This window comes from Gekko japonicus, unplaced genomic scaffold (genome assembly GCF_001447785.1).
Source record: "Gekko japonicus isolate JY-2015 unplaced genomic scaffold, Gekko_japonicus_V1.1 scaffold249, whole genome shotgun sequence".
Classification (NCBI taxonomy): Eukaryota; Metazoa; Chordata; class Lepidosauria; order Squamata; family Gekkonidae; genus Gekko; species Gekko japonicus.
The window spans coordinates 303,884-436,895 of record NW_015168054.1 but is presented as its reverse complement, the minus strand read 5'-3'; the positions used below and the strand labels follow the sequence as shown (position 1 = coordinate 436,895).

The window sequence follows — 133,012 nt, the reverse complement described above, 5'->3', positions numbered from 1 at the left end:
AGAAGAAGAAGAAGAAGAAGAAGAAGAAGAAGAAGAAGAAGAAGAAGAAGAAGAAGAAGAAGAAGAAGAAGAAGAAGAAGAAGAAGAAGGCTGTCACCTGCCAAATGGCACCGGCTTCTAAATGACACAAACTGTTTCTCACACCGTGGCTCTGTTGCTGCCTATTCAGTGTATAATCCACAGAGCCCTAATGCCGTGTGTGTGCACGCACGCGCGCTGTACTTGGGAAGAGCCCTCAGTGAAAACTGAAGCCAGTCCTCAGAGACACAAAGCAGGCCAGAGCACTCAGACTTCATGTGTCCATGTTGATTGGGGTCTCCAAAAAGAAGCTGGCAGGCTGGTTTCTTCTACAGATGGTTGCAACCAATACCATGTCGGAAAGACAGCTGCTGTTAAGAACAAGGCCTCATAAAATGTTGGACATCTGCATTGTGTCAATTAATGTGGCCCTTCAGGTTTTTGGTGGGGGTTTTTGGCTCCTAACTGTACTAATGCACGTTGGTTTCTAATTTCATTCGGCAAGTGGAGGCCGAACGCATGAAGTAATTGCCAATTATTATAATAGAATATTATTGCTTTAGCAATGTTCAAGCTTTATATTTTCGACAGCAGTCTCTGTGTACAAAATATAGTGTTATGCTCTGCACAAAAACTCTTTGGATTCGGTTTCTGAGACCTTTACTCGGCTCTCCCAGGCCGATATTGAGAGGATCCTGGCTGCTGTTAGGCCTACCACATGCCTCTTGGACCCGTGTCCCTCTTGGCTGGTGAAAGCTGGCACTGAGAGGATACGGGGGCCTTGGGTTGCCAGGTCTGGGTTGGAAAATACCTGGAGACTTTGGGGGTGGATCCAGGAGAGGGCGGGGTTTGGGGAGGGGAGGGGCCTCAGCATGGTACAATGCCATACAGTCCGCCCTTCAAAGCAGCCATTTTCTCCAGGGGAGCTGATCGCTGTCAGCTGGAGAACAGATGTAAAAGCAGGAGACCCCCAGGCCCCACCTGGAGGCTGGCAACCCTAGGAAGGATAGCCACGAGCAGCCGCAGTAAACAAACTGGGAGAGTCTACAGAGAACAGCAGCTGGTGAGCAGCTCCTGCCCAAGACACGAGAGAGTCTGAGCAACAGAGAAGCGGGGAGTGTGTGAGGAACTCTCTCAGAAAGATGGGACAGCCCCTGTCACTTTTGTTTCACGGCTGGGCACATCGTTGCCAGGTATTCCCACACCCCCACACACCCCCACCCCCTGGCAAATGAACTCCAAGAGTTATCTAGACACCAGTTTGACAAAGATTGTCACTTGTTTTTAACAGACGGCACTTAGCACTGCAGCAGCCTCGATTTGGGATTGGAACCGTCCGAAACCTGTCAAGGGGCCAAGCATAGCAGGAAGGCAAAACGGATTTGTAAGAGAATTTGCTGGTTAACAGGCAGGCCAAGCGTAAAAGAATGCGGGGAGGGTGGGGGGGGTGGCACCGTTCTCATTTCCACTCGCTTCCCTGCTTGGTGCCCATCAAAATAAGATACCCAGGAATGGGGGAGGGGGAGCTCACTGTACTTCTAACCTCCCAAATTCTGACTTGGTTGCTTGTTATAAAGCTCGGTACCTACCTCAATTGATAGATACCGATAAGCATTCCATTATTATTTTTTGTCAGATCCATTGACACCTGTCATATTAAGTCGCAGAAGATCTAATTGGTTTGTTGTGTGATTTCTTCAGTTGATTCATTGGCAAAGGGGCCTTTTTAAATTATTGAGAGCAAATTTTAATTGTTGTGGTTGAAAGTTAAAGGTAGGTGTTTTTTTAAAAAGTTGGTTTCGGCATGTTGTGACAGAATGAAACGGACGGGGGGGGGGAATTAAAGAAAGCCTGTTTCTTATCATCGGTGGTGGCCTTTATTTATTAACTTACAGGTTATTTCACACTTCCCTCAGTATCCTAAAAATATATCCGTCCTGAGGATTTGGCAATATGCCTGTTTACTTCATGTAAATCAGTTGGTAAAGGCATTCAGCGACAACAACAAAAATCAGTTGACAGACCTAAGAGAGAGTGTTTTGCACCAACTCAGGGAGAAGCATTTATTTATTTTATTTATGCTAAAAAGGGCTGCCAGCCTCCAGGTAGGGCCTGGTAGGGTTGCCAAACCCCCCGGTTTGCCAGGGGTCCCCCGTTTTTGGGGGGGTTCTACCCGCCGCCAGCCAGATGGCCAGCGGGGGAAGCCCCACCCCCAACACCCACAGCCACCCCTCTCTCCCTTTAAGTGTGTGGAACCCGTGTTTCCTCCCAAGCCCGATCTCCGCTTGAGATCGGGCTTGCAGGGAAATGCCAGCTTCGTGCACTTCAAAGGGAAACGCGGCTGCTCTTAAAGGGGAAACGCCAGCTCCTGCACTTAAAAGGGAAACGCCGGCTCATTTAAGTGCAGGGAACTGCTGTTTCTGGAGATCCGGCGTGCGGGCAGGTGGGGGGGCGGCAGACATCCCCAACGTGATGTCATCACGTCGGGGATGCCCCGCCCCCTCCAGGAACCCCCGCTGGGGGTGGAAGATGGACTTGGCAACCCTAGGGCCTGGAGATCTCCTGCTATTACAACAGATCTCCAAACCACAGAGATCAGATCCCCTGGTGAAACAGACTGCTTTGGAGGGTGGACTCTAGGGCATTGTACCATGCTGAGGCCCCTCCCCTCCCCAAACCCCGCCCTCTCCATTCTCCTCCTAAATCTCCAGGTATTTCCCAGCCCGATGTCTGCCTTTCGCACAGGGACTCACGAGGCTGAAGTTGGTTCCTTATTCCCAGTTCCTTATTCATTCCTTATTCCTTATTCATCCAAAAACAGTGAGGAGAGTTTGAAAGGTCCAAACATTGTTTTAAGGTACAGCTTGGCCCCAGTGTCTGCCCGTGTGATTGTCCTGGGGGCGCCTCACTTTGGAGCAGCTGGCACAATAACTGCGCTTTGGACCAGGACACAGCATATGTGACCTCGAAGGGGAGAGTTCGCTGAACATGGGGCTGTGTGAAGTTTGGGGGTCCTAATCTAATTTTGGGGTTCAGAGCTTTCAAACCCTCCTCACTGTTTTTGGATGAATAAGGAATGAATAAGGAACTGGGAATAAGGAACCAACTTCAGTCTCGTCAGGGACTCAACATACAATCCTTTCTTTGCTAATCCAAAACTCTGGAAGGATTATCTATTTTCATTTTTATTCCATTCATTCCTTGAAGGATCTCAGACTGGTATTTACAATTCAGCCCTCCTCCATTTTATTCTCCCAACAACCTGGCGAGATAGACCAGGCAGAAAGAGGGAGTGGCTGGCCCAGGGTCTCCCAGTAAGTTTCGAGAGGCAGTAGGGCTTTGAACCCAGGCCCTAGTCTCTCTGTGACAGTTACACAACCAGGGCTATTTTTGGGCAGGAACGCACAGGAACGGAGTTCCGTCTGGCTCCTGAGTTGGCCACGCCCAGCAGGAGCTCATAAGCATAACAGGCCACACCCAACAGCAGAAACTCATTAGAATTGGCTACATTAGGGGTGTGTGGCCTAACATGCAAAGGAGTCCCTGCTACAAAAAAAGGCCCTGGGTTTTGACAACAAACAAGGTAAACAGAATAAGAAGCAAAAGGTGGGTGTGGCTGGATGACCACACTTCTGGTAACATGGGGGTGTAGCCTAATATGCTAATGAGTTTCTGCTGTTGGGTATGACTTATTATGCTAATGAGTTCCTGCTGGGCTTTTTCTACAAAAAAAAAGCCCTGCACAGCACTACTTGCACTCCATCCTCTTTTTGCACGTTTGAATTGTCCCTTTGAAAGACTCGATAAGAAGGGGTTATGAGCACAAAGAGCAAGTTCTTTGGGGGAAGGGAATGATTTCCACAAACGATTCTCGGGCTCAGGCATTCACAACTCAGCAGGAGCCAGAAGTTATCCTCCAGATTTGGCAACGCACAAAGCCAGCCATTCCGGATCTTCTCAGCAATTATCAGGTTAGAAATGTCCCTCTATCCCGCCTGACGAATGGAAGCCAGCTGCGTTTGGACACGAGCAAGAGGAAGAGGCAGGCAGGCGATTTGAGGCTAAGCAGAAAAGAATCCTGCAGCCAGCTGCAGCCTACAGATCACAGACCCTTCCACGGCAACGCACCACCACCACCACACAAAAAAAGATGTTATTCAATATTTGCTCGAACAGTGAAGTGATTCATCACAAGGCTATAAGTGGATCTAAATGTCTGAATTCGCCTGTTGAAGATTAGCGGAAGGTCTTGTGTTTCCCATGTGATAACCCAAATGGGAAACAAAACAGAACGAGCCTTGTAGGAAAGGCAATCGGTACGTTCGGGGAAACCAGAAAACGTTCTCAAGCTGGCCATCTGGCCGCACCGTTTCAAAAGGGCCTGAACCAGAACGGTGCTGGGCGGAGAGACAGAGAAATGTAACAACAGAGGGCTGGTTCTGAGCAAGGCTGGAGATAGGCTTTCATTTTCCGGAGACTCGGACATGGGGAGGTACTGGCGTTGTTGCTGATGGTGGACAATATACTTGCTTTTCGCAGGGCTTGGCAGTGATTCAAGGATCATTTAACAGGGATGATAGTGGGACTAAAAGATGCACATTCCCAAGTAACAATGGCGTGGCTCCACCAGGAGATTTCTGCCTGCGTTAGGGGCCTTGCACAATTAAAAAGTAAAGGTAAAGGTTCCCTTGCTCAAAAGCCAGTTGAATCCGACTCTAGGGTTGCAGTGCTCATCTCCGTTTCAAAGCCGAAGAGCCAGCGCTGTCCAAAGATGTTTCCGTGGTCATGTGGCCGGCATGACTAAATGCCAAGGCGCACGGAACGCTGTTACCTTCCCACTGAAGTGGTACCTATTTGTCTCCTTGCAATTTCTTGCTTTCGAACTGCTAGGTTGGCAGGAGCGGGAACTAGAGACGGGAGCTCACTCCGTCATGCGGCAACTCAGGTCTTGAACTGCTGAACTACCAACCTTCCACAGCCTGCAGTTCAGCAAAAAACAAAACCCAGCCATTCAGACTAGCCCCTCGCATTAAGCTAAGTACAGAGTATCCCAAGCCATTTTTCTACTGATGCAAGACATTGTGCAAGGAATTATTGGGCATTATAAGATACAGGAAGGAAACTAGAAAAGAGTAAGAGTCTAATTGCCATTAATCTGTAAAAAACAAAACAAAAGGTTAACAGTCTAATATATAGAACTTCCTAGAGAAAAATAACTGAAAAGTGTTAAAATAATGGAGTGTATTTCTGTAAAAATCTGCAAGATTCCAGCCATATAGATCTTTTTGGCACCAAGAATACTATTCTGGGCTTAAACACACCTTCTTTCTGAGAACTTCAATCCATCAGCATTATTTTCTCAGCCTCAGCTGTCTCATGTCAGAGGTCTGAGTTAATTTCTAGGTTCAGCTACAGATTCAGCAGTTGGCCTGGGCCAAGTCAGTCCCTTTCAGTTCAAGGTGCCAAAGTCTATAAAGCAAATCTGTGCAATCCGAAGGCTCTGTGGAATCCTGTGGAAAGAACCACCGTGGAAAAAAAGCTAAGAAGGAAAGAAGACCCTGCCGATAAAAGGGGGGTGCTTGGGTAAGGAATTCACCTCCCCTGTCTATGTGCCCCTAGGTTAGAAAAACTGTACAAACTTTGTAAACCGCCCCGAGTCTACGGAAAGGGGCGGTATAGAAATCCAATGTGTGTGTGTGTGTGTAATGTGACTAACAAAATTTGTGGCAGGGTATGAGTTTTTATGAGTCACTGCTCTGAAAAAGTGACTCACAAAAGCTCATACCCCACCACAAATTTTGTTAGTCTTTAAGGTGCTACTGACGAAGTAGAGTTGGATTTATACCCTGCCTTTCACTTGGAGTCTCAGAGCAGCTTACAATCTCCTTCCCTTTCTCTCCCCACAACAGGCACTCCTCCGTGAGGTAAGTGGGGCTGAGAGAGCTCTCAGAGAACTGCTCTTGAGAGAACAGCTCTGAGAGAACTGTGACTGACCCAAGGTCACCCAGCTGGCTGTATGTGAAGGAGTGGGGAATCAAACCCGGTTCTCCCAGATTAGAGTCCGCCGCTCTTAACCACTACACCAAAGAAGGACTCTTACCCTTTTCTGCTGCCACAGACAGACTGACACAGCTACCCATCTTGATCTATCGGGAAGTGTGTTGCCACGACCACCCCACTTTCATTTGCACACCCCTCTCTCCCAGCCTGCAGGGCTCTTTTTGTAGCAGGAACTCCTTTGCATATTAGGCGACACACCCCTAATGTAGCCAATCCTCCAAGAGCTTAAAGAGCTCTTCTTACAGGGGCTACTGTAAGCTCCTGGAGGATTGGCTACATTAGGGGTGTGTCGCCTAATATGCAAAGGAGTTCCTGCTACAAGGTGCCAGCCTCCAGGTGGGACCTGGCGATCTCCCAGAATTACAGCTTTTCTCCAGACTACAGTTCCCCTGGAGAAAATGGCTGCTTTGGAGGGTGGGCTCTATGGCATTCTACCCACTGAGGTCCCTGTCCTCCCCAGGCTCCACCCCCAAATCTCCAGCAGTTTCCCAGCCTGGATCTGGCAACCCGAATACATACACTAAAAGTCCCACGAGGCACACACAGACCATGGGGAGCAACCGCCATGTATTGTGTCTCGCAGAGTATCTTGCAGCAGTGAATGCAGCAGTCACAGGGTTGACCGCCTCCAAGTAACAGTTGGAGATCTCCCGGAATGACAACTGATCTCCAGATTATCTAAATCACTTGTTTATTTATTATTTATTTATTTAAAAACCATTTATTCCACTTTTTCTTGGCGTTAATGGCTACTTTGGAAGGTGAACTGTGTGGCATTATACCCTACCGAGGTCCCTCCCCTCCCTAAATCCCGCCATCCCGGGGCTCCTCCCTCAAATCTCCAGGTAGTTCCAAACCAGCAACAACCACAGCGAATGCTTCCAAGGAAGCCTTTTGGGGAGAAACTAGGGAGTGCCAGCAGGATGAAAGGAATTAGCCATACCAGGCTAGAAGCCAACGGTGCCTCTCCCTGTATCATCTTTTAAACGATATGCGATGAGTGACAAGTAACACACTTTGAATGTTTAGTGCCCTGTGACAGCCCGAAACGTCAAAGTCAAATCTTCCCATTGTCCTCAAAGTTCCTGCAAAATATATGACTCAGCGTTATGTCTCCTGTGTTGTCATTCTGGATCATGATTCAGTCAAAATCTTTCATTCCGGCTGCCCTTCTTCAATACTGCTTAGTCAATTTTATAGTTTTCTAATAAACTTCCCAACTCCCATTTATCCTATGGGTCAAAACCACTTTAACTGGCCTGGATCTGGAGCCGGTAATTGGAGTCCGATCCTGGCTACAAACTGAAGACCTGCTACAGAGGCTCTCAGCACACACTGCCTCCTTCCCCCCCCCCAGGGGTCATTTCGTAGAAAAAGAGCTAGGGGAACTCATTAGCATAACTCATTAGCATATGCCACACCCCCTGACATCACTGGAAGTGTGTCCTAAGGCCACACACCGCGTCCCCAACGGTCCTGGCCGCTGCCGGCGGCGTTGCAGCTCCACTGCCGAGCCCCATGAGGGGTCCGGTGGTGGACCTGCAAGGCCGGCGGGAGTGCAAGAGAGCTACGCGGATGACCACCCGCGATCCCCCCCGAAATGACCTCTGCCCCCCCCCATCTTATTTCTTTGTAGACTAGGACATGTATATCTTTGCTCCTCATCTTGATCTGTCACCACCATGTATTTTCTAGCCCACGCGGTACTACACAGAAAGCTGGCCTTTTGCTGTTCTCTTTTATTTACGCCTCACATCTGAAAAATTGGACACCTCTCTCCCAACAGATACCACTGCTCTGTCCTGTTCTCCATTTCTCCACGTTTATACCTTTAGCTCAAAAAGTAACTCCTGTTCCAAATTGGAGTAGCTCTGATTGATTTTTGGTTGTTGCTGTTATATCGTTGGTTAAGCATTTATCTGTGCTTTGATTAGGTATTTTCTAGCATTTGCTTAGGATAAGCCTCCCCCCCCCCCAAAAAAAACTATTGTCCCATTCCTCGATTAACTCCATGTGGTAGTGGAAAGGTCAATCAAGTCACAGCCAACTTATGACAACCCTGTAGAGTTCTCAAGGCAAAAGACGTTCAGAGGTGGTGTGCCATTGCCTGTGTCCGAGTCTGGTGGTCTCCTAGTCAAATGCTAACCAGGGTAAACTCTGCTAAGCTTCTGAGATCTGATGGGATTGAAGTCGCCTGGGATATCCAGATCGGGGGGTGGGGATAAACTCCATTTTCCCTGCTAAAACGTACTATTCACAGCCACCTTTTTAGGCAAAAGGCCCTGGTTTTTCTGCTCCCTGCAGAAACACATAAGGACTGATTTCCCACAAGCCGCTGCTCCACCCTCGCTCTTCCCTTTCGCCCTGATTGTACGTGTCAGTTTCCCACTACTTGCTGTGCGACCGCATTTTGACCCGCAGCTTTGCCTGATTTTCCCCGCGTCTTCGCGATCCTGTTTTTTGAGGATCGAAAAGACGCGGGGGAGAGCGGGTGAAGCTGCGGTTCAAAATGTGGCCGTGCAGCAAATAGTGGGGAATTGACACGTACAATCAGGGGAAGGGAAGAGCAAGGGTGGTGCAGCTGCTTGTGGGAAATTGGTCGAGCTAATTCCCAGTTGCAGTCTGAACATGTGTCCATAGGTTTGTGGGGATGAGGTAACAAGTGCCGGTTGTTTCACAAGAGCCTTATAAATTTGAAGCATTTCTCCAACTCAAGTGGTTGTTTCTCCAACAGAAGAGCCAACAGAAAGCCTCCTTCCACTATAGGGTCTTCAGCCTTTAAACTGGGAAACCAACTTTTTCCAGCCTAAGCTGAGACAGTGCCCAGTAAAATCCTGGCTGTTCCCACCTACTTAAAGATTCTCTTACTTATATCACACTAAGGCACTGACACCAGTAAGTGACCTCCCATAGGGAGCAAGACAGACTTATTGTGGGTGGGCTATCTGGCAACATCACGATGGCAACAGCAATGAGGTGATGTCACTTCCAGTGCAACTTGGAAGTGACATCATCAGATGGGGGCGATATCGTAGCATTCATCCAAAACTCTACAGTTTAATCATAGAGTTTGAGGTGAATGCTAGTGTGTTTGCCCTACATGTTGGCATCACCTCCGAGTTATGCCATGATGTTGGCAATTCCCTCCCCCATTTCCACCCTGCCTGCCACTGAGCAGCAGCAGGGGAAGAGAACTGCCAATGGGAGGTCTTTAGCTAATCCAGGAGACCTGACAGCCCTACCTCCTCCTGAGAGCTGCAGTCATAGTGGGCAGTCCTGGACTAGTTGGATGGATGGATAAGAAAGATGCATATGTTTAAGTGCCCTTCCCCAGTTCTTTGAGTGAGAAAGGTGTGAACAGAAGCACTACAAGAATTTGTTTTCTTTAGATCAGAGACATAAGATCAGCAGACTATGGAGATCAGTTCCCTGGGAGAAAACAGAAGCTTCAGAGGGTAGACTCCATGGTATTCCACCCCTGCTGTGTTCTCTCCCTTCTCCATTCTCTGTCCTCCCCAGTGTCTACCCAGGAATCCAGGAATTTCCCAACCCAGAGTTGGCAACCACTGAGGAGAGTAGAAGAACACTATATGCTGCCCTGAGTGCCGTGGAGGAAGGGACTGCTAAAGATGAATGAGTGAGTGAATGAATGAATGTATGAATGAATGAATGAAGATAGTGGTCGCCAGTCTTACTTCACTTTCCGGAGAAAGAGTCCCATGATCCCAGTACATTGCAGCTTCCACTTTAACTAATTCCAGTTAGAAGTCCTCAACTCCATACATCCAAATTATAACTTGCTTCAAGTGTTTTTCTTCTCCTCTGGCTAGTTAAAAGGCATTCCCTTCCAAAGGCAGGAGAATGAGATTTCCCAGCTATGGATTTATTTATTTATTTATTATTTGCATTTATATCCCGCCCATCCCATGGGTGGGCTCAGGGCGGGTAACATCATTAGGATAAATACGATTTCAGTTTAAAACATTAAACATTAAAACACAATAAAACATTGTAACCATTAAAACAATGGGTGCAGCTTGAAACAGCATCAGGTCTATAAAATTCTGGCCCGATGGTACAATGAGATAAAGGCCAGTTGTCGGTGGTCAGTAGACAGGTGACAGACGGGTGACAGCAACCTCAGGGAGGCCATAAGTGGGCGCCCGCTGCCTCAACCCAAAAGCCTGGTGGAAGAGCTCCGTCTTGCAGGCCCTGCGGAATTGAAGGAGATCCCACAGGGCCCTGGTCTCAATAGGGATCATGTTCCACCAGACTGAAGCCAGGACAGAGAAAGCCCTGGCCCTGGTTGAGGCAAGATGGACATCCTTCAGGCCCCTTCTGTGAAGTTCCTGACCACCCAACAGTTGCCCAGTTGATAGACCCAGTGATGGTCATCAAGATCACCATACTAATGATGAGAGGATCATGCCGTTCCATCCTTTGACTTACACACTCAGGAGGAGGAAGAGAAGGAGACTGGATTATACCCTTCACTACCTGAAGGAGTCTCAGAGCAGCTTCCAATCCCTTCCCTTCTCCTCCCCACAACAGACACCCTGTGAGGTAGGTAGGGCTGAGAGAGCTCTCTCAAGGACTTTCCTTGAGAGAACAGCTCTGAAAGAACTTGTGACTGACCCAGGGTCACCAGTCGTGATAGTCTGACCCACAATCAAACAGGCATAAGACTTATAAAGAATGCTGTTTTTTTGACCCAGGGTCACACCAGCAGCTGCATGTGGAGGAGTGGGGAATCAAACCCGGTTCTCCCAGATTAGCGTCCGCACTCCTAACCCCTACACCAAACTGGCTCTCTCGGGATGTGCAACTGTGTTAATCACAACCAAGTTCTCCCTTTCCCCCCTTTCCCCCCCATCCATGTCATTCCATTCTTATTCCCTGGAGAATTAGCAAATGGAAAACTACAGAGGCTCACAGACAACACTTGGCCTGCCTTCAGTTCCTTACACGTACTGCAGAGTCCACATTTGCTTGCATTTGCTCAGCAAGGAATCTCTGCAGGAACACACACGCAACCCAGAATTGACTGGAGCATAACTGCAGATCATCAGCCCAGCTTAACCTTGTCAAATGGGGATGAAACAGGAAGCACCTTGTGACACTGACTGGCAGATCTACAAATGGATAAAGGAGGATCTCAGACAGTCTGCCGGGGCACAGGAAGAAGGGCTGAGGCAATAGCCTGTCATGGCCAAGATCAGAGGAAACTGACATTATATGTAGGCATCTGAGCGGCAGGAGTGGTTCCAGATGCATTTTTAAAACTACCTTTCCAGCTCTGCTGTTTGCAAAAAAAAAAAAAATGGTTATGGTGAAGATCAAAGAATCTCATTGAGAGGTAACTTCTCAAAGGGTACTTATGCCATTCTTGATGTCATAATCTAAAAATGAACACAGTTGCAAGCTGTGAACAGATGTACCAGTGGAAAGTAGATTTATGGTCTTTGTATGGGAAGGTAAAGAGGAATGGAATCGGATGTTTAAAACATCCCAAACTGAGCTAGGAGCTGCATCCCAGCTCGTGAATACATGAAGTGGCTATGGATGAATGACAGACGAGATCAAAAACCAAAGGGGTACGTTGACACATGTACTTGCATCAGGCCCATAGCCACGGGGGGGGGGGGGGGTGAGGCATTTGCCACTTGCCCCAGCAGCCACGCCTGGCCTTTCAGGGCCAAGAGCGGGGAAGGATTACATCGGAAAGTGTGCCCGTTGAGGAGGGTCATGTTGGGGATCCATTACCCCTTTCATAAGAGAGCGGCAGTAGAGACTTGGAAGAAAGGGGGGGTGAGATCTGAGAGCCCCAGACAGAAGCTCCCTGTTTCCTTGTCTCTCTGCCTCTTCATTCTCACCTCCCCCCGCGTAACCCCCCCACATGCCTACATCACTTCTCCATGTGCCCCCCCCCCGGAGAATTTTCCGGGAACAGCACTGACTTACATGACTTGATGAATCATCAGCCCTGGATACCCCCGAGCTGAATGTGTGAACATTCTTATTGGAAAAGTGAGGCCTTTCCCCTCCCCTCCCCGCCTTTCCCCATTCCACTGTGCCTTCTGGGAGATCTTCCAGAATGGCACTAAGGGGATGCAGCTGGTAGGGGAATCAGCTGAAGAAGCCTGAGAAGGCAAGGGAAAGGAACTTTGTGGTGCCAGGTTGTGGAACCAAAGAGACTCTCAATAACACAATTAAAATCGGCCCCTTACTTTATTATCTGTATGCCAATTTGCTACCATCCACAGGTCTTACTAACTGCGTTAATCCAATCTTAGATATACTTGTTGCTTAGTTACTGATGCATCTTGATGCTAATTAGCCCTTCCCGGCAATTAACCATATGTAATACTTGAGGAAGTCTGTTTCACTGTATCTGAAGAAGTGTGCATCTACACAAGCTGAGTCACTCAGTTCTTGCTTATACCCAGAATTAAACTTTGTTGCTCTTAAAGGTGCTACGGGACTCAAACTTAGCTCTGTTTGTCAACTCTTTCATCTGTGTGCTAATTTGCTGCTATTCACAGGTTTTACCAACTGCTTTTGTTATGTCTCGAGAGACATAATGGTAAAAGCATAATCTAGCATCGCTCATTATGCGGATTGTAAATGTGTAAATACTGACCAATGGTGTGCCTTCTGGAGGGAATGGTTTTGATTGGACGTTATGTATTGATTGCAATGTACATAAGGTGATTGGATACTGTAAGTATTGTGGGCGTGGCTATCTCAGCCAGAATTGTATATAAGTTGCCGTTTTGTCTATTGAGATTGTCTAGCTGGTCTAGTTCTTACAAGGCTAAGCTGTTATGCTGTTCTCACTGAAATAAAGCTGAAATCTCGTGTTGAACTGTTCCTCCGAGTTAAGTGTCATACTTAACAGCTTTAATCCAATCTTAGCTAAATTTATCGCTCAGTTACTTATGCATCTTGACTCTAACTAGTCCTTCCTGGCAACTAAACCCCCCCCCACACACACACACCTATATGTAAGGCTTGAGGAAGTCTGTTTCAATGTATCTGAGGAAGTGTGCATGCACACAAAAGCTTATACCCAGAATTAAACTTTGTTGGTCTTAAAGGGGCCAGTGGACTCAAACTTTATTCAATCTGCCCCTTAGTCTTCAAACTATTTTAGGTCTGGAGGGCAATGAACCCCCAAATGCATTCTGGGAACAAATTTTTATATTTTTTTTAACCCCCGGGGTTTTTCCTTTCACCCCCCCCCCCCCCCGTCTAAAGGAGGGAGATCATTCGAAACAGATCTCTGGACATTTTTGTCGAGAAACTGCCTCAAGTTCAGAGCAGCCTGTTGGAATTGCTCTGCCCTGTTCCTACTAGGGTACAGCCACCCACCTGCAGACTTTGCAGAAGGGGTTTTTTCCTGCTTCCCTCCTGTTGTGGTGCACTGAGGGACCCCTTCAGATTTTGTTCAAGGGGGGGGGATCATCGAATCCTAAGGAATATCATCGGGGCAAATCAGGGCTCTGGAGTAGGAGAGAGTTTTGGAAGAAATGGCTACCCCCCTCTGCTGGAGACTTAAGTGAGGAACTGCATGGTTGGGCCACACTAGCTACCATTTCTTTCTCCGGTTCTTTTTTTTTTTTTTGGTCTCCTTTTACCAAAAAAAATATTTTTTAAAAAATCTGAAAATGCTACCTCCGCATTGTTGTAATTGGTCATCCCCCAGTTCTGTTATCTGTGCATCAGCTGAAGGCAAACGAGAACCATTTCTGAAGTGGGGAGTTTACCAGACTTGCCAACCTCCAGGTGGTGGCTGGAGATCTCCCACTATTACTACGGCTCTCCAGGCAACGGGGATCAGTTCCCCTGGAGAAAATGGCCACGTTGGAAGGTAAACGCTATGGCATTGTGCCTTGCTGAAGCCCCTCCCCTCCTCAAAGCCCACCCTCCTCAGGCTCCACCCCCCCAAAAAAATCTCCAGGTGTTTCCCAACCCAAAGCTGGCAACCCTAGAGTTTACAGAAGAACAGCTACCAGGATCGGAATGCAATCTGGTAATCGTTGGCACTAAGTCGACCAGACGGAAGGCTGCATTGCCTCTTACATGCAGAAACATGTAAAGAAGCACCATTTTGAGACTACTGCTTTAGGATCCTGTGATTTTGAGCAGGGGGGGGAGGGTGCTTAACCCTTTTCCTATCTTTTCCTACTCACAACCACTCATTATAAGTTGCTCTCCCCCTCCTACAAAGATCCAGATGTGTGTTTACTCTGAGGGGCTCTTTAAAGTAAGATCTTGGGGATGGGGGGGGGGATGTACCCCAGCAGGTGTTCAGGCGCAATCAAGTCAGACAGACATCTGCTATGGATGTCAGGAACACAAAAGCAGCTCTGTATTCAGTATTAAACTGCAGCAGAAAAATAACAGCTGGACTGGAGGAAGAAGGTTATTGTCCAGGAGAATAACAGGGAATTGCATTTAAGGAAGAGAAGTGACCAACATTCCCCCCCACACACACACACCCTCCAGTGCTTGTCCGTAACACGTAGTGAATAGAAGAGGGAAAACATGAACAAGACTGCCCTTCTGTGGGAAAGGTCTCTAAGTTCTGGCCATCTTTTAGAAATTAAAACACAATCAAAGAGGAGAACAGCATTAAAGAAGCCACCCTGATCTTGACAGACATACAGATGTATATGTAGTTTTGTGGAGTGGAGGGGGAAATAGATGTGACGTATGCTTCTAGTTTCAAGCCACAGATGAGACCTAGACAAACATAATAACCAAGAAATGAAACGTCACAAACTGAAAATGGAAGAAGCCATTCCAAAGTGGAATTTTTTTTTTCTAGATTCATTCTAAAAGCCCAGTGGTACACATGGCTAATTGGAAATGCCTAGCAGACTTTGCAGTCTTTAAATTGATTTGTTGACCAACAGCTGGGGACAAATTTTAGTGAAAGGGAGAATAAGCCATGTTTCTCCATTTCTGAAACTATTTTATATCTAGTGTATTACCGTCATAAAGCCTGGAAAAGAAAATATCGGAGGGCCTGTTATTCTAACCTTGTTCTTTTGAAATTAATGGTAGATTATATCACATTTCTTTGGTGTACTTAGGGTTTGGGGAATATCCAAATTGGCATATGTGTAAGCAGTCAATTAGTGATTGTGTACTGGCTTGCAGGCGCTGAGTATCACTACACTGCTCACCTCTAGTTCCATATCATTGATGAACAAATTAAATAGCACTGAGAACTGTCCATTTATGCGTATTCTCTGCTTTCTGTCACTCAGACAATTTTTAATCCATAAGGGGACATGTTCTCTTATTCCCTGACTGCTAAACTTACTCTAGTGTCTTTGGTGTCAACAGCTTTTTGAATGTCCAACTATATAATGTCTACCCAGTCACCCTTATGTTTGTTCATGTTCCCAAAGAATTTCAAACAGTTGCTGAGGCAGGACTTTCTTTTGCAGGGCATCTTCTTGGCATGTAGCAGGTCTGTAGGTTCAGTCCCTGACCTCGCCGTTTAAGAAGAGATAGTAGGCGATGGGAAAGACTTTGAACTGAGACCCCAGACATTCATGACCAGCCAGAGTAGACAATACTAAGCCTGATAGGCCAGGGATTTGTCAGTACAGGAAACTTTTTGTGTTCACAAATCTTTGTCCTGCCATGTTCCAGAAAGATATATAGTGCGTGGAAATACATTTTTAGACACCTGTCCAAATTATTTGTTGATGCATCTTCAAAATGTGTGATGCAACTCCTTTGAGTCAGTAGATGTCAGCTTACAAAAGAACATTCAGAAGAAAAATTAGAACGAAGAGCAATTAACTTTGTGCAACATATTTTTATTCGAAGCCAAAGAATACAGGACTTTTATAGTTAATTGAATGTTTGATCAGCAATTTCCTGCCTTGTTCAAGTTAAGTAATCCCACACAGGAAATGCAGATATAGGACTTTTGAGTGTATAAAGCTTCCAGTCACTTATTGTTTCTCTCTTAGTCATTCCTTGGTGGTTGTATTCACCTTTCTGCTCACAACAGGGTCTTAAACCAATTATCCTTAATGAACGGCAATAAAAAGCAATAGCAGAGCAACAGTATAAGTGGTAAGGAAACAGACAATAGTATGATTACAGTCACCAGTTTTAGATACAGCTCCCGGACTGATCGGAGCCTCGAAGCGAGTGCTAGCATTCACGTCATGCCTGATGCATTTTTCAATACTGCAAAATTTGCCTGGCATTACTTTTCAAAAAGACACAGAACTAAACTGCAATTTCTGACGACGTGGGGGGGGGAACTAAGCCCCGTATTTCACATTTATGAGCAAATACGGAATTCTCGAACTCAGTTAATGGGGAGGAGGGGCCATTTGTAGGGGAGAACTGGTGAATGGGAAGGTTGCCAGGTCTAGAATGGGAAATACCTGGAGATTTGGGGGGCGGGGGGGCATGGGGAGGGCAGGGTTTGTGGAGGAACCTCACCAGGGCATCATGCCATAGAGCCCACCCTCCAAAGCAGCCATTTTCTCCAGGGGAACTGATCTCTGTCACCTGGAGATCAGTTGCAATCGCAGGAGCTCTCTTCAGCCCTCGCGGGGAGTTTGGCAGTCCCTGAACTGGGGAGGCCACACACACCCTCTGCATACTTCTAGCAGCTGGGTTCCAAAAGTGAAAGCAAACATTGAAAGAGTTAAGCACACATCGCCCTGCGGATTCTCTCCCATAATGATCCCATGCCCCTGCCTTCCTTTAGCTTTTGAGAATACTACAAGACCGTATCAGTAAAACTGATGGGTTCTTTTTGTAGCAGGAACTCCTTTGCATATTAGGCCACACACCCCTAATGTAGCCAATCCTCCAAGAGCTTACAGAGCTCTTCTTACAGGAGCTACTGTAAGCTCTTGGAGGATTGGCTACATTAGGGGTGTGTCACTTAATATGCAAAGGAGTACCTGCTACAAAAAGAGCCCTACCTGAGTTGTTTTCTATTTTGAAGTCATCCCAGCTGGGGCTTCCCCACTTCCCCAGAGGATTTTGAAGCAGTGAATGGGTCTAGTAAGTGCTATGAGCATGGATCCAAACTGGGGCCTGTCACTTCTGGGATTGACTGAGAGAGCTGCTTCCTGTACTTTCAAAGGAGGTGCCACAGAGTCAAATTAGCAGCTTGTAAACTGGGTGATATTTCCAGGTGATCTGACCATGTGTTTTCTGATCTCCATGAGCTGCCCAGAGCATAGTAAAGGTAAAGGTAAAGATTCCCTTGCTCGAAAGCCAGTCGAGTCCGACTCTAGGGTTGCGGTGCTCATCTCCGTTTCAAAGCCGAAGAGACCAGCGCTGTCCGAAGACGTTTCCGTGGTCATGTGGCCGGCATGACTAAACACCAAGGCGCACGGAACGCTGTTACCTTCCCACCGAAGTGGTCCCTATTTATCTACTTGCTGAGAGATCCAGACTGGGGGCATGCTGGGGAAGACTTGGCTTAATTGTTTGCCCCGTGTGGTTTTACTGATTGAAACAAACCCCTTTTGATGGTAGATTCAGGTGGGGTAGCCATGTTGGTCTGAAGGATCAAAGTTTGAGTCCAGTGGCACCTTCAAGGCCAACAAAGTTTCATTCAAGGTATAAGCTTTTGTGTGCAAGCATGCTTACAGAATGTACCCTCTGTATCCGTGGAAGTGTGCATGCACACCAAACCTTATACCTTGAATAAAACTTTGTCAGTCTTAAAGGTGCCACTGGACTCAACCTTTGCTCTCCCTTTCGATGCTGTTATTGTCTTTCAGAGGGAAAAAGACAGACACCCCATCTTTAACCTGCCTTGTTTCTTTTAATACCTGCATGCTGCATGTTGTTTTTGATCAGCAAAATCACACAGGAAAGGGAAGAGTTAAGCCCCTTCTCCCATCCCCCCCCCCAGCCCCATGGTGGTAGGAAGTGCCTTCAGGTCACAAACAAATTATGGCAGACCCCCTTGAGTGTTCAAGGCTAGAGTCAAGGCAGAGGTGGTTCTGCCATTGCCAGCCTCTGTGTAGCAACCCTGAACTTCCTTGGTGGTCTCCCATCCAAATACTGACCTGGGCTGACCCTGCTTAGCTTCTGAGATCTGATGAGATCAGTAAGGTTGCTACGTCCCCTCACCACGCCAGTGGGGGATTTGGGAGGCATTCTGGGATGTCGGCAATGCAATGACATCACCCAGTTATAGGCCAAATGTACCATAGACTTTTAGGAGCTGTGGTGGCTCAATTGGTTACGACGCTGAACTGCAGGCTGTGGAAAGTCAGTAGTTCAGCAGTTTGAGACCCAAGTGTGCCGCATGATGGAGTGAGCTCCCGTCTCTAGCTCCAGCTCCTGCCAACCTAGCCGTTCGAAAGCAAGAAATTGCAAGTAGATAAATAGGTACCACTTCGGTGGGAAGGTAACAGCGTTCCGTGCACCTTGGTGTTTAGTCATGCCGGCCACATGACCACGGAAACGTCTTCGGACAGCGCTGGCTCTTCGGCTTTGAAACGGAGATGAGCACCGCAACCCTAGAGTCGGATTCGACTGGCTTTCGAGCAAGGGAACCTTTACCTTTACCGTAGACTTTTGCCCTCAAACCAGAGCATCACATGCAATGACCCGAATGTGATGACATTACTTCTTGGTGAGATCATCACACCAGGGACGTCAGGTGGGGACATGGCTGTTTGGGGGGGGGGGTTTCCCAGCCCACCAGCTGGCCACTGGTGGGAAGAAGCCCTCAAAAGCGGGGGAACCCCTGCTGGGACCTGAGGACTGGCAACCCTAATGCTAGCGTGGGCCATCCGGGCCAGGGCCAGGGCTCTACGTATCTCCTGTTGTTTCTAAATGCCAAGAAAATCCAACCATTTGCCTTGCATCTCATTTGGTTTCCCAGTTACAAGTGGAGGAAGTTACGACATAAAATACTGTAGATACGAGAATTAAAAAAACGGTATCCTGTTGTCTGCTCAGCCATTTCCACTGCAGTCCGAAGCAGAGTTACACACTTCTAAGCCCCGTTGGCTTTAGTGGATTTAGAAAGGTGTCTCTTTGTCTTTCATAGAGCAGTCTGACCTCATATAACTGAGCTGCTTGGCACATAATAAGGCAAGGCTGGAATCTGGATTTTCCTCAGGCAGCATAAGAAAAGGAGGGGTGGGCTACCTGGCTCTGGTAATGCTACTGTAATGCCGCCACCCCCCCACCCCCCCAAAAAAAAAGGCAAAGGAAGGCTCACAATGCCCCGTGAACACAGGTAAACTTATGGGTGACAGAGAAAGACATTGTGTGTGTGTGTGTATGTGTGAGGGAGATCAAACTCAGGATGTTGGGTGTGGTGGAATGTTTTGCAAAGTACAAAGGAGCCTTTGTTCATGTGGGACAAGCCTACCCCAGTACCGGAGGGAGACGAATGACTGACAGTTCCCAGCAAGTGAGGGTCAAGCGAGCTGCAGCGATAGCAGAAGTGCTGTTCAGTGCCGGCCACGGGTGATTCTGCATCTAGTATTTGCTCCACATTTTCTCAACTGGGAGGAAAAACTGCAGCTCAAAACCACATCCAAATACCTCGGGGGCTGCAGAGTCACCCCTGAACAGCCATAAAACAGCCATAAATCTATGCAGAAGGTGCAATCCAACAAATCAAAGGACTCCAAAGTGGCATGGAGTGTGGACACTGTGATGAAACCCGATAATCAAAGACAAACCAGCATGCAATGCAGAGGGGAATTTCTGTTCCAACGGGTTTCGTAAAACAACGGAGAGAAAAGCCAATGCAGAATCAGCCCACAGAAGGAGGAAGAGGAGGAAGAGAAGGAGATTTGATGTATAGCCTGCCCTTCACTCGGAGTCTCAGAGCGGCTTACAAACTCCTTTCCCCTGTGAGGTAAGCGGGGCTGAGAGAGCTCTTTTCAGAACTGTCCTTGAGAGAACAGCTCTGACAGAACGATGGCTTGCCCAAGGTCATCCAGCAGCTGCGAGTGGAGGCATGGGGAATCAAACCCGGTTCTCCCAGATTAGAGTCCGCGCACTTAACCACTACACCAAACAGGCACAGAGACTATGTGGGCCAGGGGTGTCTTAATTTGTGCCTCAGAGTTCACAGGCCAAAGGTTTTTCTCTGTCATTTTATAGTCAAGCAGCAGTGGCTGACCCGCCACTGAAGAGGACCAGGAAGGCCTGGAGTCAGGCCAGGGCACAGAGTGAAACCTCTCCCTTGTGCGCCTGTCTCTTGCTGCCTGCTTGGTAGACTGGAGGCATTGCCGGCATCGGCATACCCTGAGGTGGTACAGCTGGCGGGGCCTATGGTTTCTAGCAGGGCCAAGTGCTGCCAGCCCCACACACTCACACCTTGTGTGAGCATGGGCAGTAGGAGTGCTTGTGAGCTGACAAGAGGAGGCCACATGAGGTGGGAGGAATGAGTGCCTGGTGGTGGGTGGAGGAGGGGAGAGGGAACCTGGAAACTCTCTGCCCAGGGCTCCCCCCAAACCTGGAGCCAGACCCGATTGGAGGCAAAGCCATTCCAAAGTGTCGAGGGCTAGGCTGCACACATACTGCATTAGAGCCACTGGCTTTCTTATCACGGACCCCTGAGCGCTAGCCAGAGGGTCTTGAAAAGTGCATTGAGGAGCCCATCAGCAAATACAAAAGAGACAGAGATTAGCTGAGAAAGAAAATAGGTACAGTACACAGCTTAACACTAGAAACACACTAGAAATACACACTAGAACTAGGCGTAGTGTGCCGTGATACCCTAGCACGGGACCATGGGCTTCTTGAAGGAGCCTTAGCTCATATGAGGGACCTCATTTATTGAAGCCGTTCAGGTGGAGAAGCTGGCCACCAGGCTGACCGAGGGTTGTCAAACAGTGCAATCCTAAGCAGAGTTGCCCTCTTCTAAGTGAATGATCTTAGCAGGGTTTAACTCCATTTAGGATTGCACTGCAGGTCTGCTCATGGTCAGCCACACCGCGCTTCCTACTTACACTGAGAATTACATTACATTTGTGTATGGGCTTCAGGGGGTGGGGGAATCTTGTCCTTTGAAAAAGGCCAGTGTGGTGGTGGAACATAGGTAAGACAGATAAAAGTCAGATGGCCACAAATCCTTGACACGTCTGACTTCCGTTGAAACAAGAACAGAACAGAAGTCAAAACAACACAGACACACTGGGTTCCCAAACCCACCCATATCTCTGTCCTGGGAGCCGATGTGGTGTAGTGGTTAAGAGTGGTGGACTCTGATCTGGAGAACCGGGTTTGATTCCCACCTTCTCCACATGCAGCCTACTGGATGACCTCAGGCCAGTCAGAGTTCTCTCAGAACTCTCTCAGCCCCACCTGCCTCACAAGATGCTTGTTGTGGGGAGAGGAAGGGAAGGCAGTTGTAAGCCGCTTTGAGACTCCTTAGAGTAGAAAAAGTGGGGTATAAAAACCTCTTCTTCTTCTTCTTCTTCTTCTTTTTTGTAGTTATGATTGTGCAGCACAAGGTTGAATTGCAATCAATGGCCAGGCGATCAAGCTGATGTCCCATGGCTCCCGGGCTCTCCCTCTCCTGCAATGTCTCTGTCCATGAGAAGCCGTGTGGTATAGTGGTCAGAGTATACCGTTTCTTACACCTCAAATGAGAAGCTGAATAAAAGAACCTGTGAATGTCAGTGCTACTCCCAGATTTTGAGGGCTGCACCAATTTTATCTGGCACATCACAGAGTACACAGATCAGCTTTGGGTTCCCCAGTCTGTGCAGTTTTTCTGACCTGACACAGTACTGAGGAGGGGGCTATTTGGCCTATCGGGAAAACCTAGAAGAAGGGGGAAACCAAAACTCAACCCGAAATACGTGTTTCTTTAAAAGTATGTATTACTGACCACTGAGGAAGGCCCCAGAGGCCGAAATGTGTATGGTCTTGCGTTGGTCATTTGACATGCCCATCAACTTTGTATGAGAAGTTATTACAGCTGATGTATAGCTTGTTCTGAATTTTAATGCAGCCTGATATTCAGGAACTATGTTTTCAATTCTACTGTGTGCACCATATGATCAATATTTATTTTGATATTATTTTATCTGTTATAGCTTGACTATTGGGGAAACCTACCTGCATCCCCCCTCCCCCAAAAAACCACCCCTCCATTCTGGGACTGTTTCCAATTTGAAAAAATGGCGCCAGGTAGCAGGGCTGGTTCCAGGTTTTGGTGGGCCCCAGGAACTGAAGTGCGCAGGGTCCCCCCTCTGCTCACCACCAAATTCCTTGCTCACACCTCCCTTCCCACCTCCCTGTGTGCACCTCCCCTGCTTGCAGGCCTTCCCGCCCACCTCACTCACCGCTGACCACCCTGCCTGCATGCCCTTTGCCTGATGGTGCTGGGCAGGGCTATTTTTGGGCAGGAACGCACAGGAACAGAGTTCCGGCTGGCTCCCAAGATGGCCATTTCCAGCAGGAACTCATTAGCATAACAGGCCACACCTAACAGCAGAAACTCATTAGGATTGGCTACATTAGGGGTGTGTGGCCTAACATGCAAAGGAGTTCCTGCTACAAAAAAAAAGCCCCGGGTTTTGACAACAAACAAGGTAAACAGAATAAGAAGCAAAAGATGGGTAAGGCTGGATGACCACACTTCTGGTAACATGGGGGTGCAGCCTAATGTGCTAATGCGCTGTGCTGTCAGGGGTGTGGCCTAATATGCTAATGAGTTCCTGCTTTGGGGTGTGGCCTATTATGCTAATGAGTTCCTGCTGGGCTTTTTCTACAAAAAGAGCCCTAGTGCTGGGCAGTACATGCAGCAGCTGTGGCAGTCAAGCGTACCACTGCCATTCAACACCTGAATTCTCTGCCCCAAGAATGAAGGGCAGCATGTTTAGCTGGGAATACAGACAGTGGAGACTCATGACTAGGGTTGCCTGCTCTGGCTTGGGAAATCTCTGGAGATTTCGGGGGTAGAGCCTGAGGAGAGCAGGGTTTGAGGAGGGGAGGGGCCTCAGCTAGGTACAATGGCATAGAGTTCACCCTCCAAAGCAGCCATTCTTCAGGGTAACGGCTCTCTGTAGCCTGGAGATCAGATGTAATACCAGGAGAACTCCTGCTGCCACCTGGAGGCTGTCAACCCTACTCAAAACTAGTCGGGGGAAGAGTGAGCTACAAGAGTAGGTATGGGGATGGATCAGTTCACGAACTCAAGTACATGACGAATTTTGGGCGGTTTGTGGTTCGCAAAGGGAAGTTTGTGGTGGGTCGACTGGCACGAACTTTCCACAAACTTTCAAGCTCTTCACAGCAGTTTGTGAACAGATACATTTCCGGACTGTCTCTGCTTAATCTAAATATTCACCGAACTTCAAAGTAATGAGGGGGGGGGCTCAGAGGGCATGTAGAGGATCATCCAGGGGAGGCCCCCTGCAACTTTAGTGTCTTTAGCTTACACAGGATACATTCTATACACTCCTGAACCTGTGCCTGTCATTTCCCCAGAAAGCACTTTCCTGGGGTCACCTTCTTTGAGGGGCCATTACTCCCTAACTAATCTCTTAGTTGTGGTTGTTGTTGTTCAGTCGCACAGTCGAGTCCGACTCTTCGCGACCCCATGGACCAGCTCCCGCCAGGCCCTCCTGTCTTCCGCTGTCCTCTGAAGTTTGCTCAATTTCATGTTCGTTGCATCGATGACACTGTCTAACCATCTCATCCTTTGCCGTCCCCGTCTTCTTTGACCTTCAATCTTTCCCAGCATCAGGGTCTTCTCCAGGGAGTGCTCCCTTCTCATTTGGTGGCCAAAGTATTTGAGCTTCAGTTTCATTATCTGGCCTTCCAGGGAACAGTCAGGGTTGATTTCTTTTAGGATTGACTGATTTGATCTTCTTGCAGTCCAAGGGACTCTCAAGAGTCTTCTCCAGCACCATAGTTCAAAAGAATCTATTCTTCGGCGCTCGGCCTTCCTTATAGTCCAACTCTCGCAGCCAACTCTCGCAGCCATACATGACTAGTATGGCTCTTAGTAGTTTTCCCTAATTCTCTGCTGCTTCCGCAAGCCCTGTCTGAGACAATTCTTTCCACTTAACCCTCCTCTCCCCTCCTAGAGGTTCCAGAGCATCTCATTGGCTGATGCCATTTGGTCCTGTAGGCAGAGATTTGCTGGGATGCTTGGTGGGCAGAACATCTGTCACATTGTCCCTCATCCTCCATGATCTGTAAGCGCTTCCAGAGAATGTTTTTTGTTGTTGTTGTTGGGAGTAACTGGTTTGTTGGGAGTAACTGGTTAGTTAGTCCAGTATCCCATCACAAACTTGGCAGAGTGCACTCATCTACACTCAGTAGAAGCCCTGTGTTCTCGGCGTGCTGGCAGAGTTACAAAGTTACACAGAGCCACGTTTTCAGTTTCAAGACTAATAATGGTCCTTTTACTTCAGAACCGCATTCTAGATAGGAAAGCATAGAGACAGAGATAGAACTAATCTAAACTACCTTGGATGGACATGGATCCAGAGGGGGATCCTGCATCCATTGGTGCAATGAAGAGAGCAGTGTGCTCCTTCCTTTGTTGAATGTGCAAGAGAAGAGAGAGTGTAAGAGGGCAGAACAGAAGGAAGGAAGGAAATTTCCCTATCATCTATCAGTCTACATCAAAGGGACAGAAACAGAAGAGTAAACAGGATGAAAACCCACAGTTTGCCTGTCTGTCTCACTAATTTGTTTGCAACCCCCACACACACACACATACACCGAGGCTGAGGCTTGAGGTAGCGTCTCTTCCAACATTTTGCACAGTGTCAATTGTGTAGGGTGAGGCTGAGCTGAGGGGAAGACCTGGGTCATCTCTCAATGTCCAGGCTCAGGAACCATTTGAAAAAGCAGCATGCTTCTTCCAGAGGAGAGAGAGGCTCATGGGGCGGCCTTGCAGTCCCCAGTCAGTCAAGAGAGGAATTGCTCCATGACCCCCTTTAGTGCTATGCCCACGAGGCGACCTGTACCAAAGGGACTCCAAGTACCCCTGACACAGGTTATTGGGGTGGCTGGCAGGAGTGTGCCAAGGAGTGGGAGGAAGCTGGCAGGAGAGAGGGTGACTTGCTTCACTGGCAAGACGATTGCTATAGCTGGGCAGCCCTTTTCCATTGCAGAGGATGCTGGGTTTCACAGGCTGCTCCAACATGCCTACCCCTGGTAAAGGTAAAGGTGATGGAGGCTCTCAGGGAGGCAGCTGACACCAGTGGGAGCATGACGGACATGAGCCAGGCTTCAGCAGATGCAATGGTGAGGAACTACTCATCTGAGCCCTACGAATCACATGCCACCAATCTGATGTGTTATTGGGCCAGGGTCTAGCTGGACCTCTCTCTTGGGGCTTATCGGCTCCTCTCTTGCCCTCCTATGAGCATGCAGAATGGGAGCTTTTCCACCCTGACCTGGATATCCCTGGCAAACCCAATCTCATCAGATCTCGGAAGCGAAGCAGGATCAACTGTGGTTAGGACTTGGACGGGAGACTTCCTTGGAATACCATGTCAGGAAGCGGGAGCAGGCTTTATTCAGCCACCTCTTTGAACATCCTCCATGCCCCCAGTAGGGGTCAGTCACCAGAGGTCAACATGACTCCCAGGTGCACAGAGAGTCAGTCACCAGAGGTCAACATGACTTCCAGGTGCAGACACACACAGAAAGACACAAAAATACAGAATGAGCCCTTTCCCCTTAGACAGGCAGCATTGTCAGCTCATACCATTTCACATCTGCTTCCCAGGAGGGTTGAGCCATTAATCTTCCTGAAGGTCAACTTGCTGCTCTTCAACTACGCCGCTTTGGACTTTGAGAGTGAGTGAAGCGAGCACGTGCTTGTGCTCGCATCCTCTCAGTCTGTGTTAGGGAGCTGGGGGGAAACACTTCCCCCAACTTAGAAGTCAGAAGTACCATGGAACAATCAGGGAAGCTATTGAATTTGGTTGGCACTGCGGCCAGAGACCAACATATCTGCAGGGCCACCTCTCACCCTATATGCCCCAAAGAGCCTTGCGCTCAGCAGATCACCATCTACTGGAAACCCCTGGCCCAAAAGACATCCACCTTGCCTCAACCAGGGCCAGGGCATTCTTGGCCCTGGCCCCATCCTGCTGGAATGAGCTCCCAATGGAGATGAGGGCCCTGCGGGATCTATTCCAGTTCCACAGTGCCTGTAAAATGGAGCTATTCTGCCAGGCCTTTGGTTGAGGTGGTGGATGTCCAGTCAGAGGTGGTGGATGTCCAGTCAATCTGACCCCTGTTGCTTAAGAAGGCCTTTGAGAGCCAGTTTGGTGTAGTAGTTAAGTGCACGGACTCTCATCTGAGAACCAGGTTTGATTCCCCACTCCTCCACTTGCAGCTGCTGGATGACCTTGGGCAAGCCATAGTTCTCTCAGAGGTGTTCTTGAAAATAGCAGTTTCTGTCAGAGCTGTCTTGGCCCCAACTACCTCACAGGGTGTCTGTTGTGGGGAGGGGAAGAGAAAGGAGTTTGTAAGCCACTCTGAGACTCCGAGTGAAGGGCAGGGTCAATGCTCCCTCTAAGTTGTGGAGTTTTGTGAGTAAAAATTCTACTTTGTGAGCTACTGGCATGAAAGTTGTGAGCAAGCGATTTGGTTACCGCATAAATTAGTTTGCTCTGGAGCCATCCTTCCGGAGCTAAGACAAAAATGTGTGAGCTGGAGGCCAAACAACTGTGAGCTAGCTCACACTAACTCAGCTTAGAGGAAACACTGGGTGGGGTAAAAATCCAATCCCCCCGGTGGGGGGAGGTGTTAGCCGGCGAAATGGAATGTCCAGCTCGTAAGCTTGGAAGCCTGGAAAGATCTCCTCGGCATCAAGAAGCCTGCGATGGGCCGATCCGGCCAGGCGGTGGCAGTGCAGCGCTGCAACTTGAAGCAGTCCTGGAAAAAGCTGACGTCATCAAGCCAAGCCGAGTGAATGCCGTCTGGAACACGTCTAAGCCTACAGCTGAACAAAATCCCCATCGGCTGCAAACGTGTGCAACTTAAAAGATTTATATGTTGTCCTCCTTTACCCCTATGAATCACTGCTAGTCCTGTGTGAATATGTGTAACTGTAAATCGCTCAGAGCCAGCAGCTCTGCAGGATTGAGTGATTAATAAATCAAAAGATATTATTGTTGTTGTTGTTGTTGTTGTTATATGGCAAGGATTCTACTGGTCTGGGAACCCAGACCATATATGCCTCTATCTACTTTGGACACCATAAGTTTTGGAAATGCCATCTTGTGACTGAGTTGGAATCTGGAATAGTTATTTTTAGGGCTTTTAAACTGTTTTATTTTTTGTTCAGTACATTGTATGTTGTAACCAGTGTTCCCTCTAAGCTGAGTTAGTGTGAGCCAACTCACAGTTCTTTAGCCTCCAGCTCACAGATTTTTGTCTTGGCTCAGGAAGGATGGCTCCAGAGCAAACCTAATTTATGCAGTAGCCAAATCGCTCACTCACAACTTTAATGCCAGGAGCTCACAATTAGAATTTTTGCTCACAAGACTCCACAGCTTAGAGGGAACATTGGCTGTAACCCACCCTGAGCCCACTTGTGAGGGGGGTAGGATAAAAATCAAATCAAACAATACATAAAATAAAACCCACATTCCAAATTGTGTTCTAAAGGAAACCTGTGCCTCCACTGAACTCTGGTTGGTGCATGGCATGGGAGAATGTCGGTGGGGCTCAGCACCTCTTGGCAGAATTCTGTGCAGAAAATGTAAAAAATACGCTGCCAAAAAAGTTGTTCTTGCCATTCTCATGGCGGGGGGGGGGGATGTCAGGGAAGTAAATAAGTAATCTGAGTTCGGACAAGCATAACTCACAGAAGCACTGAAACTGAGGCCCGTGCAGGCTGTACAGGTGCTGTGGGGGAGAACAAGAGCCCCAGTGATGGAGGGCAGCTGCAGTTCCTGAGGCTCCTCGTGCAAGCCAGTGATGAGATAGGATGCAGGATGCAGAAAGAGGAGAGCCTGAGCCCCCCCCCCAAAAAAACCCCTCACTCTCATTTTCTGAGGTCTTTCCTTGGGGAAGTGACGTGTGTGAGAGAGAGTGAGTGTCTTGGCCTTGGTACTGGCTTGCTAGGTTGCTTGGCCTGGATTCTCTGGTTTGACATCAGCTTTGGTTGTGCTCACCACACTGACCTGGGTTCTCCATGGCTTCTGTAGTTTGTTACTGGTTCTGTTGGGTTTGCAACAAGTGTCCCTTGCTTAAGTTGGTTTGGCTTAGATTCTCTGGCTACACATTGGTTGTGTTGGGCTTGTCACACTGGCCGAAGAAGAGGAGGAGGAGGAGATTGGATTTATACCCCGCCCTTCACTCAGAGTCTCAGAGAGGCTTACAAACTCCTTCCCCTTCCCCTCCCACAACAGACACCCTATGAGGTAGGTGGAGCTGAGAGAGCTCTTTCCAGAACTGTCCTTGACAGAACAGCTCTGACAGAAGTATGGCTTGCCCAAGGTCATCCAGCAGCTGCAAGTGGAGGAGTGGGGAATCAAACCCAGTTCTCCCTGATTAGAGTCTGCTCACTTAACCACTACACCAAACTTTTGCTAGGATACTCTGGTTTGACATTGGTTCAGTTGGGCTTCTTGGAGCCGCTTGCATTTGGAGGCTTCTGGCCAGTGGTTTCTCTTGCATGTTTGCCTGCTGGCTTCTGCTGTGGAGAAAGTGTGGGAGTTTTTCTCCCAACAGGAAATTATGGAGACAAGTAGGATGGATTGGAGCTCCTTGTACAGGGGCCCATAGAATTGGACCGCTTACTTAAAACTGTGGGTGGAGGGCTTTAGTGGATTCCCCGGAATTTTGGTGTCACTTGTTTGAAAAACAGCCATTCCCATCCCCTGGAAACAGTCCCCTCAATAGGGATTAATGGATCCCCAACACTTCAGACTTTCATTAAAAAAATACAATTGCTGAAATAATATTTGGGACCTGAATAATCTGGAATGCGTGTATGGAAACCATTCCCACAATCCAAACCTGTAAAAGATCTTTTCCTTCTCCCCCAACTGCACACATCCCTAGGGGTGCACGTAGTTGGCCATCACTAAACAGACTGAAGAAAACAACCGTAAAGAGCAGGGTCAAAGGTCACCGGTGAACTGTTGGAGAGCATGTACACTTAAAAACAAACTTGACATCAGAGGATTCTTGGATTCTTTCTCTGGAACAAAACCAGCTCTTGAATTTCCAACTAAAGGAAATAGCATGGGCAAGGATTTATGAGCTGGGGGGAACATAGGAACTGTGCAAGTCAAATGGTTAGTCCAGTTGTATGATGTGGCGACCCTGATCCGAATCCCACTCCTCAGCCACTTTTACTCCTTTTTTTAAAATGTGGGAGATCATAACCAAAGATCAAAACCAAAGATCTCCCAAACCACATCTAGTTTTGCTCTACTATACATTACACAGTCCTTTCTGCTTGATGCACACTATGAGTTCCTTGCTGGAATTCAGTTCCCAGGGACATGGGGATCTGATTCAGATTGGGACTATGGCACATGGGGAGAAAGGATTTAACCCTTCCATTTGGGACCATTTTCCCAACCTGAAAGGCCCTGTTGGGAAAACTTAACATGCACTTATGTCTTCAGGTAAGTTCCCCCAACAGGGTGAACAGCAGCTTCCATGGGCCATTTCAGGTTGGGGGAATGGTGCAGAAGGAAAGGGTTAAATCCCTTCTTCCCATGTGCTGTATTTCCAATCTGAATTAGGTCTCTGCATCTGGGAACAGAAGAAGGAGGAGGAGGAGGAGGAGGAGGAGGAGGAGGAGACTGACCCAAGGTCACACCAGCAGCTGCATGTGGAGGAGTGGGGAATCAAACTCGGTTCTCCCAGATTAGAGTGAATGCTCCTAACCACTACACCAAACTGGCTCCCTTAATTCACTTCATTCCCAGTGCACTTCTCAGAGCAAACCTGAAAGCAATGCAAGAACTGTGAAATAGGTACAATTTGGGTTGCCAACTCTGGATTAAAATTCCTGGAGATTTGGGGGACGGAGCCTGAGGAGGGTGGGGTGTGGGAGGGGCGGGACCTCAGTGGGGTGTATTGCCAGAGAGTCCACCTTCCCAAGCAGCCATTTTCTCCAGGAGAACTGATCTCTGTTGGCTGGAGATCAGCTGCAATTCTCACCTGAAGGCTGGCCACCCCACATACGATACATTCACAGTTCACATAGGTCAACAAAAAGACTCCAACAGACCCCGTCTATCACTCAGCAAGAATCACGTATTTGTGCCCTTGAACCTTCTTTAAGGTCCAGGGATTCCACAGAGACATTTGAGGGCCCCTTGACAGACAAGACAAGGTGCCAAGGGCTTCTTGATGTCTGAAAACCGCCCGACGTGTGATATAAACGCTACCATTCTTAGAAGAGCTGAAGAAACGAAGACGAGGAAAACTGCACGCTCCGGGTGTCTATTCCAAGAGGCGTATGTGACAGCGATAGAGTTGCTGCCAGTTCTGAATCACCAGGTTGGCTTGCAGATCCTGACTTTTTATTGACACCCTATTATCCTTGCAGACAATGAGGGATTGTTCCTACTACATGCAAAAGAGGATTGTTCTGGCAGGTAAGGGTTTCCATTCAGCCAGCTTAAAATAGTAGGTTAAAGAGAGGCTTGACTTGTTGAAACCAGGCTCTCCGTGAACTTGATAACAGCAATGATTCATGACTGGCTATCGCTGTTTTGTGGTTGTAGAGCAAAACAGGAACCAGGCATTTATTCTAAAAGAGAGAGAAGCATTCAGCCTTCTAAAGGGGAGGATTGTCTTGGGTGACAATAGTGTTTCCATGCAGATTTCTTTAGGCCTTTCAGACGCTTAATGTTTTCAAGGCATTGTCTCCCTATGAACTTTTGTTAGTTCTGACTCCAGTGCGATTCTGTTGTTAACAGAGTCATGACAGAGACAGAAGCTGTATGGACAATTCTGTACACACACAGAAAAAGCCATGGGATTGCATTCAGGAGTCTCAGAGATTCTCAGGGTGCCCCCCCCCCAGAACATTTTTAAGCGTGTTAAGTCTTGTTCAGTGTCTTACGGAATCATCCTATACCTTTTTATTAGAATGAGAAATTTATTTCTTTTGTATTTATATGGCTCAGTGGTTAAGATGCTTAGCTGCAGACCGGAAGGTCAGCAGCTCGGCAGTTCAAGACCCATGAGGGAGTGAGCTCCCATCTCTGGTCCCAGCTCCTGCCAACCTAGCCGTTCGAAAGCAAGAAATTGCAAGTAGATAAATAGGTACCCCTTCGGTGGGAAGGTAACAGCATTCCGTGCGCCTCGGCATCCAGTCATGCCGGCCACATGACCACGGAAACGTCTTCGGACAGCGCTGGCTCTTTGGCTTGGAAACAGAGATGAGCACCGCATCGCTAGAGTCGGATTCGACTGGCTTTCGAGCAAGGGAAACCTTTAGCTTTACTTATTTATATAGCACTTTCCTTGTTCAGCACTTCACATATATTATCTTGTGCTAAACCTTACAAATCCCCGTATGGGGGGGGGGGCAATATTATCTTCATCCTCATAATGCAGACGGGAGTCACCGGCCAAGAATGCATAAGTTCATGCCTCCACCTTGTGAATTCATGACACATGTGAGATTGGAACTGAGGACCTTTGAGATCACAACATATTCCCTTAATTGATGCCACACAGGTCCAGGCCGACACGAACTGACTACTTGGGGCAATTCACCCAGAGAAAGATTCCAGAATTGGCAGCGTAGAACCTTTGGATCCAACCCTCTGGGGATGGTACAAAATAGGTCTCACACATTTGGTTTGTCAGGAACTGACCAATATACCAGGAGACACATGGAATTAGGGTTGCAAGCACTGCCTTGGCAAATGCTGAGAGATTTTGAGGGTGGTGCCTGGGGAGGGTGAACTTTGGGAAGGATGCAGCATCACTTCTGGGTGCCACTCTAGGAATTTCCCCTTATCTCTATGATAAAGACGATAGAGATGCGGGGAAATTTCCTAGAGCGTCACTATGGAGGCCGTTTCGAAGCCATTTTTCTTCCTACTCTTCAATTTCTTAAGACAGTGGGATTGGGGACAAGTTTAGGCATTTGCTCACTGCGGGTGGGCAAATGGCAAGCCTACCTGAGATGCCAAATGACCAGTGCGGGGGGGGGGGGGGCTGGCCTGGTTTGTTCCTGTACCATTAACAGCAGCCTGACAAGCAAAAAGTAGCAGATGAAACTTTTTCACAGCACAGCCATAATAAATGTAATCAACTGCTAACATTTGCACTGCTGTTTTAGAAACAGCTTAAATGGCCTCTCACTTTAAAAGCTGAAAACCTGCTGTGACGGACAAGAGAAGATTCCGCCTTTTCTCTCCATTTAAAACAGACCAATTGGATTGGCCGATCGGAGAGGCACCGTTCCAAACTAAGCTAAACAAGCAGTGGAAGCAGTGACCATTCAACTAGCTCCCAAAACTGTTCCTTTATTTGTTGGGTACATTTACAGCGCTATCCTAAGCAGAGTTACACCCTCTACTTTAATTGACGTCAACAGGTTTAGACGGGTGGAGCTTCGCTTAGGATTGCACCGTGTCACGGGTTACACATTAGAAGTGCATCGTCTCTGGAGCTCTGCAAACTACCTTCCAAGTTCTGCCAACTGACCCCATTTGCAACCTGTAAAATCTTTTGCCATTCCTATCTCCCTGCCAAGCGCTGTCGTGGTTTTGAGATACGCACAAATAAATGATCAAACTCTTGTAGGACATCCGCCCCAACCAGTCTGAAGTAAGAGCTTCAGGCAATGAAAACTTTGGCAAGGCCATCGCACGGCATTTGAGAGAGGAACGTTCCCAGATTGTTTTTCACCACAGGGTTTGTAAATCACACCTGCCAGGGTCCTCTACGGATACAAGAAAAATACATACGGCTGTTAAGAAGGTTACGGGGGGAGAGATGCTGGGTTGAATCCAAAGTTCATTCTTCACCAGTAGAAAGTGGAGAGCCGTTTCCCCCAGTCCTCCCCCACCCACCCACGTGCTCCGCAGGCCCGTGCTGTTCCAGAGCTTGCCCTGTGCTCCAGGAGCCCCACTGGAGAATGCTCAGTGGGAGAGGGGAATCGACAAGAATCTCCCCCACACTCCTTCCACTGGTGGGCATGACGTGTGTCATTTTAGGTCTGCAAAAAGAAACTTTAGAAAGCAGTCCCAGAGGAGTACATTGCTTTCTGAAATGTAAGATTCCTCTGTCGTAACATTTCACGCCGCTCTCTGATTAGGAACTGCCACTGGACTTTTGTGAAATAATCTCTCGGTAAACCACCGATCTGGATCCAGCAAGTATATTTTCATCCCGCCACGCCTCCAAGGAGGTCAGAGAGCCATACACGGTTCTCCCCTCCTTTTTATTCTCACAACACACCTGTAAGGTAACTGAAACTGAATCCTCACAACAAGCCCAAGGCCACCCGGTGACCTACACAGCAGCGTGGTATTTGATCTTGAGTCGCCCAAATCTGACAGACTAATTTCTAATTTATTTTGGTTTCTAACAACCCTGTAATGTCAGCCAATATGACTATCATCAAAGTTATTGTTATCATCATCATCAGGCAGTATAGCCAGGAGATCCTAAGATTGTCTGGCAGTCAAAAGTTCTAGCTCTTTTAGCATTAGGCACCACTAGGTGGTGAGTTAGACTTGTTGTTTTAAGATGTTTCAGAGGTGGTTTGCCATTGCCTGCCTCTGTGTCCTTGGAGGTCGCCCTTACTTGCCAAGACCGACCCTGCTTAGCTTCCGACATCTGACAAGATCGGGCTAGCCTGGGCTATCCAGATCAGGGCAAAGTGCAGTCAGGTGACAGAGGATGGAAAAGATGCTACACGGGAAGTCTGTGGCTCTGTTGAGGGTCCTCAAACCTCAGGCTTTTAGCAACCAGATGACACCTGTTTTTCTGCAACGATCTCCAGGTATGGGAATTGGGATTCAGTGTTTCCAAACATACAGCACTAACTCCGTATACACAACCCACCACTCTAGGACTGGTCTAGCCTGTTGCCAGGGACCAGGGTTATCTGAACAGTGTGGACATGAGACTTCTCATGGCCTGTCAAGTAATGCCCTTGGGGAAAATATAATCTGCTTCTATCCCATAACAGTTCCCATACTGGAAGCAAGAGAAACTGATATGTGCACATACTTCGGTTGATTTTGTGAATATGCATGCATTACAAAAACGAGTTTCATAGGAAAATCACAGCATTCTTCAAAGTTCATTTCATACACTTGACCATTAGATAACAGAAATTGTTTTTCAGCTTGTCGTGTTGGCAATAGATTCTGCCCAGATGTTTTCATTGCATGGAAGTCATTCGATGTGCCCTCTTCCTCCATGCCAAACATTCATCGTCGCCAATGCCTTTCAATTCATTTCTCCAAGTACCACCAGATTCACCACTGTGGAATGTCCGGAGTCTGGAGAAACACCACGTTAGAAGTGAATAATTTACAGCCCGCAGACGGCTTAGCATATTCCTATAACATATTCATCATAGAGTTTGCAGAATGGAATACAAATGAATGGATGGATTAACCAATCAGTGGATTGAATCCCACAAATCTGTTCTGCTATTGGAGGAGCTTTCCACCAACAGAAGGAGCCCTTCCCTGATGTAAGTGAGAATCTTCCATTGGGCATCCTTCCACTAGAGGAAAGCACCTCCGCTAGTGGAATGGGTTTTCAGGATCCAGCCCTACAGGGTGAATGGCACTGCTGGGCTGTTATTGCCCGCGATACAAAAAAGAGAGAAAGAACCTTCTAAAAGGTGTTTTGGAAGAGCAATTTGATATCTCCATACTCTCTTTCTGTCTCTAGAGACAGAAAAGGGAGAGGGGAAAATAAAAAGGAAACCTGCCTCCCCCTGAAAAAAGTTGAAAGGGGGGAAATATCACAGCAGCTTTGGCTGTTTGCCTCGTGTTTTTCACATGGAATTGTGCAACTCACTTTCTCGACAGTTCTTGTCAACAAGACATCCAGCAAGTGCGCTGTAATTGGACCTTTCTCTGTCCTGTGATCCTTCCACAAGCCCCCCCCCCAAGTACTCAGTCCAGTCCCAACAGAACAGAATGGGGGGAGGGCTGTCATTCTATAAGATCTTTGCCCATTTTACTTCCCCCACTGTGGAAGAAGAGGATATTAAAACTGAGGTGATTATCCTTTGTTGAAGGACAGGAGACTGTGCCAAAGAGAAGGAGCGCATAGCTCGCAAAACATATGCCATAAAACATAAAACAAGAGCATTCATGAAATGGCAGGGGATGGGGAGGGTACTCTTTGGTGTTCACATTTTGCATGAATAGGTGTGCAAGTGCTCCCGCAGTTTGATGTTAGGCTCAAGGAATGCTGAGGTCTTGGAAATCTCTAAACGTTGAGGGAAGTATTTCCACGCTGACTTACCTGTGGAGGATCCTCCAGGAATCTGCCTTGGAAACTAGAGGGTTCTGGGAAATGACCTAGGATGAACCCTCTCACGCAGCTCAGTGGCCATATAGAAAGTGATTCCCACAAAGATTGTGCCCCCCTCCACCTCCAACACTCTCTTGCTGCTTTGTATTTACATAGGACAACTGTCTTTTGAGGAAGCTTGTCTGCCACTGCTGATCTTCTACCCGGGTTCGGCCTTGACCTAAATTGCCCAGGCTAGCCCAGTTTTGTCAGATCACAGAAGCCATGCAAGGGCGCCCCTGGCTAGTATTTGGATGGGAGACCTCCAAGGAATACCAGGGTTGTGATGCGGAGCCAGGCAACGGCAAAGCACCCCTGTTTGTCTCTTGCCTCGAAGGCGCTACAGGGTCATCGTAAGTCACCACCAACTTTCCACCACCAACTTTCCACCACCAACTGAGGAGGAACTCCTTCTGAGCTTCCAAAGTACACCACCGCTGACTTTGTTAATCCTGCTCTGCTGTTCCCATTCATTTCCCTCATTTTTGGAACAAGTCAGATCTCTCGGAGTGAGGTTGAGGGAACTTTATGGAATGACTTGTTTGATCAATCATGAGGGAAATGAATAATTTTTTTAAAAACCCAGTCTTTCTCCTGTTTCTTCCATTTTGAGAAAACCTCCTTATTTGGCAATCAACTGGAATGAGGAGAAATCCAGTATCTGGTAGAAAACTGGGCCAGCTGGAAGGCCATTAAAGGTAAAGGTTCCCTTCCTTGAAAGCCAGTTGAATCGAAAGTGGTGCTCATCTCTGTTTCCGTGGTCATGTGGCCGGCATGACTAAACACCAAGGCGCACGGAACGCTGTTACCTTCCCACTGAAGCGGTACCTATTTATCTACTTGCAATTTCTTGCTTTCAAACTGCTAGGTTGGCAGGAGCTGGAACTAGAGACGGGAGCTCACTCCGTCATGCGGCACACTCGGGTCTCAAACTGCTGAACTATCGACCTTCCACAGCCTGCAGTTCAGCATCTTAACCACTTGAGCCACCGCAGCTCCTATGGAAGGCCATTAGTTGGCTATTAATGATGTTCCATCCTACAGCTGCATGTGACATCCGCTCAACATCTTGTTGCATTTAAGCAATGGAAGTAATAGTTGAAGCGATAGGAGAGAAATTACATTCGCTTGGTATATATATTTTATATGCATGCACTGAGAGTGCTGGGGGAGTGTAATTTATCTACCCCAACAGCAGTGTTGTTCATTCCATGGTGTACTGTATGACCTCGCTCCAAATCCTCAGTCACCCATGAAGCTCCCTGGATAACCCTTGGCCAGTTCCAGACAAGCCCACTTCACAGGGTAACTGGGAGAATAGAAGTGCCTGTTGTGGGAGAGCCATATCGGTCTCCCTGAGCTTTCTTTGACCGAGAGGTGGAATAGAAATGTTTTTGGGACATAAATACAATGCTGTTACCAGTTCCAAGGCTGTGGAATAAGGTGAAAAACATCTGCAGTCCCAGGCACCAACTTTTATACAGAGGTGTTGGATTCAGACTGAGGGATTTCTGAACAGATGGCATCCAGGAGCACCCAATACCCAATCGATATATTCTTATTTGCCTGGTTTTTCCTCACTTGGAAGCAGAGAAAAAGACAGGGCCAGTTGTTGACAGAGCTGTTGTGGAACGAACTTTATTCCATTTCCGTCTTGGTAGCAACATTCTCTCCAGAGGGGACACAGGGGAAGAGGATGCTATAAAGGGGAAAGGCTTTAGGCATTCTCTACTACCACCCCCACCCCCATTTGCCAACCTGGAAAGACGGTCGACAAATTGGTCACTCATTAAACACTTCTACCACTCAGTGCAGGAAAGCCACTTCCCCTTGGAACAAACGGAAGAAGAAGGAAGGGGTTTTATTGAGCCTTCTGGGTGGGCCCAAAGGTCCCGGAGCAACCAACTCTCAATAAACTTGTTGCCCTTCCGTTACTCACTGGAACACTCCATAAGTAACTGGTTATTGTTTAGCCTGCGTAGGTATCTGTGGACTCACTGAAGTGTTCTTCTGTACTCTTAACCCAAAAAAGAAAAAAGAAGCTTGCCAAACACACAGGTCATCCTGACCCACTAAAAGAACCATTAAAAATATATATACATATATATCAGTGTAAGGGGGAAAGAGAATAACCGGAATCAAATTAGTACTCCCTGTTCTCCCAATGCAGATCTCATGAACTATTAGATAACTGCTAGGATGAGGAAACAGTTACAAGATGAGGGCCTTTTTGAAAATATATCGCCTCAGACTACTGCTATAGCGGCCAAGCAATGCTAGTCGATCCTATAAGCAGGGGAGGGCAGATTTTTACAGAAGAACATAAGAAGAGGCCTGCTGTATCAGACAAGTGGTCCATCTAGTCCAGTATCCTATCTCACTCAGTGACCAATGAGTTCCAATGAGACCAATGAGAGAGCCAGTTGGGAGTAGTGGTTAAGTGCACGGACTCCAATCTGGGAGAACCAGGTTTGATTCCCCACTCCTCCACTTGCACCTGGCCGGATGACCTTGGGCAAGCCATAGCTCTGATAAGAGCTGTTCTTGAAAAAGAACAGTTTCTGTCAGAGCTCTCTCAGCCCCGCCTACCTCACAAGGTGTCTGTTGTGGGGAGGGGCAGGGAAAGGAGTTTGTAAGCCACTCTGAGACAACCTTGGGTAGTGAAGGGCGGGGTATAAATCCAATCTCTTTTCCTCTTCTTCTTCCTCAGGGCATAGAGGCTGAGGCCTTCCCCTGATGTTGCTTCCTGGCACTGGGATTCAGATGTCTATTGCCTCTGAATGTGGATCAGGCCCATAGCTCTGCCCCCTTTCTTAAAGGCACAGCCCCACAATAATTTCTCCTGTAAATGTTTTTTCTGTCAGTTTAAAACATTTTAAAGGGTGTGCACTCCTTTAAGCAGAGTGGGATGCTGTAGTTGACTAATTCCCGCCTGGAGCAAGGGGGTTGAAGTAGGAGACCTTCCGGATCCCTTCTGTGTCAAGAAACTGGTCTCCTTTTTCTGCCTAAGTGTTAGCTTTCTTGACTATAGAAGTCATCACCCCCACCTGCCGGCTTGTTAGCAGACTTGTCACTTAGGCTGGCAGAAGTGATTAACTTGCAGCCGCTGAGAACTGTCATCTAAAGTGGTTGACAGCTTGCAGTTTAGAGGTCTATCCCTGGTACCAGCTTTCTATTGGCTAAATGGCTTTTCGTTCTGCACTGAGAACTTCAGCCCCACCAGGAAAAAAATGTGCCCCACAAGCCACAAAATCCTGGCTACAGGCCTGAGGCGGATGTTCCCTCTAGTCAGCATGGCTAGTAGCCACTGATAGACCTATCTTCCATGAATCTGTCTAATCCCCAGAGGTCATTTCGGGGGGGATCGCGGGGGAACACAGTTCCCCCGGGTGAGGTACGAGGGGCGGGGCACATGATGAAGCCCCACCCCCCACTTCCAGCCGCCCCGCTTCCGGCCCTCATTCAGCCAGGAGGAGGAGGCAGGAGAAGAGGGAGGGTAAGATGCTTCCTCCCTGCCTCTCCCCACCCCTGCTTGCCTGGGGCCAGGGAGGGCCTTGGCAGGGCTTCCTTGCACTCCTGCCGGCCTTGCAGGTCCACCGCTGGGCCCCTCATGGGGCTCGGCAGTGGAGCTGCAAGGCCGGCGGCAGCAGCCGAGACCGTTGGGGGCGGGGTGTGTGGCCTTATGACACATCTCCAGTGATGTCAGGGGGTGTGGCCTTATGACACACTTCTGATGATGTCAGGGGGTGTGGCCTTATGACACACTTCCGGTGATGTCAGGGGGTGTGGCATATGCTAATGAGTTATGCTAATGAGTTCCCCTAGTTCTTTTTCTACGAAATGACCCCTGCTAATCCCCTTTGAAAGCTTTCTATGCTTGTGGCCATCACTACATTCTCTGGCAGCAAATTCCACATTTTAATAATTTGCTGGGAGCTACACGCACACACCCCGGAAGCCTTCAGACCTATCAGGCACAAAATGATTATTTGGTGGGTGGAGCCAGCCCAAAATGACTGCATGACCAATGGTAAGTTATGTGGCTGAGAAGCTAGGTGATTCTGAAAATACCACCGCCATCACTGTCGGCATGGTACAACTGAGGCAGGGAGAGCAAAGGTTAAATTCTATGAAGACGGGGTTTGGGGCAGAAAACTGACTGGGGGATGTTTTGAGGCTTTTGAGGCAATTGAGATAGCGACAACTGTAGCCAGAAGCTGAAGAGCCATTTGGGAAGTTTCATCCACACCACCGAAACCTTAATATTTTTTTTCCCTAGAAAGTGCTCAAACCAAGTTAGGATTCAGTGGCCTCCCACACAGTAAGGAAACCAGAGTTTCAGACTAGAGCAAAGCTACACAACTGAAAATCACATCACTCCAAAGGGCGGTTTACGTTAACTCAAGATGGCTTCTACTGCTACAATAACTAGGGGAGGGCTGTCTTTGAACCCTCCCGGCACTTCCTTTTCTCTTCTTTGCACCACTACAGGCCTCTGTGGATCTCCACAGATCTCTCTAGAACCCGAGCGGTCACCCACGCTATCTGCTTCCATGTCTCAAATATTTTTTTGTTCTGTGCACTTCCCCTCGCCCACATTTTTACCTCTACTCCTTGTCAGCCTATGAAACCCCCTGGTTTACACGTGGCTCTAAGCCAGATTCTCAAACTATTGCCACAACTTTATCGGGAGCGACTGAGATACTTATTAAAATCAGAGCATAATCACGGTTCTAAACATTACCAGTGCTGTCGAGTCATAGCTGAATTACAGTGACCCTGTAGGGTTTTCAAGGCAAGAGACATACAGCGGTGGTTTATCCATTTCCTGCCTCTATCTAGTGACCCTGACTTCCTTGATTGTCTTCAAATATGAACCAGGGCCGACCCTGTTTTGCTTCCGAGATCTGATGAGACAAGGCAAGCTTGGACCATCCAGGTCAGGGCAAAAGTTTCCAGCACTCACAATTTAGGGAGGAAGATCCTTCCATCTCTCCTGCCATATGGCAGAAGAGAATGTGGAATTATTACCTCAGAAAGGCCATCCACAGTAACAGAGACACAGGTCATATTGGAAGACAAGAGCCAGACAGGTCCGTAGCTAACACAAGGCCTGCAGCCCCCTAGCGTTCCTTCTGGGGGCCCTCCCTTTCGGGCTGCCCCCAAAGTGCTTCAACTTGCCACCTGTGCTGTGCTTTGATTTAATTAGCTGGTGGTCCCCCCCCGAGGCCCCCTCCCCAAAAATTCCCTAACTAAGGGGCTGGAGCCAGATATTGACTTCCTGTTGGGTTTTGATGGTGAGATATTGAAAAAATGGTATTTAGCAGAGATAAGATAGCTTAGCAGAGCTAGAGTAAAATAATTCAGACTCAGAGTCCATGTGTGATTAAAATATAAAGTTTTTACTAAATTCTAGCATGCGGAAGGGTAACTGGGATGAAAATAACAACAGCGCTAAATGGCTACATCCTTACACTACAAAGACAAAACTAGAAGAGCATTATGGCTTCTCTTCTTCTTCAGAACAGCAAACAAAGACGGGAAGAGGAGCCATAAAATGCTAAAACACTTTGACACTTTCGTTCCAATCAAACTCCTAGATCAGGGAGAAAATTCCCGGGCTTCCTATATCTAAAGAACATTGGTTACATGAGAAACATGTGACTTCCTGTGAGTAACAGAAACAAACATTTAACACCAAATATACTGAGTGTTTTCAACTTGTAATACCCAACACTTCCCCATGTCTTGAGGCCAATGGATGGTGTCTTTCTGCAGAGATCTACCTTATCCTAGGCCAAAGCAGCTGAGATCTGCTGGAGGGCTTCTTCATCTTATTCTCCATCCTCAATTGTGAAACTTCCTCTCCAGGAAGAGAACTCCAGGAAGTGTCCCTTCAGAGCAAACTGGAGACTTTCTTGTTCCGAGACTAGTGTTAAATGAACGAAATGGCACTTGAGGCTGTCGCTCCCAAGTCTTGCTATTGACCGCTGTTACGGCATCACAGAGTTTTAGTCTGTGGCAATTTCCGTAATTTCCGTTCACTGCATTATTTCAAATTCTGGTCCACTAGCCACCTTAAGAACCCACCAGATTGGAACGGTGGCACATCACCAAACAATAAAAAATGCCGACAAACCGTTTTTAACCTACATATAGGATCTTCTATTGCCACCAATCACATAGTTACTTTGCAAGCTTCCTCAGGCACAGATGGTACTTTTAAGCAAAAACATTGCCTAAGAAGAAGAACATTGCCTAAGAAGAAGATCACTGAATACAGATGGACAACTCACATTTCAGATCAATCAATCTGAAGATTCAACATAACTTTGGAATTTGTGGCAAAAGATGCATCACTTCTGTATACGTCTACACTGAAGGAGATTAGCCTTGTAGCTGATGGCAGAATAATACTCTAAATGTTTGCCACTGTACCAACTTGACCTAGAAACAACATACAAACGCATTCTCTTTGAGACTCAGGCCTGGGTTTCTTTGCTGCAAAAGACTAATGCAGCAGCCCCTCGACAACAGCAGGACTTCATCCAGCATTGCTAGAACAAGCAACTCCAGCCAAAACCCATTAAATGTCCACAAGATATCATCTTAGGCCTGTTTATTTTATTTTCTTCAAATAACTCTTACAAGAACAATGCCTGCTAATCTCTTGGCTTTGTCTGCAAAGCACAAAATGAACTCGGGAGATAAATATTGGAAGTCATAGGTGGCCATTATCATAAATCTCCCTTCTTGATTTTTACAGTGAGCAGATTCAGGTGAATGCCATTCTGACACACGATATGGAAGAGTTGAAAAAGATGTTATTGCTAGGAACCAGGCCCTGTACCTAAAAGCTAGCTATAGACAATTAGTCAGGGTGGATAAAGAACTGGGTTGGATGGTTGGATCCTCTGGACCTATTCCACTAGCAGTGACAGTTCCCTTACATAAGAAAAGCCAATGTTGGATCAGGCCAATGGCTCATCCAGTCCGACACACTGTCACACAGTGGCCAAAAATACCAGGTGCCATCAGGTCTGTCAGTGGGGCCACTGTGTGTCCTGGGAAGGTGCCTTGTGCCACCAGAGGAAAGCGCCACTGTTAGGAGAAGATTGGATTTAGACCCTGCCCTTCACTATACAAAGGAGTCTCAGAGCGGCTTACAAACTCCTTTCCCTTCCCCTCCCCACAACAGACACCCTGTGAGGTAGGTGGGACTCAGAGAGCTCGGACAGAAACTGCTCTTTTTCAAGAACAGCTGTGCCAGAAATATGGCTTGCCCAAGGTCATCCAGCAGGTGCAAGTGGAGGAGTGGGGAATCGAACCCAGTTCTCCCAGATTAGAGTCCGCGAACTTAACCACTACACCAAATAGATCTGCTGTATGCAAATCAATGTTTGTTTTTATAAGATGCAGCTATGTTAAATGTCTTGTTTTTTTAAAAAAAAAACTGGTTTAAATAGGAATTGAATAGAAAAGTAATACATTCCAAATTCATACTTACAGTCTCTTAAAATGGTATTTGTGGGTATCATAAATATGGTGTCGGCCAGCATCACTTAGTAGAAGAGCTGCTGTGAACTCCATTTTGTGGGGGTATCGTGTGTGTGTGTGTGTTTGCGAGCCTGGAAGTCATGGTAACTTCTGGCGACTCCTAGTGGGGCTAGGACATTTCAGAGAGGTGGCTTGATATAACCGGCCTCTGCGTCCCGGCCCTGGTGTTCCTTGGAGTACTTGCCAGGGTCGGCCCTGCTTAGCTTCTGAGATCTGACGAGATTGAGCTTGCCTGGGCTATCCAGGTCAGGGTAAGATTTAGACTTCTGAAGAAAAAATATGGGAGAATCCTGGCGAGAGCCAGTTTGGTGTAGTGGTTAAGAGCGAGGACTCTAATCTGAGAGAACTGGGTTTGATTCCCCACTCCTCCACAAGCAGCTGCTGGGTGACCATGGGTCAATCATAAGTCCTCTTAGAGCTGTTCTCTCAAGAGCAGTCCTCAAAAAAGCTCCCTCAGCCCTACCCACCTCATAGGGTGTCTGTTGTGGGGAGAGGAAGGGAAGGAGATTGTAAACTGCTCTGAGACTCCAAGCGAAGGGCGGGGTATAAACCCAATCTCTTCTTCTTCTAGTAATTTAGTAGGAAGATAAGGAACTTCTTTCATCATACAGTTTTAAGGCAGGAACCAAGGTAGCTGGGTAGCTTTATGCAAACCCAGAGGGGGCTCATTGTTTTATAAAGCATGCCACAGTCTAGAGCAGGGATGTCAAACATGCGGCCCGGGGGCCGGATCAGGCCCCCGGAGGGCTTCCATCAGGCCTGCAGTGGAACTGGCCATCTCTTGCTTCCAAGTTCTGCTGCTGCTGCTGCATCATAGCTTGCTTCGCCAGACTCTCTTAATCACTCAGCCATTTCATGTTTTAACCTGGGTCCTAGACTCAGAACTCTGAGCATGAGATTTCTGTGGTGAATGTCAATAAATCAAAGGTAGGTTTGCAGCTTACAGAGCTAATGTTTTAAGCATGTTTTTATTTTAAGTAAAAAAATATCTTTGTGTTTGTGTCCTTTATAAAGTTTATATCTCTGCTACTTGGCATTACATTTTATGACACAGATGGCACGGTCCAACAAGGTATCAGTTATGTCAGATCCGGCCCTCATAACAAACGAGCTCAACACCCCTAGTCTACAGAGTAGTCACAGACAGTGCTGGCCTTTATGGTCTCCATTTGTTTGGTTCTCTTTTCTGAGCTGGGCAAGGACCATTTGAACTTGTTTGGAATTATTAATTTTATTAGTCTCATTCCTCCAGGGAAAAATCCAGTTTGTTCTGATGTGTGACTTACGTTCTTGTTCTTTTTGACCTCCTGACGGGGACCACGCTGGCTTAACTAGAACCTGAAGCAGGATAGGCAAAATGAGACTGCTGTTTGAAGAGCAAGATCCAGCGTCATTATAGAACAGTGTGACTTCTGAGCAACTTGGTTTGGTGGGAAGGCGGTGTCAAGAATGAGACGGTGGGTATCTCGTCAAAGTACGTATTTAGAGCCAAACATACATCCTGTAGGTCAGAAGGCTCCCTCAACACTACATGTTTTTAAATAGCATAACATAGTCAGCACAAATGGTATAAGCACAGCTTTTCTCCAACATACAATTAAAAAACCAGGAGCCTTTATTCAAAAACAAAATTTTATTCACTTCTCTCTCTTTCGCTCATGAGGGAAATAGAAAGGGGAAAAAAGGGAAGAAAAAACATAGAAAAAATACTGATCAATTCAGAGGGAAAACACATGGGAACTCATAACAGAGAATTCTGTTTGCATAATTTTTTTTGCAGGAATGGGCATTTGTTCTCAATGTGTTAAGCAATCTTTTAGTACTCCTGAAATATTAAAGAATATAAACCATCGACCTTAGGCATACAATAGATACAAAATTGGATACAGCACTAAATGAGACAACATATAATTCCTCTATGTGTTAGTATTAAAAACGCAAGAGCTCAAATTAAGAAGAGTAACTGTGCATTCTTCCCCCACGACACCCCCCCCCCGTGCCCCTTCCCCAATGCAGTGGGCACTGGTGAGTGGCAGCGACTGAGATTTGTTGCAGTTGTCTGAGAGATCTCATCTCCCTTCACGCCAGAATGTGCAGTCCCGAAGATGCTTGGAGAATTTGCCGTGTGCTTGAGGCGAGAGAATACTTCCATCTCCACAAGCCCCAGATGTATTTGGTTACTCAGAAGGAACATCATTACTATCGTGTGAATACCATTAATAGTGCATTGCTTATATGTTGCTATCAGAGCCTTGGGGAGGGGGGGGGACACACAAACACACCTATCAGAACATATCCGACCTCAGTTCCATTCCTGCAAAGAAGCATGGTGGAGCACCGGTTAAAGCCATCTGGGGCACTCCTTAAGTGATAAAAATGATTATGCAAAGTGTCTCCGCATAACATCGGAACGATGAAAATCGATGCTCCAAACTACCGTGTCGATCCACCAGTGCTATGCGACTTTTGTTCAATCCAGAAGGAACCAAGAGTGTTTCCCTTACCAACTTTACTATAAAACATGAAGCCTATGCAGCTTAAGTGCTTGGATAATGTACACTCTCGAACTATAATTACACCTAATCATTCTAGGGTTGGGAGGGATAACGGAGGGGCAAGGCAGAGATACGCCTACCTAGAAAAGTGCAGGATCAGGCTAGCAACTCTTCATGCTAGACCTTCCAATGAGATGATGAACATGAGAACAAAGGACTACTGGGACAAAGGCTGTTCCACAGGAATGGGATCCAAATCCATTCTTCAGACTCATGCAGTTAGACAATATTATTGTTCAGATGTGCATTTTAATGTTTTTGGATGCTTCCAGCTTTAGGACCAAAGATTTCTACAGATTACCTTAGCTGAAGAGAGCCATATACAGATCAGCCTACATATAGCTCCAACTTCTAGTATTACGCCATGATTTGCAGAAACCAGTACCTTGCATGGATGTTCTTCATGAATTCAAGGGCTGATTCCAATCTTACGGCTTGTGGTTCGGTCTCACAGTTCTCTGTTAAGAAAACTACCTGTGCATAATCACAGGGTTACGCTCAGCACTGACCTTAGATGGAGGCTGTTGGGGGCAGCAGTGTATGCAGTTTCTACTGGGCAAGGAGGCTGATGCTGCCCACTTCTTTATATAAGAAAATGCATACCTATGAAATCAACATAACAGGAATGGACTGGAACACCTGGAACCAGTCCTCAGAGGACGCTTACCAATGTGCATCGGTCGAAATCACTAATTATGCGACCAAAAAAAGTTGTCTGTGCATAATAAGTATAACTTGCATACTTGCTAGCAGAGTCTGAGCAGTTTTGCATCAACCATCCAGTACATACCATCTGTACTTACCTGAGGATGGTGAAAAGTTGACTTGGCAGAATCGGGAGGTGGGGGGGGGGGGGGGGGGGACTGGTTGGGGGGGGGGGGGGGGGGAGGAAGCTGCCACTTTAAAAAGTCTTTCAGCTACAAACACAGATTAGTCGAGTCCGGCCGTATTCAACTGCTTAGCAGACTAGATGCATGGGTTTTATTCTTTTCAAAGTTCTTGTTAACTAGCACATATGCATATGTGCAAGACAAAAAAGGCAATGCTTTTATATAAATATTTACTAGAATGAACAGAAATGGCACTTTTAAGCATCTGAAACCACCCTGCCATTCACTAAAGCGCCGAAAAGATCCTGCTTCGTTGTTTGTCTTCTGTTTTTTTAGTAGTCGTCTTTCCTTATTCGTTTGGAAGGTTACAGATTGGCTGGAAGTTCACATTGGTATGAGAAAAGGAATGCCTGGCCCGATGCAGTCTGGAAACAAAGAGCAGGGCTTTAGTTCACTTCCCGCAATTGGTATCGAGCAGCAGCAGTCAACTGAATGAAAGTATCGTTTACTCCATTTATCCCTCTCCCTTCTTTCCGATGGGTGGCCCAAAGAAGCTTAGATCGTGATCCTCTCCTCCATTTCATCCTCACGACCACCCTGCGGAGTAGGGTTAGGCTGAGTGTGTGTGACCGGCCCGAGGTCACCCAGTGAGTTTCCACGGCAGAGTGGGGATCTCAACCCAGATCCCCCCAGATCCTAGTCTGACACTCTAACTACTACGCCACACTAGCTCTATCTTCCTAGAAACATCCCCTGGATGAAATGTAGATAAATCGAGGCGGTCAGCTGTGTTGGTCTGAAGCAGTACAACAAATTTAGGGTCCGGGGGCACCTTTAAGACCAACAAAGGTCTATTCAAGTTATTAGTTGAAGTGTGTATGCATCGGAAGAAGCATGCATGCACATGATCGCTTATACCTTGAATAAAACTTAGTTGGTCTTAAAGGTGCCCCCCTGGACTCTAAATTTGAATGAAATGTAGTTGTTGATCCAACAGGCACTTCACATTTTAAATGTGGTTGTTTTCTTTCACCTGGTTTACATTTAAAGATATTCTCAGGGGAGGCAACAGTCTTTTAATGTATCTTTACAGCATACTTTGATGTAAATACAAGATCTAGCGTATCACCAGTTGTGAGCTGGGAAGTCCTTGGTTCAAATATGCACAGCTGGGGTAAAAGGTAAAGGTTTCCCTCGCTCGAAAGCCAGTCGAATCCGACTCTAGGGTTGCAGTGCTCATCTCCGTTTCAAAGCCAAAGAGCCAGCGCTGTCCGAAGACGTTTCCGTGATCATGTGGCCGGCATGACTAAACACCAAGGTGCACGGAACGCTGTTACCTTTCCACCGAAGTGGTACCTCTTTATCTACTTGCAATTTCTTGCTTTCGAACTGCTAGGTTGGCTTAAGCTTGCCAGCTATGGAAAGAAAAGCCTGATTTAACCCGATTGTAAAATGGTCAGAAACCACCTTTGCAACCTACAGGAGAACTGTTCACATCTAGTGATCTCTAAATGGAAGGATCAGGTCCTCTTCTTATATGCCCTGGCAACAGCTGGACAAAGCAACACATCACACATACTGCAAACTCAGTTTTCCACAAAAGTCTTTGTTACTACTGAAATTAATGGAAAGCATTCAGTGGATAGCTGTTCTCTAAGTTGCTCGAGGCACGGGTCTACTTGGCAAGGAGAGCCCATGATGTCTGATGGGGGGAAATGGACATTTAATGTTAGCCCGTTATCCTGCTGGACTTACCAAGCGCAGCCTCGCAACGATGCATGTCAAGAGTCCCCATGACATCTGAGAACTAGACATAATTTTTAAAAGGAAAAAAACTCCCATATTATTGCAGAGATCTCACAGTTCTTTTCAGAAGTGATTTCATTAATTATCCACTCAAAATGGATAATCTGAAATCAGCTGTGAAATCTGAAATTTCACAGCTGACAGAACACGATATTAAGACATCTCCTTTTTTTGTTGAAAACTTTCTCTGATGTCTCTGAAGTCTCTTCTGACCGGTTAATGGCTAGCATTTTTCTTGGAAACATGTATTAAGTAGTTACCTGCAAAGGGAAGGAACTGGCTTACCTCTAGTACAAGAAGAAAAATCTTGTTCTGTGAGTGGCTGCCATACTTTCAGACATATTTCTGACTTTCAGGTAATTGACAAAACCTCGGAAAAACAAGAGGAGGCCTAAAAGCAGAGATACAATACGGAACATAGCGATTAGAATTTGCCATCAGATTCTTCATTGTTTCTACTGTTACAGACTTACCTGGTAACCTGTCTGGAATTAATCACAAGGTAGTAAGTCTTCAGAGATCCGGTATTCCACATACACATACGAAGAGCTAGTATTTAGTCAAAGTCACATCAACATACCATAAGAAAAGTATGCTTTCTATGAGGGAAGTGGGGAAAAATATGGAAGAACTTTAAAAGAGCACAATTTGGATAAAGCTGAAGTTTTCTGTACCGCATAGTCTACCCTCAATCACCCTTGAAGCTTCTAGGAAATGACTTCTGACAAATCCAAAAGTAGGGCTGCACCAAATGCTCACAAGGTTTGTTTTCTTGAAATGTAACAACGTGCCATTTGGGAATGTGTGAAATTCTCAGGAAGGACAGTGCTGGGGGCGGGGAGATCACCTTTTGCTGTGCAGTCACAATCCATCTGCCTTTCCTGGCTTAACACTTCCTGGGAGGCAGAAGGGTTACAGCAGGGATCATCCTGCAGACTGCCTCCTTTTAAAGTCACAACGGGCGACTTTAAAGGAAGGAAAGCTATTTTGCTTTTTCACGTGCTTATGGAAGACCTCAAAATGAGGTCCGACTTTGCGAAGGGAAAGTGTTTCGCAAAACGGGCATCTGTTTCAGCTGACCCCTACATCTGAAAACTGCATTCTTTATTTCGCTCCGTACTTAGTTTCATAGAAGGTGGATTCAGATGCCTATTTTACCAAGTGATCAATCATCTCAGGATGCATGTAACCAATGTTCCCTCTAAGCTGTGGAGTCTTGTGAGCAAAAAATCTACTTTGTGAGCTACTGGCATTGAAGCTGTGAGCGAGCAATTTGGCTACTGCATCAGTTAGTTTGCTCTGGAGCCCTTCTTCCTGAGCGGAGACAAAAATATGTGAGCTGGAGGCTAAAAAACTGTGAGCTAGCTCACACTAACTCAGCTTAGAGGGAACACTGCATGTAACTACTTGACAATCCTCTTGTCGTGCAACGAGAAGAATTCCACCACACTTCCGCAAACTTCACTTAAGAAATCCAGAGCTGCAAAACTCATCACTGGGGCAGGACAGGTGACCGGTGCCCCAAATGTTTACAGGCAGACAATGCCAAGTGGCTGTTTGCCGATACCTAGATCCCTCCAGGGAAGCATGTGCTTCCTAAGTACACAACCTGGATCTGCAGACCAGTAAACAGCCATTTGCCCAGCTCACCTGCGGCCACCACTCTGCCAAAAAAGATTTCAGTGGACAAACAGGATAGCAGATTTCTGCAGGCAAGAAACTTATGCAGATATATGGGCCACACTGCTATGCCCGTGTCACTTACAGTACCTCAAGCTCACCCACTTTGGGACTTCCCCCTTTTCTAGCAACCTAGATATATTTGACACAGAAACCATTCCTGCCAAGGAGACAGAAGGGCCAGTTACAAACAAAACTTGTTAATGGAGGAGGCATATGTACCTCCTTGCATATGCCAACACAGAGTCCTGCAACTCCCATCATGCGTGAACTATGTACACATCGCTTCCTCCCTTTCAGGGGAGGCCCATCCCTTAAATGCAAGCTGCTACTTCACTGTTTTACAAAGCAAAACACAAAGAGCTGGGCTGAAAGATTATACAAGGTCACTGGGTAGGAAACTTTATGCACAACAGTACTGTGATGGGCCTAAGCCTAGGCATCCAGGGACACATGCCCAGGTCAGCTGTTCTACAGACCAAGCAAACAAGGCACAGGGGAACTGTATTATCATGCCTCTTCACCAGGCTCGTAGTGACAGTGAGGCATTTCGGGGCCTGGCCCCCTGACTTCCTGCCAAGGCCCCCCCGGACTTCCATGCAGCGCCCAGGCCCCCGAACTCTCTGTTGCTTCCCCGCATAGGCCAGCAGAGTGCAAACGTTCCAAAAGTGAGCTTTTAAAGTTTTATTTTTATTTTATTTTGTGACGTCAGTGCCCCCTGACTTATTTAAAGGCCCCCCGAATTACAAAATCCCGGCTACGGCCCTGCTCTTCATTAGTGATGTAATACCACCTCTTAAGACAAATAGCAGTGGTTTGCCGCTGTCTGCCTCTAAGCCTTACGGGGTCGCCATAAGTCAGCCGGGACTTGACAGCATTTCCCACCACCACCACCAATAGGTTCCCAGTGGGGTAGCCGCGTTGGCCTGAAGCGGCAGAACAAAGTTCGAGTCCAGCAGCACTTCTAAGGCCCACAGGCAATAGATACGCCTCTGAAGAAGTGTGCATACACAACGAAAGCCGATGCCTTGAATAAAACTTTGTTGGTCTTAAAGGTGTCGCTGGACTCGAACTTTGTTCCACCACAGGGACCTTTTCGTAGGCCGATGACATATAAGTACAGCTCATCCAAGTGTGACGAGGGAGGAAAAGACCTCAGGATCCCGTTATAGAGCTTTCCACGCTGTGGCCGCCTGGAAGAAAAAGTATCTTTTATGGACACACTTCTAAGATGGCCTTCCGCCAACAGCGACTAGTAATTATGTGCCCTCAAAAAACTGTATTTGTATTTCACACCTTGCTCCTAAATTTATAGCCTTTGATCTTTCTGCCTTTAGCTCCTTCTCCTTCTGTAGGGGTGAGTGCTTTAATCCTTTTGACTGACAGATCAATAACGAGAGCTTTAGTTTGATTAATTGGCTGGGGCCAATTTTAACTGATGGGGCTAAAAGTTAAAGGCATGCTTCCATTAATGTAACAGGGAAGAAATTACCGATGATGGCCTTTCCTTCTAGTGCTAAGGGGCAGTTTTGGTTCACCCAGTGGTAAGTTCCCACTCTGTTCCAGAATGCTGAATGGGCGTCTGTACTGAGCTATTGGTACTACACGGGTTTCATGTAATTTAACTGAATGATCAGTTTAAAGGGTGGATGATTAATCACCTAAACATTCCATAAAACCAGGCTTTATTATTGCACTGGGCTTGTTTTTGTTTTTTTGCTTTTAGTGTCTGACTCCCCAAGCTACGGGCATTTGCCTTTTCATCTCTTAAAAACACATTGCTGCTGTTTGACAGTGTATATTGCTGTTTACTTTTGCTTTCATTTGCCATTTTTTTAATTGATTTGTGAACTACCATAGGTATACTCCCCCCCCCAAAAAAAGACAGGCTAGATTATTATTATTATTATTTTAAATCAGCAAAATAACTGAGACAATTGTCAGTGTCCAACACCTAGCAATAACAACAGAATCCTGGGAGTGGATGGTATTCCCACCCACAAGGTAGAATTCCCCCAGCTGACCAAGCCAGCCAGCCAAGCTGTGGTTACACAGATACTAGGGCTGCCAAGTCCCCCCGGGGGGCGGAAATCCCCCCGCCCCAGAGGCCCGTTCCCCGACGCCGGGGAATCGGGCCCCGGGGGGAACCCCGCCCCAGCGTGCACGTCACAGGGAAGTGATGTTATGACGCCGGGCACGCTGGGGGCGGGGCCACGGCCATACAAGGGAAAACTATGGTTTTCCCTTGTATGGTCGTGGCCCCGCCCCCAGCGTGCCCGGTGTCATGACGTCACTTTCCTGTGACGTGCATGCGGCGCACGCACGCACGCGCCGAGATGCAAACGGGAGTCCCCCGCCGGCAGGGTAAGTGCCACTTGGCAACCCTAACAGATACTCGAATACATTTAGAAGCCCATTCCCTGAGTCTGTGGGCTCAGCAGACAGGCTTTTCAAAAGAAAACTGAGGGAACAGAAGCACTGTGTTCAGGAAGCATAAAGCCCTTCCCTTGGCCAGAGTGAAGCATGATTGATGCATGGTGCATTTCTAAGGCGAATGCAAAGCGACAGACACGCTAGCATGCAGAATCACTCCAGGTTCGCCTAATGGTGTCGCTGCAAATGATTTCTAATCCTAAATCCAGGCTTACACGTTTGAACTCCAAGCTTTTATACTGGCCTCATCTCAGCGTGGCTGGTGGTGACGCGTTTTATATACCATGAGGACAATTCAAAAATAGCAAGGATGTAGTAAAAACGTTCAGAAAGCCTGCAAGTGTATAAACAGAGAACTTTATTTTTCTGACCTTGAAATCAAAAAAGGGTTAGACTATCAAAGTCAGAGGGGAGGAAATTGAAATAAGGGAGTCCCCCGCCGGCGGGTGAGCATTGTGTGTGTGTGTGTTTGTGCGTGTGTGTGCACGTGCCTGCCTCCCTGGAAGCCACAGTTCTGGAGACCCCTCGTGTGGCTTGGACATTTCAGAGGGGTGGCTTGCTATGGCATGCCCCTGTGTCCCAGCCCTGGTATTCCTTTGGAGGTCTCCCATCCAAGTACTTGCCAGGGTCGGCCCTGCTTAGCTTCCGAGATATGACAAGATCGGGTCTGCCTGGGCTATCCGGGTCAGGGCAAGATTTAGGGCGATTTCTCACTAGAGCTGCCTCGCAGCACAGCGCCGTTTGCCCCGACACAAACATGTCAATTTCACACCTGAAGCTTCGGGGCTGCATTTTGACTCGGGGCTTTGGCCGATTTCCTCTGCAGTTTCGTGATCCTGGTTTTTGAGGATCATGAAACTGCGGAGGAAATCGGGCGAAGCCCCGAGTCAAATGCAGCCCCGCAGCCTCGGGTGTGAAATTGACATGTTTGTGTTGGGGCAAACGGCGCTGTGCTGCGAGGCAGCTCTAGTGAGAAATCGCCCTTAGACTTAGAACAAATTTAGATTTAGAACAAATATGGGAAAATCCTTTTAGTACTGAGGTATCTTAGGTTTTATAATGCAGACCCAAATATTTTGCTGCTCGTACTTTGCTATCTTGAGGACTTCAAGTTCAACCACTGATGACTCACAGCTATGTACACCAAACGCCTGTTTTCAAAACTACTTGGAACGATGCCTTATCCTCCTTTTGATTGTTATTTGATCTGTGGCAGTTTCTTTCAGCCATACGAACTTACAGTTCGGGTGGAAATTTACCCTCAGCCTTTTCAACGCCAAGTTTAGACTTTTCTCTTTAGCCATAGAGTTAAGTTAATATCAAAATGGAAATATGTTTGGATTAGGACTTACCAAGTACCAGAAATATCCACCAAAGCCAGTACTGCCCATTGAAATAGCCAGTAAAATAATCTGAGAACTGGGGGAAGGGGAGAAAAAAACAGGCATCAAAACATGTTAAGACACTTCGTACTATATTTGAGAGTACTGACGGAGCAAGTGCACATTTAAGCCAATACAAAAATATAGTGTGGTAAAGAAGACAGCACAGTGAACACATTTTGGAAAACATACTCCAGAAAGCACGTGAATGAAAAAAAAAACCCATTTGTTTTTGTTTTTTGTGCTTCCTAAATAAAGCCTCAGACAACCTGCTAAAAAAAAGCCTATTAAGCATTTTACTCATTAGAATCGTCCAACATTTACCATTATAAAGAAATCCCTTGTTGGGGTTCCTCTCCCCCCCCCCCTTCCCAAAGTCTGCCATCCCAAACACATTACAGCAGCCTGCTGCTTTCGATATTAACACCAAAAGTCACATTAGTTTAATCTTATCAGATGGGGATGTCTGGCTGACCCCACAAAAGGAGAGCTTTTGACCTTCTGTATACCCCCTGCTGATAATCGCTGCCAAGAATACCGGTCCCATAAAGACTCCCAATTCATTAAACTCTTTTCATTTTCAAACTAGATGCCTCCTGCATTCAGTTCCCAGCAGAGAGCTGAACTGGCTAAATGAACCTTGAAGGGCTGATTCAGTCGTTCCCCTGTTAGTGACCATGGCAGACAGTTTTTGTCCTCTTCTGTGATGTGGGAATCTGAAGAGGCAGATGGGGAGCAGGGCGTGAGGATTTCGGAGACAGGTATCTTGGCCTTGAGCAGACTCCAGACTGCATGCTTCACTGATAAAAAAGGGGGGGGGGTGATAATAAAATGTCTCCGAGAACTCAGCACAGATACAGACTTGTGCTTCCAAAACCACAGAGAATGACTGCAACTTTTCAAAAGGGGGGGGGGGATTGTTCCTAAACAATCCAGTCAAACGGCTTCATCGTTTTTTCTTCTCTAATGCCACTATGGTTAGCTCAACACATCACTCAGTTCTGGGATATTTTATACCAACAAATAGCTGGTACGCCTGGGGAAAGTACTGTATCGTGTTACATTTGCATCAGTATATGACATAGGGCCTACAGGTGATAAAGGATTAGATAAGTTTGCACACTAATAATTTATAGTATCTCACGGGGCATTTTCTTTTTAAAAAAAAAAGTTTGGTAGTTCATGACATCTGCAAAAAAAAAAAGGAATTAAACAGTTTACCAGTGTACTTAATTCAACAGACACAAGTAAAGCTTCTTCAATATTACCACATATTAATGAGAGGTTGGAGGGAGGAAGAGGAGGAAGAGGAAGAAGAGGAGGAAGACGCAGAAGGAGATTGGTGTTTATACCCCGCCTTTCACTACCCGAAGGAGTCTCAGAGTGGTTTACAATCTCCTTTTCCCTTCCCCTCACCACAATGGACACCGTGTGAGGTAGGTGGGGCTGACAGAGCTCTTTCGAGGACTGCTTTTGAGAGAACAGCTCTGAAAGAACTTGTGACTGAGCCAAGGTCACACCAGCAGCTGCATGTGGAGGAGTGGGGAACCAAACCTGGTTCTCCTGGATCAGAGTCCGTGCTCCTAACCACTGCACCAATCTGGCTCTCCCAGCCATCTCCTGTTTCCACTTACTGCAACCTTGAGTACAACGTTCTTGTGACTGCCTCTTATGTTTGGGTGGCCCCCACCTGCCTTCCCCAAGAAGCCCGGCTTCTGTGACCACAGCACACAAAGGGAACAGTGGCTTGAACTAAAGTGGAGATCCGAACACTACTCCCAGGCTGACAGAGTAAACAGACGGAAGCCAGGCATACTAGCATCACACACACACACACACAAAATCCATTTTACAATTATTTTAGCAAACCAGTGCATGGCACCCATAAAAGCTTCCAGGGCAGCTTCATCCACCAGCCCGATCAGTAAGAATCTCCATTTTAAGGTTCCTGAGCTGCTTTTGCTTCACCTTCGTCTTCCTCCGGCTCTCCTTCTGATGTGCTTGGCCTGCCACTTCCGCATTCTTGCTCTCCGCTTGACAGCAGCCAAGCCGGATGATAAAGCTTGACAAATAGCCTCTCTTGTTTTAGACAGAGCCTTTGGTCTGTCACCCCCTACCCCCACTAAGATTTGACCAACACAGAAAAGAAAGTCTGCTGCAAACCTTCTGGTAATTGAAAATGTTAGGAGAGGGGGGCTTTTTACTCATTTGGATACAGGAGCTTGTGAATGAATGGCTAGCAACAACAGCAACAACAACATTTGTTGCCTGATAATCATACAACACGCCCTGATGTAGAACTACTCTTCCCCAGCAAGAAAACTAAGTCATCTGTAGAAAAGTCAGATTATACCCGAGGTTATGCTGTACTTCAACAACAAAGCAGTCATACCTAACCAAGGCAAGAAGGAAACGTATTAGTTGTACAGTAGAGGTTCTAGTGCTATTTTAAAAAAGCAAAACAGGAGATGCCAATTTCATTGCATTAAACTACAATGAACTTCCCTCTCCTGCATGTCAATCCTTTGCCAGAGAAGAAATAATACTTCAAGCAGGAGAAAACTGGGATGCTGATCGCTTCGTCAAGCCAAGCCAGCCCCCCCCCCCCCCCGGTGGTATTGGTGATACCACAGGGTCCCTTTGGCTCAGCCCCAGGCTATGGCAATGCCAGCAATGGATGTAGACTCAACTACCTTAGTCCAAGTATACACTGCAGTACTAAAAGCACAACAGAGGTGGCTTGGCTTGCTCCTGACCACTAGTAGCCCACTGGGAACTTTCCTGGTAAATTAAAAGGCCAGACCACACCCCTAGGTTCAAGAACATACACAACGCCCTTTACAGAATCTCATCCTAAACCAAACTGAAGGTCCAAAAAGAAAAAGAAAAAACCCATCACAAAACTACTCACTCGAACAATAAGAATCCATTTGATGAGGGACAGCCCAAATCCACAGATAGCGCCGTATCTTCCGGCTATGGTGTTAGTTATGCAGAATGATAAGCAAAACCCAATCCAGTTGAAAATGAATGCCACTGAAACAAAAGAAACATACTTTTTGTTAAGACTCAGTTGGGTTCCGGTTAAGCTGAAGACGTATGGCGCTTACTCAATTTTATTTCAGACACTCTGAAACTAGCATGTGAGAAACTTCAGGTTTTTCCCATCAGTGGGTATGAAAAATGACACTACTTAGAAAGGGTTCATCACTATGGCGTGGAGTAAGTCACAGTCGTTAGAAAGTACCGCTGAACGGCAGTAAAAGATAGAGATATCCAAGGCCTAGCAGACAGTCTTGATGTACATGCAGTGGTTAAAGCTCTGATGTGGCCAATATTTAATTCTACACACCGGGGAGTGGTGGTGGTGGGGGGGGAGAAAAGCCTGGACATAAAGATCTTGTTGTTAAGGACACAGCTACTTCCACACATCTCGTATAACAAGAGTCCCATGTGAAAGAGGGCATGAAGGTAAGCAGTGTTTTAATACCCAAAGGGACAGGATTCCATTTCTCACTTTCAGCACTCACTGTGGAGTAATTGGCACAGCCAGGCATATCGCTGGCTAACTGCAAGTATCACATCCTAGCCTCACCCGTATGAAACAGTTTTTTATCACTCCGTGAATGAAGTGTCCTGTCAACAGAAGCATACTTATCAAATCACTTGGGATGGGACCCAGCCAAAGCACTTCTGAGCCTCGCTGATGATAATACGGAGAGATTTAGGCATGTGGTTTTTAACATCGTGGAATTTAAGCTAGTGCCCGTCCTTTATACCGAACCAACTCATGGTACTGCTTACACCTGCTACAAAATACGGAAGAAAAACCCTGCTGCCCATAAAGGAAATGGCAAATGAGCTACCAGCGAAAAGGAAGGAAAAGAAAGGACAGATAACCAATTTCGAATCAAAACAAACAAACAAAAAATGCCCATCTTGCTGCTGATGCTTCGATCTCCCATTTAACTCAGTGAGACTGTGAAGAGCAGAACTTTTCCTGAATCATGACCAAATACAGCTTAACCAGTCTGAAGAAATCCGACTGTATGGGATTTCAGGAGAGCATTCCAGGGTACCATCACCAACAAAGTCCAGCTGCGTTCCAAGTGTGGAACAGGGATTTCATTGCAGCTCTGAGAACGCTTACTCATTTTTTTTTTACACCTAGGTTAAACTACATACATTTGGGAATATTCATAAGGGAGACGGCTAGGTACTCTAGATAGTTTGGTGACCTCAATCACTTCACCTTGAGAAGGAGGAGGAGGAGGAGGGGGAGGAGAGTTGGTACTATGTACAATTTAAAAAGTCCACTATGTACAATTTAAAAAGTGCACAATAATGCAGGCCTTGCCAGATTTTCTTGGACTTCACATGTCACTCCAAAAAAATACAGGAGCCAGACTTATTTTTCAGCCTTCAGAGGTTTGTATTTTAATGACCATATTTTCTTATTATTGCTGCCACAAAACCTAATCCTAAACTCTTCAGTTCCTTGACATTTTTTTAAAAAGCTACAGCCCAAGTGTTGAAGCATATAAATACATATGGGATAACCCTGATTGTCATCACAACAAAAGGCTAACCTCTATCCTGTGCCTAAATAAGTTTTGTCCTTCTACGGAGAATCACCAAGAGGTACGTATTTATTTATTTGACTTACAGCCTGGCCCTCCTGCAAGTAGGCTCAAGGCGAGTAACAACAACAGAACACACCCAACAATTAAAACAAGTTATATAAGCAATAAAAGTTAAAAACAGCTAAAACGAGAAAATATTGGTCTGGTTAGCAGCAATTCATGGATCTCGCAATGTTAAAGAAACAAGCAACAGAAACAGGAGACCCGCCAACCAAAGGTGCGATGGTAGGTCTTTCACACGGGCAGATTTCATACAATAAATGAAAGCTGAAAATACCAGGCGCCCTCAATGAAATTTCTAGGTGCCATGGTGCCTGGGATTTGTTGAGCCCTGCAATAATTCATATTAAAAAGAATGGGTCACAAGGTAAGAAACTAACAGTGCACAGTGAATCAAAGGACCATATGCACAAAGCAAAGCTAAATTCTACAGACAATTCTTGTACCTCATACATTCTTTTTTTCCCCGGCATCAAAGAACAGAAATTGATATGATTTCAGAATCCCCACCCCCACCCCGATCGCAATGGTTTCGTAAGCTTCCATACTATTTTAACTAGTCGGCCTCTCTCTCTCTTTTTTTTTAATGGGCTCTTAGAAAATCAGACCTTAGTAACAGGACTGCTCAGTGCCTTCAGGATTTCTGTAACGCACACAGAAGTTGATTGTCTCGTCTTTAGGCACTAAGCATTTTGAGTTCTTGGCAGGGGGAAAGTCACAGAAATCCTTTCTTGTCTTCTGCATTTTAAGTTGCTTGAACTTCCAAGTGTTTAATAACTCGGTCCTGCCCAGAGATCCAATATGTTCACTGATTATGACCGTTATCTCCCAAAGGTTAACTACCACGGCCCAGCAACAGAGGCCTAGTTCACCGTGATGCCAGCCTGTCCTGAGGTATTTCCCCTGCATTTCTACCTACCCAAGCTTTGCTCAAATAGTGCCAGAATAATCTGCTATCAGAAACAGCAGCAGGCTTTCTATATCACTAAAGCAGACGCACAAACTTTCCTCGTCTAAAAGAAGAAATTTTCTCCATTCTAAATTTCTACTTTGGTAGGAGAATTCGGCAGCACTAAGTGCTAATTTGTACCAATTTTATTCTTCAAATAGTATTTTGTTGTTTACACCTGGATTGCACAAATTGAACCTATGACAATAGTCGTGCCAGATGCTCTGCTGGGGGCTCAATACACCTCCCATTTTTGTTGTCTGGGCCAGTAAAAAGAGGGATCGTGAATCACTTGGCAGTATCAACACATAGCTAGGACACTCTGCTTGGCTGGTGGGTCACAGGCCAGAGGATGCCACTGTCCTATTAACCTGTTATAACTTCCAGAGTGGCTTCAGTCTTATTCAAAGATACACACACACTTCAATAGCATATCTGTAATGTTGTTGTTGTTCAGTCGCACAGTCGAGTCCGACTCTTCGCGACCCCATGGACCAGCTCCCGCCAGGCCTTCCGGTCTTCTGCCGTCCTCTGAAGTTTGATCAATTTCATGTTCGTTGCATCTATGACACTGTCTAACCATCGCATCCTTTGCCGTCCCCGTCTTCTTTGACCTTCAATCTTTCCCAGCATCAGGGTCTTCTCCAGTGAGTGCTCCCTTCTCATTGGGTGGCCAAAGTATTTGAGCTTCAGTTTCATTATCTGGCCTTCCAGGGAACAGTCAGGGTTGATTTCTTTTAGGATTGACTGATTTGTTCTTCTTGCAGTCCAAGGGACTCTCAAGAGTCTTCTCCAGCACCATAGTTCAAAACAATAAATTCTTCGGCGCTCGGCCTTCCTTATAGTCCAACTCTTGCAGCCATACATGACTACTGGGAATACCATTGATTTGACCATGCGGACTTTTGTTGGCAGGGTGATGTCTCTAATTTTTATCATACTGTTTAGGTTCGCCATCGCTTTCCTCCCAAGGAGCAGGCGTCTTTTAATTTCATGGCTGCTCTCACAGTCTGCGGTGATCTGCGATCCCAGGAACATGAAGTCTGTCACTACTTCCACGACTTCCCCTTCTATTTGCCAAGGAGTGATGGGGCCGGATGCCATTATCTTAGTTTTTTTGATGTTGAGCTTCAAGCCCACTTTTGCGCTCTCCTCTTTTACCCTGAGCAAGAGGCTCTTTAGGTCCTCTTCACTTTCTGCCATTAGAGTGGTATCGTCTGCATATCTGAGGTTGTTGATCTTTTCCCCAGCAATCTTAATTCCCGCTTGTGATTCATCCAGGCCAGCATTTCGCATGATGTACTCTGCATATATATTAAATAAGCAAGGTGACAATATACATCCTTGTCGTACTCCTTTTCCTATGCTAAACCAGTCAGTTGTTCCATATCCGGTTCTGTCGCTTCTTGACTCTTATACTGGTTTCTCAAGAGACATGTGAGGTGGTCTGGTACTCCCATCTCTTTAAGGACCTGCCATAGTTTGTTGTGATCCACACAGTCAAACGCTTTAGCATAGTCAATGAAGCAGAAGTAGATGTTTTTCTGGTACTCTCTTGCTTTCTCCATAATCCAGCGAATGTTGGCAATTTGATCTCTAGTTCCTCTACCTCTTCGAAACCCAGCTTGTACTTCTGGCAGTTCTCTATCCACGTACTGTTGAAGCCTAGCTTGTAGGATCTTGAGCATGACCTTGCTAGCATGTGATATGAGTGCAATTGTGCGATAGTTTGAACATTCCTTGGCATTGCCCTTCTTTGGGATTGGAATGTATACTGACCTTTTCCAATCCTGTGGCCACTGTTGCGTTTTCCAAATTTGCTGGCAAATTGCGTGCAGCACTTTAACAGCATCATCTTCTAAGACTTTGAATAGCTCAGCTGGATTGTAATAGTCTGTAATAGGATCTGTAATAGTCATGTTTTTTTGGTTTTGCTTTTAAATCAGAGTATCTTCATATCAAATTTCAGATTCATTGCAGGCAATTTTCAGGCACCAGCATAGATACTTGCAAAACGCCATCTGCTCCACATGACTCAGCCATTAAACACCAGCTGATGCAATATAGAGATCTGTCACAAGGTGGCGGCCGTGTATCACAAACGGACCACAGCCAGTTCCACACTAGCTCCCCAACCCAAGTTCAAACACAAATTCAGCCACTGGGAAACAAAGGAATAAAAGCTCCCTGTCCACACAGTTAGTGTACTGGACTTGGACATACGGTGACTTCACTCCTGCAAATTCAAAACTAGATGATGCCATCGTAGCAGATGTCTACTGGGGAGAAGACGGGATGCATCACTCTGGACACTCATCGCTGTACTCCAACAAATTATCAGCCCAGGGACCCCATCCTAATAAAGATTAGCAAGATATGTGTGCACTAGAGGCTGTCCTATATTATTTTAAAACTCTTTTCTGGCAAAGCTCAGGAAGGACGGCTCCAGATCAAACTGATTTATGCAGTAGCCAAATCACTCGCTCACAACTTTAATACCTGTAGCTTACAAGGTAGAATTTTTGCTCACAAAACTCCACATCTTAGAGGGAACATTGCCGCCAATACACAAACGTAGAAGATGCCTTTAACAACAGGATGAGAAGTGTGAGTTTCAGCAAATGCAGTACAGAAAGGGGGGAGTTCACTTGAAGACATTCTCTCAGCCCTTGCAGCTATTAAGGGTCAACTACTGGTAACCTGAATCCCTCTACGGGAGCAGGCCACTGAACGAATGGCTTCTTTTATATTTGAAAGTGGAGATAATCGCTTTAGCTTCCACGAGGGCTAGCCATGGAAAACAAAAACATATTCACGCTTTCAGCTCAACTCTTCCACAAGAGCTAGCCATGGAAAATGAAAAGATATTCACGCCTTCAGCTCAACTGAGCTGAACTTGCTCAAGCGGTGATCGATGTTTAACATTTATGCAGGCATCTCTGCGCTCCTTCATATTCTACTCCCTTATTTCGTGCTGTTTAAGGTACAAAAGCGGGAATGTGATGAACAAGGGCTTGAAATCACCAACCACCAAACTTGTAAACTTCCCAAAGAGACTGACTCCTGCTCTTATCAGATTATGGTTTGCTGCCACACCAGCAACCCTCGGAAGACCGCAAACTTCGACATACTGCCTTTTACTCTGGTAAGTGCCATTGGTTTTCCAGTTGCAAGATCAACAATATCGGACCGGATCCCCCAGTGTGAATCCCACAAGTAGCAATGCCTCCCTCTGCGGCAAAGAGCTTTCTCCTAACGCACGTGTGTTAGAAGCAAGCACCCCTCCTAACAGAATGGACTCGCATGGGTTTCGCCCACCCTCTCCCCCGAGTCCCACGAAGCACCCAGCTGCGTACACGTTAAACCAGTGCAGTGTAGGGAGACTGCGACCGAGTGCTACTTACTGAAAAAGGCCAACATGAAGACGCCGTCGTTGCCCACACGGAGCTGGTCTGCATCGCTGAAGTCATCCCTTGGGGGATATTCTTCTTCCTTTAAGGTGATGACAGTTGTCGTTAACGCACCGCGTACAAAACCAAAACGCTCAGGATCTCACAAGCTACCAGGTTAAGAAAAACACAGCTACGGCACACGTGTAAAGAAGACACATACACACTTCCGCCACTCAAATTGCTTGATCGTGACAAGCGTTCAGTAATGACTGGCATTTATCAGCAAACCCAGCACAGCCAACGTTTACGCAGAGCTGGGTTTAAAAGGTGTAAGTGGACTGAGCAGCTAACAAAGTTTTGTTGGGGGCGGTGAGGGATAAGGAAAAACAATCCATGCTGTTGTCCCTCTCAGGTCTTCAATGGCTCAGATCCCCTGCACAGAGGAAGACAAGCCCCCCCCCCCAATTGGCCTTCTGCCCCTTGAAACAGTAGCTCTTGCAGCTCAATGGGCCCGAAGGAAACAGTGTGGGGAGAGAACTGGAAGTCTGTCCCAGGTGAGTGGGCGGGACCATTAAAAATCTCCCCCATCCCTCCTCTGCAGATGGAAAATCACCAGAGGAGATTCTACTGCGCCGCTCTTTTTGTAGCAGGTATTCATTTGCATATCAAGTGACACACCCCTAATGTAGCCAATCCTCCAAGAGCTTACAGAAGCTCCTGTACAGTAGCTCCTGTAAGAAGAGCTCTGTAAGCTCTTGGAGGATTGGCTACATTAGGGGGTGTGGCCTAATATGCAAAGGAGTTCCTGCTACAAAAAGAGCCTTACCGCAACAACTGCTTAAATCAGGCCTGCGCGACCACAGCGATCTTTACAAAAACCTGCAGGGGGATGGCCTTTCCCCCCATAATTCACGTGACTGAACTCAAGCTAGGTGATGGTGAGAAGCAAGCAAGACTCCAAGAGTTCAGATTCATCCAACACTTACAATGCCAGTTGCTCAAGCCTGTCTCCCGTGGTGGCACACAACGGGAGAGCCTGCCCACGTGTTCGGCTTATATCTTGGCCTTCCCTCTGTGGGGAGCCCACGGGGGTACCAAGGGCTCCCCGCGAAGTCTTTCCATTCAGGCCCTGATCAGACCTGGACCAGCAAAGTGCGCCGCATCCAGTGCTCAAAGACTCTGCTCTGGGGCCCTTCCAAATAGTTATGGCTTCGTTTAGAGTGGGCACCAGGCACAGACTGATAATTACCTAGAGAGCAAAAGTTTAGCTTGAAAGCACCAATGCTCCCTCCTAAGCTGTGGAGTTATGTGAGCAAAAATTCTACTTTGTGAGCAACTGGCATTGAAGTTGTGAGCGAGCGATTCGGCTGCTGCGTAAATTAAAAGTGTGTGAGCTGGAGGCTAAAAAAACTGTGAGCTAGCTCACACTAACTCAGCTTAGAGGGAACACTGCCGCTACCCCACTGACAGCAGCCATCCTAAGTGTAGCTGGATTTGAGCCCAGTAACACCTTTGAGACCAACAAGATTTGGGAGGTGTGTGTTTTCAAGAGTCTGACAAAGGGAACTTTGACTCTTGAAAGCTCATGCCCCAAAATATTTTATTGGTCTCTAAGTTGCGGTGGCTCAAGTGGTTAAGACGCTGAACTGCAGGCTGTGGAAGGTCGGTAGTTCAGCAGTTCGAGACCCAAGTGTGCCGCATGACGGAGTGAGCTCCCGTCTCTAGTTCCAGCTCCTGCCAACCTAGCAGTTCGAAAGCAAGACATTGCAAGTAGATAAATAGGGACCACTTCGGTGGGAAGCAGTGTTCCCTCTAAGCTGAGTTAGTCTGAGCTAGCTCACAGTTTTTTAGTCTCCGGCTCACACATTTTTGTCTTAGCTCAGGTATGATGATTCCAGAGCAAAGTAATTTATGTAGTAGCCAAATTGCCTGCTCACAACTTTAATGCCAATAGCTCACAAAGCAAAATTTTTGCTCACAAGACTCCACAGCTTAGAGGGAACATTGGTGGCAAGGTAACAGCGTTCCATGCGCCTTGGTGTTTAGTCATGCCGGCCACATGACCACGGAAATGTCTTGGGACAACGCTGGCTCTTCGGCTTTGAAACAGAGATGAGCACCGCAACCCTAGAGTCAGATTCGACTGGCTTTCGAGCAAGGGAACCTTTACCTTTTAAGTTGCTCCTGGACTCGAATCCAGCTGTTCCACAGCAGGCCAACATGGCTACCCTCTAAAACTAAGTATAGTTACACCCTTCGCATTCCACTGACGTCCACGGGCTTAGAAGGGTGTCGCTCTGTTTATGACTGCACGGTCGATTTGTATGTCTTGCGCTGGCACACAATGCTGACCTGCTGCTGTGGAGGCTGCCCTAGTCACAGAGTCTCCCTGTTCTATATAGACCTCAACAGGTAACAGTGTGGTGAGCCTTCCGTGCTTACGGGAGGGCTTTGCTTCTTTAGGATGCTTAAGCTACAGCAAGAGGCCTGTGACTGTCCCATTCCGTCTTTCGTTGGTATGCCAGCCACCACTCGGAGGAAAGCGAAAGCTCCTCATCAGGCTCACCGGGTTGGCCTGAAGCTCTCTCGCTTGCTTTTGCAGAGAAGTTGTAAGAAACACCTGCAACTCTTATGCAATGCTCCCTCTACGCTACGGAGTCTTGTGAGCAAAAATTCTACTTTGTGAGTGACTGGCATTAAAGATGTGAGCGAGCAGTTTGGCTACTGCATAAATTAAGTTTACTCTGGAGCCGTCCCTTCCTGAGCTAAGACAAAAATGTATGAGCCGGAGGCTAAAAAACTGTGAGCTAGCTCACACTAACTCAGCTTAGAGGGAACACTGCTCCTATGCTATTACAGTGAAGCCCCTTACCCACCTGTGGCTGCACTACTATATGATGTCAGCCCAACCTCTGCAGAGCCAAATGGCTTCCCAGGTGATGTTTCTGATATGGATGCATGAGACACTTCATGAAGCGGACAATTAGAAGTCTTGAGAGATGCGTAAATATGTCACAAACAGCAATCGCCTGGGGCTCTTCGTGGCATGAAAATTTAATTATAACGCACACATTTGTCTTCCATAATGCAGGCTGGAAAAAATTACTGAAAAACCTCACGCAGTCCTAACAATTACAGAGACTTGCATGTTTTAACACAAACCAACAAAAGCTTAAGGTTTAGCTGCATCCCCCCCCCCGCCCTTAACTCTTTGCCCAAAGCTGGCATCCTGCAGCCTCACCCATCAACACCAGCCGTCTTGCGGTTTTGTTTCTGTTGTTTTACTATATTATTTTTCTCTGCTGGGGGGGGGGGGGGGCAGAGTCACTTTTGTTCTCTTCCAGGAGAAAGGCAGCACATGAACACCACAAACAAATATTTAGGTTATAACCAAGTTGCCAGATTTTGTTCACGTAACATGCCTCAAATGGAATCTGAAATGGGATCCCCATAATCAGATGCTTTAACGACCCACATTGGCTCTTGAAGAAATCCTAGTAATATTCCTGTTTATGTAGAAGCCTCATCTGGAAAAGAGAATCCTTGGTTCTGATAGATTTTTGAAAGGGCGACATTTTAATCTGGTGGTACACACTGGGTCAGCATCCAAGTAGTATTTAATGGTAACAGTATTCCCAGCGGGATTATAAACATCGATCAAGTCCAAGGACAGAGCAGTTCAGGAATGGGACTCCTAAGGGATGTGCCAAGCGAAATGCGTTATTGTCTGGACACCAGAGGGCGCTCACACACTAAAAATCCTCAAGCGTACCACGTTCTCCAAACCAAAGCACTATACTGGGGGGGGGGGAGAGGAGTGGCATACAGAATCACAAATGCCACTTTTACAGGCCAATCGTTTCAGGGGGCTAAAATCAGCAATGTGCCACTGAGGTCCTTGCTCTTCTGCAACAACTTATCTCAGGGCTGTGCTCCACTGCAACTAAAAGACAGAGGTACACCTGAAGACAGGACTCAAAAAGGACATGTGCTCCCTTCTAAGGTGTGGATTCTTGTGAGCAAAAATTCTACTTTGTGAGCTACTGGCATTAAAGTTTTGAGCGAGCAATTTGGCTGCTGCATAAATTAGTTTGCCTCTGGAGCCCTCCTTCCTGAGCTAAGGCAAAAATGTGTGAACCGGAGGCTAAAAAACTGTGAGCTAGCACACGCTAACTCAGCTTAGAAGGAACACTGGCTCAGCAAAGCTACGCAAGCCAATCCAGAGAACATGCGCTTTCCCTAGAAAGCAGATGCACCTGCTGCTGCCTGGTTTTACATCTACATTGGTTTGAAAACACAGACTTGTACAGGTGTTGTTTTTTTTAATGCAACTGGCTCTTAACCTTCAATATCTAAAAATGAAAACTATCACTGGAACCCAGATGTGTGCATTTCAGACTCATCCGGTTTTCAAAACAGTGAACCAAGCAATTAAGTATGAAGAGAAAGTTGACAGTGGGGAGATTCAAATTCTCAGCCATTTTCAAGCTCTGATGTATTCTACATTGCAATACCTTAATTCGTGAGCATTTCCCCCATCTTTTGCACACAATATACAAGCAAAAGGTATAAATTAAAGTATTCCCTTTCAGGTCTTTCAAGTTGCTACTGAAAAGCCCCACACCCTGTTTGCTGTTGTGGAATACACCATTCATTCTGGCATCATTCTAGATTGTTCTGAATAGTGTGAATATTAAGGAGAATACAACAAAGGTTATGTGTACTTCAAGCTAGAGAATTTTGGACTCAGGCAATCCAAATCCCAGGCTGAGAAAATTGACCTTCGCAATTTATTTTTGCAATTATGCCAAATGAATGATTTTTTGTATAATTTATTCTGGCTTGGATAATCATGGAAGGACACAGAAGCCCTGGCCTCCAGCTACTAAACATCTTCATTCACTTCTCCGCCCTGTGAGATGTAAACAGGCACAGCCTGCATGCTTTTGAAGCATGTCTATGCAGCCATAAGAGCTAGAAACATGATACTTATTTGAAAGGGGGGGAGGAGCTTGGATTTCCAGGAAACTGAATTCTAAACCCACTACCATAGTATGTGTGTTTTTCCCCTGCATTCCCAGCCCCAAGTATAATTTGGCTTGTAACGCTGACCTCGTTATGGAACGAGTGAAAATCTATGCAAGACTTTTTATTTTAGTCAACAGCACCCCACACAAATCTTCACTCATCACTGAACGCTGACCTCGTTATGGAACGAGTGAAATCTATGCAAGACTTTTTATTTTGGTGAACAGCACCCCACACAAATCTACATGGATGGGATCTTCACTCATCACTGCTTTATTTATTGATTTGATTTGTACCCCGCCCTCCCTGCCGAGGCAGGCTCAGGGCAGCTTACATAAAAATCGCAACGGATAAAACCAACAATAAAAATATCTACATAAAACACAACATGGTTACATGTGCGGAGGACACCATGTTCTCATGCAAGGAGCATCAGCCCTGTCCACGCAGCCCCCCACACCCCCAACCCTTTTGGTCCCCTGGGGCTCCCCACTTCTCAAGCTTTCAAGAGTGCAGCTGACCCATCTTCCTCCCCACTATCTTGCCCCTTGTCAGTGGGTTGGGAAAAACTTTGAGCAGACGGAAGCAATGGCCTGGTTCTCCGTTGGGCTGCCAAAATCCCTCTTCTCCCTTAGTCTCAGATTTGGATTATTACGAGTAGCCCCTGTAAGAAGAGCTCTGTAAGCTCTTGGAGGATTAGCTACATTAGGGGTGTGTCGCCTAATATGCAAAGGAGTTCCTGCTACAAAAAGAGCCCTGGAAGAATTATATATAACAGATTGGAGGTACTTCCAGTGCTGAGCAAAGTTCACTGTATAAATGTTTGCACAACCCTACCCTGCTGACATTCCATTTCAGTGTGTGCTTTTATGATTAAGGGAATGTGAAAGGTACCTATTTTAGATAATTTTATATATGATATTCTACCATTGCTTATATTCTTGTTTAATATTCTGGTGCGTTTATGTTGGGGGGGGTGCATCATGAATGAACACTTGCCACAAATTAGCTTAAAACACGTTCTTCGGTATTTTAGTAAACAGCAGCTGTAAGGGCAAAGGTAAAATAGTGCTACCACCAGGCTAACGCATCATGCGAACAGTTGCACTGAACTGTGAGCTCTGCCAAAGACCTTAAACTTTCCTCGATTAGAACTGCAAAATACAACTCAGGCTTGACGGGGCTAGTCTGTAACCAGGAAGTTAATGAACTGAAAGCAAATTGGGTATCGAATATAAAATTTCCTTCCATCATTTCTACCGTGGGGCTTTCATCTCTCATAAGCAGTAGAAGATTATGTCAGTTGTCCAGTTCTAAGGCTTGTTCCAGTAAGGAGAACTGCTCTGGAAACATACTGAATTGAGAGGCCCCAGTCTTCATTCCAAATGGCGGAATCTCTTACTGGGAAAGTAGTTTCACGCCTTGCAGGTAAAATGCCCTTGTGTTTTCAAACATACCTCCATCACTACAAAGTTTAAAGAATATTTTTCTAAGTCAGGGTTTTAGGAAAGAAATAAGGATTTTAGTTTATCATTTTAGGATCTGAATATTGGAGGTTCATTGAGAGCAGAAAGTGGTCAAAGATCTCATTGGTTTTTGCGAGCCAAGAAATTCACTACAAAAATCTAAACTTGGTAGAACTGTACCATACCTCTGGTGGGCTCAGGAATATTTCATCAAACAGACTCCTAGACTCCCTAAATTGGCCGTGCTAAGCATGTAAAGAAAATAAGACAGAAGAACTAAAGAAGTGTTAAGCCATTCAGTTCAAGACAAAACATTCAAACATTCTTTCTACTCAACTACAACTATAGTTTTAATGTGAGTTAAAAGAGAAACCTCGAAACTGAAATATCCAAACGCTGAAAAGCAAGCGTGACAACAATCTATTTGTACTTATTATACATGGGAAACCTTAAAATAAACTATCACCATGTTTCAAAGAATGTCATACCAAAGAATCTGCTGTTAATCTGGTACATTATTTTGTATTGCAAACTTAAAGAGTTTTCTAACACTGCCCCGTGTGATTCTAAACATGTCCCACAATGTATACTGGCCTCAATGCCTGATTAATATTGCTATGCAGTATACGACAGCTCTTTTATAAATAGGAAATAGAAGCTGAAAGACAGTGAACTAGTCAAGGTAAGGTTACAGTTCAACTGTTATTAGAAAATAGGTCTACATTAAATCTTTTTTAAATAGAAGAAAATATTCATTTAAGTACCATGGTGTTACTAGGACTGCAAAGTCACCAACATTATAAATATTATCAGATTTATATGACTGGACACCTTCTCCTTTTTCACTTTTCAAATATTAGCCCAGTTAAGAACCTCATACTTGAAATGGGCTTTCATTCATTCAGATGAAAACACAGTCTTTTTTTTTTTTAACCAGCATGGGAATCTTGCAAACGGGAAGTCTTAGTACAAAAATTCTTTAATCCATACAATGGCCATCACCAACACTCGGGGGGGGGCGGGATTCTCTAATGCTTAAGCACAAGCACTGCTATTTTAGGTGCCAGCTGTGTACAAGGCTGGAACAAACATTTTAACAATTTAAGTTCTAGTACAAATTATTAAGGACCTGGACTGCCAAGCACCTGCAAAAGCAGGGAGACCTCCTGGGTCTGCTGTTCACCATAACAGGTGGTTGGTAGAAGTTCGTGGTTTGGTTGATCTTCCATTGCACAGGCCCGGGCTAACAAAGGCTTCATGTTGCACATGAAGATAACTTCAAAGCTGTCCTAGCTGGGCAATTTTAATTGACAGAAAGCACTGAATGGTCATACTTCATTTTCAAGGTGTTCTCCACACAGATTTAAAAACAAAATCACCCTTTATTATTCTGGATAATCAATACAGGTCTTAACAAACAGCACAAATGTTGAGTTAATGGCCACATTCAGGCATAACAAACCTCTGCTTGAACACTAGGAGCAGACAGGCAACTTGTTTGCTGCATTCAAACGCTCCTTCCTTTGCCCCTGTGCATGCAGAGCATTTTGAACAAACTCCAAGTTGCCAGGATGTATCTGGGCATAGGGGAGTTGGGTTTCTTTCACCAACTGAGATTCTAAACTGGGACTGAAAGCTGTCAGAAGCAGGAAGCAGTCAATCACGTTTCATGTGCAACAGGGGAAGGGGGTGAGGGACAAACAAGCCTTTTATTCCTGCCGTGAACAGAGATTTTTCATGACATCTTAATGTGGCCAACATACAGATCCTGAAGCCAGCCTTAACTACACCTCATAAGGTTATGTATTTGTACTTTTCACAAACTGCTCACTCACTCTTTGGGCTGCCGCTTCAGCTGCAACAGCCGCCATTGCTGCGGCTTTGGCCTTTTCTGCTTCATCGTAAGTGGGAAGAGAGGTAGCTACACTGTACGGAGGTGGCACTGGGTAAAAGTCATTAGACGATTCCATTTCTGCAAGAGAAGACACAGAGGTTCACTTTTTTGCAGGCCAGATAATCAATTCCCCGCAGAATCACAATTCATAACGCTCTGGGAAAAGCAATATTGTTCATCGCAAACGCTATTGTGTACTCTAGCGGGGAATTCATGTGGCTGGTTTTACATTCTCATTACCGTCCGCGTTGCGTAAATCACCAGGTCTGTGACTCCCACTTTGTAAGAGCTCGGAGGAATCACAGACCTGCTGACCGACACAAAACAGAGGAAGGCTTCGGGAGACAAACATCAACGTTCCCAGTTACAAGCCATAATAGCGCTTGAGACGAATACAGCTTTTCTCCAGAGCTTGCTTCCTTTGTGTATTTTCCATTGTTCGTAAACTTATTTTGTTACTGCCTTTATATGAATAAAGATATACTCTGCATTTTAATGTCTGTGTGTGTGATCTGAGAATTACTTCTACAAACTGCACATGTATTTACTTCATTTATACCCCCACCTCTTTACCCCACGGGGGAACCAAAGCATCTTCTTACGTCATTCCATTCTCCTCCACTTAATCCCACCCCGTGAGGGAGGCTGGGCTGAGAGTGACTGGCCCAACATCACCCAGGGAGCTGCCATGGGCAGGATGGGGGGAGCCAAACCCGAGCCTCCTAGAACCTAGTCTAACACTCAAAACCAGGCCCCCTTGGCCAGGAATTTTTTTATTTGGGGGGGCCTTTAAGTAAGTCAGGGACACCACCACACACACACGCACAGAGAAGCCTGACAATGCCCCATCAAGGGAGAGGCATAGTGAAGAGTTCAACCTTCTCCCCCTCGCCACACAGTCTGAAATGGCGCTTTCCACCTGGCTTGGAGGAGGCCTCAGCGGTAGGTTGGGGCGGCCAGCCCCGAGATGCCCCACTGTAGCTATGGGCCTGCTCAGAACAAACTGGAATTTCAGACCTCAATTTGCAAACAAAGCATCTTTCACCTATTGATGATGCTTGCCGTTCGTTTTCCTCCTATTTCTGAGGCAGCACTCTCCCTTCTCTGTTGCACAATGGAGCCTCTTGCAAAATGGTGGCAGTTATGACACAAACGTGCATCCTCTCGAGCCAAAGAAAGTATGCCTTTTTTTTTAGAACAATTGCTTTCCACTCTATACAAATTCAGAACTTATGCAATCAATCAACTAAGCTCAAGTGACAAGACTATGGTTTAGGTTTCACTAGGAGTAGCAGTTACCAGGTACGATAACACTGGTTTCACCCGTGTGAAGAAAAATCATGAATGCTATTTTAGCCTAGCCATTAAGCATATGTAGCACTATTTTAGAAGCCATCTGAGCTCCTGTACAAAAGATGTTTTGGGGGTCACCTTTTAAAAGGGACAAAGACAGCGGGCATAAAGAGATGGCAACATCATGCACTTCCGGCTGAGAGGATGATTCAAGCCCCATTTACTCCTCCATCGACGCTAAAAATATCTATCAAGGTTATAAATGGCAAAAATACCTAAGGGGATTATGTCACCAACAAGAAATACCTGATGCTGCAGCTGCTTCAACAGCAATACTACAGTAAGGTGGAGGTGAAACATCTGCTTCAGGTAATGCTGCCTCTGTTTGCGAAGCTGGTGCAGTTTCTGTAGAGGTGGATGGTTGTTCAGCCACCGATGATTCCGAAGGATCGTCTTCATTATGAAGCTTTAAGAGACAGAAGAAACAAGTTCAGTCAGAGAATGCTCTTGTACTCTAACACAATGCATTAACTGCAATAAAGAAATCCCTTTGAAATGCCATTGCTTAGGGTTTCTCTTTCTCAGTATGGCAAGGGAAATCTGGGACTCTCTCTTTTGAGAATCACTACCTCCCCATACCATGCGCTGTCTCTCTCTGAAGACTAAGGCAACACCAGTGTAGGAAAGAACCACAATGTGGATATCTCCCCATGAGAGCCAGGACTTCTGTCGCCATCAGAACAATGTGGTGACGAATCATATGTTTGCATCACATCACAAACACAGTCTGAAAAGGGCTTTTAGACCTTCATCTCTTCACTTTCATGAACTATGCCATATATTTTATAACATGTCAATATCTGCATACACCATTACATCATGAAACATACCAGTTCTGCCAAGATTGCTATATAGCTCAGTTCCATAACCATAATCTGCCAGTTTTCAGTTCCAGAGAGCAAGCAAAATTTGAATCCAACTACAATCACACTGAATAAAGGAGTAGGAATGGGAAAGTGGAAAAGTACTACACTGCAGGTTTTACTCTACCAGCAGTGGCTAGGATGCAAGACTATGACTTTAGATTGCTTCCTGGGCTTCTTTTTCCAACCCAGAGATTTTACCCTAGTTAGCAGGGACATATTTTACAGCAACAACTGCATAGCATAAACATAGGTTCATGTACTGTCTTTCCATGCAGTCACTGTGGTATACTGGAAGCATAATAGATCTGGACATGAGATATCTGGATGCAAACTTCTACTCAGGTCATTTTGGGCCTGTCTGTGCCTCAACCCACCCTAATTCAAAAATTGCTGAAGATACAATTGGATAGCCCCACATATATCATGGTCCTTGAAGAAACAGCAAATGTAATTAAAACATCCAAGCGAGTTCTAGGAGTCGGAAATGAATGTCAACGGCAGCCACAGTAACAACTTATTTAGCTCTCCTGTGCATCTTGGAGTCATGTTGACTATAGTATATAGTAAATTCCTTTCATCTGTGTGACCTTGTTAAAGAATGTGATTTTATGGTGTTTCAGCTCCCTCATACCGTTAGTGGTTGTTTGGGTATATCATGTTTCACTATAAAAGCAATAAGGACAATTAGGCCCAGACGAAAGGAAAGAGAGGAGGCGGGAAACCACATTATGCTATGCGTAGACACTCTTTTTTTATATGTGCATGTGTGTGTGTGTGTTCGTGTACACATGTGAACGCATGTGCACCTGGAAGTCATGGCGACCTCTGGTGACTGACCCCTACTGGGGGCCTGGAGGATATTCAGAGAGGTGGCTGGATAAAGCCTGCCCCTACCTCCCGAATTTCAAGGAGATCTCCCATCCAAGTACTTGCCAGGGTCGACCCTACTTAGCTTCCGAGATCTAATGAGATCGGGCTTCCCTGGGCTATCCAGGTCAGGGCCTATGTGTAGACACCCTTGTGCTATTTCAGGATATCACAGAATGCTATCTAAACTGATCTCCTGTCAAGCACACTCTTTCTGTTGGATAGCTGATCATTGAAAGTAAAGCCAAACACACTGTAGCACTGGCAGAGAGTCTGATCTACCTTTCCTATTATGTATCACTGACTAGCTTTTATAAAAACATGAAGTTGAGTCAAATACACTTTTTTAAATCTTGGCTAATTTGCTGGTGAAAGTGACTGTATGAAATAAATACACTACTTAAAAACCCTCGTATTATTTTACTATGTTTATATATCCCTGTTTTCAGAACCTGAAGTTGGACTTAAGAGGTTTGCCAAATGTACTAAATTGGTGCCTAACAGGAGAGATGAGGGTCTGTTTTCAAGCAGAAACGAATAAAGAATTCTGAGCCCCTTCCTCGGCCAATAGCTCCCCCCCCTTTCCAGCTGCTTTTAACCTAGCTGAGCTCTGAAACCAGCAATACGTCCAAGGAGGAGAAAAATCAGGGGTTATTTCCTGCAGGAGTGCATAAGAACGGAGCTCCGGCAGTAAAGAGCCCAGGGGGCGGGCACATGCAACAAGCCCCACCCCCTGCTCCCAGCAGCCCTCAGTCAGGGCAAGAAGCAGCCAGGTAAGTTGCAGAGCTCCCCACGGCCCCCCAGTCCAAAACAGTCCAGTGGCACCTTTAAGACCAAGTTTTATTCAGGCACAAGCTCTCTCTCCTCTGCGAGGACAGGTCTCCACATCCCCCCCCCCATAGCTAGCAATCCAAAACAGTCCAGTGGAGCCTGAGCGGTGGGTGTTGCCTTCTGACACACTTCCGGTGATGTCAGGGGGTGTGGCATACGCAAATAAGGTATGCTAATGAGTTGTGCTAATGAGCTCCTGCACCTCTTTTTCTACGAAATGACCCGAGAAAAATTATCTGAGAACAGGTGACAGCAGAAAGAACAGTGGTCAGAAAAGATGGTTTCAGTCCTGCTGGGAATCCTCCCCAGATATAATTTATTAAAGCCTGCTCATTAACAGCAACTACTTATCACTTACACAATGTAGCCCTGTGAGTCAAGTGTGATCTTGAAACCACCAATGTCCGGCCATAGGTTGATGGTTTATAAACAAACTTTTGCTTCAACATGAGGTGAAAAATTCCACCACCATCTTCTATAACTAGTTACAAAGGTGACATACCAGTGCTCACAAAACAATTACCTTGGAGTGAATGCACCGTGATAAACTATCCAATGCCTGTAGCCTTTCCAAAAGCTCCTCAACACAAACACAATAGGACCAATAATTACTACGCCATGCTGCGGCAGCTTATTGAACTTCACCTCGTTTTCTGACCCACAGTTATCCACCCAACCATCAGCTATGGGGTGTATCCTATTTAGTTTAAGAAAATGGATCCATCCTATTTATTTGGCATGGAGATTTTATTAATGTTCCTAAAGCTATCAACAACAATATTTAGTCCAAATACACAAATAATATCCATTATGCTTTTCAGCTTTCAGAGAATGTTAGTTGCAGAGAGAGATGTCAAGGAGATTTTGGCCCAAATGTATCAAATACCGTAAAACTCCAGGATCCTTGTTGCCCTGCAAGGCGCGTATTGCGCTCTTATAGACATAAAGTCTATAAGTGATAAAAATGGACTATGCTTGTTAATGTGCAAAAGGGACTAAGATGTAAGGTGACCAGATCATGCTGCCAGCTGTACACGCAAACTAGCAGACGCTGAGATGATGTGCCAGTGGTTTCTGAGGCCACCCTGCTCCAAGATGTATCCCTAGCCACACAAAACACACAGAACAGCCACTCACCATTGTAGTTTAAACAGATGCTTCCCGATGTCATTAGGGAAGTTTTCTCCGCAACGCAGGCAACCCCCCCCCCAACCTTTTCCGCAGCAAAGGCACAAAAGACTCTTTTCCCGCCTTCCATTGACAAAGGACTTGGCCTTCCTAATCCTCTCGAGGAACCAGTTTCACCTGACCTGGCAGAGGAAATGGACTTCCGTAACAATAGGTGATAGCCGATGAGTCATCCCAGCCCTCGAGGTGTCTCTGCCACAGACTTAGAGCTTAATATTGACCAACCCTTTAAGCCCCCATCCCCATTGCGGTCGTGTCTTTTGGAATGGACCACAAAGGGTTGTCTCAAGGGAGGTGGCCAGCGAAGCCCTCCCCCCCAGAGCCCCCATACAAAAGTGGGCACCCAGCAATGTGCTTGCTCTCTAGATCTCTTAGCTCTCTAGCTCTTCCTAGCCTGAAAACCACCCTGCCTCTAAGACTTTTGGACTGCAGCCAAAGTCCCCACGTGTTTCTGCCGGTTCAGAACACGATCCCTATTTCCTATTAGTCTCTCCTATTTTTCCTTTGGGACGCGCCATCCCGTCGAGGACAGGTAAATATTGCCCCTCAATGAAACATCCTGCTCATGCGAATGTCTCTTGATTTTCTATTCATGCGAATGTCTCTTGATTTTCTATCTAATTTCCTAGAAGCTGTATAACTGTGTGTGTGCTTGTGCATTGTTTGCTTGTGAAGAATCTACAGTAAAGGAATCATTTTATTTTGAAACTAGCTGTTGTGTCTATTTCTGGTGCTTCTGGAAGAAGCGGGACCCTTGTATATAAAGGTGTTTGTTCCTTTATTGCCTATTGCTATTTTAAAACATTTCATATTCCCCAATATTGATAATAACTCAGAGCAATCAGGCTAACATCTTGTCGTATGGAAAAATTTGCTGCATACAGATTAAACTCAGTTCTGCATTCAAAATAATTCTGCAACTTTTGTAGAGAATCATAACAACTATGCAAAGTGTACACTGGAGCAAACAAAAGAAAAAAATATAAGACTAGGATGTGTACAGGTTAAGTAGTAGAGGTCAGGAATTGTGGGAGATGGGAAGAAGGAAATTTCTGCGTTCTAGTTTCTCTGTTTCTAAATCAGTGCAGTCTGAAGATGTACAGGCATGGAGAATTATACAAATTGGTCTTCCTGAAACTCATGTTCCTTCAGATGCTGTTTTGTACTTATGCAGCCTAATCGCCTCTTGTTAATGATGTCCAACTCAAAAAAGATAATTTGTTATATGTAAGCACTAGGAAAAAATGCAGCTAGTTTGAAACTTTCTGAATTATATTCTGAACATTCATCGAACTGCATGCTATTTTTGTAGCAGTTATATTTTTTCAGTAACGACGTCTCGGCATAATTTAACAAATAAATGAATAGACAAATTGGTATCATTTAAAATGGGTCTCCTAGGTAACAGGAATTATGAAGGAATTACCCACACATATATATGGACACACCACAAGAACCTTGACCAGGAATTTTTTGTCTTCTGGCCAAAGTACACAAGCCCAGCAACCTGGGATATCCTATTGTCTCAGACATAGGCACCATCACTGTAGGGGTGATGGAAACATGGATGCTATTCTCAGACGCTATGCCACCAAAGCCCCCAAGTTATGTCCGAGACACCACAGACTTCCTGAGAAAAGTACAATCAGTTAACAATCTTCCAAGAGACACTATTATTTTGGCCATCACGGATGATAAGACTCTATACCACAATATACCCCACAAAGATGGACTACAAGCTATCAGGAACACCAACCCTGACACCACGGCTGACCTCGCTACCAAGCACTGCTAGTTTGTCCTCACCTGCAACCAGGGTGGATTTGATTTAAATCAAATTGTGAGTTAAATCACTAGTCATTAAGTTTTGATTTAAATCACGGTTTTCTACATAAAGGCTCTACGGTGATCTCGCCCTGTTCCCTCCCTCACACACAGGATTTCCCCTTTTTTTCTTCTTCTTTGAGCAGCCCCTACATCTATTTTCTTCTTATCTGTTTGTCTACGGCTGTCCCACCCAGTTGATTTAATATATGTGTTTTGATGCTGGCCCAGTCCAGGGAACTAAGGGAAGAAACACAATCACCTTCTCAGATTCAACTTCTGAAATGGCACACGAGAGGCTTTTCAAAATTCAAAATAAACAACATGCTTTATTTTACTTAGAGGAGAAAAGGTCCGGTGGAATCAAGGATAGGATGTATGAGGTGAACCCATAATGAAAATGAGGTAACTTTGTAATCACACTAACTCCAAATAATTTGTTGCCAACAAGTGTTTCTGCTATCCAAAAAGGTCTTTTAAAACATCGAGGAGAGAGAGGCTTTCTTTTCCATTTCTGCTTAAACACTCAAGCACAGGTTTCTGTTTCACTGACGCTTACAGTTTAGAAGGCAGGAACATACAATCAAGTTCCCAAAATCTTTCTATATACACAGACCAGGGATCACTCCTCTTTTAACGGCTATCTCCCTTTTTACTGGACAGGGATTAATTCTCTTGAGTGACTATACAATCACATACCACATAAATAAAAATTAATCCTTATTCCATGATTAAAAAAAAACCTTTGGGTTATAATGTATCAAACAGAAAGCTATCTTTAGACAGATTTTTCCTCTAAAAGCATTTTATCAAACAAAAATCTGGTTTACTTATTTAAAAAAATAATAATAAGAATTTATTTTTATCCACCCTGCTTACAACTACTTCAGATTTGGTAAACACTTATTCCTCCTGATCGATGGCATAGCCATGGGCACCCACAGGGCACCATAATATGCCAACGTTTTCATGGCTAACCTGGAGCAGCACTACCTCAGTTCCCATCCGTTAACACTCCTTTTTGTTGTTGTTGTTCAGTCGCACAGTCGAGTCCGACTCTTCGTGACCCCATGGATCATCTCCCGCCAGGCCCTCTTGTCTTCCGCCGTCCTCTGAAGTTGGCTCAATTTCATGTTCGTTGCATCGATGACACTGTCTAACCATCTCATCCTTTGCCGTCCCCGTCTTCTTTGACCTTCAATCTTTCCCAGCATCAGGGTCTTCTCCAGTGAGTGCTCCCTTCTAATTTGGTGGCCAAAGTATTTGAGCTTCAATTTCATTATCTGGCCTTCCAGGGAACAGTCAGGGTTGATTTCTTTTAGGATTGACTGATTTGATCTCCTTGCAGTCCAAGGGACTCTCAAGAGTCTTCTCCAGCACCATAGTTCAAAAGAATCTATTCTTCGGCGCTCGGCCTTCCTTATAGTCCAACTCTCGCAGCCATACATGACTACTGGGAATACCATTGCTTTGACCATGCGGACTTTTGTTGGCAGGGTGATGTCTCTACTTTTTATCATGCTGTTTAGGTTCGCCATCGCTTTCCTTCCAAGGAGCAGGCGTCTTTTAATTTCATGGCTGCAGTCACAGTCTGCGGTGATCTGGGATCCCAGGAACGTGAAGTCTACCTGAGACTTATTGATGACATTTTTATCATTTGGACACATGGGAAAGAAGCCCTGGAGAAATTCTGCCAAGCCTCCAGCAACTTCCACCACACTGTCAACCTGACCATGAACCAATCCATGTAAAAAAAAAAAAACACTTTCTAGACACCACTGTACAAATAATATAATGGAATCATAAAATCTGCCTTATACCAGAAACCTACTGATCGCCAAACATATCTACACACCTCTGGTCACCATCCTAAACACACCAAACAATCCACTGTCTACAGCCAAGTTCTACGCTACAGCTGCATCTGTTCCGATCCCTCAGACAGAGATGCTCACCTGCAGAATCTACATCAGACATTCTTGGTGGTCGTTGTTTTTGTGTTTATTTTGGTGAGAATTTTGTATGTGTGCATGTGTGTTTGCGAGCCTGGGAGTCCTGGTGACTTATGGTGACTCCTAGTGGGGCTAGGACATTTCAGAGAGGTGGCGTTGATATTACCTGCCTCAGCGTCCTGGCCCTGGTATTCCTTGGAGGTTGCTCTTCCAAGTACTTGCCAGGGTTGGCCCTGCTTAGTTGCCAAGATCTGACAAGACTGGGCCAGTGTTCCCTCTAAGCTGAGTTAGTGTGAGCTAGCTCACAGTTTTTTAGCCTCTGGCTCACAGATTTTTGTCTTCGCTCAGGAAGGGTGGCTCCAGAGCAAACTAATGTATGCAGGAGCCAAAGCGCTGTCTCACAACTTTAATGCCCGTAGCTCACAAAGTAGATTTTTTGCTCACCAGACTCCACAGCTTAGAGGGAACATTGGACTGGACTTGTCTGGGCTATCCAGGTCAGGGCAGACGTTCTTAGAATCACAATACCCACCTGATGTAGTTAGGAAACAGATCAACAAAGCGAGAACAAAGCCAGAACTAAGGGATAATCTGCTACAAGACAAGCTCAAATGAAACAACAACAGAACACCACTTGTGGTCACATACAGCTCTTAGCTCAAACCAGTTCAATGCATCATTAACAACTTACAACCTATCCTGGACAATGATACTCCCCTCTCACAGGCACTGGGAGGCAAACTGTTTCTGGCCCACAGACAGCCTCCTAACCCTAAACAACTTCTCACCCACAGCAATACCCTTCCTAACATGGACAGACTCTGGGACCAGGGCCTGCAGCAAACCAAGGAAACAATTCTGTCCCCATATCCATTCTGACAACACAACCACAGGGCCCAAGAACACCAGCTATACCATCTCTGGTTCATTCACTTATCTTCCAGCATCATATACACCACCAAATGTCAGCAATGTCTTTCCACTCTCTGCATTGGACAAACAGGCCAGACCCTATGCAAAAGAATAAACGGACATAAATCTGACATCAAGACCTGCAACACTCAAAAATCCATGGGAAAACATTTAAATCGCCCAGGTCATTCCATGGCTGACCTAAAGGTGGCCATCCTCGAACAAAGAAACTTCAAGGGGAAAGTACAACGTGAGATTGCTGAACTTGAGTTCATTCATGACTTCAGACGCCCCTAGGGCTGAAGGGGGACATGGGATTCTTATGTCACTACAGAAACTAATTTTTTTCCTAATCAAGCTGATTACAATATGCATGGTGGCGCAGACAGTTAAACGTCTACTACTACTAACATCTACGAGCAGCTGTACAGCTGTTCGATACCCACCGCGGTCAGATTGAGCACCTGGCTCCCGCTAACCCAGCGGTTCGAAAGCGCCATTAATATCAAAATAAGCGCAAGTAGATAAATGGGAACCTACCTTAGATGGTAGGGGGCACCCTCCCCCATTGTGGGGGTCGTTGGAGGGTCGGAGCTCGGCGGACGGCGGAAGCAGCAAGCGGCGAAAATGGCGTCTGGGTACATCGGTGGCAAAACCAGACGGCGGTGGAGAAGGCGGAGCCAGGACGACGCACGAGCATGGCGGCGCAGGCGGGGCGGAGCCGCAAGGACAGAGCCATGGCCGTGCCGAGCATGCCGCACGGCAGAAGGGCCAACCAATCCACCGCTGAAAGATCGCCAGAACAAGGAGCCAGAAGCCGAAGCTGAAGACGACTGAGCCGACCCGAGAAAAAGAAACCCCCCCTCCACTGGGTGCCGGTAGGGATGTCCCCACCCCTAAGAATTGTGGCCATAGGTTAGGGATAATGAATAACTGTAGCCGCTCAGAGACCCCTTCGGGGGTTAGACCCAATCTCCTGACTGGGATAAAAAGACTTAGATCTCCATTCCTACTCGTGTCAGCCAAAGGGAGCTTTGACTCTTGAAAGCATCGGCCCTGAAAATCTTGTGGGTCTCTCAGGTGCTCCTGGACTTGAATCTAACTGTTCTACCTCAGACCAACAGGGCTACCCTCTGAAACTGGGTGCAATGAAATTTACTTCTGCATTTAAAGTTTAAAAATGGGTCTATGTGGGGAAGGGCTCAACTCTCCAGACTTATTTTCCACAATAACTGCAAAACTTGATCAAACAAATCTAGGTATCAAAACAGCAACATAAGCACACACAGAATACCAGCAACGGCAAATATTTACGGACTGTTACGAATGCTCAAAGGTCATAAGAATTAAGCCATCTATCACAGTCACACCATCAGAAGGGGAACAAAATGCCTTTTAACATTTTCCTAAGCCTTATGATTAGGAAAATTGTCACAGTGACTAAGAATGAACAAGAAACCTAAGATGTTCTGGAAGCGTGTTATGCTTTCTTTTCTTTTTTAAAGTCAATGCAATATTTAAAATTAAGCCTGTTTATAAAAGCTATGGCCCTAAAGACTGGGACATAGGAATTACAAACAGCATCTTCATTTTCATTTGTAAACATAAAATTAATAAATGACGGTAATCACAAAATCATGTGATTTAATCTAAATGTGTTAAAAAGCCAGAAGTACAACAGAAGGGTCAACAAAAATTACAGACTACTGGACAATTTTCCCCCTCCCTCCTTCATTTATAGCATGTTTATGTCACTGAGAGTCAAGGCAGATTACAAAATACAGAAAACAAATCACTCAGATCTCACAAAACATCCAGTAACAATGCAACAGGACTCTCCAAGCTCTCAGGTCCAGGTCTTTTTAGGTGGAGATGCCGGGGATTGAACCTGGGATCTCCTGCATGCCACACAGATGCTCAGCCACTAGGCCACCGCTCCTCCTCTTTGCCATTGCCTGCCTCTGCATAGCAACTGTGGTATTCCTTGGTGTTCGCCCATCCAAATACTAACCAGGACTGACCCTGCTTAGCTTCCAAGATCGGGTGAGGTCAGGGTGCAACAGAACTATGGTTACCGAAAATAAGGAACAGTACAAACAGTACAAAGAAAAAAATGCTGCGGTGGCTCAAATGGTTAAGACGCTGAACTGCAGGCTGTAGAAGGTCAGTAGTTTAGCAGTTTGAGACCCAAGTTGCCGCATGATGGAGTGAGCTCCCGTCTCTAGTTCCAGCTCCTGCCAACCTAGCAGTTCGAAAGCAAGAAATTGCAAGTAGATAAATAGGTACCACTTCGGTGGGAAGGTAACAGCGTTCCGTGCGCCTAGGTGTTTAGTCATGCCGGCCACATGACCACGGAAACATCTTCGGACAGCGCTGGCTCTTTGGCTTTGAAACGGAGATGAGCCTAGAGTCGGCCAACCCTAGAGTCGGACTCGACTGGCTTTCGAGCAAGGGAACCTTTACCTTTACAAACAGAAAACTGTCTCTAAGGCACCATAAATAATGCTGAGAGTTGGTTACAAAGGTACAACATAGTACAGTTAAAGCAAGATGAAACATACAACTAGGGGTTTCATAGAAAACGAGGTGCAGGAGCTCATTAGCATAACTCATTAGTGTAACTTATTTGCATTTGCCACATCCCCTCACATCACCAGAAGTGTGAGTACAAGGAAGGGATCACAGTTGTAGGTACATACCAAAAAAACAAGGAAACACTGTGATAAAAATAACATTTAATAATTCATGTGAACATCAATATGTGTATCTATTCAAACTTGACAATATTGCTTAGGAAATTCTGACATATTCAAGGAAAAGTCCAACATCATGATATCCTCCATGAGCACCCGGTTTTATACTCATTTCATTAGTCTTCCTCAGGAGTAATCCTCTAAGGTTGGAAAGTGTAAACCTCTTGATACAGCTTAATTTCTTTTGAATGCAGTTTAACTTCTTTTTTACTATCTTGCAATTATTGCAGCTGAAATTCTTTTTCAAAATATCCTGAAATAAACATGGTTATTGAGATTGGAAAGAGACATGCAGTTGAATGGAATGTAGCATTATAATAATTTTTAATTTTTAAATGATTTTAAACTTACTTCCAGTTCCATTAGGAGCAAGCCAGTTTGGGGGGGGACGTGCAGATCTGTCCTCGCAGAGGAGGGAGAGCTTTTACCTGAATAAAACTTGGTCTTAAAGGTTCCACTGGACTGTTTTGGACCGGGGCGCAGGGGGAGCTCTGCAACTTACCTGGTTTCTTTTTGCTCTGACTGAGGGCTGCTGGGAGCAAGGGGTGGGGCTTGTTGCATGTGCCCACCCCCTGGGCTCTTTACTTCCGGAGCTCTACTCCTGTGCGCTCCTGCAGGAAATGACCCCTGCATACAACAAATCCTGCAATTAACTAATTCTATTCCCTTATAAACTTGCCCTCCTGGACTGTTCGATTCAGGAAGACCTGGAGTTGTTCTGCAACCACCCTGTCATCTTTCCCAGAAAGGGCAAATTAGAGACCAGGCGATAAATGGCAATATCACTTTTCTGGGAGGACAACTGTCTCTTTGAATGGCTAAGGAAAGGCATAGAGATGCAAGGGCCTGGTAAAACTGGGGGGGGGGGCAGAGAATCTGGGGTGGGTAGGTTTTCTCCTGTTTTCCAATGCATTTTTCCAATTTTTTCCTAAAGAAACTCCAATGAAACATCTCCTCTTCTAGAATGAGTGAAATGCTTCTTAAAGCAAGGGTTTTTACATTCAAAACGTATAGCATGAAAAAGTCTGAGGACTTCCTCAATTTTTCAAATGGAAAAACTGGGAAATTTGGGCAAGCACTGGAAAAAACCTCTTAGACTGTAGACATGAACAATATTTTCAAGATTTCTCTTGTTTAAATGTAAATAATTTTGCCAACAATTCATATACGACAATGTGTGATAATGCATTAATTAAGGATAATGCATAATTAAGGAATTAAGGGTTTCCAATGTTATAAAGTTTAGCTTCTTCCTGACAGAGACACACTGGGAAAACATCTGGAGTTCCCCATCAAACACATCTATAGTCTTCAGAATAAGACTACAGTTTTTAAAACTACTTTCTAGGTGGTATTGGACCATAGTGCATCTGAACCATAAGTGTTAAAATACTTTAAATAACTAAGCTGGGTGTAAATTAGTTGATGCAATGCTAACAGAGAAGTAGGATTTCTTTGCTACTCTAACCAGTACCTCACAGGTCCTTCAATGAGCTCTCTGTCCAATTCAGTTTGAGTTTTTCACCAACCCTGTTCCAGATGTCTCCCACTCCTTAGGTTGCCCAGTTCCATAATAAATCAATGTGCCAGATACCACCCTGAGGATAGGAAAGGCCAACAGAAGGCAACTACATCAATAGCTTGAGGAGCTACTAATGCCAAACTTCCATCTCAGTCTCAACAGAGCTGTCATTTGGGATTTTTAAATCCCCCAGAGCATTCCAGAATGCAGTCAGATCCACAAGTCTCCACAGGTGGATAATTTTCACTGCCCCTCCATTTCTTCAGAGCATCAGCGCCACAGTCACCAATGGCTAGAGGGGGCAGTGGGAGCCAACAGTTGGACTATGGCACAGGTAGAACCTCCAACCCCCAAGTCAGAGCCTCCCCCAAAGACTCAGTGCAAACAACAAAAAAGAGAGTTTAAGGCAGGGGTGTCAAAGATGTGGCCCACGGGCCGGATCAGGCACACACAGGGCTGCAATCCAGCCCAAGATCAGCTGACTCTGCGCTGCTTCCTGTTTCTAATGTTGCAGCTACTTTCCCCCCAGTCTCTCATAGTTTCTGCTTCAGAGGAGAGAAAGAAAGCCTTCCTGTGATTGGCTGAGGGCTCCTCTACCACTTCTCCTTCTCTGGGGAGGAAGGGGGAAGGAAAGAGCCAGAGATAGGGGGGGAAATGGTGTCTCATGGGACTTTTAAGAAGACTGGCAATGTTTTATTCCAGGTAGAAGCACACTTTTTCTTCAGAGGGAGGCAGGGAGGGAGCAAGCCATGGGCAGCATGCCAGAAAAGAGGGAAAGTCCTGTGTTTAAGACCAAAAAACATTTTATTCCAGGTATGGGGGGGAGTCCCATGTTAAAGACTAAAACATTTTATTCCAGGTATGGGGGGGGGGAGTCCTGTGTTAAAGACCAAAAAACGTTTTATTCCAGGTATGGGGGGAAGGTCCTGTGTTTAAGACCAAAAAAATTTTTATTCCAGGTACGTGTGTGTGAGAGAGAGGGGGGGGGAGAGCGAGAGAGAGAGAGCTGTGTTTAAGACCAAAAATGTTTTATTCCAGGTATGAGAGACAGAGTCCATCCTACGGGACTTGGAGAGATCCCCCTTTCTATTTCTAGCAGATGAGGCAGGGGATCCTAACAGCACAGCTTGCATTCCTTATTAGTGAAAGGGAGCAAGAGTACAGCAGTACCTTATTTCAGGGCATGAGCTTTCATGAGTCACTGCTCACTTCTTCAGATACAGCTGGAATGTGAGGCCATCTGTCCTTATATCTTGGAGACTGAAGTGACTTCAGATGCCAAAAGACAATAGCAGGCATTGGTAATGAGAGAAGAAACCTAAGTCTCAATTCAGTGCAGGAGTTTGCATTGTCTTGAGCTTCATGATCAGTTGCAATTCAGCAGAATCTCTTTCTAATCTCCCTTTGAAATTCCTTTATAAGAGAACTGCTACTCCTAGGTCAGCAACTGAATGCCCTGGAAGGTTAAAATGTCCCCCCTCTGGTTTTTTAATGTTAAGGTTTCTAATAGTGGTAGAAAGAGTAAAGAGTCCAGTAGCACCTTTAAAAACTAACAAAATTGTGGTAGGGTATGTGATTTTCTGAGTCATTGCTCACTTCTTCAGACATTTCCATTTATTTGCATTCTCCTAGACTGAATCCTCCTGTACCAAACTGAGACCTAGGTCTCCTGTCTCATTACCAATGCTGATATCTCCACGCCTCTGCATATCACACCTAATCCAATCGTGCCTGCTATTGCCATTCGGCATCTGAAATCATCTTTCTAAAGTTTATATCTCCGGTACCTTGTGTTACATTTTATGGCACACATGGCCCAGCCCGACCAGGTGACATTTTTATCAGATCCGGCCCTCGTAACAAATGAGTTCGACACCTCTGGCCTAAGGTATTCCTTTGATATGTGTGGAGCTGTTTCTTTGAAAGGAAATGAGAGCAACACATGAAGATAAACTTAATACAACATAAATCAGCTGTTTTTGCCTGTCAGTGCATCTGGGGCTTGAACCATGTACTCATAGTACGCATGTAGGATCCAACCTAGGAAAGCTACCTAGTACTGCGAACTCACTCTCTGGCCACAGAAGTCAGGGATATGCAGTATTAGCCTTACCATTTCCTGCTCTATGGCTTTGATTTTTATGTAATTGCTGCTGCCGCTTCATCTTGTACTTTAACATTATCATTCAGTACTGTGTTTTATAGTATTTATTGTGCTTTACTGGATTTTTCTTGTTGCAAACAACATCGAGGACTTCTCTATGAGACCGCATACGAACATTTTAAATAAATAATAAATGTCAGATCTTGCACAGTGACAACAGGAATGGGCCATCTTTTACGACAGCTGTTTACAGGCCTCCCATATTGAGTAAGTGGGGGAGGAAAAGAGAGCTATAACAATCCAAATGCCCTGTCCTGGATAGCCCAGGATACCCTGATCTCATCAGATCTCGGAATCTAAGCAGGGCAGCCCTGGATAGGATTTGGATGGGAGATCACCAAGGAAGTCTAAGGTTAGGACATGGAGGCAGGCAATGGAAACTACCTCTGAATATCTCTCGTTTTGAAAACCCTGTGGGGTTGCCATACACAAGTCAGCTGCAACTTGGCCAAAAAAAAAGATCTGACTGAGGAAGAGGGAAAGCCAAGGATTGGATCTTCAGGTGTTGTTCCTTCGGTGTAACAGACTCCCATTTTATTTATTTTGACTATTTATATGCTGTTTTTCTCCCCGAAATGACTCAATGCAATTTACCAATAAAATACAATATAAATAAGCCCAACAGACAAAAACAACAACATGGGTTTGCAAACAATCAACAAGACAGTGGAATCAAAGGCACCAGCTAGGAGCTATGTAAGAGCCAGAGGACCAAGAGCTCTGACTCATGCCCATGGGCTCATGACTCTGGACACGCCTACATTTTCTAGCTACCTGCAGGGAGAAGATGATAAACTTAGCTGCTGCTGGCTTCCTCATTCCTCCCTACTCCTGCTGCAGACTCTCAGTTTGCTCCCCAGAAGAAGAGGAGGAGGAGATTGGATTTATACCCCGCCCTTCTCTACCTGAAGAAGTCTCAGAGCGGCTTACAATCTCCTTTCCCTTCCCCTCCCCACAACAGACACCCTATGAGGGTAGGTGGGGCTGAGAGAGCTCTTTGAGAACTGCTCTTGAGAGAACAGCTCCAAAAGAACTTGTAACTGACCCAAGGTCACACCAGCAGCTGCATGTGAAGGAGTAGGAAATCGAACCCGGTTCTCCCATTTTACAGTCCACACTCCTAACCACGACAGCAAACTGGCTCTCCCACACTATTCCTTGGGGTTCACTGACCTATAAGAGCACAAGTTCAGGGGACACAAATGGCCGCTGTGAGACGTGGTGGTAGAAGTTGCCCTCCTTTAGTATGACTCTGCTTACGGTGCTTTGGATCCAAGCCAAACTCTCCCACTAGAACATTCACATGGCAAGGAAATAGTTTTCCTCCCATGCTCTTTAGGAGGCTGTGCTAAATACTACTGATGTTCAAGTGCATCTTTCCATCCCTGCCCTGCTCTCAGTCTGCCTCTTACCAAAATTCTTGTGTGACGCTTTGGGGTCATACTAGGGTTATTACAAGGCATTCACGCCAGTGGATGCTGCTGCCCAGGGCAGGAAAATTTTCCTAAGCTACAGCAAAGGGTCTCTTTCACTGACACTAGGACCATGGCACACGATCCTCTGCTCTTATCTTCACGGCACAGGGAATATACCAGACTTTATATTAGTTCATTTTCAGATATCTTAATGCACATCTTCTACTACATGAGTATTACAAGAGGAGTGTTTATGAGTCTGTCACATTCTTCTAGAACCTTAAGACTAATAAATGTATTGTAGCACAAACTTTTGTGGGACAGAGAGTACTTCTTCAGATACATGAAGTACTATCCCCAGTTGGCAGTTACACACAGACAGTTAAAAAAAGGGAGGGGATGGTGGTAGAAGTTGCTGGACTTAAAGAGTCAGAAGGCCAAGCAACGCAATGGTATCTTTGATAACATCATGACGCAAGAATGGAAAAAGTGGTTACTGTAAGAACGGAGAAAACACACATATCATCCTTTCCGCCGCACAGGAAGCTAAGCATGCTCGAGACTGTTTAAAAAGCCACTTGCAAGCACAGACACTTTTAAGACCAACAAAGTTTAACTCTGGGTATAAGCTTTCATGTGAGTGCACACTTATTCAAATACGTTGAAACAGACCATTAACTATTACATATAAGGGGGCTAGTTGTCAAGAAGGGCAAATTAGAGTCAATCAACTAACCCCCCACCTCCTATATGTAATGGTTGGCGAAGTCTGTTCCAAAGTATCTGAAGAAGTGTGCATACCCAGAATTAAACTTTGTTGGTCTTAAAGGCGCCACTGGACTCAAACTTTCTCCTGTTGCTTGAGACCAACACAGCTACCCACCTGAATATACCTGTAAGCTCTGTTAGGCATGCTTCTATTATCTGAAACATAATGTATGCTCCTATCAATATTCTATAGGAGCTGGATCTAGACACATTCCACAATTTTCCAGTAGTCCTGGCAGTTCTTTCATTCTGAATTTGCATAGTGCTGCCACAGAAAATGCAAGAATTACCCACAGTGGGTCTGTAATGTTCACACATAAGCTAGGGAGAGGGGCTGAGGATGTCTGGAATCCTCATATAGACCCAGTTATTATCAGGTGGCCTTGGAATTCTGAAGCTCTCCCAAGGGAACACAGACATTCGCCCTGGGTTAAAACCCAAGATGGTTTAATTCTCTCAAGCATGTTAAACTCTGGCATGGCATATTGGTTAAAGTGTTGGACCAGGACCTGGAACAACCAGGTTCGAATGCCTTTTCTGCCATGGAATTTCATCAGGTGACTTTGGGCCTGTCCAACTTACCTCACAGTTCTGTGGTTGTTGTGAGGATAAGGTAGAAGAGAGAAAGAATTATGCAATAAGCCTTTCAACCCCAACAAAGCGGAAAAGAGAGAAATAGCTTTTTAAAATGAGCATGATAAATAAGCATAAATGCTATCATCTTGAAAGTTCAGGCAAATGAAAGCCAGTTTCGCTAGAATTCCACTGGTGTCACCCAACTTGATATTAGTTTGGTCTTGCAGATTTCTAGCCTGTTGACGCACTGCCTCGCTATACCAGAAATAGCCAAAAAACTAGAGCAACACATATATCCCTGCTTCCTGTTTTTCTTGGAATTCCATTTTACACCACAAGTATAACAAAAGCACAAGCAAACAGAGCACAATGGATCTGCCTCTCATTGAGTCCTGGCTTGTAGCCAGCAGTAATGTATGAGGGGATTTCCATTAAATTAGCAGTGTTGCTGAAACTTAAAAGAGATATTTGGGAGGGAGGACTTTTTTTTTTTTTGCTACGCTGTCCATTTTCAAGATGAACTAATGAAGACTGCAGATGATTTAGGTAAGGATTATTTGCTTAATGTTGTTTATTTCAAATAAGTATATACCGCATTGGCAATCATTCTATTGTCTGGACTGTGGAGACTGTAATACAGAGAGATTGAAATTCCTTCCCCTGCCCCCCAAAATATGGTGACTAGATCTGTCATACTATCTCAGTATCATCCCCCAATCTATCTACAATACTGGGATAATATCTCTGGACCTAACATGCAATATCTCCCTCTCTTCACATCTGCAGTAGGGAAGAAAATAGTACTGGACATTCCTACCCACACCGCCCAGCAAAAGAGACACTTGCACGATTATTTTTTTTGTAATTATACGTATGCAATGGAGAGAACCCCCCCCCCACAAACTTCTGCCTTTGCTTCAACAATTGGGGGAGGGGGAGTATATGGCAGGGAAGCAAACCATAGCACTATGCTTCCAATCATAGGTACAAGAAACTTCCTGGATCCTGTCTCTTGCAAGAAGCAGTCACGTCTACTGTCTTAATGAAATAAAATTGTGGCAGCAAATGCAGAAGCTCCAGCTCGCAGACAAACAACAGTAAGCCCAATATGTTTAAAAATATCAGTGCTATTTCTAGACTCTGTTATATCACCTGCTTTTATACTGTAGGGAACATATAGATTGGGAGGCGGGGAGGAGAAAGAGAGAGAAGTTATCACTAAGCAAATTGGAATGTGAACATAAGCCTGGCCCAGTGGGTAATGACTTGACGGTGTCTCCTGTACACACACACATAGTGATGGGAAAATAATTCTATAGGTCTATGGTTGAATTAGTTTGAAAGAAAAATTCACACCCACATAATGCTAAATTTTGCAGGCGGTGGCACAGGCAAATGCCTGTAGAAATAGTCATCTCGAACAGCTGTAACAGCGGTTCGAATACCACCGTGGTCGGGGTGAGCTCCTGACCCTTGCCCCAGCTCCTGCCAACCCAGCAGTCCGAAAGCCCCTCGGGGCAATTGGGTAAATGGGTACCTGTCCGTAGGAGGACAGGAGGGGTACCTCTCCCTCGAAACTGGGCTCCAGCCGAGCGAGGAATCGAGAAGCGGCGGCGACGCGACGGCGGTCAGCACGGAGGAGATGAAGAGAGACAGCAACATCCCAAGGAGGCGGTTGGCTCAGCAGCTGATGACGTGGCCAGCAGGAGGACGTCCGGAGCCGCAAGGACGTTGTGACGCCCACCGCGGCTGCGCACCAGGGCCCATAACCAACAGCCCCCGAGAGGAGTCGCCAGAGAGCCGAAAGAACAGCGGAGGCCGCGGAAGACGCACCGGAGAGAACTGGAAGAAGTCGCCCACTCGCCGGATAAACGAACGATCGGAGCCGGGAGAGTACCTGGTAGGGCTCCCCCACCCCAGACGTACTTGGCCATAGTTAGGGTTTCTGCATAGGTCTCTGCACCATGCACCGTGTAAGCCGCTCAGAGCCCTTCAGGGGTGAGCGGGGTACAAATTGAAGGTATAAATAAATAAATAAAAATTTACAGCTACACCCCCCCAAAAGACAGCCATGTTGCCCATCTGACACCAACTCTTAATCAGAATACAGCTCCAAAGACATCCAGTCTAACCAGTGTGACACAGGCAACAATAATGTGTAAAGTGAACATTTTCCAAGCATACAAACTGAGTGCTGCATGCTTTGCTGTCCCTGTAATTATCTATGCGGTTAATTCCTATGCCACAGTCAAGCAAAGTATACCTCAAATCACAACCTTCTGCTCCTGTGATTATGGAAGTTAATTAAGCCAAACAGTCATTAGGAGAAAAAGAATATACCCTGGCCAATGAAAAAGGGGGGGAAATCGATCGCTAAACAAGAATTCTTGGCCATTGATGATATGACAGGGATTGGATTTACCAATGGAAATTGCCTAGGTGAAGACAGGGGGGGGGGAGAGATAACAGGGAACCAGATGATACAGTTGAACTGGAATTCTGCAACATCCTGTCTATTAAGACTACGGTACATAAAAGATTAGGAATCGGGAAGCACTCTGAATTTCCAGATGATAGTATGATATGGGGGAGGGGCTAAAGCCCTTTTTAGAGTAAAGCCAGGAGAGCTATACCAATATACTTTTAGATCAACCACATGTGAATACCATCCTCAGAAGTCAAGCCAGAGAACATACAATGAGTGCCCAGGCTGTACAATTCTGTCAACAGGGAGGGACATCTAGTATGTCTGCTAACTACCGTATTTTTTGGACCATAAGACGCACCTGACCATAAGACGCACCTAGGTTTTAGAGGAGGAAAACAGGGAAAAAAATATTCTGAACCCTGGGGCTCAGTATTCGGTCCATAAGACGCACACACTTTTCCCCTCACTTTTTTTGGAAGAAAAGGTGCGTCTTATGGTCCAAAAAATACGGTAAGTCTGGAACAGGAACTGCTGACATAAGAGTGTAGATTCAAGGATTTAGGTTCGTGCTAATTCTGGTCTATGACAACTTCTTGTACATTTTTCATTTTGTCAAAGAGTGTTAAATATTGAGTTTTTTTAAAAAAAACAAAAAGGGGGAGATAGTGCAACTCTTGTTGCAAGGGGGGAAAAAACCCCTTCTTACTGTAGAAATGAAACAGACTGAAGTGCTTGCCACTCTACAAAAATACTTCTGTGACAAATTCCTGTATTTTTAAAATCTTCTTGTATAATAGATGGATTCACATTTTTCTCATATATCACTGCTGGATATTTGCCTTTGAAACTTTTATAAATTCTGCCCGTTTGACACACCGATATCAAATTTTAAACACCAGAGTTGAATAGGGTTGAAAATAAACGAAGGAAAAGGGGGGAACAAGGAAGGCCCTAGAGGCCAAAATATGTATGGTCTTGTTGGTCATTTGATATATTCATTAACTGTGTATGTGAAATCATCAACTTTGTATATGAAATTACTACAGCTTATATGTAAAGCTCATATTGATGTTATATGTGGTCTGATATTCAGACCTTATGATTTTAATCTTTGCCATTGTGTAAATCATATAATAAATACATGTTTTGAAAATATTTTATTTATGGTTGAAAATATAATTTCAATTTCAATGGCAGCACTGGGCTGATTTGATTACCACAAACTTTTTTTTAATAAAAAATCCCTGCACTTATGTAAAATATATATATATATTATAATACAATTAAGGTTTTCTTTTTTCCTTGGCTAGAAATAACTTAGCCCAAGGACTAAGCAGTCCTCTTTTGCTTCTGCAAGATAAAAAGAAGCAAAGAAACTAAGATAGTCAAAGAGCTTGAGTTTATGTTTACTTTCCCCAGACTTGTCAGCGACATGTTTTTTAAACTATACGTGTCCCAGCCAGAAGGTAACTTTGTGAAAACTCTGGCCATGATTCACAAGTCAGAGGAAGTATTATGTGTTTTATGGAATACAGATGGTGTTATCCCATCCCATGGTATCCAGACAGTTTACTTTCAAGAAATCCTTTCCATATAGATTTTTCTTTTGTAGAATACCCACAGATCATAGAAAATTCTTACATTCTAGGATTTCTGGAGTTTTTAATAGGACTGCTGGACTAGGGGGATTTTGGTAAGATCCAGCAAGAAGCATGCTTAGGATCAATTAACGCAAATCAGTCATGCCTTACAAGTTAATAAAAATATCCCAGGGTTGCATACTTGATCTATAAAGGGAGGGACTATATGAATACTAGTCAAAAAGGGGGACGGATAATCACACGACTGACATCCCGCCTCTCATGCTTTGGGACATACTCGTGCTATTGGGTCAGTCTTGCTGGCTCAATGCGAACAGAGATTACGTTTCAGTACACACATGTTAACGCCCCTGTGGGAAGATCAGAAGCACCAGGAAAGCTGACTTACAGAGGATGCCATTATATTATGACAGATCTTTTTATTGTGAAACCTCCAATAGGCTTCCAAGGAATCCAGGATTCCCCAAAAGATAGTAAAAACGCCAGTACTAAAAGGACAAAAATAGGTAATCTTGGCTACACTTATTTGATAGTCAGCCCCATTCAATTAAAGGGTGTTTATTTCTGAGTAGACCTTCCTGGGACTGCTCCCCCTCTTATTATAAATGTCAAACATGACACAACAGCCTGTGATTACCAGAAAAGTTATGAAAGACAGTTTCTGAAATCATGGTAGTAACCAAAATTCAGTACAGACTCATGAAACCATGCAATAGCTGTAAGCCCCCAATTCCATGATGCGATTTACCATGCAGTATTATGCTATGTAGGTGGGGCTATGCCCCCCCAAAGGTGGACATTGTACTCGGCTTAACAGACTTATATATGGGGGGGGGGTAGTTCTGTTTGAAAGCATTAGATTATAGAAGCAATGTCTCTCACAGTTACACTTCTTTTGTTGTGTATGTGAGCTTGGAAGAACAGGATATGGTCTTCTGCATTGTTTCTTTGTTTTATCAACAACTGATTACCTAATTCATTTCCAAGGTCACCATAAATTAGTGCAGTAGCAGCCAACTCGTTTCTTCAATAAATGCCCGGAAAACTAGTTCAGTACATGAAACATTTTTTTTAAAAGGCTACAGAGAGAAGGAAAATTACTGGGTTACCTGGAATGAAGACACCTGGAGAGGTAATCCTTAAGAGTAGGCAGCAGTAAGCAGACATTTCAAGAACAGTAAAAAAGACTTAAAACAGTATAAAGACTTATATGTACAATCACAATGTCTGTAAAGTACTAATTAATTACCTCTCAGTAGGTAGATATTACCACTGTATAGCAGCTGAGGCAAAGAGACAGGTGCTGGCTCTAAGCTGTGGAGTCTTGTGAGCAAAATTTGTACTTTGTGAGCTACTGGCATTAAAGATGTGAGTGAGCCATTTGGCTGCGGCATAAATCAGTTTGCTCTGGAGCCATCCTTCCTGAGCTAAGACAAAAATGTGTGCGCTGAAGGCTAAAAAACTGTGAGCTAGCTCACACTAACTCAGCTTAGAGGGAACATTGGTGCTGACCTAAGGTCACCCAGGAAACTCACAGTTCAACTGAGATCTGAGTCAGGGAGTTCCAACTATTGCACTTAACTGCGTACTATGCTGTACGCAGGATTATGACACATTTTGCTTGCCTCGTCTTTGGTGGCATTAAAACGCGCAATCAGCTGGGTTAAGAATCCCTACTTGCAGCTTAACACATCTGTGGCAATCATAAACATGGCTAACGGCAAGGCTTAAGAGCTTGGGTACAGAAGCAGCAGTTCCCAGGAGCCACCACAAGATTCCCAGTAAACGACAGTAATTACAGTGGGGCTTACTTCCAAGGAAAACACGTTGAGAATTAAGGTGACAATATATTTGTTCGTTCGAAGACAGGCTCTGAGTTCATAAACTTCACTTTAACCACAGGATTTTCCAGGGTCGTGGCAGAGAATTTTAAGAAAGTAATTAGACGCTTCTTTCAGCCACACAAATACCCACACACACACTTCATGCAAAATCTTGCCATATTTATAAAGGCAATCACATTGAGGCTTCTGATGGCTGCATTCAAATAGTTCCAAATGCATGTTAGTCAATACAAACCCTACCGCCTTCACAATAATCAACTATACTAAGCTTTCTCCTTGTGTGTACCCAAATTTGGTACACAAACTGGATTAGCAGAAAGCCAAACTCCTTGCTATGACATTACAGATAACTTCCCCCCCCCTTCCTAGTACATGCCAAACCCCAGAAGTCATGGAGGCACAACCTTTATGGGGCACAGTGAAACATTTAACCCTTTACATCCAAATGTAATCCTATGATTTAAGTGTCTGTACTGAAGAAGTTTTCCCATTTATCACTTAGCAGGAGGGCAGCTTGTGCAGGCTTTGTATTACTGCAGGAGTGATCCAAATGCTACAGGACGACTTTAGCTGGTTTTAATGGATACCTATTGAAAGATGCATAATTCTTATACAAACTCTCAGTAACCATATTAAGCCCTGTTTATTTCTGACACAAACATAAAATATAAAACTTTGACCTGACACTGCAACGGCCATACCTTCCTGGAGAAAATAGCACAGGTTTTTTCCCTGCTACATAATAACACAAGCACTCAAAATCAAATCCAGCACTCATTGTTTTTACCTACTCCCCTTTTGCCGTACTTTGGGCAGATGTGCAACTTCACATTTTGAAAGTACCTAGCACATTTTATCCAGGAAAGCATTTATTGGACACTTTAAAAAGGCAATGAATTCATTTTTAAACGGCTTAAAATGATTAGCAGGCCCTTGTGACAACCATATGCACACAAACATACAAACATAATTGGCACACTGCACAGCTGGTTTCAAAATAAAAACCAGTTACTCATGCTTGATATTTTTAGAGGAAGGTAAACATCTGGTCTAAGAGGGGCAGATGTAAACACACAACAGGCTCACCACTCTAACTATACAAGCATCCTGAGAAACAGTTCTCTCCCCAGCATATAATTTATTTAATTTAATACAGTATGCATCGGTCATGTGCTTTTAACTGACAGTTCAGCAGTACATTTATCTTGCACAACGTGTACTGAACTATGCCCCTAAGATAAATACCTGGCAACAGAAAGACAGCATACGAAGTCAGCCATATTGAGAAATGCTCATATGTTCTTCCAGTGTTTTAAGTGCCGGTTGGGGGGGGGGATTGAAAATTATGACAAATTAATATCCTGCCCAGACTCTTTAAATACATATACATGAGCACCTTTTCTTCCCAATACAAAGCAGCAGCAATGCAGGTGAGTGAGTTCACTTTAAACACCATTACCCAATTCTGGAATTGCCAGTCATCAAGCGGACAAGCAAGCTAAGTGATATAAGGTTATTTCCTTAAGCCTCATAAGCAGCCAGTTCACAGAAGCACTTGTGATATAACCACAACTCCCCCTTCCCAGGAAATCACCACCTACAGTTTTCCAGCGCTAGCAAATACTATTATCTGCTCACAGGACAGGTTTGTTAGGGGTGAAATGTTCCAACATACGGTATTTTCTCCTTCTACATATATAATATAGGGGGTGATGAAAGGGAGGGGTTTATTTCCAAACTATTAATGTACAGCGACTGCTTAATATCCATTGTTTAAGATATATACATTTGTTAAAGAAGTCTTCCTTAAGCAAATTTAGTACACAGTCATACCCTATCCATCCCATACATCCAACCAGATAAACATCTGTACACCCACTAGAAGGAGCAAACATGTATTAGCAGAGAAAAATGAATAATAACATCCACAAAGTTGCCAGAAGGCTTTTAAGAGAATTTAAAAAATTATATCCTTAAGATTTACAGCCCCCAAAAGCTCTTAATGTTGTGGGGTGGGGGAGAGAAAATAATCATAACACAGACACAGTGAAATCATCGTTTTCAGTATCAGAACAGTGGCATGTAGTGTTCCAAAATATAAATGCCCCTCTGAATAAAAGAATCTCTCCGTTTCCACAGCATTTTAGAGGACGGTAGGATATCAGAATACATAAATATGACTCAGAAGAATGAAGCAGCATTTCACACCCTCTGTTTAGGATTTGGGAAAAACACTTCCTAATTAAAAGTTCAGCACAGCCAGGATCCCCTAATTGCATCTGAAGAAGTGACCCATTTACATTGACGCTGGAATAAAATCTCCTTCAAGTGTCACTAGCAGTCTCCTTTTTCTCTTCCGGGGGAGGGGGAGAGAGAGGGGTGGGCTGTTAATTCGATTTAAAAGAAATCTTGGCACGACTAATCCATTACTTAAAAATCAACCAAGCCAATTTATTCAGCGAGCCTACAACCTGGGGACTAAGCTCGCTTGAACTCAGAGAGGGGCTCGTTTCGGAGGAGACAGAAATAGGCTTGGACTCTTTAAATAATATGCCCTGACTGACAGCTGTACGAGGTACAACCCGCTCCTGTTCATGATTCCGCTGTGTCCATCGGGGCTTCCTCCCAAGTAAACACCCAGAAGATGGCATCCCTGGGGACCCCCCAGCCATCTATCTGTTATTTGTGTGGGGGGGAGAGAAAATGGAGAGTGACAGCGACGGGGAACGTGCCCCCCCGAGGAAGCGAGCGCCTCGGTCACAACAAATGTGTTTACACGGTGCAGACTCGGCCCACGAAGAGGGCTGAGGCGGGGCGCGAAGAGCACAGGGTCGCCCCACGCTGGTTCCAAGCGGAGCCCCTCTTGCCCCACTCCCAGTCCGCGGAGATGTCTCCAAGCCTCCTTCCCTTCAGGAGGAGGAGGAGGAGGAAGACGAAGAACCCGGATGACTGCCCAATGCCCATCCACACGGCCTCGTCCGCCGCAGACACAGCGCGGCCCGGCCTCTGCCGTATTGTTCTCTCTCTCGCCTCCGCTTCCCCGGTGATGGCGGGAGAGGCCCGGCCGCCCCGAGGGGGGCAGGCAGGCAGGCAGGCTGAGGCGGCTGCTGCTCCCTCCTCTCCACCACCCCCACCCCGCCCGCCACTTCGTCGCCAACCACCAGCCAGGCCTGGGCGGCTCCGAGGCCTGCGCTTCGCCCTCCCCGCGCCCGCCCGCCCGCCCACCCACCACTTGGTACCGACTGGCGGTCTGGTGGTGGTGGTGGTGCTCCATTTCGGGGGCCGACTCCGGCCCGGGGGCTTGGCTTGCCTCCCTCAGCTCGGTGGCTTGTGGCGTTCTTCCCCGCAGCAGCAGCAGCAGCAGCCGCCTCGCTTTGCCTGCTCTCGCTTCCTTCCTTCCTTCTTTCTTCGTTTCCTCCTCTTCCTCCGCCTCCTTTCTCGGGCAAGCGGCGGCGGCGGTGGCTCCTCCTCTCCTTCACGCCCGCCTTCTGCCAGGCCCGCCCCGCTCTCCGTTGCCTCGCCTCAGCCCGGCAGGCAGGAGAAGCGTGCAGGGCAATAGGCTCGGGCTGGCTGTGAAGGGGGGAAACAGGCGAGGAGGAGCCCGCTTCACCGACTCAGACACCTGCACTTGATGTGGATTAGCATGGCGCGGTGAGGTAGTGCTGTCCTGGGCAAGCATTATGGCAGGCTAAGCCTATTAATTCCTCACTGCCTCCCCTCCAGAACTAGGGCAAAGAACTGGGATTTCTCACTCTTTGCTTAATTTGCTGCTATTCACTGCTTTAATCCAAGTTCAGCAGACTTATCCGTCTATTACTTATGCATCTTGACTGTAACTAGCCCTTCCTGGTAACTAACCCTACCTGTACCTTTCTTGTTTCAGTATATCTGAAGAAGTGTAAAGGTAAAGGTTTCCCTTGCTCAAAAGCCAGTCGAGTCCGACTCTAGGGTTGCGGTGCTCATCTCCGTTTCAAAGCCGAAGAGCCAGCGCTGTCCGAAGACGTTTCCGTGGTCATGTGGCTGGCATGACTAAACACCAAGGCGCCCGGAACACTGTTACCTTCCCACCGAAGTGGTACCTGTTCATCTACTTGCAATTTCTTGCTTTCGAACTGCTAGGTGGGCAGGAGCTGGAACTAGAGACGGGAGCTCCCTCCGTCATGTGGCACCCGGGTCTCGAACTGCTGAACTACCGACCTTCCACAGCCTGCAGTTCAGCGTCTTAACCACTTGAGCACACAAAAGCATATACCCAGGATTAAACTTTGTGGGTCTTAAAGGTGCCACTGGACTCAAACTTTGTTCTGCTGCTTCAGACCAACAGGGCTACCCCACCTGAAGGTGTTAGGTGGCTTAGTGAAATCTGGGACTCCTCGTGCATTTTGCAAAGATTTAAAATATTTCCTCACCGTTTTTCTGTCGTAGGCTCGAAGCAGTTTTTCATCTACACAGATAGGAAAGGTTTTTAAAAATCCCCAAATTATCAGACAACCAGCACAACAGGTCCACTTCCAAAGGTTCTTCTAAATAGTTCAGACTTGCCTTTTCCTCTAAACATACCCAGAGATGACATTTTTTGTATTCCAGTGAAAAAGCCAGAGTATAAAATGAAATCATCCTAATCTTCTTGAGTGCCGGAAGTGAAAGCACTGACCTGGATCATGAACGTCTCTTGCCTTGAAAACCCTACAGGGTTGTCATAGGTTGGCTATGGCTTGACAGCACTTTCTACCACATTAACTAGTTTAGCATAATCAGTGTGTGGATTTGAATTTTATATTATCATATTTCACCCCGTAATTCCTGTATTTAAGGGCTCTTTGACCCCACTGCTAAGTCCTTGTTATGCTTCCTAAACAAAAGGTGTGCCTAGTGAGAGACTTTCAATGCAACTTTGAACAGAAGTCCAGCAGCACCTTAAAGCCTATCAAAATTTATTCCAGCATAAGCTTTTGTGACAGCAGCCATGAAATTAAAAGACACCTGCTCCTTAGGAGGAAAGCGATGGCGAACCTAAACAGCATGATAAAAAGTAGAGACATCACCCTGCCAACAAAAGTCCGCATGGTCAAAGCCATGGTATTCCCAGTAGTCATGAATGGCTGCGAGAGTTGGACTATAAGGAAGGCCAAGCGCCGAAGAATAGATTCTTTTGAACTATGGTGCTGGAGAAGACTCTTGAGAGTCCCTTGGACTGCAAGGAGATCAAATCAACCCTGGAAGGCCAGATAATGAAACTGAAGCTCAAATACTTTGGCCACCCAATGAGAAGGGAGCACTCACTGGAGAAGACCCTGATGTTGGGAAAGATTGAAGGTCAAAGAAGACAGGGACGGCAAAGGATGAGATGGTTAGACAGTGTCATCGATGCAACGAACATGAAATTGAGCAAACTTCAGAGGACGGCGGAAGACAAGAAGGCCTGGCGTGATCTAGTCCATGGGGTCGCAAAGAGTCGGATTTGACTGTGCGACTGAACAACAACAACAAAGCTTTTGTGAGTCAAAGCTCACTTTGTCGGACAGTGTCCATCCAAAGCAGCTAAATTTATGCTTAATAGTCCAAAAAACAGAAAGGGGAGGGAGGGTAGTGGAAGAAGTGACATGAAGAAATCATGACATCTGAAGAATTATGCTGGGTGGGATCTTAGTCTTTAAGAAACCACTGGTCTCCTTTTTTATTTTTGCTGCAACTGACAAGCACAGCTCCTCCTCACGAATGATCACACCAGAGATCAGAAGACTTGTGGTTGGTGCTCCGGAAATATCACCCAGCCCACATGCCACCTGTTTGGAGCCTTGGCCAAAAGCTCAGCAGTTTGTACCAATCCCAAGAAAATGATAGGTAAGATCCAGGTTTGCCTAGTTACAAGGAGATTTTAATAAATGATCAGGATTCACAGCAACAGCAGGCTAACTCCCATCTGCTGGGCCTTGAACACAGCAAAACTAGCCAAACTCAATGACAGTAGGGATGCCAGACCCTCTGGTGGGGGCAGTGGTCCCCCACTGGCAGGCCTCACCTCTCCGCTGATCAGCTCGCCAGTGGAGGGGGGGACTTACTCCTCCAAAAAGGGAGGAACATCAGACTTTTCAGTAACATGCCTACATGACTTGAATGTGACCCATAGGTGACATAGGCACATCAGGGCGAGGCTCTGGGTTTGGGGCAAAAACTCTATGGTAGAAGCTAATTCTGTCATAGAGTTTTTGCCCCAAACCCAGAGTGTCGCCCCAATGTGCCTACATCATGTCCTGGTCACGCTGAAGACATGTGGGCACATTGGTGAAAAGTGGGATAAACTCCTGGTAAGCCCACCCCCACCCCATCCCCCACCAGCTACCTGGAGGGACCTGGCAACCCTAGGTGAGACAAATAGCTAAAACTAAACATTTTACATCCTTAAACACTGAGAGGAACCAGGCCATATCTTACAGCTAGTACCTGAGAAGAACAAGTCAGCTTTCTTAGATAAGAACTGAAGAAAGTACTGATGAAAACAGGCAGAAATGTTCTCTTGGGGGCGCCTTCCAGCCATCCTCCCAGTCCCAGGCAACTAGCAAAAAGTAATATGGAGTTACAGATGGTATACACCACCAAGTCACCCTTCTAAAAAGCATGAGCAGCACCTCACTTGCTCTCCAGCACATGTGCATAGTTGAGGACGATGGCTTAGGCAGCTGCTAGTGCAGCTCTGGGCCTCCATCCTAGCTGAGAATGGGTCTGTCGTGTAAACGCAGCAATTAATGTGCCTATATGATGAAAGCTTTGGAATTGTGAGGCTATCACAAAACAACCATGTGGGCCTATATGCACCCCTGCATGCTTAAAAAAAGTGAATAACCATGCTCAGTGTTCCCTCTAAGCTGAGTTAGTGTGAGCTAGCTCACAGTTTTTTAGCCTCCGGCTCACACATTTTTGTCTTAGCTCAGGAAGGATGATTCCAGAGCAAACTAAGTTATTCTGTAGCCAATTCACCTGCTCACAACTTTAATGCCGGTAGCTCACAAAGTAGAATTTTTTCTCACAGGACTCCACAGCTTAGAGGGAACATTGACCATGCTTCAGTTACACAACTTAAAGAAAACAACACCATACGCTCCCTAACGGCGGTTTTTTGATTGTTTTTGCTGTTCACCTTCAAATAGCTCTAAAAACAGATCTTGCTGAATGCCTCTCTTCAAATCTACAATCTATTTTTCTAAAGCATTTTTTATCTCACCCCTTTCTCCGAGTTCAAGACAGTGTACAGGTTTTTGCCAAACTCCAGGTGGGACCTGGAGGTCTCCCGGAATTACAACTGATCTCCATGGAGACAGATCAAGATGGGTAGCCATGTTAATCTGTCTGTAGCAGTAGAAAAGAGCAAGAGTCCAATAGGTCCTTAAAGACCAGAGGTCATTTCAGGGAGGATCGCGGGGGATCGCAGTTCCCCCGGGTGAGGTATGGGGGGCACATGACGAAGCCCCGCCCCCTGCTTCCGGCTGCCCCGCTTCCGGCCCTCACTCAGCCAGGAGGAGGCAGGAGAAAAGGGAGGGTAAGTTGCTTCCTCCCTGCCTCTCCCCACCCATGCCTGCCTGGGGCCAGGGAGGGCCTTTGCGGGGTTTCCTTGCACTCCCGCCGGCCTTGCAGGTCCACCGCCGGGCCCCTCTAACACTTTTACCTTGTTGTTTTTTGGAGGGGTATTTTTGCATTTGTGTGTGTGCATGTGTGCGTGCCGATGCCTGGAAGTCATGGGACCTCTGGCAACTCCTACTGGGGCAGGGAAGACGTTCAGAGAAGTGGCTTGATAGCCTGCCTCTATTCCCGGCCCTGGTATTCTTTGGAGGTCTCCCATCCAAATACTTGCCAGGGTCAGCCCTGCTTAGCTTCTGAGATCTGAAGAGATCAGGCTTGCCTGGGCTATCCAGGTCAGGTCAACACTCTTAGCTTGTTTATTTAAAAAAAAAACAATCCTTTGCAGCAGGGAGAGGAAATGGTGACTGTGTGGGCGGGACCAGGAAATCCAAACTACCCACAGGGCAGCCACCCAGGCGGGCTCTGCTGAGATCTTTCAGAAAACTTTGTAGTGATGTCGGTCGAGAAAGATCAGACAAAAGCTCGGGAAACCCGCCAACCCAGCGGCTCGAAAGCAATTAACAGCAACAATGCGAGTAGACAAATGGGTACCTACCCTTATATGGGTAGGGGGCACCCACCTCTGATGAGGACGTGTGGTGGTGACACGGACGGCGGATGGCGGCGCGATGGTGGCGGCGGCGTGCAAGTGCTGGCGGAGACGGAGCAATCCCTGGTGGCCGGAAGGAAAAACATCGGGCAACAGCGACGGCGGAGGCAGGAGACGCACGACGGCGTGTGACGCAGGCACGGTGGTGCCTGATGGACGGAGCCGGGCCGGGAGCACGCTCGAGCCGGGCGCCTGCGTAATCCAGCCGGGGGTTGCCGTGGAAACATCAGAGGCCTCAAAGGACGCCGTGCTGAGCCAGCAACCAAAAGAAGACCTAGAGGACGCCGTGTCGAGCCAGCCGCCAGTACACCGAGCCGAGCCAGCAGCCGAGAAAGACCATCGAAGATCCCACCACCAAGGGTGCTGGTAGGCAGTCCCACCCCCAACACTAGATGTGGCCCAAGTTAGGAAGTATATTTCTTAGAACGCCATATATGTGAACCGCCCAGAGATCCCCCCCCCGGGGGTTAGGGCGGTATATCAAGTCTAAAGTTAAATTAAAAAATAAATAAATAAATAAACCTGGGAGGTACATGAATGCACCACAACATTGTGCGGAAGTGGGCGGGGGGGAACACACCAACAGCATCGAACACGAGGAAGTAATCCATGCAGAAACTCCTCTAATCTAACCATCACAATACACTGTCTCTCATGAAATCTCAATGTCAGCCCTTGTTAACCTACAAGATGGCCAACTTTGGATTCCAAAAATTATAGTACTCTGTGCGTAGTGCTCTAAGTATGGGCACAGGAAAGGGCCAGAGTATTTTTATTTTATTTATTTATTCAAATTTATAGCCCGCCCTCCCCGCAAGCAGGGAGTACACAAGAGTACACAGAAGATCCTAAACTCTGCCCAATAGGCAACAGAAGGAAGGGGGGGGGGACGGGCCGTACCATTTCAGACTGCAGGTGGGAAAACTCACAATTTGAGCTCTTGCCTCACCTCCCAGCAAATAAGAAACATTTGCTCATTAAAAAGAAAGGATCTAGCCTTGACCTTCACATGCTATGCTAATTTTCCAGTTTTAAGGAACTATTCATATTGGAGATCTTTGAAAAAAATGTATTCCTTCCCCTAAAGACTAGCCCCTTCCAATATTTCGGCTCTCTGCCACTTCATTCCGCTGCGTGTGTCGACCAGGGCTCAGGAAATGAGAAAGACCATTGCCTACCTGAGGCCCTAGCCAGCCACTGTTCACCAGAGTAGACATGACTGAGCTAGAGAGACTAATGATTTGACTCAGTACAAGGAAGCCAGTCGCATATGTTCGGAGAGTGCCTTCCCATTTAAGAGAGGGAAGACAGATTTCAAGAAAAGAACCCAGGGATATCTGCTGAGTGCATTTCTCTTGAGAGTGTATTCAATTCCTGCTTTTAAAAAAAGAACCTAAGGAATCAATGCAGAATGCATTTCCTTTGTGAAGCAAACCATCTCATGTTTGTTTTATTTTAAATGGATCTAAGTAATAGATAATAGAATTGTATTCTTCAGAAGCAAAACAGAAAAAGAGAGCTGTGGCCCTTAAGGACTCATTTGTTGTCGTGTGCTCTTTCACGGTTACAGGTGTAATAAAAGCCTTACCCACGACACACATATATGCACAAACAGTGAAACTGAGCTAAAAAGACAGGACTCTGCAACAGAAAATAATAATTCTGGAACAGATATTGAAACAGTGCTGTAATTAGCCAGCAGACTGTCAGTTGTTACACTTTAATTCTTATACTTTATTGGAATTTATTTGCAACTGTTATGCTTTAATGGTTATACTTTACTGGAATTTATTCATTATCAGGACGTTCAGAAATTGTTATACTTTGCTGGGATTGTTTGCAATATATTTGTTATTAGGACAGTACCTTTTGTGGTTTCAGGCAGTGAAATCACTAGCACACTTCTTGTGCTTCACAATACACACACAATTTTGTAATTTCAGGAAGCAAGCCTAAGCAGGTTTACTCAGAAACGGGCTTACTCCCAGGAAAGCGTTCTTTGGATCGCAGCCTCAGGTCTGTAATGTGCTCTCTTCCACCTTAGAATATATCCACAAATAGGGTTGCCAGTTCTGGGTTGGGAAATACCTGGAGATTTGGGGGGTGGAGCCTGGAGAGGGTGGGGTCTGGGGAGGGGAGGGGAGGGACATCAGTGGAGCAATAATGCCATAGAGTCCACCTTCCAAACCAGCCATTTCCTCCAGGGGAACTGATCTCTGTCACCAGGAGACCAGTTGTCATTCTGGGAGATCTCCAGCCACCACCTGGAGACTGGCAACCTATCCATGAAGAAAGCATACCTAACCATGTGCCATACTACCTCCCCCCCTTTTTTCCCCCAACAGTAAGTGGGTGTTTTCTTCCTGGGAGCCATCTTCCATGCACTTTAAGGGATTAGAGCTCCCAGCTAGGAACGGTTTAAAATGAGCTTGAGTACTATGTGAAAGGAAATGTCCTGGTCTTCATCTTTCTTATTTTTGCAAACCTTTGTCATGTCTGCACACAGTCATCTTTTCAATATAATAATAAAAAGGACCAAGCATTATCCCACCAGTGAAATTGTAATTAAATAACTGGCTGTTTGCAGCCAGCATCCATTGACAAGGTCATCTCAGACAAAACCGCACAGGGTCATATGGACTGTACCTGTGGTAAACTTACCATCAACATTCTTTGGTCCACAGTCTGGCCAGGGTGCATACATTCTAGAAAAGTTGTCCTCCTTCCTGAACATGGTGTAATGGGTTGTGTCAGGAGGAAACTTGAAAAATGATAATCCAAATCCCCCCTCAATAATCTTTTAATGGGTCCTTTGTTGTTATGACTGTTCACCCAGCCTGGTGATTTGTTGCTTGGTGGAAAGATGGCTGACATGATGTGTCAAATCAGGTCACTGTCAAGGAACGTGTGAAATTCCTCTGGTGTGAACTGGTACTCACCATCCAACACAATAGCATCTGGCACTCCATATGTTCTGAAGAGTCAACATCTGTATTCCTTAGTTACTTGGGATGTCATTGATGAAGCAGGAATCACATTCAACCATTTGAAATATCAATCAACTGCTATTAAGGATGCCTGCCCTTTGAATGGTCCAAAAGTCTATATGAAGCCACAGACTTATTGAAGACTCCCACTGCTGCATTGGGGGATGTGATGGGGCTGCCCTTGAAACTGAGAACTTACTGAAGCTCTGGACTAGGGGTGGGTACAAACTGTAAAAATTTGGTTTGTGTCCATTCGTCATTCATGGCCGAATCACTAACCAAACTACAAACCGAACCAGGAGGTTTGTTCACAAACTGAACTGGTTCATGGGTGCACCTCCCCGCTGCTCAGCTGTTTTTGTGGCTTTCACAGGGAAGAGAAAGCTAGCGTTTAAGGGGGCTCAGAGTCCCTTTAAACTGCTGCCTTTCTGCTCTATCCACAAACTGCTTTAAAAGTTCGTGAAAGTTTGTGATGGTAGACCCATCATGAACTTCTGTTTGCAAACAATGAACAGGGCAAAATTTGCGATGAATTTTGCTTCGTGGTTCAGTTCGTGCCCATTCCTACCCCTGACTCTGTCTTCAACATCACTATCCATCTCCATAGTCTTTACGCTGCACTAGAGGAACTTGTGTGGGTCTCTGATCCCACCACAATAACTGTTCTGATTGAGGGAAGAGGCTGTAGTGCTGCATGTTATGAACCAGCAGATCAGGATTTCTGGTCCTCTGGACCTCAGAGCAAAGTAGATTCCTTGCCAAATGCACTCCATGGATCCTTGAGAGTACAGGCTCAGCAGCGAGTACTTCCTCTTGTGCATTTTGGAATATGAGCTCCTTTTTTTGTCCGGACAGGTAAGTCTGGAGTGCTTCATCATGCTGTCCACAGACCAAGCGGTCATGCAGAAATCCCTCCAGGTTCGTGAAATTGCAATGCAGCACCATATGCCATAATTCAGCAGTATATGTAGAAACACTTTCTGTTGAGCTCTGGTTATGCTTGAGAACACATTACATTGTACTTTCTCAGGGCTGCAGTAAAGAAATGCTCTCTTAAGATAGACAGGATATCCCCGCAAGGCATGCTAGCAAGCTGAGCTGGTGCTAGGAGAGCCTGGGCTAAGAAGTGTTGAGTAAACACAAAAGGCTTCCTGTCTGGGTCCATGTTGCCATTGGCTGCTATATAAAACTCCAGACTTGCTCTGAAGTCATTCCCACACAACTCAGGGCACTGTTTAGACAAAACTCCTGAGCTTGTGCTTTCTCTAGTTCACAACAAACCACCCTGTGTGCCTGATAAGGATTCAGTTCCAATCCTCATTGATAGAGTCGTGTATCATGAAGAGGAGACTATGCAGAACCAACAGGAACTTAATCTTAACCACAAAGATTACATCAGATAGAAATCTAGCTATGAACAGGCTGCTAGCAGGAGCAAAAGAGAACAAATTGTTACGCTTGCCCTTTCTGGTATGGGAGACCCTAAAATCATAGAATTGGAAGGTGCCTCTGGGGTCATCTAGTCCAACCCCCTGCACAATGCAGGAAATGCAGGAAATTCACAAATACCTCCCCCTCCACACCTGCATTGACTGCTGTTCCATGCCCAGAAGATGACAAAAAATCTCCAGGATTCCTGGCCAATCTGGCCTGGAGAACCATTGCTTCCTGACCCCAAAGTGGCAATCAGCATTTCCCTGGGCATGTAAGAAAGGGCCACAAGAACTAAGCACTGAGGCAATCCTTCCTGCCCTCCCTCTCATGATCTGCCTAAGTTCACACAATCAGCATTGTTGTCAGATGGCCACCTAGCCTCTGTTTGAAAATCACCTCCTGAGGAAGTCTGTTCCACTAAGCAACCACTCTAACTGTCAGGAAGTTCTTTCTAATGTTTAGCCGAAAACTCTTCTAATTTAATTTCAACTTGTCGGTTCTGGTCCGACATTCTGGGGCAACAGAAAACAACTCCACATCATCCTCTATATGACAGCTCTTCAAGTACTTGAAGATGGTTATCATATCACCTCTCAGTCATCTCCTCTCCAGGCTAAACATACCCAGCTCCTTCAACCTTTCCTCATAGGACTTGGTCTCCAGACCCTTCACCATCTTCATTGCCCTCCTCTGGACAGTTCCCAGCTTGTCTATATCCTTCTTAAATTGTGGTGCCCCAAACTGAACACAATACAACAAGAATATTATGTGGAACCTTATCAAAAGCCTTACTGAAATCAAGATAAACTATGTCTACAGCATTTCCTGATCCAGCAAGGTAGTAACTTTCTCCAAAAAAGAGATAAGGTTAAGTCTGACATGATAAGAGATAAGGTTAGTCTGTACACTAGACTTAGAATCTCGGGCTCCCCACATGACCCCACACAAATTGATAGGGCTGTTATCCTCTAGGTAGGGATGGAGGAATTACAACTGATCTCTGGCCAACAGAAATCAGTTTTCCTGGAGAAAATGCCTGCTTTGGTGGGTAGACTCTATGGTATTATACCCGGTTGAGGTCCTTCCCCTCCCCAAGCCCTGCACTCCCCAGGCTACACCCCCCAAATCTCCAGGAATTCCTAACCTGGAGTTGACAAATCTACTGATTGGGTTGGATCCTCCTAACTTTCCCGCCCAAACTTGCCCTGTTCCCCTTCTTGTCACAGCCCACAGCAGGTTCCAGTCTTGAAACAAAGGGAAGTGGTGTTGCTGTGCTCTATTTTATTTTTAAAGTTTTTGCTTGTATTTTTCTATTTCACCTATTTTATCCTATCTATTATCTGTTATTTTTGCTAGAAGCATGTAGAATTATGTTTCTACTTTTAGCTTGCTGGTTTGTTGACTAGGCGTGCAGATTAGGCTTCAGCCTGTTTAGGCTTCAGCCTGCTGATAAGGCTATGCTTGTGGAGGCTGAGTTCAGGGTCAGGAATCTGCAGCCCACATGCACATTCCACAATCCCTAACATAAACTCTTTTTTTTTTTGAGGAAGTGGAAAGGTAGGGTTGCCAATCTCCAGGAGATCTCCCGGAATAACAACTGATCTCCAGACTGCAGAGATCAGTTCCCCAGGAGAAAATGGGTGCTTTGGAAGGTGGGCTCTGTGACATTATACCCCTCTGAGCAATGTTCCCTCTAAGCTGTGGAGTCTTGTGAGTGAAAAATCCTACTTTGTGAACTACGGGCATTGAAGTTCTGAGTGAGCTATTTGGTTGCTGCATAAATTAGTTTGCTTTGAGGCCATCCTTCCTGAGCTAGAGCAAAAATCTGTGAGCTGGAGGCTAAAAAACTGTGAGCTGGCTCACACCAACTCAGCTTAGAGGGAACACTGCCTCTGAGGTATAAACCCCACTCTTACCAGGCTCTGTCCCCAGATCTCCAGGCATTTCCCAAACCAGAGTTGGCACCTCTATGGAAAGGGGAACCTTCCTTCTTCTCTCACCAACATAAAAGCTGGTAGGATCCAAACCACCACCCCGCGGGGGGCCCTCTTTCCAACTGTATTTGGGTGCCCCCTTGTATTCAGAAGATCTTGATTTGAACAGATGCCCAGTTTGGTGTACTGGAACTCTAATCTGGGAGAACCGGGTTTGATTCCCTACGTCTCCACATGTGGCTACTGGTGTCAGTCACAAGTCCATTCGGAGCTGTTCTCTCGCGAGCAGTTCTCAAAAGAGCTCTCTCAGCCCCACCTACCTCCCAGGGTGCCTGTTGTGGGGATGGGAAGGGCAAGGAGATTGTAAACTGCTCTGAGACTCCCTCGGGCAGTGAAGGGCAGAGTATAAATCCAATCTCTTCTACTACTACTACTACTAGTACTACCCCACACCAGAACCATGCCTGTCTTCTGGGGGCCCCAGAATGACTCATTCACACACACACCCATGTTGTACTCTTAGCTCTTGCTCCACCCCATCTTGGCAGTCTTGCTTTTATTGGTCTGACAGGATAATCCTGTTTTATAGGGGCTTTGCCCCTTGTAAGCCGCCCTGAGCCCGTTTTGCGGGGAGGGCGGGGCAAAAATCCCAATAAATAAATAATGCTTGGCAGGTAGGGGGCTGTTTATCTGTTGACACTACTTCTTAGGGGTTTCTGGAACTTAGTCCTCTTCTGCATCACACTTCCAGCCTTGTTCACCGTTGCCTAACACACCATAGCAACAGAGGTCTTTTCTCATGCAAGCAACTACCATTTTTATATGCACTTTTGCCATACTGTGTAAATGACTGCATAAGGTAGGAGGCAGTGGAAAATGAAGTTAGGTCACCTCTGAAGAGAAAAGTTTTCTCACCACCCACTGTACCATCCCACACATTTGCTTTGTTCAAGGCCATTGGGCACATTCATTTAGTTCGTATTTATATTGTAGGCACTGCTGTTCCCTCGGATTTGTTTATCGTCATGATCAGTTGCTGGCCTTAGCAATATTGAGTCATAACATGCGAGGTATGGAAAGTCAATTCCCTGCTGATCACTGGTGCAGTCTGGAAGGGCGGGGGGTGTCGGAAAACAGAGTCATTCCCTTTCATTAAGATAGGAGAAGTTTATGGGGAAATAATTTTTAATCAATTTTTTAAAAGATGCAATATAGTCTACAGTATGTGGCCTCCAATTCTCCCTGAATGGAAAATAAAAATTCTCTTCTTTAAGGGAATCTTCGCCCATGCTGGTATTTTCAAGCTGCATGTTGGTTATTTGGAGATGCATTATCCATGTAATGTGCACACAGCTGTAATCACTTTTTACTTTCTTTGTAGCATCATCAAATTAAGACAAGGAAAGCTTTCAAATGTGAATTTCAAATCCCATCTTCCCTTATTGTCTTGGGGGGTGGGGTGGGTGGGATGGCCCTGTTCTTCTTCCATGCCTTGCTCTTTGAAAAGCAGTTAGGCAGGGTGGCCAGGAGTGCTTTTGATCAGAAGGAGGAGGAGGAGGAGATTGAATTTATACCCCGCCCTTCACTTGAGTCTCAAAGAGGCTTACAAACTCCTTTCCCTTCCCCTCCCCACAACAGACACCCTGTGAAGTAGGTGGGGCTGAGAGAGCTCTTTCCAGAACTGTCCTTTCAAGGACAGCTCTTGTCAGAACTATGGCTTGCCCAAGGTCATCCAGCAGCTGCAAGTATAGGAGTGGGGAATCAAACCTGGTTCTCCCAGATTAGAGTCCATGCACTTAACCACTACACCAAACTCTTTCATTACCGAGCAGGGCCGGATTTAGACTTGCTGAGGCCCTAAGCTATACAAAACCCAGAGGCCTCCTACTGTTTTAAATTACATCAGCTGGTCTCAGAAAAATTTAAAATATATACGCCTTTTTAATATTTGAAATCATTTTTTATATTGTGTTTTTATTCGAGGCCCCAGCAGATTGCGAGGCCCTAAACTGTAGCTTATGTAGCTTATGCGTAAATCCGGCACTGTTACGGAGACTCAGCCAATCTGATAATGCTGATCCATGCTTCTTTAACCTCATGGTTGGATTACTGCAGCACATTCTATGTCAGGGGCTAGTTAGTGGGAACATATGTTGGCTACCAGCCTGTTTTGAGGTAGGTAGCCATGTTGGTCTGAAGCAGCAGAATAAAGCTTGAGCCTAGTGGCACCTTTAAGACCAAAAAAGTTTTATTCAAAGTGTAAGCTTTCGTGTGCAAAGCACACTTCTTCAGACAGACGGGAATAAAATGTCCTCAAGGGCTACTTACAGGAAAAAAGAGGGTGTGTGTGGGGGGACCGTTAGGAGGGGCCACTCAGAGCCAAGATGCATATGCAGAGCTGGAATTGGATCAGATGGCCGGTAAGATCAATGGATAGCAGCGAATTAGTGAGTAAATGCAAGAGTTAACAAAAAGATGTGAGAATGAAGCTAGAGTCCAGCAGTACCTCCAAGACAAACCGAGCTCAACCCCATGTACATGGGAGAACAGAGACTCAGCGTGTGTTTTTCACATACATTGAAACAGATTTCCTCATATTACATGCAGGTAGGGGGGTTAATAGTTAGGAAGAGCTGATTAGAGTCAAGATGCATAAGTAACTGAGCAATACATATAGCCAGGGCTATTTTTGGGCAGGAACACACAGGAACGGAGTTCTGGCTGGCTCCCGAGTTGGCCACGCCCAGCAGGAACTCATTAGCATAATAGGCCACGCCCAACAGCAGAAACTCACTAGGATTGGCTACATTAGGGGTGTGTGTCCTAACATGCAAAGGTGTTCCTGCTACAAAAAAGCCCTGGGTTTGGACAACAAACAAGGTAAACAGAATAAGAAGCAAAAGGTGGGTGTGGCTGGATGACCACACTTCTGGTAACTCGGGGGTGTGGCCTAAGATGCTAATGAGCTGTGCTGTCAGGGCTGTGGTTTAAGATGCTAATGAGTTTATGCTGTTGGGTGTGGCCTCTTACGCTACCTTGCAAACAAACATTAAAGCAGAGGCCGTTTTTCATGGTATGGGGATTGTGTACAGAACCAGTTAAAAAGATGGCAACCCTTCAAGTCTCTGCTACAGAACAGCATCATCCACTCATTGTCAATCTGTAATGACTACGTAATCCCAGCCACAAGCAAACCACACACTATGTGGCCAAAACAGATAACCCCATCCAATGTTCCCTCTAAACTGTGGAGTCTCGTGAGCAAAAATCCTACTTTGTGAGCTACTGGCATTAAAGTTGTGAGCAGGCGATCTGGCTACTGCATAAATTAGTTTGCTCTGGAGCCATCCTTCCTGAGCCATGACAAAAATGTGTGAGGCAGAGGCTAAAAAACTGTGAGCTAGCTCACACTAACTCAGCTTAGAGGGAACACTGACCCCATCCCACCTGGTCGCCAATATATTACATAATCATTCTGTCACAATGCTATCCTGTCCTTCCTCCAAAGAGCCCAGGGCAGAATTTGTGGGGGGCTTGCCCCCTCTGCTTCATTATCACAACAATCCTGCAAGGTCGTTTAGGCCACAGAAAGAGTGGCTAGCCCAAAGTCACTCAGCAAGCTTCAAGGCAGAGTGGGGACTTGAACCCAGGTCTTCCCAGTCTTAGTCCAGCGCTCTAGCCACGACACCACACTGGCTCTCAGGCTACACTGTGGTAGCATGACAACCAGTCTGAAGCGCACACACATTGCATACACACAGTCGGCGCAAAATGGGGGGGGGGGACACGCACATACCAATACATAGGAGCTACAGCTGTCCTATGAAATACAGCTGTCCTGTGATATAGAAGCCCATTCTTATTGGGAGAGGGAGGGAATCTCCGTGACAGGGCAAGACCTGCAGATGGACAGCCAAACACTGTTAGACGGTGGCCATTACTCTGAGCCAGCAGCGCCGATAATGTCATAAAAGAACTGGGCCCAGACCTGGATAGCACAGGAAAGGGTTGCGCCACAATGTAAGCAACTTCTGTGGTTGGTTGTAATTTAGATTCTATTTCAAATGGGGGATGAAGATTAAAGGGCATGGCACACCACTGTTGTTCTGCAGAGGTAATTTGGATTTGATATCTGTGCCATTAGAGAAAAAGCAAATTCTAAAAATGGCATGAATACTGAAACACGTGTTGGGAAGCCCCATGAGGAAAAAGTGGCCGGGGGGAGTTCATGCGGAGAAATTATGGATACGGCACACCGATTATTTCTCATCTTCCTCAGCCCTGCAGCTTCCGCACTCAAAAGTAAGGGCATAAGTAGGGTTTCCAGCCTCCAGGTGCGGCCTGAGGATCTCCCGCTTTTGCAGGTGATCTCCAGCTGACAGCGATCAGCTCCCCTGGAGAAAACAGCTGTTTTCAAGGGCGGACTCTATGGCATTGTACCATGCTGAGGCCCCTCCCCTCCCCAAACCCCACCCTCTCCCGGATCCACCCCCAAAGTCTACAGTTATTTTCCAACTCAGACCTGGCAACCATAGGCATAAGAAGAGCCTTGCTGGATCAGAACAGTGGCCCATCGAATACAGCATCCTGTCTCCCTCAGTGGCCAATCAGTTGTCCTAGGAACCACAACAGGGCACAGAGGCCGAGGCTCTCCCCCAATGTTGCCTCCTAGCACTGGGATCCAGCAGTTTGTTGCCTCTGCATATGGGAAGATCCCTTGATTCACCATGGCTGGTAGGTATGGATGGACCTATCCTCTATGAAACAAAGTTTGAGTCCAGTGGCACGAAGACCAACAAAGTTTAATTCTGGGTATAAGCTTTTGTGTGCATGCACACACTTCTTCCTCTATGAATCTGTCCAACCCCCTTTTAAAGTCATCTATGGTTGTGGCCATCACTATGTCCACTGGTGGTGAACTCCGCATTTTAATTACTTGTTGAGTAAAGTATTGCCTTCAGTCTGTTCCGAGCCTGTTGCCTGTTAACTTCAGTGGGTGCCAGGTAGTGAATACAAAAGAAGGAGAAATCCTCCATAACATCAGCTTGCAGATGAACAGAACATTTAAGTCTTCAGGAACAGAGGATTCTCCCCACCTGGAGTACTATTGGTGTATTGAGTGGGCTTTTGGATTTGCAATTTACATTTGAATCCTTTGTTCTGTGACTCATGAACTTGGGTCTTTCCCTGTTTGCAAAATTTATTTATATGAATTTCAAGAATTTGTAAGATTGTTTTGCATGTTTGCTATTGCTGATGATGCAAATAATTTGCAAGCATTATATTTAGTGCCTTTTGTATATTTTTGGAGGTTTAACTATGCGGTGGATTTTCTCCTCTTTTTTTTTTGTATTCACTTCATCCATGTATCTCACTTTTGTTGCTAACCCCCAGGTAGTGGTTAGAGATCTCCTGGGATTACAACTGAACTCTGGACAACAGAGATCACTTCCCCTGGAGAAAATGGCTAGTTTGGAAGATGGACTGTATGCCCATTATGCCCTGCTGAGGTCCCTTTCTATGAAAAAGGGGGTGGTATTATGCCCTAAATGGATTTGGGGCTCTAATACGTTTACCTGCTTCCAGATAGGGCCTACAGATCTCCTGGAATTGCAATTGATCTCCAGAGAACAGCGATCAGCTCTCCCGTAGAAAATTCCTGCTTCAGAAAAGGGACTATATAATATCCTATGGAATCTAGGAGAAACAGAAGTCCCTCCCCAGGCACTCCCCTTCAAATCTTCAGGAATTTCCCAATCCTGAGTTGCCAGCATAGAACACAAACAGAACCTTCACAGACAATGCTGAGGCTTTCTCAGGTATGCTGGACCGCTATTGCTTAAAACTAGCAATTTGAACTGAGGCTGAATTGGCAGCCCCTGAAGCTACTGTACAATCAGATGAATGTGTTTTTGCTTTCCTGCCAGGAAGAAGCCACAGCATAGCTCTGCTAGCGAAAGCTTCCAAACCAGCTTCGAGGGCAATCCCCAATCAGAGTGGGTTGCAGCTGCCCTATCGTTGCTTGGAACCCATTATTATGCCAGTTTCACGACAACGGCCCCTTCTACTAATTTGTTTCTGGGCCCCTAAAGTTTTATATCTTTGTGGTGCTGTTGTTAGATCTGTCCCTGCAGATAGATACATGCCTGGGGGTCGTCCATGGTTTGAATTTAAGCAGCTTCAGTTCACCAGCTGTGGCCCTCCCTGGATAAGCTCATCTGGCTCTCTGGCTACATCAAAATTAAGGTAACTAAATGTTTGTCTTATGTGGGGCTGCCTCTGAAAACTGTGTGGAAACCACAGCTGGTCCAAAAGGCCGCTTGCAAGGCTACTGACCTACCAAGAACCTGTGGGAACACATCTGACCTGTACTTAGAGAACTTTAACCGCTATCAGTTTGTTCTTAGGAACAAGTCAAGGAGCGGTGGCGCAGGCGGTAAGTGAAGCCTGCATTACATCTGGTCGAGCAGCTTTGGCTGTTCGAGCCCCACCGCGGCCGGAGTGAGCTCCCGGCCCTATGTCCCAGCTCCCGCCCACCCAGCGGCTTGAAAGCCCGTTAAAGGGCAAATAGACAAATTGGGTACCTCCTCTTAGAGTGGGGGGGCACCCGTCCCTTGTGGTGTAGCGGCGGTGGCATGAGCGAGCGAGCGACAAGCGGCGGCGGCAGAGAAGCATGGCGGCGGCTGGCGAGGCTGGCGAGTGAAAGGAGGCTGGGCCGACAGACGCGGAGGCGGGGCGACGCGATAGGCCGGAGCCTGATGGACAGAGGCTGACAGCGAGCATGCACGGACATGCACTCGGCCCAGACTCGAAAGGTGTCGCAACAGCCAGGAAGTCGTAAATCAAGACCAGTGCCAGGAGGACGTCACCCGCAGACAACAGGAAAAAACAACTCGCTACAAAGGGTGCCTGGTAGGTTAGTCACCCCCCCCCCCGCCCTTGTATGTGGCCCTAGGTCAGGATTTGTACTGATTAAATATGTGAACTGCTCAGAGCCCTCAGGGGGTGAGCAGTATACAAATGGAAGGATAAATAAATAAATAAATAAGGATAAACTTCCAGACCCCTAAATGGTCTGGGACTAGGAGAATCAGAAAGAGCACCTGCTCACATACAGACCAGACCAGCTGTTAAAATTCTTTTCCAAAGTGATCTCATTTTTGGAGGTGAGGGGGATGCTCAGGGAATTCTCTGTAGTAGTACATCATCCATGGAGCTTCCTTTCCATTCCCATTTGGATGGTGCCTACTCTTATTTTGCTAAGTTTGGTTAGCATACGAGATTGTCTGCTGCTATTCTTTGATGCAGTTGCTGTTTTTGAGGGTTGTGTCAGTATTTGCAGTGCAATCCTAGACAAAGTATGCCCTTCTAACTTCCATTGACTTCAATGGAATTAGAAGGGTGCAAGTCTGCTTCAGATTACAGTGTTAGTGTTTTTTATTGTTAATACTCCCCCCCCCAGTTGTTATGAGCCACCACAAGACTTTGCAAGTTCACAGTAAGATATGAATATTTTCAATAAACAAATGAATTAATAAATGAAAGTGTTAGTTTAAACCTAAACAGCCTGGGTCCAGGATATCTTAAAAAAAACCCTATCTATTCCTATATGAACCTGCTTGCACATTAAGATCTTTGAAGACCTTTCTCCATATTGTCAGAAGTATGGTGGATGGCTAAATGGATAGGGCCTTATCAGGGGTCATTTCGTAGAAAAAGAGGTGCAGGAGCTCATTAGCATAACATTAGCATAACTTATTTGCATATGCCACACCCCCTGACATCACTAGAAGGCAACACCCACCGCTCAGGCTCCACTGGACTGTTTTGGATTGCTAGCTATTGGGGGGTGGGGGAACGTGCAGATCTGTCTTTGCAGAGGAGGGAGAGCTTGTACCTGAATAAAACTTGGTCTTAAAGGTGCCACTGGACTGTTTTGGACCAAGGGGTGGGGGGGGGGGTTCTGCAACTTACCTGGCTGCTTCTTGCTCTGACTGAGGGCTGCTGGGAGAAGGTGGTGGGGCTTGTTGCATTTGCCCGCCCCCTGGGCTCTTTACTGCCGGAGCTCCGCTCCTGTGCGTTCCTGCAGGAAATGACCCCTGGGCCTTATCATCAGTAGTGTGTAGACTCTGTCTAAGGCAATGGTTCTCATTCTGTGTATACAGAAGTAGTCTAGGTGGGATGCAGGGTTATAATAACAATTACAACGAATTCACACCTGATCTTAATAGCCCAGGATAGCCCGATCTCATCAAAGCTTGGAAGCTCAGCAGGATCATCCCTGGCCAGTATTTGGATGGGAGACCATTAAGGAATACTAAGGTCGTGACACAGAGGCAGGCAATGGCAAACCACCTCTGAACATCTCTTGCCTTGAAAACCCTGCAGGGTCTCCATAAGTCGGCTGTAATTTGACAGCACTTTCCATGACCACCAAGAATTCACTCTCCTTCAGTCTCCATGTATACCTGCCACTGTGCTATCTCCTTCTTACTCTACCTGGCACTGATTATCTAGCTGTGACCTTGTGGCATACTAGCACTAATAACTGAATGCCTCTAAACATATAAAAGTCCTTCTCGGGAAAAGTGGGCTTTTGGTTTCTATCATGGTGGGTCTTTGATATTAGATACAGTGGAGAACCACTGCTCTAAGGGAAGTTCACTCCAATCCCTTGCTGTGGTGTTAGTATCCAGAAACGACAATGCCTTTTAGGGTAGCTTTTGAGGACTAGAGATATTTTGCTCCTGCCACACCTACTTTTCTTGCTAGCTTCTGTTCTCTGTGGGTTTATTCATATGTGTGTGGCAGCTGTTCTGCTTTTACATGGATTTTAATAGACCTTGATCTACTTTAATAACAAAACTGAGAGGTGAGGTCATTATTTTAATACCTAGTCAATCACAAGGACTGCAAAGGCATGAAAGAAAAGGGAACTGCTTTTCAGGCTTTTACCCAAAACCTGAGGCTTGTTTCAGATTCCTTCTTCTATAATCTCCCAATGACATGTGGGCATGGACCTAACCACATCATGTGTTTTCCTGCTTTTGTTCCTCATCACTGACCACTGCAGGCAGGAAGGCATCGAAACACACAGTGTGAGGATAGATATGTTTTCATATCAGAGGTTTAGAGAAGGGAAGCTACTGACTGGACTAGTTTTCTTGTGACAATCCCATGTTTTGGATAAACATAGCCTGATCTTTGTTTTCTAAGAAAAAGAATAGCTAGTGTATCAGATGAGGATGATAAGGACTGCAGGCAACAGATGCTGATATATGTGCCCGTTGTATATCTGGTCCTTCCTGGGTTGCACAGCCCTCTCACAAGATCCACTCATCTAGATCTCCCACCATAAATGTGATTTTGTAGATTCAGTCTTAGTCTTTTATTCCTCATCCACTCAGGAACAGCTTCCAAGGACCACAGCAAGATTCAGCCAATGATCTCTTGCAGCTACTCCAGAACTACTCGTGGGTATAATCATTATATAGATTTAAGTACCATGATTTAACAATGTTAAATCAATCTATCTATCTATCTATCTATCTATCTATCTATCTATCTATCTATCTATCTATCTATCGGCCACGGCCATACAAGGGAAAACTCTATGGTTTTCCCTTGTATGGTTGTGGCCCCGCCCCCAGCGTGCCCGGCGTCATAAGTCACTTCCTGGTGACATGTGTGCGCCGTGTGCGCGCTTTGCACGCGGGTGCGCTCCAAGATCCACCCAGGAGTCCCCCGCCACCAAGGTAAGTTCCACTTGGCAACCCTACTGAGATTAGTTCCCCTGGAGAAAATAGATGTTTGGAGGATGGACTGTATGGCAAGGTCCTCCCCACATTCCACCTCCAAATCTCCAGCAGTTTCACAACTTAGACCTGGCAACTCTACCCTGCATCCCCCACTGGGGGCCACGGGTACCTGGCAACCCTAGTCCAATGTCCAATATAGTATAGGGTAGCCAGCTCTGGGTTGGGAAATACCTGGAGATTTTGGGAGTGGAGCCTGAGGAGGGCGGGGTTTGGGGAGGGGAGGGACCTTAGTAGGGTGTACTAGAGTCCACCTTCCAAAGAGCCATTTCCTCCAGGTGAATGGATCTGTGTCACCTGGAGATCAGTTGTAACAGCAGGAGATCTCCAGCCACCACCTGGGGGTTGGCAACCCTAATGCAGTCCAATGGTCCTTCTTCAGAGGTCACTAATATACATGCACATCAAGAACAATTGTTGGTATAATAACCCAAAACATTCACATTTTATACTGTGTGGACAAATGGTTACTTTATTAGGATCATGGAACTTTCCCCATGATTTTCATGCTCATACATAAAAAATTGTGGTTGTAAATTATATCTAATTTTGGCAGTTCATCCCTTCATGGTGTGTATGTATACATCAACCAAAATTTTGACAAAACACCATTTATTATTATGCCAAGAATTGTTCTTGGTATGTGTGTATTGATGACTACTGAAGAAGGCTGATTGGGCTGAAAACACATTTAGTCCTGTTTACTGTGAACCTAGCAGTTTGAAAGCAAGAAATTGCAAGTAGATAAATAGGTACCACTTCGGTGGGAAGGTAACAGCGTTCCGTGTGCCTTGGTGTTTAGTCATACCGGCCACATGACCACGGAAACGTCTTCGGACAGCGCTGGCTCTTCGGCTTTGAAACGGAGATAAGCACCGCAACCCTAGAGTCGGACTCGACTGGCTTTCAAGCAAGAGAACCTTTACCTTTACTGTGATTGTGGTCTTATATGTATGTCACCAGCTTGTGGATATTTATTTGTATTATTTAATGTACATTGAAGACTCCTTAGTCCAGTGGTTTCAATCTAGAGGTTAAATTCAAAGGCTGTATTTTTTTAATTTGTATTTTGAGTCCACTGTACAATAAATTGATTTATTCTGCTTAATTCATTTTCATCATTGGTCCTGCTCAACCTTTGTGGTACCTAATCCAGTTCTGGGGTTGGGTTTATGTTCCATCCTTTTGGTGTATTCGTTATACAGACAACATCTCATTTCATAACTACACAGGATCTCTCCAGCAGTGTTATAGACGAGGTAAAATAACACTCGTGGTCATACTGATACTTGAGGGATTCCACTGGATGGAAAGCAGGCCACAGCATTGTCCATACACTCCACCAGCACCACATTGGTGACCCCCTGCTGTAAACTATAATTCTGTGGGGAGAAGGGAGACAGGCAGAGATGGCGAATGACAGGCACCAGCAGACAGAATCCTGGAAACATAGAACCTTACTTCCTGAGAAACCGCAGCCACAAGCAAGATGGACAGCTTGGGCCTAATGTGACTCACAGCCAGGGGTCATTTTGTAGAAAAAGAGCTAGGGGAACTCATTAGCATAACTCATTAGCATATGCCACACCCCCTGACATCACCGGAAGTGTGTCATAAGGCCACACCCCCTGACATCACAGGAAATGTGTCATAAGGCCACACACCCCGCCCCCAACGGTCCCGGCCCCCACCACCGGCCTTGCAGCTCCACTGCCGAGCCCCATGAGAGGCCCGGCGGTGGACCTGCAAGGCCGGCGGGAGTGCAAGGAAGCCCCGCGAAGGCCCTCCCTGGCCCCACGCAGGCAGGGGTGGGGAGACGCAGGGAGGAAGCAGCTTACCCTCCCTCTTCTCCTGCCTCCTCCTGGCTGAATGAGAGCCGGAAGCGGGGCGGCTGGAAGCAGGGGGCGGGGCTTCATCATGTGCCCCGCCCCCCGGTACCTCACCTGGGGGAACTGCGTTCCCACGTGTTCCCCCCCGAAATGACCTCTGCTCACAGCACCACCCCATAAGTGGAAGCTGCAGTTGGGCCAGCCCAGTAGGGGCACATGACTGAGGGAGCCAGTCAGAGCTGGGACAATATAAACTCCTCCTGTGAGTTGGTTCCCAAGTCCTAATAGCTTGTCTATGGTGCTCTGCTTCCACTGCCGTCTGCTCCTCTGGACTGAATGTTATTGTGGTTTGGGCTGACCTGGCCCCAGTTCATATAAACACAGCATTATATGTCTGTCGATAAACCAGTGATGTGGACCCTGACAGAGAAAGATACAGCTAGGATGATTGCGAATGGGAGCCAATGCTTAGTAGCTCGTATTAGAAGAATTATACTTATGCTTAAAACAAAGCTGCCGCTGAAAAAAAACAGCAGACCCATGTTGACTTAAGAAGAGCCCTGCTGGATCTGACCAGGGGTTCATCTCACCATATACACCCACGGAAGTGACGTCACACGCTGGGGCAGGGCCACACAATTTGAGGGGAAAACAAAGAGTTTTCCCCTCAAATGGCGTGGCCCCGCCCCCAGCGTGCGACGTCACTTCTGGTGACGCACACGCCGGGGCGGGGTTCCCCCCGGACCCCGATTCCCCGGCGTCGGGGAACGGAGCCTCCGGGGCGGGGGGGTTCTGCCCTACCGGGGGAGTTGGCAGCCCTACATCCCAGGCCCTAAGGATGCCAGGCTCACTGTCACCAGGGCCAGGGCTTTTTCAGTGGCGGCTCCATACTGGTGGAATGAGCTCCCGGAAGAGATTAGGGCCCTGCGGGATCTTTAACAGTCCCGCAGGGCCTGCAAGACAGAGCACTTCCACCAGGCTTTCAACTAGGAGCCGCCCACCACCACCACCATCTGTGGTGGCGGGCTGGCCCGGGTTTGGCAATCAGTTATACCGTCGCGTGATGTCGGACGTTCATTGAGCTGGAAATCGTGTGTGTTCCACTACATCATATGTCATCTTATCAACAAAGAAGCAGTTTGATTATGTGACTATTTAAAATGTTTTAACTGTTTTTATGTGTTTTATGTGTTTTAGGTGGACTTATGGTACTTGTACCAAGGCGTGTAAGCCGCCCTGAGCCCGTTCGTGGGGAGGGCGGGATAAAAATGGAACAAAATAAATAAATAAATAAATCTAGTCTTTTAAAAATGTATTTATAGCCCCACTATAAGACCCAAACCAGCCTAGGGTTGCCAGCTGGAAATTTTGGAGGTGGAGCTTGGAGAGGGCAGGATTTGGGGAGGGGAGGGACCTCAGCAGGGTATAATGCTATAGAGCCCACCCCCCAAAGCAGCCATTTTCTCCAGAGGAACTGATCTCTGCAGTCTAGAGATCAACTGTAATAGCGGGAGAACTCCAGGTGCCACCTGGAGATGGGAAACCCTAATTGGGAAATTCCTGGAGATCTGGGGATGGAGCCTGGGGAGGGGAGGGACCTCGGAGATGTATAATGCCACAAGTTTCGCCCTCCAATGCAGCCATTTCCTCCAGGGAAATTGATCTCTGTAGTCTGGAGGTCAGTGTAATTCTGGAAGATCCCCACTCTGCATCTGGAGGTTGGCAAACCTACTCAGAACTTCATTCTTTTCCCGCCCCTCCATTTTATCCTCACAACAGTCCTGTGAGGGAGGTTAGGCTGAGAGAGCATGACTGGTCCAGGGTCACCCTTCTGTGGCAGAGTGAGGTCGTTGGCCCTACTAGACTAGGATAGGGTTGCCAGGTGCCCCCCCAGTGAGGGATGAGGGGGTAGGGTTGCCAGATGCAGGTTGGGAAACTCCTGGACCGATTTCACACAAGAGCTGCGCCGCGGTCACGCCTCCCTTTGCCCCGCTTCTATTGGCCAATTTCCCACTCGAAGCTGCGCGGCTGAGTTTTGACCTGCGGTCTCGTCCGATTTCCCCCGCGGTTTCATGATCCTCAAAAAACAGGATCATGAAAACGCGGGGAAAATCAGGCGAAGCCACGGGTCAAAACGCGGCCGCGCAGCTTCGAGTGGGAAATTGGCCAATAGAAGCGGGGCAAAGGGAGGCGTGACCGCGGCGCAGCTCTTGTGTGAAATCGGTCCAGGAGTTTCCCAACCTGCATCTGGCAACCCTACCCCCTCATCCCTCACTGGGGGGGCACCTGGCAACCCTATCCTAGTCTAGTAGGGCCAACGAGCAGGGCATCCTCCCTATCTCTTGTCTATAACATTTAGGCACACCTTGCCTTGTCGAGACATGATCACATGGGACATTTCCCCCCCCTGCTCCATACCATTTGGTTGCCTGAGTTAGAGAAGCAGATGGGACGATGCGTTAATGACAACAATGTGGTCTTCTCATGCTTTGTAAGGATAGGAGAGAACTCAGTTCAAAATGTGCCTCTTAGATTTGTTGAAATTCTTCTCACAGTACTGTCTGACAAAATAGAATTGTTTTATGTCAGTGAATATACATCAGTGCATTCCAGAAATTGTTAGACTTCCTTGACGGACAAGCTAGAAGCATCTGGTTAGCAAAACTGTATTCTGAAATATATTGCAGAAACATGTTACAAGGACATCTTGCGAGACGGCATGTAATCTGGTAGGTTAGGACCTCCAACCTGATAGCTAAAAATATGGTAAATAAGGAACATTGAGAAAATATATTCCAAATCCAGAAGGTCATGTAGTCTTCTTCAGGGGTAGGCAAGGAAGCTTCCAAGTCCCCCAGTTCTAATGCAGTCTTTTCCCCCACCCCAGCATAATGAAATTTAGGAGCTATTTGCTATTTGTTTACAGAGGCTGAGCTAAAATGCTACATGGCTAATCAAGTACCGGAAACTTAAAGGAAAACAGTGGTGCTACAATTGTTAGTAAATTAATTGGTTAAATTAGCTAATAAAACACTTTGAAAAGGTGCCAATTAATAGGGCCACATTTTCATTTTTAAAAACCCTGCTTATTATTTGTAATGCAATTACTTATTCTTGGCTGGCATGCACTCTCTTTAGCCTGGTCTACAGATGCAGCACAATCGTCTTAATTAATTTTCTGTATTAATATAAAATTAGATTAGTGGATTAAATAGCATATTGATTACAATGTATATCATCTAACAACCCTATGCATGTTTATAAAGGACATCCCACTGAACGCCAGGAGACAGAATCACAAATAAATATGCATAAGATTGCCTAATTATGGCTAAGAAATAAACATTTTCCTGCTAACATCACGTCTACCAGAGCGGAAAGCAAAGTGCCAATTCCATTACTTTAATTGTACGAGAATAAAAGCTTTGCTGCTTTGAGCTAAATGGACACGCAAACAATAGTTATTTCCCTGCTATATTCACCTAAATGGACATGCATACAATACAGTTATTTCCCTGTTATATACTTATATTACTTTTGTAAATTAGATTTTTTTGGTTTATTTTTTTTAATGAACAAAATTTTTAAAACCTTAAGAGCAACACACAGAAAGCCTGAAGCCCACTCTTGTGCCAGGACATTCCTTAAGGGAAGAGTATCCACTTCCAAGGATCCCCACACCAGGATTACTTGAAAGGGCAAATCGAACACCCTGCCATCTAGCAGAGCTCTTTGGTTGACAGCAGACAGCTGGGCGGGCATCTGATTACCAATCAGATCTGTCCTTGATGTCCACACAGACAGTTTTCAAGTAAACAGGAAAAACAGGCTTCTACCAAGGAACTCCCATTTGCATCAATTTATGCCTGCTCGCATGCGCTTCCAGCGCAATCCTTAATGGTATTTCTCAGTAACATGTTCCATGTTGGACCCTTGCCAAATGTTTCATATTCTTTGTATGTTGTGTCAGTTTACAGCACACACACTTCCTTCTCTTATACTACTGTGGGCAGGCTTGATTTGTTTTGAGGAATTGTGTACATAGCCAGGTCAGTGTCCTTCCTACATACTTTTTATTTGTTGGGGGAGTTGAAAAAAATATGGGTAGGGACAGGGGGTGAAAGGAAGCTGGTATGGGCCAGTACTAGGTTCATCAGCTTTGGAATGAGAAATTCCTGGAGATTTGGGGGTGGAGCCTGGGGAGCCTGGGGTTTGGAGAAGGGAAGGAATAATGCCATAGAGCCCGTGGGCACATCTGGAATTCTGATACAACGTGGTGGGCAAAGCCACAAAATGGCTGCCACAGACTGGCTGCCACAGGAAATAGAGCTTGCCATACTGAGGTTGGCATATTTCTTCTGTAGGGTAGAAGTGCTTCAGAACTTGGAACTGCACTGCAAACCAGGGCAGTACATGATATATACCATCAATGGCAAATTAATTAATATTCAGCCAATGTAAATAAGAGAATGTGAAGGTAACCCAGTTTTGAATCAGGAGCAAGAAGATTAAGGCAGGCTCAAGGACCACTAATAAAAGACACAGCGACAGTCTCAGAAGTCACTCCTATCTCTTCTGGGAATGTCACATCTACAAGGGATAATATACACTCACATCTGTCCTGAGAGAAGTCCATCTCTTCAAAGGCACGTGCCTGTGACCACCCACAGATGCCAATGTGGTACAAACCTACCAGTGTACGGAAAGACTACTGTTAATACTAGTTAATGTGACATCAATAGGCGCCACCCAATGAAATTGCTGAGCCTCACCTATGACATCACCGGGCACTGCCCAATGAGGGTTTAGGATAATGGAGACCTGAAAGACCTAGACTCTGTTCATGCCCCCCTCATAATAAATTTCCGGATATAGTCTGGGCGGTCTCGTACACTTTGAGGAGAGAACATTTCTTCTGTCCTGTACAAAATTCTGCTATGGGGAGTTTCTTATGGCCAAACTGCATGCTGGTCTCCCAACATCTAATTTAGCCACAGACCAGGGAAGGGGGTGTTAGAAAGGGATGAGGTAACTTTTCTCCCATGTACACATTTTCCTGGCTCTTTTTATGGTAGGGGGGGAAAGATAGAAATAATATGGGTACTTTTTTTCTTCTTCAATAGAGCAAAAAGCAGCTGAAGGTGGGAGTAGCTATGATATGGGATCTAGTAGGAATGGAGATTTAAACCCCCTCTTCCCCTCCCTGCTACCGCTACCCTTTTGGACTAAATTATGTGTCTAGGCAGTGGTGGACTTACATTTTTGGGACCCTGAAGCTTGAACTGTTATGGGGGCCCCTCCTCAACCAGCAACAACAGGGTAACAATAGGGCAACAGTGCTGCAAGCCCACAAGAAACTTTTGAAATCTGACCAATTACAGGGACATTTTGAGGCCATATGAAACATATGAAGCAGGTATTAGAGCATATTCTAAGTTCAATATTAAGTATTAAGTACTTCAACCCATTTGCTTATGATTCTGTCACGAAGATAACCTTATTTTAATAGCAAACACTTTAAAAAAGACTCCATTAATTTTGTTGGGGGGAAAATCACTCATTAAAAAATAAAGTTGCTTCAGGTCTCCTCCAGGATTCAATTCAATTCCTTTTATTGGCATTGACATTAAAAGGAGTAATATACAAAAGGTAAGGTAAAGAATGAATACTAATCAAAGAGAAAAAACGTTCTAAGATAGTCTAAAATCAATGTAAAATAAGTCTAAATTCTTTAGTTTCGTAGTAGATCCACCCCTATGGTATCCAGTCAGGGACCACCCCCACCCCTCCACACACACATTTTGCCACTAGGATTGCTTACTGGTGAAGCCTTATGAGCCTGCTGGCAATCAGCCTGCGTAAAATATTAGATTTGATGCTGACCTCGTTTTATCTGCAGCCCCCTTTTTTCATGTGACTCATTATCGAAGGAAACACATTGCTCTGATAACGAATTAGACTTTCAGGCAGGCTTCATCTTTTGATCTTCTAATGACTCTCTTCTAACATGCGACAATAAATTCTGAGACACTTTGTACATGTCTTTGGACGAAAGCAGGAAATGAATAATGGTAATCAGTCCTTTCTCGAGTGCTCACACATAACTTTGCACCTTGCTGTGAGTTGGAAATGGAAGGGGGGGGGAAGGCTTCAAAACAGAACAACCTCCCCCCCCCCAATGGAGGCATCTGTCTGCCTTAGGGGACTATATCTCTTGAAAGCAAAATTCAACAAGTGGAAGGATGAGGTGTGTCAAAAAGTACACACTTTTGAGAGGAGAATCAAATCTGCGATTAAGGTAGTTAGTAGTAAGATGTTGGGTGTCATAACCAGACTAACAGCACACAACGTGACACAGAAATTTAATTTAATCAATGCATAGATACAAAGAGCAGGTATGTTAGTCATAGTAGCATTAAACCTGGCAGCTGAGGCAAATCCGCTCATCATGGCTAGAGGGAAACACCATTGTTAAACTGGGGTTTCCTGTAGCAAAGCACAAAATGTGCAAGAGTGTCACACATACATGTGTGTCTTTACACACCCACTTACCCCGTCTGTGAAACCTAATTTGTCCTGATTCCCAAATGGACGAGGGGAGAACGATATCGTAAGCCACTTTAGGTCTCCATCAGGGAGAAAAGCAGAGTACAAATATTCTTTTTGTAGCAGGAACTCCTTTGCATATTAGGTAACACACCCCTAATGTAGCCAATCCTCCGAGAGCTTACAGTAGCCCCTGTAAGAAGAGCTCTGTAAGCTCTTGGAGGATTGGCTACATTAGGGGTATGTCGCCTAATATGGAAAGGAGTTCCTGCTACAAAAAGAGCCCTACTTGCTGTAGGCAACAGTGCAGTAACAACCACTCCCTTTAGTAAACTAGCCCGGGAATATGTTGTGCATTGGAAGACAGTAGAATTTTATCCCCCTTTTGTTTAAGCAATAACGATGTGCCGAAATTCCCTAGGACTGGCATGTTGACACAGACAGAGGTGTAAACTGTGTATGGGGGGGGGGAGCGGGGCTCAAGCCCCCGTGATTTCCCAGAGGGGGCAATGCCCCCCCCTGCTGCTATCCGCTTAGGCTGCCAGGTTCTCAAGTTCAGTCAGTCAGTCCCTGCTTGTCTTCATAGCAACTTAACAAGTTCCTAGGAGGCACAGGGCTGGTTTTGTTTGCTTGTGTTTGTAAAGATACAGACCTTCAGGGGATAATGCTACCTGTGAAGAAACAATACAGAGTGAAAGGGCATGGAAGGGGGAAGGGAAGGATCAATCCATCTAGCAATCGGAAGGCCTCAGTGGTTCAGCTGAAGAACATATCTTTTGTAGCCTGCAACACAAACTCTGATGTATGTACAGCTAGATTTGAGTCCAGTAGCATTTTAGAGACTCGCAAGATTTGGGGGGTATAACCTTTAGAGAGTATCTGATGAAGGGAACATCAACTCTCAAAATCTTATAACCCCAAAATCTTGTTGGTCTCTAAGGTGCTACTGGACTCAAATCTAGCGGCTCTACTGCAGGCCATCATGGTTACCCTCTGAAAGTATCTGATGCAAGTAATGGTTCAAGAGAATTATGGGCCCTGGTCACACTGGCCAGATAATTCACGGGGGAGGTGTGGGAAATAACAATGTGCTGAAATTCCCTGGGACTGGCATGTGGGATTTGAGTCCAGTAGCATTTTAGAGACTCGCAAGATTTGGGGGGTATAACCTTTAGAGAGTATCTGATGAAGGGAACATCAACTCTCAAAATCTTATAACCCCAAAATCTTGTTGGTCTCTAAGGTGCTACTGGACTCAAATCTAGCGACTCTACTGCAGGCCATCATGGTTACCCTCTGAAAGTATCTGATGCAAGTAATGGCTCAAGACAATTATGGGCCCCGGTCACACGGGCCAGATAACGCACGGGGGAGGTGTGGCTATTTGCGCTGTCGCATTCTGATCTACCATTAGGCGATCAGACGCGACGGCGGCACACCGGGGCTTCCTCCATCGGCGCACGCAGCAAAGAGGACGACCCGGGGAAATAGCTACGCACCGGCGCAATCACACTGCGGGAATCCGTATGCAGCCCGTGGCAAACCATTTGCCAGTAGGTTGTTGCAGGTACCTTTTAAATGTGCATCTTTGGTGGCATGCCACAGGTTGGCCACGGGTGCGCTACGCCTCCCAGATGTTCCAGTGTGATCGCGCCCGAAAAATCCGCCCAACTATCGTGCCTTCCGCGAGGCAAATGCTCCGTGTGAACGGGGCCGTTGTTTCCCTTCACAGATGGGCTACTAATAATTGCATTATCACTGTGTCCTGGTGGCCCAGCCTTAGAAAAAGAAATGGTCCCACCTCCATTTTATCTTGGGTGTGGGGAAGCGTGACTAAGGAACCCCTTCCTACCTAGATGTGTGCTGTCTGCCCTGATTCCATCCTGGCTAGATTTGCCTTGGCAGTCATGTTAGGAGCGGCTAGCAAGGCTTTGCTTTGGAGAAAGTGAGGTCAAGGGTCTCTTCAGGCTATACTAATGAGTGGCCAAACCCTTGGGCAGGAGACTGATTCACAGATGGGACATTTGCATGCCTACCCGTTGCCACAGGGTCTTGCAAAGCCAGGCACCCACCTTAGTCTATCAAGGTAATTTCAACAGCAAGTACAAGTCTTCCTGAGTGCAAAATCTAATTACTTCCAAGCAGCCAAGTAATCAAAAAACAGGATCACGAAACCGCGGGGAAAATTGGGCGAAGCCGCGGGTCAAAACGCGGCCACGCGGCTTCGAGTGGAAAATTGACCAATAGAAGCGGGGCAAAGGGAGGCGCGACAGCAGTGCAGCTCTTGTGTGAAATTGGTCAAGGTGATTCTGTTATCCTCAGACTTGAAGCATTACAGAAAAAGAAATGAAAGAAATGGGAATGTTTCTGTCTTTAGCCATGGGGAAGAGGCCTGTAGCTTAATTGCTGGAAGTTGAGGTGATTTTGGTATCCTGAGACTTGGAGCATTAGAGAAAAATAAATGAAAGACATGGGAACAGCCTTTCTTTTCTTTTCTTTTTTGGTCTCTGTGCATCTGTACATGGGAGGTGTTAAATACTGGGTTCTGGACGCATTGCGGTGATCAGCTCTAGTTTATTTAGTGATTTCAGGAACACAACAAGGACACCCATATAAAGCATGCAAACACCCCACCCCACACACACCCACTCCCAAGGATAGGCTATTTACATTACACTGCTTATCTATAGGTCAATTCCAGGATCCTGGTCAGCTATTGTTCTTGGAGTCCAAGCTCACTCAGTTCAAGGCTTCAGGGATGGCTTAGGCTCAATACATAACAGAACATAAGAACATAAGAACATAAGAGATGCCAATGTTGGATCAGGGCAAAGGCCCATCCAGTCCAACACTCTGTATCACACAGTGGCCAAAAATACCAGTTGCCATCAGGAGGTCCACCAGTGGGGCCAGGACATTAGAAGCCCTCCCACTGTTGACCCCCCCCAAGCACCAAGATGACAGAGCATCACTTGCCCCAGAGCCCCTATCTATACCTTGTAGCTAATAGCCACTGATGGACCTCTGCTCCATATGCTTATCTAATTCCCTTTTGAAGCCGTCCATGCTTGTAGCCGCCACCACTTCCTGTGACAGTGAACAGGCGGGGAGGAAATAAAGATGGTTCACCAAATATAGAAAATGAAGCAATTCTGCCATCTTGGACCCTACTTCAACCAAATAAATGCTCCCATTTTTCAGGCCAGGGTATCTGAGAAGCCAGTATTTACTTTGGATTCTGAGACGCATCTGGAGATTCATACTGAGTATCCAGTATGTGAGTGGTGTAGTTGTTAGAGTTTTAGGAAGACCAGAGTTAAAATCTCCGTTTAGCCACAAAGCATACTACGTGACCTTGGGGCAGTCACATACTTAGCCTGAGTTGTGAGTGAGGGGGGGAGGAAGTCTTTCCTTTCATACACCAATGAAATATTTACTCAGATTGTCTCAGTGAAAGAGTTCATGACATCTCTCCTCTTCTTTTACAGAATCCTCTTTCTTTGACTGAGATTCAGATTATTATGAGTAAAGAATTATATTTTTCAAACCACATGATTGTTGACCTTATATGTTTCTTTAAAAATATATAAATAATTCCACATTCTTCCACTCTACTTGCGATTGCCAGGATAACAGCTCAGAAATGGAAAAGAAACATTACACCTAGCCTATATGACTGGCAAAATAATTTATGGGAACATTTCATTTATGGAAAAATGACTCGTCCACAATCACAAGACACTGCAAAAAACTTCCAGGCAATATGGTTCCCTGCAGTCCAATACCTGGCCGAAAACGAAATCATTCCGAAGAATGAACACCTTAAGAAATTATTACATTTTTAAACGCAGTATAACGCCTATGGCTAACTCAGGCTGCGGTCACACGGAACATTAGCCACCCTAGTCAGACGGAAGACATGCGGAGTTTCCGGACGCGATCTCACCGGCACGTCTGGGAAGCGTAGACTCCCGTGGCTCAAACGAGGCTTCCCGCTGAAACTGCGCAGCAAAAAACTAGTACCTCGGAGGTACTAGTAACCGGAAACCGCGGGGCAAGGGCGGGCGTCTGATCGCGCTTCTGGTGGCATCCGGCGCCCGCCCATGTTCCCGTCCTTGCAAAACAGTTTTTTCCCCCAGGTCTTCGTGGATGCGCAAAAGCACCCTACGGAGCATGCGCAGTCATGCTGTACAGAAAAAAAA

At 46.0% G+C, this 133,012-nt stretch overlaps 1 protein-coding gene across 1 annotated transcript; it reads right to left on the bottom strand.

The window, feature by feature from the left end:
- Positions 1 to 46,548: 46,548 nt before the first annotated feature.
- NDFIP2 (Nedd4 family interacting protein 2) lies at positions 46,549 to 99,443 on the bottom strand. The gene is made up of 8 exons (XM_015414439.1): positions 99,268 to 99,443; positions 72,774 to 72,933; positions 71,116 to 71,252; positions 62,799 to 62,886; positions 56,714 to 56,838; positions 53,773 to 53,839; positions 48,593 to 48,698; positions 46,549 to 46,926 (listed from the first exon to the last, which is right to left on the bottom strand). Exons 1-7 carry the CDS (start codon positions 99,310 to 99,312, stop codon positions 48,595 to 48,597), a joined length of 726 nt encoding a protein of 241 aa, XP_015269925.1. The 5' UTR covers positions 99,313 to 99,443; the 3' UTR covers positions 46,549 to 46,926; positions 48,593 to 48,594.
- Positions 99,444 to 133,012: the final 33,569 nt, after the last annotated feature.

What these genes read in the sequence shown, in the direction of transcription:
- NDFIP2 (XM_015414439.1), bottom strand. Translation starts at nt 99,312, where the DNA reads ATGGAGCACCACCACCACCACCAGACCGCCAGTCGGTACCAAGTG. An exon ending in CCGCCAGTCGGTACCAAGTG is followed by an intron (nt 72,934 to 99,267) that starts GTGGGTGGGCGG and finishes TGTCTCTTAAAG; the next exon opens with CTTCATAATGAAGACGATCC. An exon ending in CTTCATGTTGGCCTTTTTCA is followed by an intron (nt 56,839 to 62,798) that starts GTAAGTAGCACT and finishes CTTTTGTTTCAG; the next exon opens with TGGCATTCATTTTCAACTGG.